General features: G+C 38.9%; 6 protein-coding genes across 9 annotated transcripts; 2 read left to right on the forward strand and 4 right to left on the reverse strand.

The window, feature by feature from the left end:
- Positions 1-2,895: 2,895 nt before the first annotated feature.
- crtc1b (CREB regulated transcription coactivator 1b) lies at positions 2,896-32,304 on the forward strand. Of its 3 annotated transcripts, none has more exons than XM_061738533.1 (14): positions 2,896-3,047; positions 13,697-13,813; positions 15,719-15,844; positions 16,610-16,671; positions 16,817-16,911; positions 17,402-17,487; positions 17,569-17,612; positions 18,317-18,540; positions 21,205-21,356; positions 21,515-21,745; positions 23,301-23,387; positions 25,187-25,273; positions 25,381-25,555; positions 26,138-32,304. In XM_061738533.1, the coding sequence occupies exons 1-14, from the start codon at positions 2,922-2,924 to the stop codon at positions 26,347-26,349; spliced, it is 1,824 nt and encodes a 607-aa protein (XP_061594517.1). In that variant the 5' UTR covers positions 2,896-2,921; the 3' UTR covers positions 26,350-32,304. The 3 variants fall into 3 exon arrangements, with proteins under 3 accessions (XP_061594517.1, XP_061594518.1, XP_061594519.1); XM_061738534.1 differs by having other exon boundaries at positions 26,144-32,304; XM_061738535.1 differs by lacking the exon at positions 23,301-23,387.
- Positions 32,305-34,396: 2,092 nt separating this feature from the next.
- On the reverse strand, positions 34,397-52,166 carry comp (cartilage oligomeric matrix protein). Its single transcript, XM_061738536.1, has 19 exons — positions 52,034-52,166; positions 48,509-48,582; positions 48,282-48,333; positions 47,918-48,066; positions 46,873-47,010; positions 46,580-46,657; positions 45,300-45,455; positions 45,005-45,109; positions 43,336-43,443; positions 43,089-43,248; positions 42,798-42,916; positions 41,642-41,694; positions 41,358-41,551; positions 39,847-40,025; positions 39,693-39,741; positions 39,284-39,480; positions 35,421-35,593; positions 35,120-35,259; positions 34,397-34,816 (listed from the first exon to the last, which is right to left on the reverse strand). Exons 1-19 carry the CDS (start codon positions 52,098-52,100, stop codon positions 34,758-34,760), a joined length of 2,250 nt encoding a protein of 749 aa, XP_061594520.1. The 5' UTR covers positions 52,101-52,166; the 3' UTR covers positions 34,397-34,757.
- Positions 52,167-55,558: 3,392 nt separating this feature from the next.
- Positions 55,559-65,567, reverse strand: tmem38a (transmembrane protein 38A). The gene is made up of 6 exons (XM_061738537.1): positions 65,030-65,567; positions 60,991-61,147; positions 59,648-59,832; positions 58,898-58,985; positions 58,363-58,480; positions 55,559-56,286 (listed from the first exon to the last, which is right to left on the reverse strand). Exons 1-6 carry the CDS (start codon positions 65,154-65,156, stop codon positions 56,083-56,085), a joined length of 879 nt encoding a protein of 292 aa, XP_061594521.1. The 5' UTR covers positions 65,157-65,567; the 3' UTR covers positions 55,559-56,082.
- A 1,345-nt stretch (positions 65,568-66,912) lies between these two features.
- Positions 66,913-69,487, forward strand: smim7 (small integral membrane protein 7). Its single transcript, XM_061738541.1, has 5 exons — positions 66,913-67,066; positions 67,250-67,291; positions 67,387-67,439; positions 68,426-68,516; positions 69,012-69,487. The coding sequence occupies exons 1-5, from the start codon at positions 67,041-67,043 to the stop codon at positions 69,025-69,027; spliced, it is 228 nt and encodes a 75-aa protein (XP_061594525.1). The 5' UTR covers positions 66,913-67,040; the 3' UTR covers positions 69,028-69,487.
- A 1,148-nt stretch (positions 69,488-70,635) lies between these two features.
- On the reverse strand, positions 70,636-89,184 carry si:ch73-40i7.2 (FYN-binding protein 1). Of its 2 annotated transcripts, XM_061738538.1 has the most exons (17): positions 89,083-89,177; positions 87,249-87,278; positions 80,055-80,679; positions 78,850-78,949; positions 78,438-78,496; positions 78,259-78,296; positions 78,113-78,147; positions 77,489-77,618; positions 77,201-77,363; positions 75,819-75,969; positions 75,644-75,660; positions 73,236-73,296; positions 72,602-72,644; positions 72,276-72,438; positions 72,114-72,147; positions 71,926-71,963; positions 70,636-71,794 (listed from the first exon to the last, which is right to left on the reverse strand). In XM_061738538.1, exons 1-17 carry the CDS (start codon positions 89,083-89,085, stop codon positions 71,757-71,759), a joined length of 1,728 nt encoding a protein of 575 aa, XP_061594522.1. In that variant the 5' UTR covers positions 89,086-89,177; the 3' UTR covers positions 70,636-71,756. The 2 variants fall into 2 exon arrangements, with proteins under 2 accessions (XP_061594522.1, XP_061594524.1); XM_061738540.1 differs by lacking the exon at positions 87,249-87,278 and having other exon boundaries at positions 89,083-89,184.
- A 1,485-nt stretch (positions 89,185-90,669) lies between these two features.
- LOC133457848 (disabled homolog 2-like) lies at positions 90,670-98,762 on the reverse strand. The gene is made up of 10 exons (XM_061737209.1): positions 98,636-98,762; positions 98,338-98,450; positions 94,928-95,058; positions 93,886-93,984; positions 93,246-93,377; positions 92,989-93,069; positions 92,853-92,900; positions 92,677-92,736; positions 92,504-92,597; positions 90,670-91,633 (listed from the first exon to the last, which is right to left on the reverse strand). The coding sequence occupies exons 2-10, from the start codon at positions 98,420-98,422 to the stop codon at positions 91,200-91,202; spliced, it is 1,164 nt and encodes a 387-aa protein (XP_061593193.1). The 5' UTR covers positions 98,423-98,450; positions 98,636-98,762; the 3' UTR covers positions 90,670-91,199.
- Positions 98,763-102,323: the final 3,561 nt, after the last annotated feature.

Below are 102,323 nucleotides of genomic sequence, written 5' to 3' on the forward strand. Positions count from 1 at the left end.
AATTGAAAAAGTCAGTCAGAGGCTAAATTATATACGTGGGTCTGGAATCTACTTAAAAAGCAATAAAAGAAAAATCTACATCCAGTTGTTCTCAGATCTTGAGGTTACACCATCACAGAGATGTGGGTCATACGAGTGAAACAACTCTGATCTAACCAGGAGTAAACCACTGAGAGTTTTATAAACCAGTAAAATTATGTTAAAATAGGTTCTGGAAGAAAGGGTTAGCTGGACTTTAGAATAAAAAAAGTATGCCCTCCCACTGGTTATTGGTTGGTTGAAGACAGAAAAGGTTTTACTCTGGAAATGGTTTTAGGTGATAAAATGCACGTCTTTTGAAAGGTATGATGTTAGTCCTGATACCAAGATAAGAATGAAAAATTACTCCTAAGTTGTTTTTTTTTTTTGTATTTTTTTCCAGTGTTACGCTTTTTACTTTTGCTTTGTGTTTGTTGCTTTTGATTGTCAGGGACAATGATCAAGATCTTAGTTTTATCCTAACTGAAATGTGCCTCAACAGAATATACTATTTTTTATTTTATTTTCTTTCTCCTTTAATAAAAACAATTCTTTTTAACCCGATGGCCCTTCCTTAGTCTGAAAGGGGAATTTGATCAGTGTATCAACTTGCAGTATCCTGTTTTCCAAAAAGGATTGATTAAATATTTAAGAGTGTATTTTTCATCTTCATTACTTTTTTATGGCCAAAGTCATTGTGAATGTTAAAACAGCAAAATAATAGATAAAATAAAGTAAAAGTACTATGTTCATAAACTGTAAAATAATGATTCCATTAGTGTAACTAGGGTGAAAAGCACAGAACTTGCACATCAACAGAGAAAGAGAGGAGAGGGTGTCATGGGAATCCATGTTTCAAAAGACTGCACATGGAGGGCAAACATAAGAAGGGAATTAGAAAAGTCAGCCGGTCACAAACAGCTGCTGATTTCATTCGAGGCTTTGCTCCACTGAGCATTCTTGCTCGTGGGGTTCTGGTGGGGTAAGACAACAGCACAGTAAGCATCCTGTCATAAAATATGCCTAGAAGACCAAAAACACACACGGTCCGCCTTTGAAAGAGTTCCTGTGGTCTGCAAAAGGCTTTCTTCTGCTGAGAGGATTTATTTTACCCTATAAACTTCGGTGTTCCCCAGGGAAAAGAGACGGATCCATCAAAGCACTTGCTGCAAGACTGATGAGCAGTTTTGTTGTTTTTTTTAGTTTTTTTTTTTACCACAGTCATTACTGAATCAAACACCTTATAAAATATATTACTCAACTATGATTACTTTTAAATATAATATTTCTTCATCTATTTTTTTTTTACAATATCCAGAACTGATCCAGAACGCTGCCGGCAGAGTCCTTACAAACACCAGGAAACTGGACCATATTACACCGGTCATGAAATCACTACACTGGCTTCCAGTGAGTCAAAGGATAGAGTTTAAAATCTTACTGCTGGTCTACAAAGCACTGAATGGTTTTGGACCAAAATACATGGTTGATCTGTTAGTTCCTATGAAGCTCCCAGACCCCTGAGGTTGATCTGGATCTGGTTTGTTGTGGTTCCCAAGAACCAGAACCAAGCAAGGTGAGGCAGCGTTCAGTTATTCTGCTCCTCACCGGTGGAACAAACTTCCTGTAGACCTGAGGTCTGCTCCAACTGTCAGCTCCTTTAAATCAGGCCTAAAAACATTACTGTTATTGAAGCGTACTTTTAAATTAAATACTTACCTGCTGTACTCTACTGCCCTTATTTTTAACAACTTGTGATTTTTATTATTTAACCTCTTTTCTTATCATTTTATTTATTTACTGATTAATTGTCTTGCCGCTTTTAATGTTGATGTAAAGCACTTTGAATTACCTTGTGTTGAATTGTGCTATACAAATAAAATGGCCTTGCCTTGCCTAATATTTTTTACTATCGTGAACCAATACTGTGCTATTTACTGATTTGCCATTGTTAATTTTTTGTGGTGCACACGATGGAAGCAATGTACATGTATTGCCTTTTCACAATTTGCCCTTTCAGATCCATTTCAACAGTGTTTCTTAGGTGGTTGTTGCTTAGTTGTTGTTTAAACAGGTATTAAGGCTGATTTATGGTTCCGCGTTACACCAACGCAGAGCCTACGGCATAGGGTACCGCGGCGGTGCGCGTCGCCACGTTATCCTACGCCGTAGGCTACGGCGTAGGCTCTGCGTCGATTTAACGCGGAACCATAAATCAGGCTCTATGCAACAACAACTGTGAGCAGGGGTATTCAACTAGATTCGGCCGGGGGCCACATCTGCAAAAGGACTGTATGGAGAGGGCCGCACAATTTGAAAATGTGGGGGTTTTCAAAATGTATATGCACTCAAAGACGAAGACTTATGTAAATATAATACATTTGTATTATACATTTGAATATATCTAGTTTACATATGAATTATGTATTAATTGTCTCCAGATTTAGTAATTGTGAATGTTAAATATAATATTCAGATAAAGAAATATTTTGAATGCAAGTTCATTTTGAAACCATGCATTGTGCAAACTTAATGAAATTGATATTGACCTACTTTTAATAAAACACGCCATAATTACAAAGCACCACTTTCCACCAAGATTTCCTTATTTGAATATTATATTAGGCATTGAGCGCAACCATTTTAGTCCATAGTAGCCAGTTATAAAAATATCATTAAAAAAAAAAAAAAAAAACTTTCAACAAACACCCCTTTTTTTGAAATATGATCAGGGTCCACATAAAAGCTCCTGGCGGGCCGCATGTGGCCCGCGGGCCGCCAATTGAATATCCCTGACTGTGAGGATTCTTGAACCGCAGGCGCGTTGGCCGTGCGTGATGACGTCAGCAGCAGGCCCTGGCGCTGCGGGCAGCGTAACATTCCATTGAGAAGAAGGGGGAAAGATGGCGTCCTCGAATAATCCTCGCAAATTTAGCGAAAAAATTGCTTTGCATAATCAAAAACAGGCGGAAGAGACCGCCGCATTCGAAGAAGTGATGAAAGACCTGAATATAACCAGAGCTGCGCGGGTAAGACCTCTGCACCGCGGCTGTTTACACTTCATTTCATCGCTGTGTGCAGTGAACGGAGCGCTGCGGAGATGCGTTAGAAAGACGTTGCCAGCTGGAGTTCGATCCAACGTCCGCGGGTGAATCAGTGTAACATCACCGCGTCATGTTTCCACGCCTGTTTAAAACATTACAGCACCCAGGTACAACATGCGACTCTGGTGTGGGGTTAATTAGCCCAGCTAGCTCGGTGGAGGGTGCACCTGCTCCGGCTGACTCGGACACTCGGGGCTGGTTTTCCAGCAGAATTGGTGCATGACAACATGCTGCGTTGGTTAGCTGCTAGACACTAAATTGGAGCACTGACTGGCATCCCTGAGAGGGCGAAGGGAGGCTCGGCTAGCCAATCAGATGTTCACCAGCTCAGCTGCTTGTGCAGCTCCCCGAAACTCCCCAAAACTACCCACACCCCCAAACTACCTACACCCCAAACTACCTACACCCCCAAACTACCTACACTACCAGCAGCAGCTGTGTGTGTTGATGCCATATATATGTGGATCTGTACACATGAGATGCATATGTGTATATCTTTATATATATTACACATATATGTATATCTTTACACATGACATACATATATATGTATATCTTTATATATATTACACATATGTATATCTTTATATATATTACACATATATATGTATATCTTTACACATGACATACATATGTATGTATATCTTTATATATATTACACATATATATGTGGATCTTTACACATGACATGCATATGTGTATATCTTTATATATATTACACATATATATGTATATCTTTACACATGACATACATATATATGTATATCTTTATATATATTACACATATGTATATCTTTATATATATTACACATATGTATATCTTTACACATGACATACATTTGTATGTATATCTTTATATATATTACACATATATATATGTGTATCTCATCATATGTGTATATCTTTTTAATATTACATACATATATGTATATCTTTATATATTACACACAAATATATGTATATCTTTACACATAACATACGTTTATATCTCTATATCTCTCACTCTCATTTTTATATATATATATATATATATTTTTTTTTTTTTATATATATATATATATTTTTTTTATATATATATATATATACCAAAAAAAACTACCTTTCCCACATACCAAATCAGCAAAAGCAGTGTCTGTGTATATGTTGATACTAGGGCTGTGCGATTAATCGATTTTAAATCTAAATCGGATTTATTAATCAAGACGATGTTAAAAAAAAGGAAAATCGATTTTCCTTTTTTGCAGCTGGCTGCATTACAAACAGAGCTCGTCTAGTCATCTTTGTTTGGTCAAGAAAATTGTAAATGTTGTCACTTTACTAAACCCAAGGAGGATTTACAGTATCTTTCAATTGCACTTCATTCCCAATAGGGAAATTTGTTTGCTATTTTTCTTTCAAAATAAAGATAAAATATTTGAAACAATTTATTCCATTGTCTTTTGTAGTTTTTTTTCAGAGAAAAAAAATCGGGATTTTATTTTTGTCCAAAATCGCCCAGCCCTAGTTGATACCATATATATAATCTTTACACATAACATACATATGTATATCTTTTTAATATAACATACATATATAGGTATATCTTTATATATTACACATATATATGTATATTTTTATATATACACACACATATATGTATATCTTTACACATAACATACATATGTTTATATCTTTATACATCGCTCTCTCATTTTTATTTATATATATATATATATATATATATATATACACACACACACACATGTGTGTGTGTGTATTTTAATTGGCAACCTTTACACAACAAAACTAGTGTTAATGTCATCAAAGTTCCCTTTTCTTTGTCATCTGTCATTTACACTAAATCTGTTGTGATCATTTAAAACAAATGAAATACTCCATGGATGTTAGTTTATAAGTCCATATAATGCAAATATGGTCAATCTTAAAATTAAAATATTCGCAGCTGTTACTATGGTTGTTTTAAGCCATATGTCATGTTTTTGCTGCAGTGCAGTTGACACTTTTTTTTCTCTTATACAATTTATCTGTTTTTCTAATTAAGATTTGAAGAAGAAATAATTTCACTGCAGCGAGCTAAAACATCCTGGAATAATTAGAATAATAAATCATGATATAGCAAAAATATAACTTTTACTCCTTAAGCCGGGCATACACTGTGCGATTATCGGCTCGTTTTGAGCCGATTTTCCAGTCGTGTGACTTTTTTTTTGATCGGGCCCGATTTCGACCCAATCGTTGCTCGTGCCTCATGCAGTGTTCCTGGGGTAACGACGAGAGATTAACACCTCACGACGAGCTCCCGATCACAAATCATGAGGAAGAAAATCAAGCGTGTTTGAAATCGTGGTCGCTCCTCGTGAAGTATCGCACAGTTGAAGCAGTGCTGCGACACGATTTGCCTCATCCTTTCGCAGAGAGCATGCGCAATCTCTGATGTCACGTCAAAAACTATTATTTGTAGTTTAAGTGTTGCAAATTCACATTACAAATCATGTTTTAATAGCAAAAAAAAGACCGCATTTCCACATACGGTGCGGGTCGCCGCGTACCCGGCGACGTAGGCTCGTAGCCATAAATCAGCCTTTAGTGTGTGCGCTGTCTGCTGTTCGGAACAACTCCTTGTTCTCTTCTCATTTTGCTGGGATGTCGGTCCCTCCGCCGAGACACAACTTTTGCGGTATGCGTTCTTTGTTGTGTCTAAAAATGATGCGCAGTGCCCACCCAATCAGAAACGGTACAGATATTTTGGGATGTTTTTAATATATATATATATATATATATATATATAAAAAAATAAAATTATAAAAAAATAAAGGATCCCCATAACCTTTGATCGTTTGGGTGGACACAGCCCACCCCTGCCCCAAAACCGGCCTCGAGTTCTAGTACACAGAAGTCCGACGGGAGGATTATGATCGTATAGTGTGAGCAGACGGGTCGCATCAGAGCATCGGGACGTACAGTGTGAGACCATAAATCGTGGGCTCTGAACTTTTGAACTCCGCGATCTAGTCGTGCAGTGTGAGATGGGGCAGTCTCAAACGATTTAAAATATCGCACAGTGTATGCCCAGCTTTAACGATACCTATATACCTTTTTGGTTTTAAGCTTAGTAAATTGTCACCAACAGTCTTGTTCTCTCACTTGGTCACACTTTTGTTTTCTCTTCATCATTACTTTCTTGGGATGTTTAGTAGCCTCTGCCATGATGTCCACTTCAGCACTGTGAGTTAGATCCATCATTGTTGATGTCTAACATAATGATGTAAAAACATCTGCAGTTATTTGTTTAAATGACAAGGGCAAGAGCCAAAATTTTGAGTAATTTCTGACAATAGTAGGAATAAGACTGGGAGAGCTGGACAACAATTCCTGAAAGTAACCAAATATTCTATTTAAACTGAAAATGATATTTCCACATGAATACTTTGTCATTTGAAAGATTCATTTTCATTACCCGCTTCATCCTGTACAGGGTCACAGGTCTGCTGGAGCATATCCCAGCTCATTACAGGGGTACATCCTGGGCAGGTTGCCAGTCCAGCACAGGGCCACATATACAGAACCATTCCAAATAATTTGAATATCATGGAAAAGTCGTTTCATTTACGTAATTCCATTCAAAAAGTTAAACTTTCATTGATTATAGATTCAGGGCCCACAATTTAAGCTATGAGCTTCCAGCTCATAAAACCCACAAAAACAGGAATTAAAAAAAAAATTTAGACTACTGTGGAGGAAAAAAAAAAAAAATTCTCAGTTTTTGCAGAAGAAAAAAAATTAGGATAACATTTTAAAATCATTCAAAATATGGTACTTTAGAAACGATATGCCAATCATCAATACTTGGTTGGGAATCCCTTTGCTGTAGTCACTGCCTCTGTGCAGCGTGGCATTGCCTGGGAGTTGTGGAAGCCCAGATTTCTGTGATGCTCTCCGTCAGCTCTTTGTTGTTGGGTCTGGTGCCCCTCGTTTTCCTCTTGAGAATACCGCATAGATTCTCAATGGGTTTATGGTCCGGCAAGTTGGCTGGCCAGTCAAGCACTGTGATGGCATGGGCATCAAACCAGGTTTTGGGGCTTCTGGCGGTATGGGCAGGGGCCAGGTCCTGTTGGAAGATGAAATGGGTCAGCAGGACCTGGCAGATTTCCTGCCACGTTTTGCCCTTCCACTAGACTAGCCATTGATATGCTTGGACACAGCACTCTGTGACCAGCCAGCCTCCTTAGCTATGGACATTTGTAGCTTACCCATCCTATGGAGGTTATCAATGATGGTCTTCTGGCCAATTGTGATGTCAAACCTGTGCAGGTGCTTTGAGTTAAGTACATGATTAGTGTGTAACACTTAGTTTAAAACATTTATTCCCTGCAAAATTTGGGCAGATTTCTTCCCAGTGCTCTAATCTTTTGAATTCCTGTTTTTGTGAGTTTTATCAGCTCAGCTGGAAGCCCAAATTATGTAAAAATAAACCAATAAATACTTGAAATTGTTTAAATTGTGGGCCCTGAATCTGTCATCTATGAAAGTATAATGTTTTGAATGGAATGATGGAAATTACACAACTTTTCCATGATATTCTACTTTTTTGGAAAAGGTCTGTATATACAGACAGACAGCCATGCACACACACCTATGGGAAATTTAGAATCATCAATCAATCTTTTTGGACTGTGGGAGGAAGCGGGAGTACCTGGACAAAACCCATGCAAGCACAAGGACAACATGCAACTCTACACAGAAAGACTCCTACCAGCCCTAGGAGTCAAACCAGTGACCTTTTTTCTGTGAGGCAACAGTGCTAACCACTAAGCCATCGTGCTGCCTTGTGAAAAACTGTTGGATGAAGCTGCAGCATATCAAAAATAAAACTAATACATAATTTGAAAGACGTATTTATTTTTTATAGGCTGCAGCTTCTCATCCAACAGTTTTTCTTGAGTCACTAACTTCACTGCTACTATAGAGCATATTACAGAGCATTTACATTCTCACAAACTAAATAAATGTTTTCTTTACAATGTATACTAGGCTAATTTAACAGGCATAGAAAAAATGTTTTTTCCATCCTCTGTGCCGGTCTTTTACAAAGCCATTGCACACTTGGCAAGCCAATATATGAACTGTTATGTTCATATGACATTATGATGTGAGAAAACTTTGACTGTCTAAGAACATTAGTGTCCAGTCTACTGTCCAGTCACGTGCGACAGGAAAGTGCCACACACATTCTGGCATTTTCCGTCACTTTCGCTGTGTGGATGAAACTCGAGTAACATAAACTGAAAGCTGATCAACAACAGAAGGACTTAATGCCATTAATGGTATGCATCTCATGTCTGGAAGGAGATTTGGTTACTGGGCCAAACTAGTGAGATTGTCATTGGCAAAATGTTTTTTGGAAAAGCCCTAGGGCGTCATTCAAACATGACACCATCATTTTCACAGGCATGTCTGAATATGCCTGAGGAACATGTGGAGAATGAAACCATCATCTGAATGACTCAGTGGGATTGCTATGCTTTTGCTTTTTAAAAAAAAATGTGTTTGTTTGATATTAGTACTCTTATGTAGTCATTATAGGAAACAAAAGACTAGTTTGATAGCAAGCGATATCAAGTTCTTTACACTTTAATATGGCTTAGTCATCACTTTTTTTTGTGGATCCATTCAACTCAATGAACAGGTCTCTGTGAATGACAGTGGTGAAGCTATATTTAGCTCAGCAGCTTTTTTATTTTTACCTTTACACTCGAGCTAATGGTTTTATTGATCTTCATTATTCTGGCAGCTGCTCCTTCAGTTTTATCTCTGGGTTGTGATCTCTCCTGTATCACCTTTTCCAGTGCTTTTCCCTGCCCGTTGCACTTCACGTCCTGTTTTTGCAATTCCGTAAAAGCATACTCTAATATCCTAGCATGTTCCTCAATTCAAACAGTTTTAAATGTTACTGAAAGTGGACCATTATTCTTTATTTTTTGTATTACGCTGCTTAATTATGTGTAATCATTTTAAAATCCATTGTAGTGAATGTGGGTGAAATAGAAGCTGGCTTTCTTCCCACTTGGTCTCTCTAGTTCTCTCTAGTGCCTGCGTTTACATGCAGTCAATAACCCCTTTTAAAACTGGAATATTAGCAATAACCCGGTTTTGCAGGGCCATGTAAACACCAATAACCCCTTTGAATAACCGGAATTTGCTCATATTCCGGTTTTTAAAAACCAGAATATTCGGTCATGTATACGCCTAACCCCCATCAAACGGAACATGGATTTGTTTTCTGCGCATGCTCTGTTCGCACGGAATCTTGGTCTATTGAGTCCAGGACGTACTTCTAAACATGGAGAAACGCAAGACCACGCCACACTTTTGGAGTGAAGAGTATCCATCCATCCATCCATTGTCCACCGCATTATCCGAGTCCGGGTCGCGGGGGCAGCAGTCGGAGCAGGGATCCCCAGACTTCCCTCTCCCCGGACACTTCCTCCAGCTCTTCCGGGGGGACTCCCAGGCGTTCCCAGGCCAGCCGAGTGACGTAGTCACTCCAGCGTGTCCTGGGTCTTCCTCGGGGCCTCCTCCCGGTGGGACATGCCCGGAACACCTCACGAGGGAGGCGTCCAGGGGGCATCCTATACAGGTGCCCGAGCCACCTCAGCTGGCTCCTCTCGATGTGGAGGAGCAGCGGCTCTACTCCGAGCTCCTCCCGGGTGACAGAGCTCCTCACCCTATCTCTAAGGGAGCGCCCCGCCACCCTGCAGAGGAAACTCATTTCGGCCGCTTGTATCCGGGATCCCGTTCTTTCGGTCATGACCCAGAGTTCATGACCATAGGTGAGGGTGGGAACGTAGATCGACCGGTAAACCGAGAGCTTTGCCTTTCGGCTCAGCTCCCTCTTCACCACGACGGACCGATACAATGACCGCATTACTGCGGCCGCCGCACCGATCCGCCTGTCGATCTCGCGCTCCGTTCTCCCCTCACTCGTGAACAAGACCCCAAGATACTTAAACTCCTCCACCTGAGGCAGGAACTCTCCCCCGACCTGGAGGGTGCAAGCCACCTTTTTCCGGTTGAGAACCATGGCCTCAGACTTAGAGGTGCTGATTCTCATCCCAGCTGCTTCACACTCGGCTGCAAACCGCCCCAGTGCATGCTGAAGGTCCTGGCTCGAGGGAGCCAACAAGACCACATCATCTGCAAAAAGCAGAGATGAAATCAAGTGGCTCCCGAACCGTACCCCCTCCGGCCCCTGGCTGCGCCTAGAAATTCTGTCCATAAAAATAATGAACAGAACCGGTGACAAAGGGCAGCCCTGCCGGAGTCCAACACGCACCGGGAACAGGTCTGACTTACTGCCGGCAATGCGAGTGAAGAGTGGAGTGAAGAGTAGACTAATCATTTTATAAATGTAATAAAGGATATGAACATTTTGGCATTTGTATACGGTAGAAAGTACCGGGATAGCGAGATTTACAAGAAGGTGAGCGAAAAGTTGCGCAAAGCAGCATTTGTTTTGAATTTGGATACAGGAAGAAGCAGCGGAAATGACGGTAATTGTTTCATGATGTTCTCCGCGCGTCACTGGTTTGATCGGGATATCCCAAATGATTGATTACTATGTATACAGGGATAACCCTGCTTGCTCACGCATGGAAACGGAATATTCCGAATGTTTCAGTAACCGGAATATTAGCAATAATCGAAATTTGACTGCATGTAAACGTAGTCAGTGCATCCGGAAAGTATTCACAGCGCTTCACCTTTTCCACATTTTGCTATGTTACAGCCTTATTCTTAATTTGATTAAATTCATTTTTTTCTTCAAAATTATACACACAACACCCCATAATGACAACGTGAAAAAATGTTTTTTTGAGATTTTTGCAAATTTATTAAAAATAAAAAACAAAAATCATATGTATTCACAGCCTTTGCTCAATACTTTGTTGTTGTTGATTGCTTTGGCAGCAATTACAGCCTCAAATCTTTTTGAATATAACGCCACAAGCTTGGCACACCCATCTTTGGGCAGTTTTGTCCATTCCTCTTTGCAGCACCTCTCAAGGTTGGATGGGAAGCGTCGGTGCACAGCCATTTTCAGATCTCTCCAGAGATGTTCAATGGGATTCAAGTCGGGGCTCTGGCTGGGCCACTCAAGGACATTCACAGAGTTGTCCTGAAGCCACTACTTTGAAATCTTGGCTGTGTGCTTAGGGTCGTTGTCCTGCTGAAATATGAACCGTCGCCCCAGTCTGAGGTCAAGAGCGCTCTGGAGCAGATTTTAATTCAGGATGTCTCTGTACATTGCTGCATTCATCTTTCCCTCTATCCTGACAGTTCATGCTGCTGAAAAACATCCCCACAGCATGATGCTGCCACCACCATGCTTCACTGTAGGGATGGTATTGGCCTGGTGATGAGCGGTGCCTGGTTTCCTCCAAACACGACGCCTGCTATTCACACCAAACAGTTCAATCTTCGTCTCATCAGATCAGAGAATTTTGTTTCTCATGGTCTGGGAGTCCTTCAGGTGCCTTTTGGCAAACTCCAGGCGGGCTGCCATGTGCCTTTTACTAAGGAGTGGCTTCCGTCTGGCCACTCTACCATACAGGCCTGATTGGTGAATTGCTGCAGAGATGGTTGTCCTTCCGGAAAGTTCTCCTCTCTCCACAGAGGAACGCTGGAGCTCTGACAGGGTGACCGTCGGGTTCTTGGTCACCTCCCTGACTAGGGCCCTTCTCCCCCGATCACTCAGTTTAGACGGCCGGCCAGCTCTAGGAAGAGTCCTGGTGGTTCCCAACTTCTTCCATTTACGGATGATGGAGGTCACTGCGCTCATCTGAACCTTCTACAGACAATTCCTTTGACTTTATGCTTGGCTTGTGTTCTGACATGCACTGTCAACTGTGGGACCTTATATAGACAGGTGTGTGCCTTTCCAAATCATGTCCAATCAACTGAATTTACCAAAGGTGGACTCTAATTAAGCTGTAGAAACATCTCAAGGCTGATCAGTGGAAACAGCATGTGCCTTAGCTCAATTTTGAGCTTTATGGCAAAGGCTGTAAATACTTATGTGCATGATTTCTTAGTTTTTTATTTTTAATAAATTTGAAAACCTTTTGAAAAAACCTTCTTCACATTGTCAATATGGGGTGTTGTGTATAGAATTTTAAGGGGAAAAATGAATTTAATCCATTTTGGAATAAGGCTGTAACATAACAAAATGTGGTAAAAGTGAAGCGCTGTGAATACTTTCCGGGTGAACTGTACTTCATCCTACTCTCCCTTTCTTCTGCCTCTTTTTTCTTCTTTTATTTCTTATTATTCTTATTATGTCTCTTGTTAACCAAGAAGTAAACATGAAAACCAAATAAATGATAATGCTTCGTCAGTCTTGAATATAACTATGAATGTGAATTTAAGCCATTATCCAAAATAAAAATGGAAAATTTTGTTGTGAGAAAAAAGGGTCATGTACATGAAGGCGAAACTCTTTTAGAATAAGAGAGAAAGACTCATCCATTAAACATGAACAGAACATATTTGTGTATTAACTGTTTGCAGAGGCAAATTTATGTCTTTCTGCATTAATGAGAATATCAGCAGTTCCAACTTTTTGTCAATGACAAAAACCCTACTCATCTGACTACGCTTAGAGCTTGAGCAATTAATTAAATTAAAGCTATAGATACTGATTATCAAACTTTACACCATTAATGCCTTATTTGATCTGTAATCTTCAAAGTCTTTGATCATTAAAATACATTTATAATTGAGAATACATTAAAATATGTGATTAAAAACAATACACCACCTTGCTTCCACAGTAATATAATACAAGTATAAAACCAAGTGATGCAGGAAACCTAAATGATTTGAAAAATACCTTTTTTAAATACCTTAAAAATCATTGTAATTGTTGGGAATAGCAGTTGTGATCATCACATAATCATCTGGTTGCTTCCACTCCATGGACCACAAAAAAGGTCTGTGTTGATGCCAGGAAGTATTTAGGCTCATTATTGATCTGAATGCTGGTAATGATCCACACTTACTATGTTGCGTTGGTGTTCTGTTATTTACAACAGCAAAAAAGTTTGACATTTTCTGCCTGATTTCTTTGTGTTGCCATCAATGTGTTGACATTGATCCATTGCATTACTTCTGATAATCATTTTTCTGACAACAGTTTTGTATTGGTATGTTTTTTTCAATGACATACATGGCTTTTGTAGCTGATGTTTGTGTTAAGGCATGTGGTTTTTGTAAAAGCCAGGTGTGTTACATGAGAAGTCTGACTGTAAACCAGTTGTGAGTCAGGTGTTATTCTCATCAGCTCCTTTTATTTGTTTACCATGTTGTCTGCATCTCAACAATTTGTGAAAAGCCCACATTTGCTTGTTCCATCATGTTATTGTCATTTAGTGGATTTGTTAAATATCATATATCACTGCTGAAGACTTGCATTCATCACTCACTTTTAACATCTCATTTTGTTTTCTTCCTTTTATTTTTGTATGTAAATCTGACAATCATTCACTCATGCTTTCATGCAATTTTACTTTGCACAGTTGCAGTTACAGAAGACCCAGTATTTGCAACTAGGGCAGAATCGTGGACAGTACTATGGAGGCTCACTACCCAATGTCAATCAGATTGGAAATGGCAACATTGACCTGCCTTTTCAGGTGAGCCCTTAGCTTCTCTCAGCTGGTAATTCAATGGTTTTGTTATAGATCAGTGTACCCTTGTCAGCTGTTGGTTAATATTGGACACACACAGGTTCAGTGTAGTTTTGATGAAAAATTGCTTGAAAACATGTAAACCCTTATAAACTCTTGGGGGTTCTGGCTTTTCTTTTGACTGAGACACTCGTAAAGTGTTTAGAAATTCCCAGCTGGTAAAAGCTGCATATTCTAATAGGTTTTAGAATGGCTCAGTATTAAAAGAGAAAGAGGGTGTTTTTACAAGTTTTTACTTTATGTTTTTTTTTTCTTGTTTGTTTTTCCCCAGCATTCTAATTTGGTTCCTAAATTTTAAAGTATACCATTGCTTGTCATGGCTTTCCATCTTAAAATACATTTGCCAACTCAAGCATCAAAATGTGGGGGTGGGGGCCCATGGCTTCACTCATTTTGAAATGAACACATTTGCACCATTTACTATAATAGAAAGTTTTGCTCTAGAGGACTCTGAAATGTTGTGAGGTGTGGTAGCCATCTTGGTAGCTACTGTATGTTACTGGATGCGAACAGAGAAAGGAAACATTAAAAGAAAACATGTGGACCGCTACTCAGTTTACTGTGACAAGTTATCAGCCAAAGCAAGTCAGGCATTATTTTAGGCAGATGAAGTTTTTGAATGGTTTAGATTCATATGATACCCCAGAGGCTGCAATGCTGATCCCACCTGCTGCCTCTGCTGAAACACCCTGTAGGTATTCCTATCTTGTCTGCAGTCTAATTGTATATAAAGCTTAGCTGTGCAAGAGTTATAAATCTCTTGAGTCACATGCAGTTTACAAATGGATGGGTGCAGGACTTGCAATCTTCAAGCCAGTAGGCTCATTCAAACAAAGGTACTGTATGTATCAAACATCTTGTCTTTATGTAATCATTCAGCTCCTGTTACCAAATTATCATACAGCTAAACTAATGTGCATATAAAGAAAGAAATTATGACAAATCAGAAGTACAAACAAATGTATTTCAGTTCTTTTAATCTCAACATTGTTTTATAGAAAGATTTTGAGTAAATTGTAAGAAACTGTAAAGAGCAAAACTGAACAGTTGTGTGCAGTAAAAACAGTGTCAGTCTAGAGATGTCATTATCTGTGAATCAAGTACCATATTGTCTGGACTATAAGCCGCACCTTCATATAATCCGCATCCACTCTATTTTTTTTAAATTATTTAAAAAAAGATATACAAGCCGCACCTGCATACAAGCCGCATCCACTCTATTTAAAAAAAAAAAAGATAAGCAAGCCGCAGATATTTATGTTGTTAGATTAGATATTTACTACATGTACAGAACGATTTTGAACTGTAAATGATGTACATGTTTGTACCTAAATAGATCCTTTCCTAACAGTGTCTTTTAACACGGCAGCAACTTTGCTGATTAAAACGGGAAAGAACCAAGAGAAAATAGCCAGTATTTATTTATTTATTTATCTGCCGCACGGTTCAAAACCTATGAAAAAAGTAGCGGCTTATAGTCCAGAAAACACGGTAATCAAGGTAAAGTAAAGTGTGATGCCCTACATGTTTGACTTGACTTGCTTCAATCAGGAAAGTGCTGAAAGTTGTAATTTTTTTTTCTTTTGTTATATTATGGCTACGTGAAACACTGCTTCACTTAGTCACAAAAGAAGTTCTAACCATAATTACATGTCTAATATATACAAAAAACACAAATAGACAAATCCATATGTAGCTACTGTCTATTGCTGATGTTTAAAAATAACATGTAGCTACCAACATGGCAGCTTTCCCAAAAGTGTAGTGTTACAATAAAATCCCCAAATCTACAAGTACTATATCTTATTTATTTTTTTGTCTGGCTTCATTTACCTGGTGTTTTCCTTGTAGAGCTCAGTATTGGATACCAGTCGGACAACCAGACACCACGGACTTGTGGAGCGTGTATACCGTGACCGGAACCGCATTACATCACCTCACCGCCGGCCGCTGTCAGTTGACAAACACGGTCGCCAAATATCCTTATAATTGAAGCGTGTTTTGATCTTTCACTTTATTTTAAATTTGGTAATTTTCAGGTATATCATTAATTTGGTAATTTTCAATATTATTACATGTCAAACATTGTTACTTTTTTCTATTCTTTTTTTTCATTTGGACACCAAATACCTTTTTTGATTGAAGAATCAGTAACTCTTGGAGTGGGACTTTAAAAGTGGATTTCAACTAGATGATGGAACCTGAATTAGAATGTCTCTTATATTAACATCAGCACATGTAAATGAAGAGTGTAATGGCAAAATGTAACATGAATAACATTCAGATTCTTACCTAAAGAAGTTAAACCTGCTACGTTAAACTGTGGAGAAGATTACCACATTTTTGCAGAGTCTTAGCTCTTGGTCTTGATGATTTTATTTGTTATCAAATTGTCGTTGTAGGTGGTTGCTCAATGCTTAAAGTGTTGATTAAAAGGAATCTCAGCTTGAGAAAAATGATTAGTTTGTATTTTTCGGCTGTTGCAGGTCACTTTAGTGGCCACAAAAAAAGCTTGGAATTGAAGGCTGCATTGTGAAATGGTACATATTGTTATGCTGTTCCTAAATTGAATCCTACTTATACAGTAGATGCCTTTCACCAGTAGATAAGAAATTATGGGAATAATTGAATCCCAGTAACACTTTATGTTATTATTGAAAAAGGTGAAGTACAAATTATTACTGATTTTTATTTATTTATTTTTTTTTTTTGAGTTACTGTATCATCCTTAACTTAATTTACATTGATAGCTGTCCTTACAGCTCAGTTTACCTCTCCCCACCACCGGACACCAGCTGGAGAAGGTAAGCGACCTAATTTTCCTCATCTGGCAAATAAAGGGCAGTGGCAGGAGTTTGATCCTAAATGGATATGAATACGTAGAGCTGGCAGCTTGCACTTGATGGGGTTTGGCTTTTATTTATTTTTACATCTCTATAACGCGTTCAGGACAAATTCAGATTCTGCCTTACACCAGAGCGCCATGAATCCGAAGCCCCAGGAGGTGTTTTCAGGGGGATCACAGGAGCTGCAGTCCAAAAGAGGTAAAGGAGGAGATCCAGTTACCAAGACACAAAGCCACTTTCATTTATTAATGAGAAATGTGATAATCAACAATGGAGAACCTTAAATCACATTAGAGGGTTGATGTCCCGTAGCGGTAGATCTAGATTTTAGATATGTCACTCTTACTGAAATATTTAAGGACAAAACGTCTAAAAAGAGGAGATGCTAGTCCAATACTGAGCTGGCTGTAGAGATGAAAACCTTTTGATTGAAGCTCTTTCTGAATGTCCAGGAGAGAATAGTCTGTAATCAACTGAATATTCATTGATTTTGTCTTTATGTGTGAAGCTCTGATATAGTGAAGCCAAGATTAGCTGGCATCTGTTAAGTCTGTGTCTTATTCACCTTATTATTTTTAGACTCTTGAGACTCCAGTGCAGCACTATATTCTGTATTGATGACTCATTTATCTTATAAAGTATTCATTTTGTCAAAGCAAGCAACTGTGTCTTGTGTTTCACTAATTAGTGCTGCTGCTAACAGTACCTGGGACAGAGAATTCAGAGTCCAATGCAGACATGGATGCACAGAAACAATTATGGGATGACGAGAAGGTACAAGAGGGACAGTGAAGGGCTACAAAGTGTGCACTTATGATCTGAGATTTATGGCTCACGTTTGTCTTTTCTCCTCAGGATGATGCATCAAAACCAAATACATGTGATGTCCCTGGAATCAAGTGAGTTGCCTTAATTCAGTTATGTGTACAATGTGATTGGGTTGGAAATGTGCAGCAAAAGCTCATTTGATTACTAAATTGTCCAGAAAACAGGACGCCATAACATTGTTTGCAAGGCAGTATTTTATCTGAAACATTTCTAATGTTCACCATTCTTGTGATGTGTAGTTTTGACAAATGAGAAAAAACACCCAAGCTGGACCAGTTTTTACACAAAATTTTCAGGGGAGTCTTTAAGAATCTCTCTTGTTCCTTTTCAGGACCACTAAAAGTACTGTAAAATTAAGTTTTGCAGAAGTTGTAGGTAGCATTACAAAAACTCATAAAACAGGATGGTAATAGTTTTCCAGTTAATAAATACTTTGTCACATGAAAGGCTATAGATTTTTCATGTATGTTGTCGGTTTTGCCCACCTCAGTCAATCGTGGGTCTACTTGTGCTGTTAGGATTATATTTGAACCATGAAAGTCTAGTTTATTTAGTCAGCAAATGTTTTTGTCTCATGTGTAATTTATTTGGCCCTTGAAGTCTTCATATATTCCATAGTTTTTCTGAGACTAAAAAAAAAAAGCTAATTATTTTGAAATCTCTACACTGCTAATCCTTTTTGATCTCATAAATAATTGTGAAAGTAACATGACTGATTCAGGATTCACTAAATGCAATTATTGCTGCCTTTAATGTACTCCTGTGTCTTTTCTAGTATATTCCCATCGCCAGACCAGGAGTTAAACCCATCTGTGCTCCCAGCTGCACACAACACTGGTGGCTCACTACCTGATCTGACTAACATCCAGTTCCCTCCTCCGCTCTCTACTCCACTGGACCCAGACGATACTGTGTCCTTCCCCTCCCTCAGTTCAGCTAACAGCACAGGCAGCCTGACCACCAACCTCACCCACCTGGGCATCAGTGTGGCCAGCCACGGTAAGAAGCACTGCTTAATGTTTACTGAATGACCTAAATTCGACAAAACAAAGGGAAAAAATACTTTATATTGAGATCTAGCAATACATCGTGTTATTTATTTATTTTAGTGATGCACCGAAATGAAAATGTGTGCCCGAAACCGAAAATAATAATAAACACTTGGCCGAATACCGGATAATACCAAACAATGGTTCTTCGCAGTTTTTCATTTATTTTGCCAATTTTTTCATCATTGCATAAATCAAATAAATGTGCAGTGAAATACCCGCCAGTCACAATTTGTCTTACTGTACTTTGTATGTATTTTTTCTCATAATCCTTTTTCATTTTCTCCTGTTCAAATCCAGTTAATCGGGTTGCGGTGATCTCCGCAATTTGAAGCCTTGTATAATAATTGTAAAAATCTAGGTTATTTTCTTGGAGGGTCTCGTCAGTGAGGGTTCGCGCACCGCATTGGTAGTACGGGCCCTTTTCTCTGCGCTCTCTCCCTTTTCTCCTGCGCTGTGCGTCCCGTGACCGTCTCCATCACCAAGCGGCTTTCCCAAATCCAACTCAGCCTGGATCATTTCTCGTGTCCTCTGCTTTTTGCCCACATCCAAGTAATGATCTGACATGCTGACATGTTTGCTGCATTTAACACCGCACGCCCCTCACTCCACCCTGTTCGCTGTTTGATTCCGTCATCACACGCCGTTATTAATTGTTCGGTTTTTTCCCCAATTATTCCACCGAACACCGAAAGTGTTTTTTGCTATTTTCGTCCGAACAATTTCGGTTACCGAACATTCGGTGCATCACTAATTTATTTATTTATTTACACACACACACACACACACACACACACACACACACACACACACACACACACACACACACACATATCTCTATATATATATATAAAATAGTAAAGGTTACAATTAGATATTCTGCCCTTCCCTGTCTGTCTGTCCAGTGTTGGCATGACTGAAACAGCTGCTGGCTGCCTTTCCATGGTTTCCAAATGCTCAGCCTTCCTGGGCTAATTAGTCTAGCTCAACCAGTTACTCACTGTCTGTCGTCTTGGAATACCTACAGTAGTCTGTCTCACCAGATGTCATCTCCTATAGTAAGCTCACCAGCTGACTCTTAATTTCAAGTGGTATTCTCTTTTGTATGCGTTCCCATTATCAATGTCCTCTTTGATACAGTAGAGCAGTGGTCCTCAACCTTTTTTCAGTGATGTACCCCCTGTGAAATATTTTTTCAGCCAAGTACCCCCTAACCAGCGCAAAGCACTTTTGGTTGTTAAAAAAAAAAACCTAAAACAGAGCACTGTGCCATCAGTAACTGATTTATGAAACAAATATTGCTGCTATGCTTCAACCACGACTCCATCGTTGGTCCAAGTGATTGACAGGTGAAGCCAGGTGGCATTTGACAGGTTAGGTGGAACCATCCTGGTGTGGGGGAAACTTTGCGGTTTTAGGATAATAAGTTGAATAGCCTACTCCTGAAGATAACATTCATTTTATGAATTTAGACTTATATTTTCCTCAATTATTTATTAAATATTTATTTTTAAAGGATTTTTGCATGGATGCTACTTTTTAAATATATGTATATTTTAAAATCTCACGTACCCCCTGCAGTGCCTTCACGTACCCCCAGGGGTACGCGTACCCCCATTTGAGAACCACTGCAGTAGACTAAGACCCTGTCCACACGTAGCCGGGTATTTTTAAAAACAAATATTTCCCCCCTCCGTTTATAAAAAAATTTGCATCCACACATAACCGAAGATCTGCGTTTTCGACCACATTCATAAGCATTCTAACCTGTAGATCATCTGCGGCTCCCGGGAAGCTGCACCTCCGCGGCTCCGCGGGCACCGTAGGGTGCGCGTCACAGCGTACCCTACGGTTGTAGGCTCTGTGTCGGTGTAACGCAGTAAGCGGTGGTCAAGACCAGAGACCATTTATTTAATAAATAGCTTGGAGAACAGATGCTGGATCATCTGTAGTAAACAAAAGGCGCACGTCAGAGCAGATTTGTTGTTGTTTTGGCGCATAATGTGACGTTCGAAAACGCAAAACTCCGGTTGTGTGTGTCTACACGCATCTACATAAACGGAGTTTTCAAAAATCTTCACTTTGCCCAGAGTTTTTTTAAAGCTTCGTTTATTTGCGTTTTCGTGTGGATGACAGGTCAAAACGGAGGAAAATATCTCCGGTTTAGCAGATATCCGCAGATATCCGGCTACGTGTGGACGGTGTCTAAATCCCCCAACACTGCTGCCCAAACACACAAATTGTTAATTTTGTACAAGTTTTGGATTGTGCATATAAGAACATTGATGTAGTGATTGGTTTTGAGGAACATGCTATAAACAGGAGTCTTAATCTTTGCTGTCTTCTTCCAACAGACAAGTTGGATCCTCAACACTATTTTGCAAGTAGACAGAAGTGTTGCTATTATATTAAAGAAAAATAATAAGCAAAACTTTAAATAGCTCGTGTTTATGTCTTAGTTCATGGCAAAAAAATGTTTACCACTCATCTGTGTTTGTGATAAACGACTGAATTCTGTTTGCTTGGTGTTTGTAACTTACACCAGTCACTATATTTAAGTTTAGCCTGACACAAAGACACCCGTTGTGTGTATGTGGATTTATTTCCTTCCCAGGGATTCCCACGTCCTCTCAACCTACCATGACTGTAACGGCACAGCGTCGGCAGCCTCCTGTGGTACCACTCACCCTCACCTCTGACCTTAGTCTCCAACAGTCCCCACAGCAGCTTTCACCCACTCTCTCCTCACCTGTTAATATTGTACAGGTAAGGATCTTCTAGATTACGTGAAAAGGATGTGACTCTTCTCAATTCTGTATGCTTTTTTGTTACACAAGTATTTCTTGTTCCACAAGAGAAAGAATTTGAGGTGAAACAGTGTTAACAATCACATGCCTCACTTGTTTGTGTGCATCTTTCTGTAGGCTGTGCCATCAGAGTCATTGAGCCTGGAACAGCAGCTTGCCCAGTACCCTCTGTTCAATCAGCTTACAGCTCAAGCCCAGGCTCTGCTCCTCATTGACCTCCAGAAGCAGCAGGCTTTGCCACAAGGCGTTCAGCTGATCAGCTTGGCCACTCCAGCCTCCTCTGGTTCAGCCACTGCAAGCAGCCCATCCCCAGACAGCCAGACCACCGCCAGCATCAGCGTGAGCTCGGTAAGACACAAGGCAGTTTGTTGACAGGGGAAGAAGTGTCAATGTCTTGATAAAGGTTCTGAGACCGGGACCAGTTCACTAATGGCCCTTTTGCACTAGTCTCGCTTCACCTCGGTTCTACCCGCCACGGCCCCGTTTTGCGCTTTTGCGCTAGGGCTGAGGCGGGCAGAGCCGCTCCAAGCCGATACTCTTTCTGTAACCATTCTGGCGAGTTTCTATCAGGGCTGAGCAGGGACTATTTCCGACGTCACCACCCTCCGCACCAGTGATTGGTCGGGGGGCGGGGCCGTCAGACGTTTGAATCAGGAAGCAGGAGTCCTTGCGGCTCGCGGCGATTTTATTATAAAGCGCAAAACGTCTGTTTGGTGATCCAACTCTGAGGTGCAGATGTTCATAAACCTGGTGGCTGAGGAGAGAATTAAAAAAGGGATGTAGACGGGCTGTTTTACTCTCAGCCGCTCGCGGCTCCAGCTGATTTCTGATCAGCGCCGACATAAACAAAGCGGTTGCGTAATCGAGTACGTCACAGCAGATTCAGCCCAACCTGCCCACTTCTCCCCTGGCTGTGGAAAAACAAACGGGGACAAAACGGGGACAAAACGGGGACAAAACGGGTAGAGGCGGGTAGAGGCGTGACGAGCCGAGTCGGGCCGAGTAAGGACTAGTGGAAAAGTGGCATATTTAAGACTGCTCATTTTGCAACTTTATTGTTTTGCAAAGCAACCCAGAGAGCATTTAAATGAATATCTGCACACCATTTTTATTACATCAAAAAGAGAATTTTCCTCTAGTGATGTCGCTAATCTGTGAACAGAGCTAAAATAATTTAAAGGGGACCTATTATGGCATCTAATAGCTATTTTAATCAGGCCTTGAATGTCTTTAAAAACAAGCTTTTGATTGTTTTTGCTAAAAAAAATTAGAAATTCAGCCTCTGAGCCATGTCTTTATCTTCCCACTCTCTAACCACATTCTCTCTGCGGGATTCTGAGTGGGCGGGGAGGCTATGATAATGAGGCACTGCTCTGATTGGCTGAAAAAATGGTGGAAACTCCGGCCGGCGGAGTTAGTTGTTTTTTTTCCGTCGTTACGTAAAGACGGGAGCAGAATCTGAACGGCTCGTAGAAGCCACATGACACTGGACGGCTCATCCGGGCGGCTGTAAAGACACTGCAGAATTTGGTTGCTTTCCTCCTTCTCTGAGTTGGCAGGCTAAGGGGAGACCACTTTATATATGTTAAAGCAAGAGAAAACATGTTTTGCATAATAGGTCCCCTTTAACTATCTAACAATAAGGATTTTCTTATTTGTTGTAGCTTATTGTGAAGAAAACAAAACACCTGTGGCAATTCTTGATAACACAACAGGCATGTTAATATCACTATTTAGTAATGGCATGTGTACATGTCATCTGTAGATTTCTCCCTTCTGTACATCAGGAGATGGTTGGTCGTAAATTAACATCTTCACTGTAAACATTATGAGCTTTTCCTTCAAGGTTTGTGTGTGACAGGTATGAAGCTTTAGTTCTAGCTAACCCTCTTCCCTCCAACAGTACCGAAATCAGACTGGCTCACCAGCCACTCAGTCTCCAACCTCCCCAGTCTCCAATCAAGGCTTCTCCCCCGGAGGTTCGCCTCAAGTAAGGGCCCGCCCACCGAGCTGGCTGCTGTCTGGGGGAGGGCTTTGCTCCTGGGGGAAGGCTGATTGTAGACAGTTAGGCTTTTCATTCTCTGTATCAGCAGTTAACCACTCATGGTGTCAGCAGCTGCATAACTCATGTCTCCATCATCACTGTCACTGTTCACTGTGTGCATGACAACATGGTTAAGGGTTGTTGATGGAGTCCCTAACCATTTGTTGGCTTTAAAATGTTAACTTCAAAGCCTCAGGTTTTTTTGGTGAGCACCACATATAGAAATAAATTTAAGAGATAACGTGTTTTCCTCCTGTAGATGATTTGCAGTGTTATAAATATTAGTCCTGCACATTGTTTCAGGATAAATAGATACAGTGCAATATAATCTGATTTGCGTGTTTAATTTTTATAAGCACATTGTGGTGCTTCACAATAAGCACCAGATGGTGAAACAGTGACAGCTATGTTTTGTCTGAGATACATCCCCATCCTTCCTTGCATGTACAAGATAAACAATGTTCATAAATAAATAATAAATGTTCATAAAGTCACCTGTGATGCATCATTGTCTAAGAGGTTACCTTTGGTCATGGTTAAACAGTGGCTCCACTTGAAAAAGCCCTTCATACAGTGTTGAGTACCATGTGTGTTCAGTGACGCTTTTCTCATTGCAATAATACTATTGAGGGGAATTCCTGCATTTATCACCCTGGGTGGTGTTCTGATTGTATCCCTTTTAGATTTGTACCCGTCATTCTAATCATGCACCTTTCAACCACAGTGAAGATTTCTCCACCCCCATCACATTTCCTGGTAGATTTTTTATTTTTTTTTGTCTTTAACTTCTTTTTTCCCCCACCAAAGTAGTGAATTAAAGCCTGAATTATGGTTCTGCGTCAAAACGACGCTGTGCCTACGCCGTCACCGTGATGCTGTCGTGAACCCTTCTGACTTCTCCGTCACTCCATTTTGCCGCGGTGCAGTACCCCACGTGACCGCTAGTTAGCGATCTTTTCCTGAATGGTTTATCCGACTTTTCCGGTCACAGTGAATGAAAGAGATAAGGACAACTATTGTGCAAAAAAACAAAACAAAAAAAAAATCACACATACACGAAAAAAAGAGCGCTGAAAGTTCACGACTGCTTCAAACCGGAAACCGGAAATACGTTGCTACCAAGCGAACCAATCACAGCCCTCTCGTCTGAGTTTGGTCTGCGTCGCCTCGACGCGTAGTTACAATTTTTGGGAGGTGACTGCGTCAGTGACGGCGTGTGGTAAGCGTTGACGCGTACCCTACGGCGTAGGCACGGCGTCGTTTTGACGCAGAACCATAACTCAGCCTTTAGTCATAGCATGATTGGTATCAAACAACATGAATATCAGAATAACACCCAAGTTAAAAATAGCAAAGTTTCCCTTTTTAATAAGCAAATGTGTGTTGGATTCATCCTGAACAGGGCTGCTGCGGTCCGCTCATCACTGCACTGTTGTTTTTCATTAAACAGAGTCATATTCTCGTATTCTCATTCTGGCCTTACCTTGTTTCTAAACCATGACAGCCCTGATCATGATAACCATATGCTTTTATTCACTGCTCTCTCTGACAGCTGTGTGTCTTGGTGTTTTTGCTTGTGTTTTTTATGTTGTTAAAAAAAAAACTACTCCATTGCTAAAATGTCTGCTTGTGGAACTTGATAACATCCACCCACCCCCCAACCTACAGCTAACTTTGTTTGTGTGTATTACAGCAACATCGATGTGTGTGATTTTGAATGTGGTTGTATTTCTGTCTCCCTCCAGCACATTCCTGTGGTGGGCAGTATATTTGGTGACTCGTTTTATGATCAGCAGCTGACATCAAGGCAGACCAACGCCCTTTCTCACCAGGTGACAGGACTCATTAACAATATGCAGCAAGGACAGAAGTGTTTTCTTCACAACTTTTTGTTTTTATGATCTCACTCCGTGCTACAATTCTTTCCCTTTTTTTTTAGCTTGAGCAGTTCAACATGATTGAAAGTCCCATCAGCTCCTCCAACCTTTACAACGCGTGCTCCACCCTCAACTACACACAGGCAGCCATGATGGGCCTCACTGGGAGCAGCCTACAGGACTCGCAGCAGCTCAGTTACAGTAGCCATGGCAACATCCCCAATATCATCCTAACAGGTAGGCATACTGCCACAGTCCACCAGATGTGCTTTCCTTTTATTAAACTCTTCTAGCAGTCTCTGAAGAGCAGCTGGTCGGAGGTAGTTCAGATGACCTCTGCTTCAACTGCACCATACATTTTACCAGTGTTTGTCCAGTTTCATTCATGTTTACCTTTGCAGTTTTCTTTTCACACAGGCAAAGTCACTTGTTATTCTTTCTTCCGCGTTATATATCTCATATGTTGGAGAAGGAGCAGGTTCATAAGTTCATGTCGTATGCACCGTTTTATAGACTTTTTGTGCTTTTTAACACTCAAGCAGACAAACAGTTCCTCAGTAATTGTTAGCATACATACCTGTGTACTACACCGATTACTTGAAGAGTCTACAGCGAGGCACACTCTGCAGAAAGTCCCTAATGAAATAATGTAAACAATGAAGACAAATGGAGGACATTGGTATTCCTTTTAAATCTTAATTCTGTGATACCATAAATGTGCAGACTTGGAACATTGACATTTAGTAATTCCTGAAACTGAAAAAAAACACCCTTTAGATTTGTTTTGAATCTGTATTTCTCAGAAGTTGCATTTCTCAGTCACAGGTGAGTCTCCGCCAAGCCTCTCCAAAGAGCTGACCAACTCTCTGGCAGGAGTTGGTGATGTCAGCTTTGACGCAGACTCTCAGTTTCCTCTGGACGAGTTAAAAATCGACCCTCTCACCCTGGATGGACTGCACATGCTCAATGATCCTGACATGGTGCTCACTGATCCCGCCACTGAGGACACGTTTAGGATGGACAGGCTGTAATGTAATATTCAGCCTGTGGTTCAGAACAATTAACGGAAAAAAAATAAGAAAAGAAAATAACACTAACTTGTGAATGGAGTGAAATAAAGGGCAGGTTGAATCCTTTCCCTCGTTGCATGGCTGTCCAGCTGTCTGACCTCGCCCTTGACTCCGTGAAGCCCTTTGAAGCGATGCGCCATCAAAAGACAACGGGGAAAAAATAAATACAGTGGCTTGCCGGGGAATGGCCTTGCTGTTGTTTTGAATGAGATTGGTTGCTCAGAGCTTTTGCTAGCCTACTGTGTTTACAGTGTACCATTACATGCCACATATATTACAAAATGCACATTTTAGATTTAATTTTTTCCTTTCATATCCACTATTAATTTGGTTCTGATTCACTTATAGCAGGAGGCTGCTAAGACACTGGGCTGAACCTGTTATTATGGCTCTGTCCAAAAAAAATAATACAAATAAAAACAATATAGCCAGTTTGTTACCCGCCCCCCCAGTGAACACCGGTTATCCCATCATAGCATAACGGCTTTCTATTTCACACTCTAAAGCTTTATTTTTAAACACGAAATGTTATTTTCATCTTGTATGTTTTTATGCTTTATGTATTTAAATATTTTATTTATTTGGTTAAAAGATTTTATATTCCATTTCATAACTTCAATTTGATGCCAAAATGTTGTCTGTAGGCATAGTGTAAAATTGCACTGATGTAATTTGTGTGTATTTATTGATTACTAACATATTTATATATGTGTTTGTTAAGCTACTTGGTCAATGAAGGAGTGTAAAACCTCCCCATAGTTGCTCTTAGGTGTTAGATGTGCCATTCTTTGACATTGATGTGCTGCAAACCAACAGTCAAATTCAAATCTCATAGTTTTTAGCGCCACCTCAGAAAAAGTTGCACGCTCCACAAATGCGTTGGCTTTATGACTCTGGAATAAACGTCTTCTAGAGAAAATCAGGCATTTTCTATTAAACCAGAATGCGAAATTGATGAATTTATGAGCAGTAAAGAAAAATAATCATATAGTATGTGTATGTATATATATATATATATATATATACATATACATATATAAAATATATACATACATATGTATATGTTTAGTGAAGGAAAATGTCAATTTTTTAACCAGAGAATACTACAAGAAAAAAAATTTAATCTTTTTAAGTCGTCACTGTGAAATCACCTGATTTTGCCTTACAGTAACATTCTACTGTTCTACTTAAGTGTCTGATGTGACAACGTATTTTCATAAGTTATTGTACCATTTTTTTGTATTTAAGAGGAGCCTTTGGTCAGTGATATTTGTGGTTTTGTTGTGCTACATTTGACAAATCAATGTACTGTATTTTGTAGCGTTACACTTTATAGCCAAATTGTTGTTTTTCATTGTTTTTTTGTTGTTTTTTAAGTGGGGCAAGAGGGGAAAAAAAAATCTTAGGAGGATTTTAAATATTTGAGGAGAAGTGCAATTATGGGGAGGCTTTTTGCTCCTTGAAGGGGAATCTCTAACAAAAACTGACCTTTGACCCGGAACTTATCAGAAACTACATCCCATTCAGTGATAAGATAACGGTTTATGGAAGAACACTATTGATGGCCCCCAGTAGTTGTTTTTTTTAATTTATATATATTTTTTAAAAGATGCAGTCTCCAGATTTTGTCATGGTCTATGAAAATGTGTTTTATTATAGGTCTTCATCCATCTGTACAAGGTACACAAAAGTTAACTAAAGGTTCCCCTAATGTAGGAAGTATTGTATGCAGTGTATCAACAGCACTAAGATGTATTTTGATCCTTTCAGACTTTTAAGCAACACGAATGGGGTCAGAAACACTAAATCTAGAATCACTGACTATCTTCTCAAGCCCAACTTTAGACTGACATAATTAACAGTAACTTCAAAATGGTATTTCAGCTTTTTGTCAGAGTTTCCCTGAGAGGCTTATGTACGTGTGTGGGATCATCTTTGGGATATTGTAATATTTGTGTGCTCATCTGCTAATGTTTTCTCACCTAAAGCGCTCATGGGAAGACTGTGTAAGACCCCTGAACAAGGAATCACATTGGGTTTACCTCTACAGTTGGACAATTTCTCAGTTGAAGTTTTCATCGACTGCTGTAAAGCTCCATCAGCAGTTTTATTTGCCTTTAACACACCTGTGATTCCTATGCAAATGAGACAAAAAAACAAAAAAAAAACTTTTTAAAGGAAAAATTCAACACTTTCCACAAGCTCAGCTGGATTTATTCTTCTAAAGCAATTTAACATTGGAGGTGTTTTTACTGTTAAGACTTACCTGGTACTTCTCAGAGCTACTGAGATACATGTGGTCAGCATGGGCTGCTTTTATTTCCTTATACGTGTAATAAAAGGTTTAAAGCTTAAGAAATCTTAAAGATCAACTTTATTCTGAGTTATCTTTCTCCACTATTAGCATCACAGAGCTCCAAAAATGTCAATGATGGCTCTTTGTAAAAAGATGTGATTATCTGAGAAGAAGGTGGTAAAAGCTGCCGGACTGCATGTCTTTTCAGATCGCTGTAGCTCCGCTTTAATTAATGTAGACTAAATGGATTATATGAACGCAGGACGTTGACAGGACAGTGTTGCAGTGGCGATATGACAATCAATGGAGTGAATATGAGCTGGAAAATGATGAATGAGAAAGATCACCATAGAGAAACATAAATCCAGTTTCTTTTACTTCTAAATCATATTTCTTTGCGATTTCCATTCATATACAAAACATGTCTGCCGTCTTTGCAGAGAATTTCTTCAACCTACTGTTATAAATCACCTTAGTTTTTCTACTTTATAAAAGCACTTTTCCCTCTTATTCTAAAGGAACTGGCATCTCGATCAGTGATGCAAAATCAAATATACTTTTTTTTTTATCTGAAGTTTTGTAAATGTTGAATTTTTCCTTTAAATCTCTAAAATAAGTCTACAGATTTCCTGTTTTCAGAAGTTTACATACCTTTGGGGAAAAAGAAAAGGCAACAGTAAACGTAGTCTTTTAGATTTCACTGTTTTGTTGCCAATAGCACCAGTGTTAAGAGCTTTTCCTTTCTCTCATCCAGCTAAACACTGGTCATTCACACCGACTTTGTACATACTATAGCTGAAACAAAATGCATGATGAAACTGACAGTCCAAACCTCGTAATGAAGGTCTTCTATAGCTCCACAGGTTTGATTTGTGTCACATAACGCTATCACAAAGTCTAAAGGGATGCATGTGTGGGTTTCTGCTGTGCAACAGTGAACTCCTATTAAGTGACTCTGTTACCTCCATCTCTGTACGATGCTACTTCACAGATGATAAAAGAATGTAATTTCCGTGGCAGTGTCCTAGTTTTAGCCTTTTGACAAATGAGCCAATACTCGGAGCGTTTGGTCCCATCACAGGCGGACCAGTTCTCTCTCCTCCGTGCTCGCCCCTCTGAAGAATCAGTTTGTTGCTTGTTCCACTCTTATCTTCCGGCTGTAGCATCTCTGCATACGAGTTCGAAACAGTTGAATCTTGAACGTGGCGTCGATCCGGCCTCTCCTCTCTTGTCAGCACAATCTGTTGGCTTTCTTGATGAAATGAAAAGTCTTGTCTTGTAAAGTTTGCAATTGGCACGCACACTGATTGTTTGCATTTGTGGACCTTTTGAAGCTTCTGCGTTGACGCAGTCAACTGCATGACATGAGACACATTGAGCAGTCTCTTATCCCATGTTATGTACAGGACTTTGATCTTGCTATGCTGAAGCAAAGTGTGTTTTAACTTTTTCTTTTTGCCTATCATATCAATTCTGCGATGGGTAGGGTATAACGTTTTTTTTTCTCCTTTTTTTTTCGTGTGTGTTTTTGTGCAATGTTTAGTCCAATAGTTGCTTCGCACTTTATTTGTGATTCCCTGACATTTGAGCAGGGACAGTTCTACCCAATGTGAATGCTGCCAGATATTTTGATGTATGAAAAAAGATGGATTCTCTATTTTCTTTTCAAAATTTAACATTTGCTTGTTTGTTGTTTTTTTTTTTGTTTAGTTAAAAAAAAAAGATTTTTAGAGATGCAAAATTAGAAAGGGCTTACTCCAGTGCAGCTTGCGCTCTAATGTTGGAAAGGATCAGAGGGAGTCACTTCTATTGTCCCACCGTCCTGTGTTCCCCGGTATTATTTAGCCCTTAAAACATTTCACATGGACATGTTTCTGAGATTTACATGGCACATGATGGGACATGTTCCCCATCTCTGTATCCTCTTAACAAAAACTGTAAATGTGGGAATTCGTCTTGTGGGGTTTTAAAACATGTCATGGAATTTCTTCTGAATATCATACGTCACTTACTTGTACTGTAAGTGTATTTAAAGTTTTTTTTGTGTAACTTTTTACACTGTTTATACACAAAATGGTTAGAGTAGAAATACAGAGGAGATCCACACATCTCAGTGACACCACACACTCTATTTCATGACACCAGGGTTTGTTTTTCTGCTCCACAGCACTGGTTGGGGGTTAATTTGCTCCAGTAAGGAAGTTAGTTGGATGATAATTCCAAATATTTTAGTTGTAATGGGTCCACTTTGATCCAAATGCCGTACAACATTTTACGTGTGTGGAAATGTTGCTGAACTGGGGAACTTGGGACCTTGGAGACATAGATGTGCTCCCGTACAGCTTCGAATGTATTTCTTTTATGGACACCCCCCCCAACAAACATTGAAGTATCAGTCTCTCAAATCTCACACTGATTGACCTCTGTAGTTAACTGTAGTTTGAAGAAAAACAACTAAAATGAAGAAGTTTGCATTAACTACAAACTCTGCTGGTGGCTACTCTCTAGCAGACCCTCGCTTCACAAACGTAGCTGGAGTTCTTAAATGCAGGTTGCTCCTTTTATCCAACAACCTTTCCTCGGCTGCCTAAAACCTGCAGAGGATTTACGAGGAAAATACGCTGTCAAAAAACGCATATTCTATCGTAGATGCCGGTCCACAGCTCTGGTGTGCATTCTCAGAATTGGGAATTGATGAAAGGTGTGTTAAATGTTTCCATTATTGTCACAGGTTTGCTAACAGCAAATGTAACTCTGGGAAAATACTTTATCAGATTAGGCAGCTAATAAACATTTCCTTAAAGTAAGGAGTTGGAAAAATAGCTTTTAGAGTTTGAAAAATAACTGATTTGTGAACCAGAATTGAAGTTCTATGTCTTTGCCTGACTGTACGTTGAAAGGTGGAGAGCAAACTTCAGCCGAAGGTCCATTCTTTTCCAAATAGAGATGTTCAGGTCATCGTGTTAATGGTTGAGTTTGGACACGTTTGCGCGTGTTTGTTTGAGATATCATCCATGTATTTGCAGCCAGTTCAAGTTGTGTTTTAAAAAAAAAAAAAAAAAAATCAAAACAAAAGCAGTAAATCTGGATTTTTGTCTCGGGTTGAAAAAGGAGAAACAGGAGTTTCCTCCGTCCCAGAATAAGACAAAGGAGTTGCTCCATCTGTACTGCAGAAGGATTTAGGTTTCAAGGACATGTCCCTTTAATAACACGGGGTTTTTCTTAATGACTCTGCATTTCATTGAAACTTTTAAAAGTCTCTAGAAATACACAGTTCAAGGTTCACTTTAGGCTTATAGTGAGAATAGCATATCACTGTTGTCCTGTAAGTTGTAGTAAAAGACCTGTAGTTATTTATTTGTTGCCATGTGATTCTCTTTATGTGACCATTTGTTTATAAGATGAACGAAAACTGTTAATTAAATTGAATGTGGAAGACAGATTTTTCTCTGCACATAGTCTTGATTTGCAGAACGTGCTGATAAAAAGCTGTTCATTGTCATTTTACAACATCACAGCATGTTGCTGTGAACATGCATGACATTTAAACTGTTGTATACTGTCTTTGCTTTCAATTCTATTTTGTAATCTGTATTTCCAAATGCAAATTTAAAAGATTATTTTGGATATGTGCATGCTTGTGAAATGTTCAGAATGTTGATTTCCACTAAAAGCTGTTGAGTTTGAAAAAAAACAAACAAACAAACAAAAAAAAACAAGTCATGTCTGGTATTTTAAACTGAATGTTTGGCCTTTTTCTGCAGCGTAGTGAGTTCATAGCCTCCAAAAGTCTAGGCACCCTTGGTCAAAATGTCAGACTGCTTGTGCCTAAGGTATAAAGTTTAAGGTTTGCTTACTTTGCTGTGTGACTACAGCAAAATGCTCTGCCAGCTAAAGGTCTCGTAACCTTGATGTCCTGTGAGATTCTTGGTTTTTTTGCACTGTTGAAATCAATTTGGTTTTTAGATGTGAGGACTCTTTGGGGCAAAACTTTCAGCTTCCTTTTCTTCAGAAAATCCATTATGGACCTTGATGTTCTTTTAAGATCAATATGCAATATGCGTAAGAGTCCTTCTCTTTCATCCTCAGCTTTTTATAGACTGATGGTTACTTATGAAATGTTCTGCAGTCTCTTCAACCATCCGCAAATGCTCCCAGTGCCATTGATCCCAACAGAAGCTAAAAGCACAACTGATCCACAGTCATACTTAAAGGGGCTGCAGGACTTTGAAAGCATCCCCACTTTACTTTTAATGGCTAAAACGTTATAAAAAAGTTCATACAGAACAGTTATTCAACAGTTGCTTAAAGGGGACCTATTATGAAAAACATGTTTTTTTTTCTTTAACATATATAAAGTGGTCTCCCCTCAGCCTGCCAACTCAGAGAAGGAGGAAAGCAACCAAATTCTGCAGTGTCTGTACAGCCGCCCGGATGAGCCGTCCAGTGTCATGTGGATCTACGAGCCGTTCAGATTCTGCTGATTTTCGTTACGTAACCAAAATGCAAACCACACCCACAACTAAACACCGTGTAACTGCATGCGAGCGTCCGACCACCGCATCGCACTGCGTGACATCGGACCCTCTCTGTCCATCTCCCTCCAGCAGCTGCCACTTTATTGAGGTTTTTGTGGTGAAATGAGGAGGAATCATAGAGATAACTTCTCATTTCAACTAACTGGATCAGCCGTTCCTCATCCGTGACTGTTTCCTACAGCGCTTTCAACCGGCTTTCAACGCGAGGGACAGGAAGAAAATAGAAGCAGCAGGGCGTTTGACAAATGTTCCGCTCAAAACGGCGACGCGGCCAGTTAGGACAGTCCAATAGAAAATACAGCAATGGAATTGATTTTGTCGCTGACGCTCGCTCGCATCGCATGCAGTTATGACACGGTAACTCCGCCGGCCGGAGCTTCCAACATTTTTTCGTAGCGGTGTATCGCGTCATTCAGGCAGCCAATCAGCACAGAGCCTCATTATCATAGCCTCCCCGTCCACTCAGAATCCCTCATAGATAATGAGGTTAGAGACTGGGAAGATAAAGACATGGCTCAGAGGCTGAATTTCTGATTTATTTAGCAAAAACAATCAAAAGCTTGTTTTTAAGTCATTCAAGGCCTGTTTAAAATAGACATTAGATGCCATAATAGGTCCCCTTTAAGTGATTATTTCTGCACCGCTCCTTTTCTGCTTCTGTTCACAAGTATTGTTCCCAAACAACTTGGCTGTGTTTAATTGGGGTGAGGACAAAAGAAGGGTTTTTCTATCATGAATTGAGTTAAATTCAGTTTTATATATGTGGTTTCTATTACTATAAAAATTGTCTCTAGGTGCCTTCCAGACACCCAGAACGTGACCCCCAAGCAATTATTAAATAAACAACGGCAGGTGAAAAAATCTTCCAAGAAGTCTGCTAAAGGTCTCTTCCGGTCACAGAGGTGGTTTATTTGAACTTGCATCCATCCTGGAGCAGCAAAGAAAGTTTTCTTCCTCTAAATGCAAACCTGACCACCTCTTTTTTACGGTGAGGACACATTTTGACCAAGGGTGTATCACATCTACAGCACTTTTTTCTTGTTTTTTTTTTTTAAAGACTAATTTGCATTATAAAAATGAATTTGTAGGTTGAGATAATTTTACTGAAGATGACTTGTATGACATTTTTTTCCTTGCATCTTAAAGCTACATTCAAAAAGCAACCACTTTGCTCTTTGCTAATATGCCATATTTTGTGAGTACAATCAAATTTCCATTTGCAGTAACTTCACCGCCATCAGATATGAAAATCCACATTTATTCATCACTGATAGTTCATTCTATGCAGAGGATAAAATTTACAGCAACATTATTGAAGACAAAAGTTTCTGATTGATTTTAACTAAACAAACATTTCATATCATGTGCCGGCTTCCCCCTGGAGGAAAGTTTACCGCTGCGATGTTTCCCCCTCGACCATTTCTCATCTCACAACTGAAGACGTTTCTCCCGTGGTGGACGTTCAACATTTGAATACTGTGAATATTCTTCGTGGAGCCCAGTTGTGCATTGCAAAGTGTTTTGTTTGGTTGTCGTCAGACTCCCAGCTGGACCTGCTGGGCTCTGTAAGTGTCAAAGTCCTCAGGAAGAGTGTCTACAAAGAAAGTAAGTTCACAGATTTGTCAGAAAATTCACTCTTGACTTTTATTGCTGCTGCATTCATACTTCGGTTGAGCACTTCCTGTAGGACTTTAGCGCAAAATGGGTTTTCACACCCGACTTTTAGTCAGAAATTAATCAAAGTAAGCCTTCTGTACAGCATCTTGACACAGCGAGGTCACATTGTTTGCCTTTTTATGTTTTTACGTCTAATTGAATAATCGAGTAGCTTGAGCACATTTAAGGGAAAATCGAAAAGCACTTTGGTAACAGTTTAGTTTGAACCCTTTTCACTCACCGTTGCAACGATAACGCAGGTTGGCCCAGATGATGTTCTCCTGGGAGAAACAGAAGACTCCTAGCCGGCCTCCTCTCATTGTGGCGTCTATAATCACGCCTGTGTCTGCCACCATTTTAGGACCCTCATAGAAACGAACTCTGCAGATCAACAGATGGGCGGGAAAAACACATTTAACTGATTCTGTATATTTGAACCACATTCTACAGGGACAAGGTTGTTAAACTAATATGTGTCCTCTCATCTAAGATGAATAACCACGACAACTACCCAACGTGGAGGATTTTAACCCAGTTAGTACCTGATGTAGCCGTCGGCCGGCCGATGCTGGAGGAACCACCGGTATGAAGTCTTGTCTTTCCATCCAACATTGCGGGCGTCTTTCCAGAGGAGTTTCACCTGGTCACTGGTGTCGCCGGTGTGCCACAAGGAATTCCTCAGATTCTCACCTGGACCTGTGTTCGACTTTACTGCCTGTGCAAAAACAGCAATTGAGCCGAGTGTCTGGACTGCATTCAGCCGGTGTGCAGTTGGATTAAGATGACAATTCAATCGAAATGAGAAGGATTGGAAATATATTAGATTGAACCAAATCTGAGTTTATCTAGGTAGCGCTATGGCCAAATCTCTGTAGAATTGACATGTTCTCTCCACACTTGTGTGGGTTTTCTCCCACAGTCCAAACATATGTGTTTATCAAAATGAAACAGCTGAGATTTAATCCTCGAAGGAGACCATTAATGTTGATTTGGCCACAGGAGTTGTGGAAAAGTCTACATGGTTACGTTATTAACCCTCTACAGAGCATCAGAGGTGTCAAGTAACAAAGTACAAATACTTCGTTACCTTACTTAAGTAGAAATTTTGGTTATCTATACTTCACTGGAGTAATTATTTTTCAGACGAGTTTTTACTTTTACTCCTTACATTTTTACGCAATTATCTGCACTTTTTACTCCTTACATTTTAAAAACAGCCTTGTTACTCTATTTCATTTTGGCCTTTAAAAAAAAACTATCCAGTTAAATTGCTCCATCCGGATAGAGTGAATTTGGTTGTGGTTGTGGCACAGATGTTCTTGTCCAGTTTTGTTCTTACATCCGTTCCCTCAGATTCCTACAACTAAACTTGGATGTACATTCCAATAAAGGTTAGGATAAAAGATAACATGCCTCTGAAGTTTGGCTTTTTGCACCATTACAATACTTATAGGCAATTAAAGCTGCAAGCAGCGATAAACGGGCCCTCGCACTCACGTCCACCGCCCCCCATAAGCATATCAGAAATGACACCACCCACGACTTCCTATGTCAAACCATTCAAAAGTTATAGCAGAAAAAAGGAACAACCAATCAGAAGAAGGGGCGGGGCTAATTCAGGCCAATGAAGGTCAAGGACTCCATACAGAGTCTTATGACACCACCCACGACTCTCTATGTCAAACCATTCAAAAGTTAATCGGGACAACCAATCAGAAGAAGGGGCGGGGCTAATTCAGGCCAATTATGGTCAAGGACTCAATACCGAGTCCCATGACACCACCCACGACTCTTTATGTCAAACCATTCAAAAGTTAAAGCAGAGAAAAGAATTCTAGGGGGCGCTGTTGAGCCGTTAGGCAACGCCCATTAATGCAAACCATGAAATATCAAATTTATCACCAGGCCTGGCTTGCATGAAAATTTGGTGACTTTTGGAGAACTATCAAATATGGACCAATCAGATGAAGGGGACGCGCGCTTTTTCGCGTCTAGCGTCGCCACGGTAACACTTTTGAAAGAGAAAAGTAGTGTGCGTCGTCGCAGGACAGAGACGCACATTTTGATGTAAAAAAAACACAAAAATTGCTGACAAAAAATTTCGTCATAGGCTCGAACTCTCAACTTCTGGCACCAAAGACCGCAATGCTGTGGCTGAGCTATGTCTCAGCTATACCTTTTGCTTTGACTTACTGCGTTAGGAGAGACCAACATAGCGAAAAATTGTCTGGAACTTTTTTTTCCTAATTTTTTTAATATTTGTAAGGTATAAATATTAGTAAAACACTACTATTTTTATTACTTTTTCTGTAACCATTCTACCGAGGTTCTAACCGGGCTGAGCACGGGTCTATTTCTGACGTCACCATATTACAGGCAGCTGATTGGTCGGGGGGAGGGGCCGTCATCACCCTACTCGCCACTGATTGGTCGGGGGGCGGGGCCGTCATCACCCTACTCGCCACTGATTGGTCGGGGGGCGGGGCCGTCATCACCCTACTCGCCACTGATTGGTCGGGCGGGGCCAGCAGACGTTTGAATCAGGAAGAGGGACTCTATGTCAAACCATTCCAAAGTTATAGCAGAAAATCGGGACAACCAATCAGAAGAAGGGGCGGGGCTAATTAAGGCCAACGAAGCTTAAGAACTCATTACAGAGTCCCATGACACCACCCACGACTTCCTATGTCAAACCATTAAAAAGTTATAACAGAATAAAGGGACAACCAATCAGAAGAAGGGGCGGGGCTAATTCAGGCCAATGAAGGTCAAGGACTCCATAAAGAATCTGATGACACCACCCAGGACTTCCTATGTCAAACCATTCAAAAGTTATGGCAGAGAATAGTATTCTAGGGGGCGCTGTTGAGCCGTTAGGCCACGCCCATTAATGCAAACCATGAAATATCAAATTTATCGCCAAGTCTGGCTTGCATGCATAATTTGGTGACTTTTGGAGAACTATCAAATATGGACCAATCACATGGAGGGGGGGCGCGCCTTTTGGCGTCTAGCGTCGCCACGGTAACACTTTTGAAAGAGAAAAGTAATGCGTGTAGTCGCAGGATGGAGACACACATTTTGATGTATAACACATCTGGGTTCACGATACGGTTCGGGCTGAATTAACTCTCGAAGGAATGGCATATATTGCTCCAAAATTACGCAATTAATTCAGAATGTTCAAAATGGCCGACTTCCTGTTCGGTTTCGGCCATGGCGCCAAGAGACTTTTCTATTAGTTGCGACATGATACAGGTGTGTACCAATTTCCGTTCATGTACGTCAAACCGTATTATGGGGCTTGAGGCGCAAAGTTTACTCTGTCTGAACCAACCAGATGAAGGGTGGGCGCGCTTTTTGGCGTCTAGTGTCGCCACGGTAACGCTTTTGAAAGAGAAAAGTAATGCGTGGTGTCGCAGGATGGAGACGCACATTTTTATGTATAACACACCTGGGTGCACGTTACGGTTCGGGCTGAATTAACTGCCGAAGGAATGGCATAAATTTCGCTAAAATGACACGATTAATTCAAAATGGCCGACATCCTGTTCGGTTTCGGGCATGACCCCAAGAGACTTTTGTTTAAGTTGTCCCATGATACAGGTGTGTACTGATTTTCGTGCATGTACGCCAAACCATATTGTGGGGCTTGAGGCACAAAGTTTTCAAGGGGGCGCTGTTGAGCCATTTTGCCACGCCCATTAATGCAAACCATTAAATATCAAATTTTTCGCCAGGCCCGACTTGCGTGCAAAATTTGGTGACTTTTTGGGGACGTTTAGGGGGGCAAAAAGGCCCTCCTTTCGTCAGAAGAAAAAAGAAAGAAAGAAAGAAAGAAAGAAAGAAAGAAAGAAAGAAAGAAAGAAAGAAAGAAAGAAAGAAAGAAAGAAAGAAAGAAAGAAAGAAAGAAAGAAAGAAAGAAAGAAAGAAAGAAAGAAAGAAAGAAAGAAAGAAAGAAAGAAAGAAAAAAAATTCCTACAGATACAATAGGGCCTTCGCACAAGTGCTCGGGCCCTAACTAGTCATCATATCTTCTGCTCTCTGAAGCACATGTTAGTTCTCAATAGTACACATATATAGTTCTTTAATATATTTGCATTATACTAAGATGCATTCATTTTCAATGCATCTTAGTAAACCAGTACTTTTATACTTTTACTTGAGTAAAAAACTTGAGGTAATACTTCAACTTCTACAGGAGTATTTTTAAACTCTAGTATCTATACTTCTACCTGAGTAATGAATGTGAATACTTTTGACACCTCTGCAGACCATTAAACATCATTTGTTTACCATTAACAGACTTATTTGATACAAATCAAATTCCTGACAGTTAATCATTCAGATGTGAACTAGTTTTTCGGAAGAATCTGGACTGGTTTTATTTTCTGCGGCCGACTACCTTCAGCTGGATGCCCGGTTCTGCCACAGCTCTGAACGGATTCGCCTGCCAGTAATTCTGTTCCAACTGCTTCCACATGACCACGTAGAAGCTGGAGCTGTCCTGGTAGCCGAAGATGAACCCAGCATAGTCGTCGTCCGTGACCGTGTTCACGTGAAACGTGCCTTCAAAATCCACACCGCTGAATGCAGTGTAACCTGAAGGACGGAAGATTGCACGCCTTAATGTCACATATACAGGGCAGAATCAGAACTTTGATCGATATTAATCTGCCTCAAACATATTTTCTGATTTGAGTATGTAGGTTTGGAAAATGACCTTACAGAGAGAACCAGTGAGGACATACTGTCCATCAATGTAGACGATTAAAAGACTTCAAACTACTCCCTTAAACAACAGATGTTCTTACCAACAGCCAACCCGGGGTCACTGTTCATAGTCTGGACGATCTCTTTTCCCTGTACAAACCGGAAAGAGAACATTTATTTTACACAGTATTTGCGGCATAGAAAAATTCAACGACAAAACCTTGGGGGAAAATAAATAACAAAAAGTGTCCTGACCTGGTTCAGCACCACCCAGTTGGGGTCAATTTGTGCATCTCCTTCAGGGTCTAAAACGACGGTCTGGTACTCCCTAAAGTCAGTGAGCGTGACCTCTGCATTCTCTGGACAAACGTCAATGTGGTCGATTATGGTGTCGTTGTCAAAGTCTTTCTCGCAGATGTCGCCCACACCGTTCCCTGTTAGGAGCAGAGGTGTCAAAAGTATTCACATTCATTACTCAGGTAGAAGTATAGATACTAGAGTTTAAAAATACTCCTGTAGAAGTTGAAGTATCAACTCAAGTTTTTTACTCAAGTAAAAGTATAAAAGTACTGATTTCAAAACTACTTAAAGTATAAAAGTAAAAGTAATGTAAGGGGGAAAACAGCCATTAAGGGCAAAAGCCATTGAAAATGAATGCATCTTAGTATAATGCTAATATATTAAAGAACCATTATTATTAACATACTCCAATCATGTGCTTTCATTTACAAATGCACTTATCTTGCAAATATGCTTCCAAGTACTTTCAAAGATTTTTTTAAGACCAATTCGCAAATTCATAACTATAATACCAGACAATTTGAGGATCTCCATTCTTCATTCAGTTGTACCAATAGCAGTCAGTTCTCCATCAAAGACAGAGGTGCCTCACTCTGGAACTCTCATATACTTATCGCAAAATCTTCACTGTCTATTAATAGTTTTAATTAAGAAATTGTCTGTTTATATCCATCTTTTTTGAACGCTGTTTTTCTTTTTTGTTTTTTTGTTTTTTTTTTGTTCTTGCTATTATTTCAATACAATATATTTTTCCTGTTGAGAACTTTGAATAAGCCCATTTAGGGCTTCCTTTCTCACCTGCACATATTTTCATGCTTTTTATGTTCATTTAAACTTTTGTACCGTTTTTTTTTTATGTTGTGCAAATAAACAAAAAAAAAAAAAAAAAAAAAAAAAACATATATGTGTACTATTGAGCATTAACATGTGTTTCAGAGAGCAGAAGATATGATGACTAGTTGCCTATAAGTATTGTAATGGTGTAAAAAGTCAAACTTCAGAGGCATGTTATCATTTATCCTAACCTTTATTGGAATGTACATCCAAGTTTAGTTGCAGGAATCTGAGGGAACGGATGTGAGAACAAAACTGGACAAGAACATCTGAAACAACCACAACCAAATTCACTCTATCCGGATGGAGCAATTTAACTGGATAGTTTTTTTTCTAAAGGCCGAAATGAAATAAAATAACGAGGCTGTTTTTAAAATGTAAGGAGTAAAAAGTACAGATAATTGCGTAAAAATGTAAGGAGTAAAAGTAAAAAGTCGTCTGAAAAATAATTACTCCAGTGAAGTATAGATAACCAAAATTTCTACTTAAGTAAGGTAACAAAGTATTTGTACTTCGTTACTTGACACCTCTGATTAGGAGGGATTGATTTTTTTGGTTTTGCTTTGGTACTTACTTGGCTTAAACAGGAATACATGTGAGTTTAGATATACTGTACGCTGAGAGTTCCCTACCATCAAAGTCCTCCTGCAGAGGGTTGGGGATCAGGCGGCAGTTGTCAGGACCAGGTGGCAGCAGGTCTGGGATGCCGTCGTCATCGTCATCGTCGTCACACTCGTCTCCCAGTCCGTCTTTGTCGGTGTCCAGCTGAGAGCTGTTGATCACGGCTGGGCAGTTGTCCCGAGAGTCTTGGTGCCCGTCACCATCGCTGGAGGAGGTCACATTTCATGTGCAGATGTTGGTAAAAGACAAGCATTGCCGATCAACGTGTGATGAGACTGGTGACGGCACACGGTACCTGTCCTTGTTTGTATCACAGGGATCTCCGATCAGATCGTTGTCTGTGTCCATCTGAGAGACGAGAAGAATCGTTGACAGTTTAAAGGCTTTTGTTACAACAGAATATTACTGCTATTTTTGTGGAACCAGCAAAATACAAGAAAACTACAAACTAAAAAGAACTACAAAATAAAATGTCCTGTTTTAGATTGTAGAGATGAACATCTTGTATTGAATTAATGTAATTGATACCAGATCAGTTACATGACTGGATATAAAAAATAGCATCTGAGAGAGACGATCTCACAAGTAAAGATGAGCAGAAGTTCAGCAACCTGGAAAAAACGCAAATTCAAAAAAATGTCCTGAGTGTAAGATAAGATATGAACAAATTTCTGCAGAGTGACAAGACCAAACATCAGGGATGATGCTACTTTCTGGTGTCATCAAACTCAAAATTACCTTATTTTTTTCTAATGATGGAAGAGTTCCTCACTTTTAACATTTGATATGTTTTATATGTTCTTTTATCAAGGAAATATGAGTTTATGGGATTTGAAAATCATTGCATTTTGTTTTTTTCTTCACACTTTGCATGGAATTCCAACATTTTAACTGGAGTTTAAAGGATCAAAAGTGAAGGAACGGTGTATATTCTAAACATTTGTCACATGTATTCCTCTCTCTTCATCTCTGTCCTTCACTTCTCTTGTCAGGATTTCTGTGTAAGCGGATACAGAGCAAGAAGAGGAGTCAACACAATTATAAAAGATGTCCAAATTATGAAAGGACAGTTTTCTCTTTGCTAGATCATCATTAACTACACTGCAGCACCTTTAGGTTTAATTTACTTTAAAGAATTTTCATTTAGTTTCTGGCTGTACCGCTTTCTAGGTGAGAAACTATTACACACCAAACTGTGACAAAATATTAATCAAACTGTTGATTTGAACACAGTCTGATCTTATAGTCTCATGATCAGTAGCATGTGAGGTTTTATAGCTATATACAGAAGTTCTAAAATATTGTGATAACAAATTCCTCTAATGATCGCCACTAAATCTAATTTTTACTATAAATCACAGACTGCATTGCCATAAGAACCACTGTCCTACAGCACTGGCTTCCAATGTGCTGATGAGGATCATGTGACCAGAGGGAAAATGAATGTTCACCTGGTCAGGGTTGGGGTCATAAGGACAGCTGTCACAGGCATCGCCCACTTTGTCTCCATCCCGATCTTTCTGGTCAATGTTGGGAACCCTTTTGCAGTTATCCAGGTTATTAGGGATCCCTGAGATTAAAGAGGATATCAGTCACCATAAACTGAAAGTTCAAGTGAGTAATTGCATGATCCATGTCTGACATGTGAAGCAGTTTATTTTGAACTATGTATTAAAACTCTGGTGGTGATAACAGGTATTATTTTGTTTATTTTTGGTAAATGATTGATACAGGGCTCTCACCATCCCCATCAATGTCTTCATCACACTCGTCACCATATTTGTCCACATCCGTGTCTTTCTGGTCGTTATTTTTGATTGCGAGGCAGTTGTCGCAGGCATCACCAAAGTCATCCTCATCAATGTTCCTCTGGTCCACGTTGGGCACCAGCACACAGTTGTCCTGGAAACAAAGTTGTATTTCTGAGTCTCTGCAAGCAAACTGAAGTGGAGTCTCTGCACACAAGTGCAGTTATGATTGAGCAGCAACCTGTGTGTTGAGGATCCCATCCCCATCTGCGTCTTCATCACAGGCGTCTCCTATTCCATCATTGTCAGCATCCTCTTGGCCAGAGTTGGGCACAGTGAGACAGTTGTCCTGCAAGGGTAGAGTTTGTATGAATAATCTGGCAAGTGGCTGCAGGACTTTGAAAGCATCACCACTTTACTTTTAATCAGAGGTGGACAGAGTACTCGACCCCAGTACTTGAGTAAGAGTACAAATACTACTGGTCAAAATTTACTCCGTTACAAGTAAAAGTAGCTCAGTCAAAATATTACTTGAGTAAGAGTAGAAAAGTACTTGCTTTTAAAGGTACTTAAGTATCCAAAAGTAAATGCTTTTAAATTTACTTTAAGTAAAAGTAAGAGTAAGAGTAAATTTCTTATTTTCCACATCAGTAAATTACTATATTTTTTCTAAATTAATTTAAGGATCTTTTAACTCTTGTTTCTCAGAATTAAGTCTTTGAAACCAGCTGCACTGATGTGCTGCTTTTAGAACCACAATGTTATATAAAACCTGCAGAAACACCAAAAACAAATCAAATGAAAGGGATCATAAGAGGACAGCAGATGATGCAGAGTTTATTAACAATCATGAACTGAAACCAAATGAACCTGCACCATCCAACTAAGTCTGGATCCCCCTCAAAGATCACTGCTTTACAAAAAACTACATCTCTGCTTTCAATAACTCAATGTTGAAGTCACTTAACTTTACAGGAAGGACATGTACCAGTACAATATAGCAATATAGAGCATGACAAACTGTCTCCCCATGTCTGTCTGAGAGCGTGCACTGTGATAGGTCTCCTCCTTTGACAAAAACAGCTTGTATCCAATAGGATTTTAGGGAAGAAGAAAAAAGAGCAGACCTGAAAGTAACGAGTACTTTTCAGCCTTCCTAGAAATGTACTCGAGTAAAAGTAAAAATATTTGTCTTGGAAATGTATTCAAGTAAGAGTAATAAGTACCAAAGAAATCTAATACTCAAGTAAAGTACAAATCCTCTGGATATGTAAGTACAGTACCCAAGTAAATTTACTCCGTTACTGTCCACCACTGCTTTTAATGGCTAAAACGTTATAAAAAGTTGATACAGAACAGTTATTCAACAGTTGCTTAAAGGGGACCTATTATGAAAAACACGTTTTTTTCTTGCTTTAACATATATAAAGTGGTCTCCCCTCAGCCTGCCAACTCAGAGAAGGAGGAAAGCACCAAATTCTGCAGTGTCTGTCCAGCCGCCATCCAGCCATCCAGTGTGATGTGGATCTACGAGCCAATAAGATTCTGGTCCCATTGTTACGTAACCAAAATGCAACTAACTCCGCCGGCCGGAGCTTCCGCCATTTTTTCGTTGCGGTGTATCGCGTCATTCGGGCAGCCAATCAGCACAGAGCCTCATTATCATAGCCTCCCCACCCACTCAGAATCCTGCATAGATAATGAGGTTAGAGAATGGGATGCTAAAAACATGGCTCAGAGGCTGAATTTCTAATTTATTTAGTAAAAAAAATCAAAACCTTGTTTTTAAGACATTCAAGGTCTGTTTAAAACAGGTATTAGATGCCATAATAGGTCCCCTTTAAGTTAATAAATTTACATTTCTGCAACTAAGAAATTGTGATAATTTATGCTGATGATTTTCTTTTCACCTTGTTGCAGGTCGTATCAGGACAGTCGAGCCTCTCATCGGGGATACCATCGATGTCAGTGTCAGAACCACAGAAGTAGCCATTACCGGCCAATCCGACCCCACACTGAGAGGATGGACAATGTTTTAGGACATTAAGAGACTCTTTGCACTGATCAGAAGCACACAAGTACTCAAACACACCGGAGGTTTTCCATCTGGCACAAGTGATCAAACATTTATCTTTCAAAGTGATCCATCAGAAATAATTTGATCCGTTTTCAGGGCTCATTGAGGTGACTGATTGACTACTTCACCTGACACTCGATGGTCCCCTCTCGGTGGACGATGCACTCAGCACTGGCGTGGCAGGGGTTGGCTTGGCCGCCGTTCCCACAGGTTCTCTCCGGCCTACAGCCGCGTCGCTGGTCCCCAATAAAGCCCGGCTTACAGGGACCACACCTGAACGAGCCCTGGTCATACAGAGAGGCATCAAAAACAGCTCATGGAAGATCATTTCATATATGAGTCATGGACTTATTTGAATATAAACCTTGTCTTCATTGGGCTTTTTAATGCTAAAAGTGATTAAATGTATTGTAGCGGTTTGACTATATCTGTAAGGTTTACCTAAGATCACCTCTAGTGGCTTGTTTTATGGCAAATATTTATCATTCATTTGTCAGCTTCAGAAAACTTTGATTAGCAGCTTTTTATTTTTTTTGTCACTTTGTCTTTATTGGATTTTCAGGTTGTTACAACTGCACATTTTTACCAGATTACAAAAAAAATCTGTATATTCACTGTGCAACAAACAAACAAATAAAAATAAAAAGTAGAAAAACATGAACATAAACTTGTGGGTTAGCACATTAATAATAGATTAGCAGCTTTTTAAAAGAAAATTTAACTAAGATGATACCAATACAGAAAGATGGTGCAAAAAACAAGAGAAATGTGTGAACGTAGGACGTGTCCTGCTGGAGATGTGGAGGAGACTCAGTGTACCTGGGAGCTTGTGTTTCTACCAGCTGTTTTCCATCCACAGAATTCCCTCGTAAAGCTAAAACTCCCACTAACACTATTAAAAGCATGCGTCATTGATTGTTACCACGGGAATGTACATCAGTGCTTTCCTTGGGATCAGATGAGTTATTGATCTTGGATCTTGGAGTTGTATTTTTGTAAAAGCTCTAAATACCATTTAATCAATCAGAATAGAATGTATATATCGTATAAATAGGTTGGATTTTTCTTTTTAAATTAGCCCTGCATCTGTCGACTGGGAAACCCTGAGTTGAAGAAAAGGAGAAATGTGTGTAATTTTTTCACTCGTGGAATATTGAACAGCCAAATACTTTGGTTTGAAATTGTATTTCTCGTTCTTTAAATCTTCATTTCTCCTGGTAGTTCACTTAGAACTGACATTTCCCTCCTCTCTATGAATGTAGATTTAACATTGAATTCTAAAACCAAAAGCCTTTAAATAATTAATAGTACAATCTTGTAAATAATAGTTGAAGCTGGCTGAAAGCAAGTGCAGCGTATTTGCAGGAGGGTTACGTTGCATGTGTCAGTGATTTACTGTTTTACTCACTGGAGTGTTCATACACACAGAGTTCTCCACACATCCTCCGTTGCCTGGACTTTCGCACTCATCAATATCTTTGCACACCTTGAGAGTACAAACAACAGTATTTACATTGACTTCACCGGAGACAAGTGGAGTCAGGACAGTTATAATGTTGAAGCCTCTCGTTGAACCTACTCTTCATTCAAGGGGGAACTTTATTTGTAATTTCCGTTAACAGTATTAAAGCAAAACCACAATAACAGTGAAAGGGATGATTTGAAGGGAATTTAACTGGTCTTGCTATCACCAAGGCTGACCTGTTTGTTGGCAGTGGCGTAGGCGAGGCCGACGCCCTGGACCTGGGGCCCGGCGTAACCAGCAGGACAGGAGCCACAGCGGAAACCTGGGGAGGTGTTGATGCAGCGAACTCCCATGTGACAGGGCTTCACTGAGCACTGCCAACCACAGACAAGACACTCTCACATCCCCCAACGCACATTCAAATCGTGTGACTTGGTAACAAATTACACTTACTCACGTTACTGTAATTGAGTACTTTTTATGAGTAATTTGTAATTTTCTAAGTAGTTTTTGAAATATGTAATTTTTACTTTTACTCAAGTACATTTTGACCCAAGTATTTTACTTCGCTACATTTGAACCCCCTCACGTTACTGAGTACAAAATTTATGGTGAAAATCTTGTGGGCACTTTATTTTGTGTTTGAATACTGATTCTGGTTTTAGTGTTGTGGGTTGGACAATATGACTGAAAATAGTTTGCACTTTACAGTACAGGTTGTGACTGTCTTTTTTGTCCTGTTCTGTGGAAGTAAAAGGATCATGTTACTGAGCTCAGCTGAGCTTTTACAAGCGTGGATGTTTAACTTTAATATGCTTCGAAGTTAATTAAAACAACTTGTGCTGGATTTGATTTGTGACTCATCCTTTTTTTGCATTAAATAACTGAAAGTAACTTTTACTCAAATTACATTTTAAATGAAGTACTTTTGTAATTCTACTCGAGTACATTTTTAGATGAGTACTTTTACTTTTACTTTGAGTAGGATTTAAGCAAAGTAAAGATACTTTTACTCAATTACAATTTTTCAGTTCTTTTTCCACCTCTGGACTTGGTCTCAGATATTGATGCCTCTGCATATTGAAATTTGACATTTATATCTTCTTGTCTAAGTTTCTGTGTCTTCTGTCATTTTCACCAGAGCTGGTGTTATGGTTTAATAACTTTTCTGAAAACAAAACATTACAGCAGCAGATCTGTTAATTACTAGCAGCAATGTCTTAGTTAATATCATGCTGGGAAACTGTCATGTCACCTTTTCCCCGTCATGGCTCTGCATACCTCATCCACATCAGTGCAGTAGTCTCCATCCCCCTCCATGCCGTCTGGGCAGGGGCCACACTTGGGCCCTTGAGGAGTCTCCGTACACTTGACCTCAGGGTGGCAGGGGTTTGGCTCACAGGGGGAACGAGGCTGAATGCCTCCCATCCCTGAGGAATGAGATCAACAGCTTTCTCAATGTTGTTTCTGGTTGTTTTACCTGATCTATGAATTATGCCATAAACCTTATTCTTGTTTACTTATTCGGGTCTTGTGGGAAATTATCTGAATTTTTGCTTAGTATAGGGAGATAAAGTGTAAAAATGCATTGAAACCTTTTCAGACATAAGCATTTATGTAAGTTATATATAAGGGAATGACTCACCGCAGGCTTCACACTCCATCACTGTGTTCTTCATGAAAACCATCTCTTTAAGCTGATGAATATCAAAAGATTACAGGCTTTTCATTTATGAGCACAAGGGCTTAAATGACTGAACTTGTTCTATTCTTAAAGTGTGTCCAAGGTCACGTTACAACTCAAAAGTTCAATTATTTAAACAGAAAAACAATAACACATTTTGTTGGTTTAACTGAGTGAAGGCCGTTTACCTGTTGCTTCAGCAGCTCTTTAATCTCAGCCAAGGCAAGGTTCGTCAATTTGATCTGGCTTATAATTTCACCATCTGCGTTTGAACATAAAACATGACAAATCCAGCTACTGAAACCTTTTGTAACTCTGTGTTGTATTGATGTCAGTGCCTGTGAATACACATGTATATACTATCATATCTGGCAGGTGAGGGGAAAGCATTTTCATTTTTTGTAAGTTACAAATAAATGTAACTATTTAAGCTTTGGGTGGCAAACATTCTTGGAAGATTATTATCACATAGTTAATAAACTGAAAGACACCAACTTTTCCAAAGCCTGCCAGTTATTTGCACTGTGCTCGATAGAGAGAGAAAAAAACCACCAGACAGAGGAGCTGGGAACGGTCATATTGCATGAATGCACAGAAACAAGTAGAAACAAGACTGCGCCCACAGGTGAGTGCCGGGTCGCGGTGGGAGCAGGTTTAGCAGTTGTGCATCATTTGGCAAGAAAGAAAAGGTTCACGGCCTCCTGATAAACAGACGGGTCAACTGAAGCATCTCACACATTAAACTTTCTAGACAGGATATTTGCACCGATGTTCAGTACTCGAGTTGTAAAAAAAAATCAGGGGGGATGGTGGATTTTATCATATGGGGACAGATAATTTGTGCTGATTACAAATAATATAATATATTACAAATAATAGCACTGAGAACACCTACAGAAATACTGCAGGAATGACATAGCAGCAGTTAAATGCAGCCTTCTGTAAGCTTTAAATATCCACTGGGCTTACATCAAATACATCAAAACACAAAAATAAAAAACAGTTTTCTGAACGTATCAATATGACTCTGTCCTTCACATGATAAGTAAAATGGATCACTGCACAAACTCAAAATCTTAACAAGAATATTTGTCTTATTTCTAGTTAAAATGTCTCATTTTAGTAAAAAAAATCTCATTACACTTTAAACAAGACTCATCACTGGAAAAAAACAACAATTTTCACCTGTTAAGAGTAGATTTTCACTTAAAATAAGTAGAAAAATCTGCCAGTGGAACAAGATTTTTTTGCTTGTAATGAGAAGATAAATCTTGTCCCACTGGCAGATTTTTCTACTTATTTCAAGTGAAAATTTACTTGAAACAGGTAAAAATAGTCAAATAGTTATTTTTCTGGTGTAATTTTTCTGGTGATGACTCTAAATGTTGAAGTAGCAGTAATACCACATTCATTGATGAAATAACATAAGGGATGGAAAGGAGGGATGGCAGTTTTACAGGGGGGATGATTTTTACTGTTTTTTATTTCAGGGGGGATGCCATCCCCCCTCATCCCCCCTCAACTCGAGTACTGCCGATGTTCTACTTTGTTTTTTGAATGAACATTAAGGAAGATCAGCAGAGCATTTTCAGTGCCTCCATTCCACCTTGGGAGAGAATAACAGGCCTGAAACAGAGTGGAAACAAGCTCTGTCTGCAAAAGTAAGCCAGCATTAAATACACTGCTCTTTCTTTCCAAAGACACTCCAGTCACTCTGGTGTTTCCACACCTCCAGTCTTTAATCACACACTGATCCACCACTGAAAAGGGTTAATGAGGCTCTTTTTCACTGATACAACACCCCAGCTGAGTAAAAAGACCCTTAGAGGGTAAACAACAGCTCTAAAAACAGACTTATATTTTAATTTACACTTATGTTGGTGTAAGTTCGGTCAAAAGAGGAGATGGAAGCACTTACTATAAATATTCATCATTAACCATGCTGCCATCCTGTGTTGTGTTTGTGTTGATTAATGCAGTGAAAACTGAGACGGAAAGCTTCATACATTGAAAACAAAACAGTTGAAGTACTAAATGTGCAGACCAGGTTTGCTTCGGGGGTTTTATTGGCTGCAGATCTGGGATTAGAAACTCCCTGGGGAGTCAGTGCAGGCAGGTAGGGGGGTCTTGACTCTTGCACACCAGGATCCACTGTCGGCCTGATTCAAAGAGTGCAAAAGCTTTCATTCCTCAGCCACCACAGGTCCTGTTCGACACCGCGACCCACACATTCACTCAGCACTGCAACATTTTGAGTCCAGCTGCAAAATTGTTTCTCCAGATACAAAGCGATTCAATCTTTTCTGCAAATGCCTGTTTGTGGCTCACACGCCTACAGGAACTAACACAGTGGGTGCCCTTGTGTGTCCTCAAGTGTTCCAGGATTGAATATGATCGGGGTTTTCCATCCAGATTATCCTCTTTTCAACCCCCCTTCAACTACTGGACTATCTAACTAATACTGCCAAGATATGCTTGATATATATATACTTTTCATCATTTTTTTTAGGAGTAGATGTGTTAAATTTAAACAGTTTATGAAATCAAAAACTTTGCTGAACAGATTCCAGTTTCAGTTGATTTTTCACACATCTGGAGGAATGTATTTATGTACTTACTGTAAAGTTTTGTTTATGACCACCAGACAAATTTTAGTCTAATATCCACTCTCTTTTAGTATTTTTTAATTTTCTGATGCTATATTGTCCCCTGTGTTCATCATCTTATTTTGTGTCTCTGCTTTTTTCTTCTGAACTCGTCATCTTTAGGGGTTTTCTAAAGCTTTCTTGATCCAGCCAAAAACAAAACTATTATTAATGTTTAAAGTTCTTGGTTATGTTTAAAGTCAAACAGTGACCTGACCTGGCTGTAAATTTCCAAAGTTGTGTATGCAGGTGAGAGACTTCTGCAGTTTTCACTGATGTAAAATGTAAAAAACAGCCGCTTTAAAAAACCTTTAAAATGAGGTGTATTAAAAGCTTGATGAGCTGTTGTTTGAGGTTAAAGCATATGGACCAGCCTGGAGGAGCAGATCATTTGTTCTTATTAACTCAAAGACCCCAACAACCCCCATCTTCAGCCACTTCTCTCCTGAGCATGAAGTTCAGGAAATATGTTCTTGCCATTAGCAGCAACTCTGTTTACTGAATGGATTCCACAGCAGAAAGAAAAGATAGTGGTAATAAATCACGTCCTGCTAATAGAGAGGTCAAAACCTGGATGATGAAAGGAGAAGAGTGATTGTTTCCCTTTATTAAAAGTACTTCAAGATTTACGCTGAAAGTTTAAACACTGGTGTCATCTTTACAAAGCACGTCTGTGTTCCCATGACTTGTTTAAGTTACGAGGAACTAATAAAAAAAAATCCATTAAAATCATTTGTAGTAAATCTGGAAACAATTAAATTTTTTGCAGTTGTTTTGGTTATAATTATAATCCTAATTATATCAACTGAAGCATAGTTGCACTTATGGTACAGTTTTTATCACATTTAATTCTGAGGCTAATCAAAGAGAGAAGCTGCAACAACGGCAAAGGTTTCTGTAAAATTAAAGGTTTCAACCAGTTTTTATTTTCTTTCCCAGCCTGGAGGAAAATGTTTGTTGTACCTGGTGTATATTCATGTTGTTTTATTGGCAGTGGTGAAATGTTGTCAGCTATTAATTCCTTATGAAAAATCAAGGTTCAAAGTGAAACAGAAGCATCTTTCTCACCTCTCTGTCCAGCCACGGCGTCCCCCCCCAAACAGAGCACACAGGTCAGCCCGACAAACCACAGCATGCCTCAATCATTCAGGTACAGCAGCTCCGTCTGGTCTCTCTCTGTCCTGCAAACCTGGTTTCAGCAGCGCACTTGGAGTCTTTCCTTCCCTGCTTTTGGTTTTTATACCCCCAACGTCACCCCCCCCCCCCCCTTTTTTTTTTTTCTAGTTAACATCTCCATCCCTTCCAGCAAGCTCCAAGAAAAAAGAAGAAAAATTGGTAGCACGCACCCACACAGTGAGTGAAGGACACATCACTGTTTTCAGGTCATGGATCAACTGAGGGGCACTATAGTACTAACATTCATTCAGAGCAACGCGGTTTGTGCTTGCTGTGGCCAGCGTCTTTTTGTTCATGGAAAAATAGTCTAACAGTTCAAGAAATTCTTAATCGCTGCTTTTGGCAAGATTTCTGATTTGTTCCTCAGCTGGTCATGGAGCATGTTTACTGTCATTTGATTGTTTCCCTTTGTTGTAAATCGCTTTAGATAAAAGCATCTGCTTATGTCATATAATGTAAAGTTGCGTGTTTTTACTGTATATCTTCCTTGGTTTTGTCATTTTTAATGCAGCATGAAATCCATATTCGGCTCAAGCAAGCAGATATGACTCCTGTCTTTTTACTGACATCTTCATAACTGTAGTATCGTCAACTTTCAGCGGAAAAATAAAGTATATGCTGCATACTGCTGTTAAAATTATAATAAATATTTTTCTTTATCCATTTTAATTCTAAAATCACTGCCTGACATTCCCTACTGAATTATATCTGCCTGAGTTTATTCATGTTTTTCCTGTCACACAAAACTCCGGTCGTCTGAAATTCAAACTGATGACAAAACATTCAACTGGAAGCAAAGTTAGTGTATGTCCCTAAGAGGAGGGTGCGTCATTAACATTTTATAATTCCATAAACCTTAAGGAATATCTACAATGTGTTTCCAATTATTCATCTAAATATCTTTATATAACATATTTTACAACGGTGGACTTTGTATGCTGTTGTACAGCCAGTAAGGTCACTTTTATTTATTACATCTTTTCACTTCAATTAAAATCTACTTATTTGTTTTTTTCTCTGTTATTGTAGCTATGTTGTCGTCCTATCCCATTCTGTGTTTAGGTAATTTGAATCATTACTGATAGATTTAATGCGCCATTTAAAAAGAGATCAAGTGATTTGATTTTTCATCTGTGAACCCACTTTTAAAAAAGAGAAACATATTTGCCACGAATAATAAAAGAAATGAAGCAGGCTTCAGATCCAGTGTGTATTTTTATGTAAACTGGTGTTTACAGGACAAATACAACTTGATCTGAACGTCTGTGTGTGACTGTGTGTCAGTGATGGGATCAGCAGATGTTGCTTACATTCTTCATGCTGAAGGATTTCAGGTTTTGGGCCACGTCATCTGAACAAATAGGCAGCGCCGCTGCTCCTGCCTGGTCTCCATCCATCCATGCCTTGCCCAAAGGAGCAGGGAAGTCTCAATGTGGGCCTCTGCTGGAAAAACTAACATAGCAGCACATTTATCTCATCATGCCGAACATTTCACTGTGTGTGTGTGTTGCAGAAGTTACACAATACAACACAAATTGCTGTAATAAATCAATGCAATCTTACTGGGTCAATTCTGTATTTTAATAAAGAGGCAGAGGGAAACAATGGTTAAAAGTGTATCGTAAGTCATTCTCCAGCCATATATTTTTCTGTCACCTAATTTGGGGTCACTGTGGCAAGAACCTGAGCAGAGGTCTCCAGACTTCCCTTTCCCCAGCTTCCTCCTGGAGATTTATGTACCAGGGGGATACCAGACAATCAAAACAACCAAGATATACAGTCTTTTCAATAGTGAGGCCGTAAACTCTCCTTTTTTTTTTTTTTTTTGCATGTGTGACAGTAGCTTACTCACCACTTTTTAGTCGGCTTGTATGGAGGAGACTTAAGGTGGAGCAACATGCTGTAAGGACTGTCTGTTGATGAGTTTGTCCAGCAGCTTCTGAATCCTGAAATAGTCTGAAAAAAAGGTTGGACTTGAGGACCTAGTGGCTCCATAACTACTGCGAGAGGTAGAAGTTGCTGTGGGAGGGACAGTCTGGCTGGCTGTCCTCTGGTTAGCCCCGAGTAGCTGCTTTCAGCTGGACGTGAAGACAGCTGCCTCAGAAAGCACCAGTTTTACTAAGCTTTGCCCTCTAACCCTTCCAGGCCAAGACACAACCAGTTGCAGCTGTCGCTAACATGTAAAAGAACCGCAAGCCATATTATCTTTAAAACAGTTATGATTGTGCTATGCTAGTCTGAAATTGCAGCTCAGAAGCAGGCTTGCCACCCGTCCCTTAAAATACGGAATTGTTACGTAATTGGGAATTAAAAGTTGCGTTCCGTATTGAACCAATACAGACACATATTATGCTCTTATTTATTGATGTCATAATATACAGGTGAAGGTCAGAAAATTTCAATATATTGCAAAACTTAATTCTTAGTAAATTCAACTAAAGGTGAAACAAATATATTATTTCCCACTACATTCAAAGTGAGATATTTCAAGCCTTTATTTGTTATAATTTTGGTAATTTTGACTCACACTTTATGAAAACCCCAAATGAAAAAATCTCTATATTATGAAATCAATAAACAATTAAATCATCAAAATAATAACAAATAAAGGTTTAACACATCTTGCTTTGCGTGTAATGAGACTATGTAATATATATGTTTCACCTTTTAAGTTGAATTATTGAAATAAATTAACTTTTACACCATATTCTAATTTTCCGACCTTCACCTGTAGGCTATATTCTACATCTGGGCTGATGAACGTACACACATGGGAGGCTATTGCAGTTGCTAGTATGGTTGGCTGTCTGTACAGTCATGCAAGTTAAATGCTATTAAATAACTTTAAACTTTAAATCAAAGCATTTTGTTTTTTCATGTAAAATAAATACATTTCTACGCAGTTTAGAAGTTTTGGGGATGTCCCTTTTTTTGGCGCCTGCGCTGCTGAAATCGGGGTGTCCCTTATTTCTATTTCTGAAAGGTGGCAAACCTACTCAGAAGTCAAATTCACCAAAGCTGCTTAGTAAATAAAATGACAGTCAGACATCTGACACCCGGCCAGGGGTGGGCAATCCTGCCCCTGGAGGGCTGGTGTCCTGCACGTTTTAGACCGGCAATCGAGGGAGAGGATTGCCCCCCCCCCCCCCCGGTCTAGACCGTCACTGAAAAGACCACACCCCTATTTACCCATAAAACATAAAAACATAAAAATACATCTCTGTTATGATCAGTTCTAGCAATTAAAACTTTATTCATCACGCATCTTAAGGGGCATGAAACCCAAGTTTGTATCCTGTTATCTGGAATTGGACCTAAAGAGGAAGCATTTTAAAAATCACGTGTAGGAAACTGATGATTATGGTGATAGCTGAGCAAAGAACAGGCGTTATAAAAATGACACAGACAACAACAGGGTACAATGTTTCTTAAAATTTTATTTTAAGATAGGAAGTTGTTTTCATTTTAATGTAAAAAGCAGTAATGTACTTGCACTTAATGCTTTAATGACATTTGAAGATCTGATTGGCAGATTGGTGTACCTTTCCTGTGTTTTTTTTACTGAACTCAAATAATGTTTTTATGACCAAAAAAAACCCACTTACACCTGACAACACAACTACTGATGTGGAGAGGAGGCCGTCGTGAGCCAACCCGAACGTGGATCACCACACAGCGTTGAGCGCAGATGCAGATGTTCACAGACGTGAATAGATAGGTTAAAAATGTCCAGGTTGGGTTGAAGAGTGAATCATTTGCCTTGGTATTTACAGAGTCCTCAAGCTATGTCAAATGCAGAAAGCACCATGTTGCTCCAATAGAAAGGGCCTCATTTGGCGAAAGATCAAACTGCCCCTTTCCTTAGAAAAGAATGTGAAGTCCCATCACGCGTACGGCACGAGGGCGAGTCAGATGCAGTTTCATCAGTGCAGCCTGGCTTCCTACTCCGCTTTCTTGGCCCTCCTCTTTCGAGCTCCTTCACTCAGTTCCTCCTTGGTTTTCAGAGGAGAAGATGGGACAGCAGCGGGAGGGGGATGATGGTCCTCCTCACCCCCACCCAGAGGAGACCCGAACAGCACGTGGCAAATCCAAGACTCAATGAGGGCAAAGGGGGAGCCGTGAGAGTGCCGGGCGGTCATCACCACCTGCAGGAACCGGGAGATGCTCGTGGTTACAAGAGGCTGACTTTGCCTTTAAAAGGTCTACAAAGTTCTAATGTTTCTTAGGTCCAAAGCAAAAACCCTGCATAATTTCCCAATTCTAAATCGATTCTCATATTAATTCCTAGAAATCGATTCATATGTCTGAAGATCGATTTTTTTTTTTTCGGGGGGAGGGGGGAATTTTTATTTTTTTATTTTTTTTATTTATGTATTTTTTTTTTCCATCATTACATTACAACTTTTGGTTATTTTTTTGTTTATCCCAAAAAAGAAATGTTTTGTTGGACACGAGAATAACTGGTGCCATGTTTTTGCCTTTAAATATGTTTAAAGGTATGAAAACATTAAAGAGTTAGGTTAAAAAAATGGTAAAAACCAAATGCTCAAAAATTAAAAACAAAAATAGACCGAAAAAGGAACAAATAAAAATGGAATGTGGGAAAAAATAAAACCGATTTCATCCGTCTCTGTTTGCTGCCCTGGATCTGTTTGGTAATTCTGACCCACATGATGTTTCCTAAAGCAGTTCTATCAGCATTCTGGGAGCTGATTGGTCCTTACAGCATCATTAGCTGCAATACTTGCTGTTGAATCTCAATATAATACTAGTAGTAATATTTTGCATAACTACAGTCATATAATTCATGCAACAGCTCAAAAAACAGTTATTTAATAACACTAACCCAAATCGATATTGGAATCGAATCAAATCGGATCGAATCAAATCTTGATAATCGATTCTGAATCTTAAGAATCGGAATCGAATCGATTCTTGACATTTGAATCGATCCCCAGCCCTAATGCAGAACCTACAGGAGTGTTCCCCATACCAAGTCCCTGAGGACCTGCAAGTGTCCCTGCTCCAACACACCTGAACCAAATAGGCCTTTAATAGATTCTTGCAGATGGTGACGAGAAGCTGGTGCTGATGCATTGATTGGAATCAGGTGTGGTGGAGCAGGGAAACATCCATAATATGCAGGGCAGTGACCTAAGCATCAAGTAACCTGCACCACTACTGCCTCATAATCTGATGTGCACTTCCCTAGAAACAGCACTGCAGGGTCAGACCGCCACGGCTGCCATCAATCCATTTTGAATATGTTTGCAGAACATGAAGCTCTGCTTAAATGTCAAGCTCTTAACTTTAGATGTAAACATTAGCAGGTTAATATTGAATCATGTTTGCCCATAATGCAGTTTATAGTCATATTCCTGCAGATTTATTCTAATTTTGAAAGCTCTGCCAGTCTCAGTAAAGATGCATCATTCAGCAGTCAAGCTTGTAACTTCCTCAGGGACTTTCACTGTTTCCTAAGTAATTTCAGTAAAAGTGAGTGTCATCTAACATTCTTAAGCTCCACACGTAATCATACAAACAGTTCAGTGACTTTTGTTTTCAGTCACCTTTGAGTGAAACAGCGGCGCTCGACTACAGCTTTTGGGGTTAAAACTGCAATCCAGTGAGGAAATGTTGTTGTGCAGCCGTAAATGATCATGTGCCAACGACAGATGGTTAACATCTGAATTAATCTGACATTAAAGCTTTATTCCCACTGAACAAGTCTATTTCTTGTACATGACTACGTGTTTTGGAGTTTTCTAACCTGCTCAATAAAACGTTTTACACAAAATGAAACTCACAAGTCTTTTGTCTTTTGAGTCATTTTTTTCAGGTTATTAACTTCTGAGTTTCATTTTTAAACACAGAACGAAACTTGTGGCTTTTGTTTTGAGCATTTGCTGACATGAATGCTCGGAAATATTAAAATCCTTCGAGTTATTACAGTCTGAGTTAAGTTACTAATTCTTAACCACAAATGTTTTCAAGGATGAATATTACTTACTTCCCCCTCTGTATTCCCCCATGACTTTCCAGATCACCATATTCATTTGTGTTCTGCATTTCAAATACGTTTGACTCCAAAAATATTTTTTTATTGTTTGTTACTTAATTAAACCCTAATTTTTTCATTTAAATCAACGTTCATTTTCCATTTGGTGTAATGTCCACAACCTTTTTCCCCAATGCAGCACAATAAACAATCTGAATTGTACCTTGCTGGTGGCCATGAAGAGGGTGAAGAGGAGGATGAGGGTGGTCTTGGACACGGGCAGCCAGTGAGCCTCCTGGAGGGTGAAGAGCATCGCTCCGTACAAGCTGGCTTTGGTCGGGCTGTGGAGACCAAGAGCAGGCTCTCACTAAAACATCCCACTAAAGCAGAAGTCAACCTGCTGTCTTTTAATCGTATGTTCATGCTAACTGGACTTAAGTCTTGATGTATTTAAGGAAAATCAACTCCCTACAAAAATCTAAAATAATAAGATTATAGTTAGTTATTATTTCAAAACAAAACAAAACAGAAATGATCTTTAGTTTGTGAAAACGATGCAATAAGATTTTAGAGTCTACCACTGGGAGGCAGCAAATCATAAAATGTGAAATTCCACAGCAATTCATTACTTTCAAAACAACATTGATCTACTGATTAAATCTGTTAATCATTTATAATAAACATTTTCTTTACACAGAGGCTCAAGCTAATTCAAACATGAGAAGGCAGTGATAGGTTTATTATCTTAGCACACTTACAATGACATGTTGAGGATCTCATTTGTCTCAGGCCTCCATGTACCGCGCAGCAACTGCTCAAAATTGGACATGAGAGCCACTCCAGACCCTGGGAGGATAAAAATAGACAGTGGAAAAAATGAGGACAAAAAAAGAGAAAATCTGAGTTTGAAGTCACTGCTCTTATCTGGCTGCAAATCTCTCTTTTTTTGGCCTGAATACCTGCAGAGCTAAAACAATGTAGGTCAGTGAGAAAGTGCAAGAGATGTGTAATACACTTAATTGATTAAAAAATAAATCAGATTTGATCATGAACTTTACTTCATCATAGATAAACTTTTATCTCTTTCATTTGGGCCTTTCATATCTACAAATGTATGCCAATGAAGGCTGAACTGACATCTCAAATGTGCAGGGGGTTTTTTTCTGACAAAGTAATATCTGTCCCCTGATTTACTGACTTCATCGAGAAAAAAATGTACAGTCTAAGGACAAAATAGCCTTTATTAGGTATTCATTTGATTAAAAAAAGACTTAAAAATATCGGTCTGAAAGTCCTAATGCTGATAATTGTCATGGCTCATGCTTTTCTTTTATTGTTTAACATAATAGATCTGTTTTTCACTCATTCAGTGACTATGAACACAACAACATGTGAAAGTTGTTTTAATGTAAAAGTCCAATTCTGGCACTCATTAATGTTTTATAATAACAATACATTTTGTTCTACTATACCATGATGTTCACTGGTGGATAAAATCCTACACCTACCCTTCACGTATCCAACAATCACCATGACGAAATATCCGTGGTGATAGGCGTGGTGAGCGTGGTGAACCCCTGCAGCGATCTTACGAGCGCGGACGACTTCCTTCAGGGCAACCAGCACCAGCTTGACCGGCAGGAAAGCCACACATTTATAGAAGAGGTTCAGCGGGCAGTAAAAGATGAGGTACCTGTTTGTGTTTGACACAGAGGACGGGAGAAAGGGATACTGAAGTAAAGACCATTTCTACTATATCCATATTTAGCTGAATCTTAATGAGTTTTAAAGTGTCAGTTCACCACCGGTGACCACTACTGTTGCAGGGATTTCAGCTTTGTGGAATTTATTTATTCATACAAATTTAAAATGACATTGAAAAGCTGCAAATGTAGCCATCCACAGAAATTGTGGTGAAAAAAAAAATTATTATCAAATATGAAATTAATATAAATATTAGGGCTGGGCGATATATCGAGATTTTAATATATATCGATATATTTTCAAACGCGATATGGTACGAGACAATATCGTTTATATCGATTATTAAAAAAAAAAGGTTTTTTTTTTTTTTTTTTTTACGATTTTGATATAGCTTATTTTGACTTGACAAATTGACTTGAATGTTTTATTTGAGATTTGCACAAACGTTTTGTCATTTGCACAACTGTCAACCTCAGTGGAAAAGTCTGCCTGTTACTGTCTACATTGTATTAATTGCACAGTGTATTTTAATTTAATTGTTATGCAGGAAAGGGATATTTGTTTTATTTTATTCAAGAAGCATTTTTATTCTATATATGCAAGCAGTTTATTTTTATTTCATTTGTTTTATACATTTTGATATTGTGCAGAACTCTGTTAATAAAGGAACCTGTGTGACATTTGGCACGAGGCTTTGTATTAAAACTGACTGTTTTTTTTAAGGGTTTGCCTCATGAAAATGAAGCTAACAGAGATGCTATGCTATAATGCTTTGGGGGAAACCCCAATTATGGCACAGAAAAAATATCGATATATATCGAGTATCGCCATTTAGCTAGAAAATATCGAGATATGACTTTTGGTCCATATCGCCCAGCCCTAATAAATATGCCTACAAATAAACTCAAAGGAAGCAAATATTTGTGATTTCAGCATCCAGGCACATTGCATATTAAATTATTGTAATTTTATTATAATATAATCATATTAATTTTAATAGTATTATAATAATGACCCATGGCAGAGGATCATCTCCATCTCATAAACAGAGGCTTGAATGTTTTGTAAAAGCAAATTTGTCTACATATGAGCACAGCAGAATTGCTTTTCCCCAATGATGAGGGAACTCTTCTGGGAATATTCTCACCAGACGGCTGAGGCCAGCAGGATGTGGCTGTTGTGTTGGAAATAGTCGAGGGGGCTGCTTCCAAGCATGATGTCTGCCAGGATGTAACTACCAAAGCAGTAGAGCATGGCGCAGAGCCATGAGGCCACGGGACTCCGCCGAGAGACCTCCACTGAACCTGCAACACAGACGAGCGCTCAGTGACGTAAAGGTCACATACAGATGCACATGCAACGAGGAAAACACAGCTTGTCAGAGTGAGTTAAGGAGGCAAATTTACAACATGTAGGAGTTGAACTGAACAACTGTAACAGACTATCAATCACCCAGTATACAGTACACAGTATCAGTATATATATATATAGATATATGATTATTTCTTGTGTGATTTGGCGCCCCCTAGTGGTGTAGTCAATTTTAAACAATTAATTCTTAAAATTGATGCTCCTCCTTTATTAAATACTGTATGTGGAATTTTTTGAAAATCATTATAGCTAAGATTAATCCTAGATTAAATAATCGTTTTAAAAAGTTAATTTTCTATATTGTTAGGCATTTTTTTATTTCCTAAGAACTTTTCATTGAAAGCAGTTCTAATTATAACTTTTCCACGCTGACTAAAACAAAACACTATGATTGTTTTTACTGTTGTGGAAAATACACACTTTTTATTAAGAGTCGTGCCAGAAATATACTTTTGTGGAACTTCCTGTCAGCTCCTGCAGACCTAACTTATTATCAGTGGACCCCATGTGTCTCTAAGCTGAGTGTTCGTCTCCACCCACTCAAGCATTTCAAGTCACGCCCTGATAATACACCCTTTTTTTCATCTTCAATAGTGACTCAAGAAACTAACAATTTATAAGCTGAAAAATGAGGCTGGCCAAATGTTTTTTTTAGAAAAACTGATATTCTTTAGAGGCAACTTGTAACAAGGGCGGTCTGATAATTGATGAATTCAGTATAACACCCTGAAAGGTATTTCAAAATGTTTAAATTGTATACGCTTTATTACTCTTGACACTGCTGAGAGGGAACTGAAAGTCAGTGCTGCAACAACAATGAAGCTGCAAATGTTGGTTGTTTAATGATCTGGGCTCATATGGTGCCTTTCAACATCATGTAACGTACATAAAGGGTGCTTTACAGCGTGTTTCTCTTTCACCCATTCACACAGCACCTCCCATTCTTCTATGTAATGCACTGTAGACTGTACTTGTAGCGTTTTAGTCTACATCATCCTTTCAGGAATGTCACCCAAATACATTTTAACGGGTGGTGGAGCCATGGACTTAATCACAAATCTTCTAGCTGGAAAACAGTCAACTGGGCAACAGCTACACAGCTGGTGTTTTGTGTAATTTCAGATCATTTTTCACCTTTTTATTGTAGCTTTTATGATGTTGTTTTTTTTAATTGCGAATTGTGTGCCTCACTTTGTTCAGTTTATCTTCTTGTGGTTGTTTTGTACCTCACTTTCGCCTATTTAATGTCTGTTTGTTTACCCGTATGGACTGAGTGGGGTTCACCTGGGTTTTAGGTGCCATATACACATATGTTACTGAAACTACAGGTTTCCCCTTTCTAAATTGGTGCCCATTTAATACACCGTACCCATTTTAATCCATGCCATAATACTGAAACCATAAGGACGCCAAGCTACTAACCCTTTTCAAGTCACATTCTGCAGGTTTTGCCTCTTTCTTTTATTTATATATCTTGGTTTTACATTTCTCCTTTTGACTCTCAATTTCTGTCTATTTCAGGGTTACATGTGATATTTCTGTCCCTCTAACTCCTTAAGCCCCTGGCCTTGAGCTTGGTGGACTTTTTTAGGTAATCTAATCATAGTTTTAGTAAAAAGGCATGATCATGTTTGATGATTAATTAAGATAAACTATGTAAAAATGGAAAGTATGATATAACCTTAAGACTATCTTTGCCTGTTTCATTTGTCTGTGTTTCAACATTGTTACGGACATGGAGTAGATCAAGATGTGAGCCCAAATCTCCAACAACAGGTGGGTGAGGGTGTCGTGGCGCAACTGGCACTCGGTGTCAAAGCAATCTGATCTTGAGAAATGCTGCCCTGCCTATAAATATATTCTGTTAAAGTGCTCCTCCCGCCTTGCAACTGTCAGGGCCGTTGTGACCTGTGACCCAACTTGTCCCCTTCTTCCAACGTGTGAATCCATTCATCTGCTCTTTGCAGCACGTGGTGGGAGCCAGGATCTCCACCAGGAGACAAGGAGAGAGCAGAGACTATAAGCTGATCTGGCACATGTTGGCTGCATGTGTCATTTGACTGTCAAATTTCAAGTATGAAAATACGGGGAAAGTCGCCGTGATAAGCGCAGCCACATGCTACAGTCAGTCCGAGCTCTGGGGAAAGCTGGTCTTAAACTAAAAAAATACTCAAAAGTGATTTTGAAACAAAGCTTTTTTTCTGTGTTTTTGAGTTGTCTTCATTGTGGAGTAAAATAACTATCAAAACTACTGCAAGAAGCCTGAGAACCAGGACAGAGTTGTCCTTATGAAGCCAGATCAGAGACGGTGACTTTTTTCCCGCTCAGTCCATTTCTTTGATCGGATCCAGTGCCTTCGTTACCCACATGTTCCCCCGGTGCCTGCAACTGGAAAACAGCGCGCTTCTTCCAAATTATATACGTACTTTCTTTTCTTCTAATTTCTAAACTTGGAGTCTTCAACCCCGGTTGGCTCAAGTGGCATTAAATGAAACCAAATATCAGGTACAACTTTCTCATGAAAACATATAAAAAAAACCCAGATATTGAAAATCAACAAAGTCACCTTTTAAAATGGCTCATAACAATATTGTGAATTTTATACTAACTTGTGGTGTAAGACAATCAAACACACCAAAATCCTCATCACGCTTAATCCTTACTAACGCGTTACTGCAGCTCAATTATAGAATAATAGAATATTCTTTAACTTTCTTGGTCCAAGTTCTCTGAAGACAAATAATTATATCTCGGGGGCTGAAACTCCGTTCATCTCAGTCCTGAAACACCAGGACAGAGAGAAATCTGGAGAAAATCTTATGACTTAACAATGACCGTCTTGTTTTGCCTTACAAAATACAAGCAGATCACCACTAAAAAAAGTTTTGAGAAGAGGGAAAAGGGAATCTGCAATGTGTTTGGTGTTTGCACTAGCTCCACTGAAGCTTCAAGTGAACTTAACAACTACTGAATCTTTGAAACATAGTGAATTTTGACCTCAGGGTGAGGAAACACATTCACAGAGAGGACACGTGCTGCCAAGTTCACTTAGATCATGCTTCCTTGGTGTCAGCACAACAGCTTATTTCATGTTTAATGTGCTGTGTAACTAACAAACTCAACTGCTGCCTAGAAAAGAAAAAAGGGAGAGCCCATCAGGGGGGCTTTAGAGGCATACTGACCCTTTTCTATTTCAGGCTCTTCTATTTATTGCTGGTATGCACAGACCTTCTCTCAGGTTTCATCCTCCTTCAGGATGTGTTGCTCAAAAGAGTTAAATCTTGGGGAATATTAAGCTAATGGAGAGATTAATTCAACCCTGGTGGTTTCTTTCGATGCAAAGGAGGTCAGGCTGCAGCAGCAACACGCTCTCCTTCTCTGGAAGGAAGCAGAGCTGCAGAGCAACTGCTCGTTTATGTAACAGGTCATGCTTTATAAGGATAGGGCATCATCGAGACAAAAGCAACACAAAGTCCTTGCAAGGTTACTCAATTTAAGCTCTATTATTCTCCAGAACTTCCTTAAATTATCAATAAGATGCAATCTATTGAAGGAATAATATGTAGTTAAATGTATTTATTTAGGTGAAGCACTTAAAATGTTACTCTTTTGAAAATATGCTGTTCCAGATATATTTAAGATTACTTTGGCTGTAAGTATGTTCTCCCATGGTGAGTACTGAGCATGCACCTGAGGGCAGCATGCTCTCTGGGTTCTAGATAATCACATTAACAATTAAGAAAGTAAATAAGTCAAGTGAATCAAAAAGCCAACTCAAGGTAAGAGTAAATAGAAATGTGTAAAAACACACTCACCTGGCTCATATTTGAGGTAGAGGATGGACACTATGTAATAAGCGAGATCAAACACAGGGAACATTCCCATTTTGGAGAAAGCATTGGCAATATCGCCCACATTGAGAAGTCCCAGGACGTCTTCCATGTCGGTCGTCTGATAGGTGAATCCCTGTTGTAATGCTTTTTATTTCCAACTGCGCAGTCTGGTTCAGAAGCCCCACAAACCCCCTAAATCCACCGACTCTCCACCAAGCCCCGCGGTCGCTACAGTGAAAGACTGAGACACTCAAGCCTTCCTATTAATATCACAACTGTCCACAGTCTCCGCGGCAGCAGCAGCATCCTCTTCCTCCAGCTGCTGCGCGCTTTGGCCGACAGCCGCTCCGGCTGCTGCAAAAAACACAAGAGCGCTCTGTTTTTATCATACTCGCCCCCCAACTCGGCCGATAGACGCTGCTACTGGTGTAATAGTATAATAATATATAATAATAATATAATAATAGAGCAAGGACACGCAGCAAAAACGCACGAGACACGTGTCCACGAGCTGTACCGACAAATATTTAGTCTAATTCACAAAAACATTTCATAATCCGGATCAGATCCTGCATCGAGGCTGACGCACCGGCAAATGGTCGACTCTAATCTCTTTGTTTACTTTAGTTTTACAAATATAAATGTTCATCTGAAAGACACAGTAACACCATAAAATCATTAATAAATAATTAAACAATATATTTTTTTTTAAATCAGGAAAAATGTTTTAATTTCATTAATGTAATATTTATTATGCGCCATGTTTTCCAGGGCAGTGATAGTCTGTCTCCAGGAGAGGGCGCCAAATGCACACGACAAAATGTTCATCCAAAATTGAAATTTAAACTTTTTTAAAAGACCTTTTGTAAACATTCATTCCAAATAGAATACGCTTTATTGGCCAAGTATGAACATGCCAGACAGGGAATTTGTTTTCATTTTTTTTTTCGCTCACTGAACCCAGATTTAAATAGTTACAAACAGTAATGGCTCTTATTGACATATATGCAATTTAAAAGTGAAAGGTGCAGCAGTATGAGGTAGTCAGGTTATTGAAAGGTGCATTGTTACAGCATATGATTGTGGTTATTATTATTATTATACATTTTCCGCCGCTGTCCCACCAGCCCAACCGAGGTCCAGTATCTTACATTTTAAGACAGTTTTAGGAGAAATCCAAAATAACTACCTGTCAACCACTTACAATCTACAATTATGTGCTCAGAATCTGATCGGCCGACCTTTGTTGACACTGAAATGCTGTGGACATTCAGGCCTATGTAATTCTTAAAATGAAAACACAAAAGGGCATTAAAGCACACTTATTTATTTTAAATATTTTCAGTTTATATACATATTGATTGTCTTCAAGTGAAACATTTACATTTTCTTTTAATTTGTCATTTTCACTCATGTGGCTCTCTGGCATTCACTGACTGATAACACAGACGCATGTTTCTGTGCCTCTTTGAAATAACTTTCACAAAGCGTAACTGCTCCTCTTTAGGAAAATAAATTTGGTTTTGCACTTTTAGATATATTTAAACGAGGTCTTTGCTTATTGGGCAGAAATGTCTTCTCTCTGGTTACATCTAGAGTACTATCTAGTACTCTAGTTACATCCATCCATCTCGTTTGTTGCTCCTGTTGTCGCCTCTAACCTCGCGAGAACGGCCATCCAGGCAACAGCAGGTGGCAGTTCTCGCGAAGCTAGTGACAATTCAGTTTGCAGTTTGAAAATTATTACATTATAAAATGGGACATTTACGGGAAAATAGTAATACAGGAGGGCGGCGGGAAAGAGGGGTAAAATACGGTAGTTTACCAGCCAAAAGGGGAGACTTGACTGGTATGCAGTTCATACATCTGTAGGCACATTGAACCTTGCAGTCAAAATTCAGGGTTATTGAGAATCCCGCTAATTCCTGATTACGTCACCAAACACGGAAGTGAGTCGTGTACGTGTATGTGATGTGAACAAAACTGGAACAAAATGATCGGAGATCTGTTAATATTCGGGTAATGTATTAATTTTATTATCAATTTTACCTGGCAAAACATTTGACGTGACTGCTGTGTGTCAGATAAGCTTTTTTAGCAGTGTAGTGTTAACTAACCAGCCTGGTAGCTCAGCAGCTACAGCGTTAGCTGTTACAGTATGTCAGCAAACACTGTTTTTATTCTTATTGTCTCACTCTTTAGGACTTTACTGGTGAATGCGGGGGCCGTGCTGAATTTTAAGCTGTGAGTATGACTTTTTACGTTTGAAATCTGCCCTGCACGTAACAATTAAGTCAATAAAGCAATTATTTTGATGATAAATGTCCATGTGTTTACAGAAAGAGGAAAGAGTCCCAGGGGTTTGGAGATGAATCCAGGGAGCCAACTACAGGTGTGTATAAAGGAATTCACTAAAAGACAAATTTATCTTTTGAAAGATCCTCGTGTTCGTTTGTCTTTTGCACCATAAGAAAACCAGTGAACAGAATCAAATGTTGATACAAGCTTTTATTATATCATGCACAATCAGAGGTGTCAAAAACAACAACAACCACAACCAAATTCACTCTATCCGGACGGCGCAATTTAACTGGATAGTTTGTTTTTTTTTAAGACCGAAATGAAAAAGAGTAACAAGGCTGTTTTTAAAATGTAAAGAGTAAAAAGTACAGATAATTGCGTGAAAATGTAAGGAGTAAAAGTAAAAAGTCGTCTGAAAAATATTTACTCCAGTGAAGTATAGATAACCAAAATTTCTACTTAAGTAAGGTAACGAAGTATTTGTACTTCGTTAATTAACACCTCTGTGCACAATGTTTTCCAGTTGGAGGTAAACTTTTCTCAAACCACCTAGGTAGGACAGAAATGCACACTTTGGTCATCAATCCACTCATATTTATACTGAAAAAGGGAGGTGTTTTGTACGTTATAGGAGCAGATGTTGACCCTTATCTGTTTACCTTATCTGGGAGGCCAACTGCTGGGAAAAAAGCTTAAACATGTCACACTTTCAGCCATATATTTTCTGTTGTCTATCTCTAATCCGACATACCAACCCAGCAAAGACCTACGACAACCAAAACCTCGAGAAAAACAGGAGGAGAACCATCAATCTTAAACCTCCGTTCCTCTTCACCGTCCTCACCTAAAGAAGAACTCAGCTAATCAGTCTGGTCATTAAAACAGGAGGTGGTTCTGCGCTGAGAGCAACCATCAGTGTACAATCTTATAGAAAAAACCCTCGTACTTTTAACAATTTCATAAAATCCTAACGTGTTTAAGCCAATTAGAAGAGGAAAGCCAACCTAAGCACTCGATCCGGTGTAACTTTACATGTTAATGACCTGAATATGTCCTCTACCATAACAATGTTTTCAGGTGACAACATCAGAGAGTTCCTGCTCAGCCTGCGATACTTCCGGATTTTCATCGCTCTGTGGAACATTTTCATCATGTTCTGCATGTTCCTGTGAGTAACTTTCTGCAGAAGCTGCTGAACTTGAGTTTAAATGCTGCAGTTGGTAGAACAGGGAAGTTGTCATAGGATTTGTTGACCAAGCGGAAATGCACAACACTCAAAACAGCACTCATCTTGTTTTAAAAGTGTTATAAGTGTTACTTAAAACTTACATCACTTACCGTATATTATTCAATAAGATGCATTTTCACAAATTAGAGGAGAACATGAAGCATTTTCTTTCCTTGTTTCTCAAGGTTAAAATCATAATATATGTATAGCATTTAAAGTAATCAAACTACCTGAGCATGACATGAACCTGATGTGATCCTATAGTTGATTCAGAGGTCTATTACTACAGGTACAGTGGTGACAATAATGTTCCCAAACAACAATTTGGGACAGACTGATTCGTTATTAGTCAAGTTTCTACCAAACTGGGATGTTGTCTATAAGCTCATACTCTGTGAAGTTTTCTCACCAGTTAAATGTCTTTGTTCTGCACAGGCTCTTTGGGTCATGATCAACGTGTGCACTCTGTGAACATTCAACAAGAGGCTGAATTAACTTTTCGAGATGGATGCTACAAATTTCTCTTGGACTCTTCTGCTGCTTTGGCTGTGTTAATTGCAGTTGTGCCCCATTTTGTTTATAGCTCAGAAATGTAAATTAAAGTGTTTTTTTTTTTTTTTTTACACTTTTGTTTCAGTTGTGACTGTCCCATCATATTTAATATCCATGACTGGTTATGAAAATAACACCCAGAAACCCACTTTTCTTTCCTCCAGCTGCACATCTGCTGCAGCTGCATTTAACAGATATCTGACATTGATGTTTTATTTGTCGGCCGACGTAAGTCTTGTTCCTGCATCTTTGATTAAAACTTCTTCCTTTAGTGTGAGCTACATGTGCTGTAAGTAGACATAAATGCTCTATATTGTAAATGTGTCCACATTCTTAATAAACACTGTTTTCTAAAGAAATGTATGTTATTAGACTTTTGACTCAGTTTCACTTGTAATTGGTGACATTCATACCTTAGTACCTACTTCATTACTGGTTACTACCTACAATGAAAAGAAAAAAATGGGGGAATAACGATTGCCATTTGTCTTCACTGACCAACTTTATCATTTCCGATATATACATTGGTGACACTCAAAGTTTGACGTCAGACAAAAGTTCAGAAAACATACAGATAAGATTTGTGGAAAATCTGCAATCATCAGATGAATTGGCGATATGCAGAGTCTGGGGGAGTTTTTAAGGTGTTAAGGAAAACGCTGTACTATTGGTGCATATAACAGTCAAAGCCTATATGAGAAAGCCCTTAGGCCACCTTGATCAATTTAGTCAGATGGCTGACTTGCAGAGGGATATGCTCAAAGTGTGGACTGGTAAATGTTGAAATTTAAGGGAGAATATTACCTACTCTGTATACAATGTATTAAACAGTATGCGCTATACATAAGAACAGCAGCCATCATTTTTACACAGTATGCTGTCATAGAAACAACAACGCTATGGCGAATAGGCATGTGATCCCTATGACTATCCTCCATTCTAGCTATTGCTTGCATTATTGAAGTTCGTATGCATTTCACACTGGAAGTTTTCACGAAAGTAGCAAACCATTTGGGTACTTCTCACATACTGTAATTTCTGCAATTGTTTACATACTGGATACTATATAGGCAACTAAACTTTGCCAAAATAAGTACACACTAGTAGAACAGCATGCAGTTTCAATAAACTGGATTTGTGTGGTAATCAAGACCTGCAGGAGAATCCACACACCATGCCTGGAATACTTTCACTCAGAAAGTCTGTTCGTCTTCAACCTTTCAGCTACATCTAGTACAAAAGAAAACATGTTTACATGACTAATGCCTTTGACAGCATGACTGATTGTTCACGAGCAGCCTTGGTGAACTTTATATCGACAAATTTTTGTCTTTTTACAGCTGAAATTCAAATTGAAACTGCTCTATCCATTCATCACATTCATGAGAAAAGCTGTGCTACAGACGAGATAGTTGCAGAAAACAAAAAAAACCCACTTATTTCAAATCTACTGTATAAATGGACTTATTCTCTTCAGTTTTATTTTTTTTTTAAACAGACACAGACATCAGAAAAAAGACATTACATTTATTTAAATTATTTTAAATGCTGAGAAATACACAAAGCAACAGTAATAGTGTATTCATTTTTTATACAAGCAGTTTGATGAACAATGCAATGAATAGTTTGGTATTCTCATCAGCTATCAGTATATATGTATGTAAATGGTAAATTTACTACTAATGTTGAAGTCCTGTTGACCAATCAAAGCACTTGTACACTACAATCTTGATTGATTCACATATTCGTAAACAACTTCCGCCTATGTCCCACTATGTTTTTTGGGTTATACAGTGTATGTCGTCAGGAAATGAATGTAATGTTCTTTGAATGGGTGAAGGCTGAGATAAGCATCACAATGCTCTTGAAATTTGTTTTGTTTAGTGACATATAATTATGTAAAAAAGGACGTTTTATGCATCAAGACCAAAGCAAAAAGCAGCGTCTTTAAGGACTCATTAATACAGGCTTGTGTGTGGCATTAAAGGGCGACTGCGGTAATGAGGGATGGGTTGGCATGGCAACCTTTTAGTTGGAGAGCAACCATCTCTACTGACTTTTCCACAGCAATCCTCTGTTTTCTGTATCAGGACATTAAAAGAAGATGTCAAGTACTTATCGTGTCTTAAAAGTAACTAAATGCATCCTCAACTGATCAATGTCCATGAAACATTACATTGTGTGTCTCTGTTTTTTATGTCCTAATACGTAAAACCTTATAAATAAAAGGTGTATATCCTTGTTCACATCACTGTATGATGAGTATAGTTTGAGGTTTTAAGTTTCCCAGCATCTTAGTATATATATATATATATATATATATGTATATATATGAAACTTTTACAAGACATTGACTACAAACCTCTAACTTTCTGGACACAAATGAAACGTTTGTATTCAGACGGAGCCTCTGTCTTCTCTCGAGATTCATCTTTTTGCTTCCAGTCTCAATAAAAGCTTAAGTTTTTTTCTTTTTTCTATAGTTTGTTTATTATAGTTTGCTTTTTATAGTTTGTTTCTCACAGTGCAAGTTAAGCTTTTTGCTTTTTTCTATAGTTTGTTTATTATAGTTTGCTTTCTATAGTTTGTTTCTCACAGTGCAAGTGTGTGTGCTTAGTTTGATGTGATTTAATAATCTGCGTGAGGAGAGTCGTTGTCATAGATGTCTGAAACAAAGACAAAAGAAGAGAATGTTGAAAAACTATTATGAATGTAAGACATGACAGATATTTTAAATGAAACTGCATTAGTCCGACTTATGTGAAGTTTGTTAGGAAAAATGAACATTTAAACTCACCACAGCCGTAGTCAACATCATCATAAACATCTCCTTCCCTGAAAATATAAACAAATTGTTTAAATTAAGTGCAACCCCTCCCACCAAAAACACATCAGAATTTTCCAAAATCAGATATAATTTTCTAAAAAATATAGATGTAGTACTGTTGTTATGGAGCAGTCACGAATTGAGGAAGAATTACTTACATCGGAAGAAGAATAGCTCTTGACACGTAACCGTCTGTGAACAAGAGATAAAACAGAGAGGATCACTGTCAAAGTTGTAAAGCAGCTAATCAGATGTTTATCATGTCACCAGAAACCAGAAAAAAAAACACAATCTGAAAGGGGTCCAGACTTTTTACGTACATTTTCCAAACCTATTTCGACACAGGACTTTTTTGCTGTTGGTGACCTGGATGACGTCCACAACCTCTCCCTGAGTCACAGGGAGGTCTTTGGATCCTAGTTTCTTTATGATACAGTTGGGATCCACCATCATGCTGTGCAGCACTCTGACAGGCCCTTCATACTGGGAAAGAGCAGTCAACTTTCTTCAAATGGTGCGTATGTTTCCCATTGGACAAATAATTCTAATATAAACTATACAATAAACTACAACAACCACCTCATTTAATACTCTCTTCAGCTACTACTAACTCAAATGAAATAACAAATGAAATAAAATGGTTTACCTTAAATTTTTTCTTTAACTCCTTCTCCACTTTGGGATCCAAGCTGAAAAAAGATCCCAGTTTGGCAGTTAATCAAGTGCTTCAAATATTAAATGAATTTATTATCGAGGCATTCTCTCACACAGATGAATAAAATCAATTGTTATCACTCTATTCTTTATGCATCATGTGGTCTCCTCACCTAGCAGGTCTAATTAAAACTTCATATAACAGCAATTCTGCAGATATATTTCTGTCTCGGCCTCATATCCCCTTAATGCTCCATGTATCATATTTGATATATACATTTCTGAGACCTCTAATAAAGAAAACATACGGTAACTTTATACAATAAAAAATATCCTAAAAAAAACAACAACAAATAAATAAAATAAAATGACCCAATGTATTCATAGAGATAGAAAAAAATATTAATTTGAAAACTGTTAAAGACACAATTGGTAGTAGTTTTAATTTCAATGTAACAGACACTTTAAATGTGTATATATATATATATATATATATATATATATATATATATATATATATATATATATATATATATAATATAATTTTCTGTTTATTATTTCATATCTCAGGCATTAAAGGGATATTGTCTGTTGCAATTTTCAGTGGAGAGGATGTTAAAGGACACCTGATTTCAACTGGTGGTGGGGGGAACTCCTCGGGCAGTGGCTGTACGTCATCATAGTCATCTGTGAACAAAAGAACAGTAAATCCGAAACTACTTAAAAGATCTGTTTTTTTCATAAATAACATGACAACATGTTTATCAGAAAAGTCAAAATAGGAATATATCACAGTACAGCCCACTTCAGTGTGACTCAGCCCAGTTCACAACAGAAGTCCTTTTGCAAGGAGTTATTCCATCTAAACTATAATTTCATTCCAGTGAACATGGTTTACCTAAACCAGGTGTCCCCACACCCCAATTCATACAGTATGGATGAGATTAGTCCATCTCATTAAATAAATACATCTAAATAAATTGGATGCAATTAGACTGGAGCCTGGACACCAAAAAGTTCATTTTTTAAATTAATAATAAAACATTTGAAGAAGAGGAAAAAAAGGGAAAAAAAACATATTTCTCAGATTGCAAACAGAGTTGATGTGATGTGTGATTCTGTGAATAAATAGTTTAGATGAGAGCTGTGTCAGATTTTAGGTGGCTCCACTCGCCTCTCATACCATGTTCTTCTGATCCTCCACTATTTCTCAGAGTGATATGGTGGAGCAGAATAATTTATTTATGTATATGAAGCTTTTTTTTAAAGGAGCTTGAGGCAAGAATAAGAAATGAGGCTCATTAGCGCTACGAAGACCGTCGGGGGTACTGCAGCCAACAGCGAAGCCGGCACGGGAGAACGCGCATGCAGCGTCATGTGACGTCACATCTGCAGGACAGCGCGGGAAATTCGGGCACCGAATTGCAGCGCATTTTGCAGCACACAGCCTGTTCAAGGCAACGGACAGATATGCTAGAGGGCTCATTCTTTTTGGTTTGGAACGCTTCATCTGACATTATTACTAGAAAACTTAAAACGTATACTAATTTTTTTTTCATAAATCCTGCCTCAAGCTCCTTTAAGTGTTAGTAAGTATTTACATTTTAAACAAGTGTATTTGCACTGTTATGTCTCGTTGTTAACTGCCAGGTTTATGCAACCAAAGCAGAAATGAGTGATCAGTTAATTAAAGTCTATCCATGTGCTTTTTAAAACTGTTTTGAACACTTGAAATGTGAAATTTTCTCAACATTTTCAGAATGATTTACAAAATTATAAAAGATTGACGGATAAAATCCATCCATCCATCCATCCATCCATCCATCCATCCATCCATCCATCCATCCATCCATCCATCCATCCATCCATCCATCCATCCATCCATCCATCCATCCATCTTCCTCCACTAATCTGAGGCCAGGTCGTGGAGGCTGCAGCCTCAGCAGGGTAGCCCAGACTTCTCTCTCCCTAGCCATCTCTTCCAGCTCATCTGGGGGGATTCCCAAGGCATTCTCAGGCCAGCTGAGAGACTTGTCCCTCCAGTGTGTCCTGGGTCTTCCCTGAGGTCTCCTCCCAATGGGACATGTCTCAGCAGGGAGGCGTCCAGGAGGCATCCTCACCTGATGCCCAAGCCACCTCATCTGGCTACTCTCAATGCGGAGGAGCAGCGGCTCGACTCTGAGCCCCCTGGTTACCGAGCTTCTCACCCTGTCTCTAGGGGAGAGCCAGGACACCCTGCAGAGGAAACTAATGTCTGCCGCTTTTATCTGCGATCTCTTACTTTCAGTCACTACCCACAGCTCATGAAGAGATAAAATAGTCAACAGATTAGAAATGTAATGAGAAAGATACTTAGTTACTTAAGTACTTAACCAGTTCAAATAAAATGCAGTCCAGAGTCATTTTGTTGGTGCTGCCACCTAAAAATACAAGCTGAATCCAGAGGAACCAGACTAGTTATCTGCATTGAGGAGGAAAATAGTCAGCCTTGGAAGCTGAGGTGGTTTGGGCATCAAGGTCTCCGCCTTTCTTGCGACCCATTTACTTGTAAGCAAAAGTTAATAGATGGATGAAAAAGAAAATAACTAGTATGGCTGGCCAAGCTTCTTTTTGTCACATTCAGTGATTATCTACAAAAAAAAAAAAAAAAAAGTTCTTCTATACACAGCCCCTTGTGTTGTGAGCAAAAAAACGGCTTGAACGTATGAAGTGAGTGAGAGGCGGAGAGGCTTGGACGAGCCTGCCGCAATGTGTTTTCTCAGGGAGCACTAAACAGAGAAGACTCTGTTTCTCCAGAAGTCACTGACCTTACCTTTAAGTACATTTTCATAAAACTGAACTTAAAAATAGTCATACACTTTTCCTAAGTAACATTCTCAATTCAGAATTTTTATCTGAACCGTACTGTTGTGGTTAATTTCTTGAGTAGTTTTTAATTTCACATTTCACTTGCAAATGCATCCACGTTAATGATATATCACTTGTTGTAAATCCTAATCTACTAATAATGTTTGCGTGATGTGATGCCCCTCACCGTCATCTTCAAGCATGCTGCAAAGCAAAAAGAAAGAAAAAAAAACACTTTAGTTGGAAGTGAAACTAAAATAAATGTAACCATACACAAAGTTATAGTGAAACAAACAAATCACTGGTGCAATCAACATGTTTTTAACATCTAACAGTAATGAAGAAAGGCAACAGGACTGTACCTGTTTCTATTGTTGGTGTCCACTCTGAACATGTGATGGGGGTCTGGAGGTGGTGGGGGCAGCTCTGATGTCTCAGTTTTTCTCATCTTGTGGATATCAGATTTTATTGCGTTATAATCAACATCCACACATGCGTTGCTGATGTAGCCGTCTGTCAAGAAACATGGCAAAGGCACAAGGCACCGCGGCTTTAGAGAGCAAAGATCTGAGCTGCAGCACACGACTTATACACATTTTTGTTCAGGGAGGGTTCCCAGATGTTTGAACTAATTCAATGAAGGAAGTATTTTACGTCAACATACAGGTAGCAGCTGTGATCGTCTACTTTTCAAGGTTTCTGTTTGCCCATAAAACATTACTTGATGTTGTTTATGAAAGCATCTTATCATGATGTAACATTTTACACTGACAGCATGTTTTATATTAGCAAATGTAGAAGTTGTGACAGCAAGCAAAGGAGGAAATTGCATCACGTAAATCAGCAGCACAGTTTGCGTACTGAGGATTTTGAAACCTTAAACATTTATTTGGGGGAGCGTTGCTTGCCTGAAAGTCATTGTTTCTTTAAACTGGGCACAATGAGGTTTCGGTTCAAATAAAAACAAGCAACACCTATTCTAACCAAACCAGACAGCCACATCTGAATGAATCCACCAAACAGAAACAGCATGTGCACAGAGGCCACCAGCAGTTGGCTACAAGCCCGTTCCACATTAACACACAACAGCAGCTTGCAATGGACAAATCTTTATTGCATATGTCCTGTATCTCTATTTGAAACAATGATTGTGGCAAATGTGCATTTTATGTCATTTGTAATATCTGTGTTTTTCTGTTAAGGATTACAGGTGAAAGTGAACAATTTTGCTCAAAATCTGACACATTTACATCTCTTATCTTTATAATGATGTAAAATACCTGAAAAGTTAGAAGATATACTATATGGTAACTAATAAGTTGTCCCTTTTTCTCAGTTTGATATGCCGGACAAATAAAACAACAATTAGTAACTATGACAAGATTTCTGTTTTATGCAACTTTCAAATAAGAAATGTAACATCAAAAGGCAGACCATCTGATCTATTATATTTCATATTTATGCTAAAGTAGGAGTCAAAGCAGGAGCACAGTAAGGACCACCAAATAATTGCTTTCTAAAAACACATTCAAAATGGTTTTCAAAAATAAAAGATGATAAAAAGGTGAAAAAAACTCCAAACAAAATCAAAAATAGAAGATGAAAAATCTCTGAGACTGGCTTTTATTTAAACAAACACCTCTGACTTGTCTCCAAAGTTCATTTGGTGAAAAGGTGGGAAAAGATATCTGAACGTTTGAAGATGTTCTCTTCACAAGTGATTGAAAGTGAAGTGAAAACTCACAGTTTCCACCGAGGGAGCGAGCCAGCCATTTGCCTCCAGGGTTGTTCTTCACGCGGAGGATCTCCACTCTCTCTCCCTGTCGAACCCCCAGGTCCAGTTTTCCTTCTCCGTGCCAGTCGTGTCGAACTCTGGCTATGTGAAGAACCTCTACCTCCCCTTGCAACTACAAGAGACAACATGTTTTAAAAGTGGACAGAACATGAGTGATCTGGTCAATTAAGACTCACATCTTCATGCTCTTATTCTGTTTCACAGATTATTTTTGGTTTTGTTTGTTTTCATTTTTACCTGAAACCTCTTCTTCACCTCGTTCATTTTCTTCTGATGCCCCAGGTGCTCATTCTTGTCCAGCTCATGCCTTCTCATGTCTGTCCTGTTTTTCATCTCACCTGCCAAACGGTTAATCTCCAGCTGGTCCCTTTCAAGAATAAAAAAAAAAGAAAGAAAAATTACGTTATCAACCTTTTTACATGAATTCTGTAATAATTGCACTCTCTGCAAGTTCCTTGGAAAGTGTTTTCAGGTCACATTATTATGTAATACTGTAAAATCTAAGCAGAGCTGTTTTCTAGTACTTGTGTGTGTTATTGGGTTTTGTTGTTGTCTTTAGATCTGCAGACATGTAGTCAGCCCCTCCCTCAATTTTGTCTCAATATTCTAGTTTAACAGGAAATACAGAAGGTGGATCACAAAAAATTTAAATGATGACGACAGAGCGGTAACGGTTCCAGTTGATACCCAAGTGCTCTATGAGAAATGCAGACTATTGAAAACCTTTTGGGTTATTGTCAGCAGCAGGTGTTGCACCAACAGCTGCAATAGGCAACATTCAGAGCAGCATTCAGGTAACCAGAAGAAAACCTGTTACACGCAACCGAGATTTAATTTTAAATGCAACAAGTTTATACTCACTCATCTATAAACTCGTACACCTCATCATCATCATCCTGTAAGAGAAAAAATAATGTTTTAATAGCACTTTTAAGTTGTTGCGAAAACCTCTGCCAAATCATTTGCGTTAATTTGATTCATTTATGGTATCAGGTTTCAGTTCTTACGTCGTCCATGTGCTGAAAACTGTTGTCACTGTGGGACTCTGTAAAGTTATAAAAGATATGGATATTTGTTTGACATAATATCACAGATTTGAATTGTGTTGAAACTCCTAAAGTTTTAATGAAGTTTGGTACAAGGCGTCTGAGAAGGAGCATTAAAAGCAAAAGAAGTTTTCTTTTACCATTTTTATCAAAATCCAATCCAATATCATCATAGGTGTCCTGTTCATCCTCCAAGTCTCTGAAATCAACAAACGGATAATAAAATATTCCACTAATTCTGTATTGATTAACTGAAATACCAAATTTTATGCAAAACTTACAAGAGACAAAGGAAAAAAGTGTAAACAGCTTATCCTCAAATATTGTTCACAATTTTCTCTCCACTTATTTTATCCTAAGCACAAGCCACTATAATGAACAAAATAATAATTGTTTAAAGTTTAAACCAAAGTTGGAAAACCTTGCCAAGCATTGCCAAAATGTTTCTGACTTTTCATCATCACGACAAGCGTGAAAACTGTGTTTCCACGAGAGGCTGGTCGACACATGAGAATCTGGGAGAATAATGACATATTTGTCAAAGACACTCACGGATCGGCGACCTGAAGCGGAAGTGTGCTGGGCTTGTTGGTTCGTAGTGGAGGCTCTGGAGCAACAACTCCTGGTGAAGACATCCTCCTGCCTGCTGAGCCTGGATGAACAGGTGGCAACCAGAGAGAAAGATTTCAAAGGAGTTCAGAATCATTCATCAAATAAAACCAATAACATTTCAAAACTAAATGGAACAAAGTTTTCTCTGCTCAGAAATACCTACATGTTCAATGAAAAGCTGATGAGTGGTAGAAGAGTATTAGGACCAGGCAGGAGAAAAATAAAAATAATATTTCAGAGGAGGAAGTCGAAATGTTGAGAAAAAAGTCAAAAAGTCAAGATTAAAATTGAAGTAGAATTTCGATAAAAAAGTCGAAATGTCGGGAAAAAAGTCAAAATGCTGAGATAAAAGTCAAAACTTCGTGAATAAAATCGAAATGTTGAGGGAAAAGTTGAAATGTCGAGAAAAAAGTTAAAAATTTCGTGAATAAAGTCGAAATGTTGAGAAAAGTGAAATTTCGAGAAAAAAGTCGAAATGTTGAGAAAAAAGTGAAAAATTTCGTGAATAAAGTCAAAATGTTGAGAAAAGTGAAATTTCCAGAAAAAAGTCGAAATGTTGAGAAAAAAGTCAAATTTTCGAGAATAAAGTTGAAATGTTGAGAAAAAAGTCAAATTTTCGAGAATAAAGTTGAAATGCGTGAATATGCGTGAATAAAGGCGAAAGTTCGGCTTTGTTCACGAAATTTCGACTTTTTTCTCGAAGTGCACAGTAAAAAAAAATCTTCCACTCTCAATTTTTTTTCTCTCTTGCCTGGCCTTAATACTCTTCCGTAGATATCACATCGTCCCAATTTTGAAAAGAATCAACACAAATGTTCATAAAACAGTTCGATGTTATGCAGCGTCCCAAAAAGATCTCTCATCATTAACTTTGTTATTCATCTCCTTTTCTCATTCGCTCAAGTCAACGCTGTTACAGGACGTGGATATAAAACACTCGGTCTTTGTGTATGTTTTAACTTGTCTTCCACCTATCAAGTTTTTCACATGTTGATAACTTTTAAACATTCAAATAAAAACACAATTTTCTACTTTTCATTAGTAAAGCATAAGAGGTAAAACATACACCATTCCACCGTTTGCAGGAATGTCGCAGTGGAGGATAGTGTTGGGGAACTGTGAACAAATAAAGCAGAGAGACTTGCCATCACTGTTCACGCGGACAGGGAGAGCAGGTCTTTGCTTGGCCCTCAGAAACGGTTCCAGGTTAACATTTGGAGGTCGTCTGGGTTTCAGGGGCATGGGGCCCTCAGGGGGCAGGGGCTTCCTCAGCGGGATGACGTCTCCTGTGCTCTTCTGCCGTGGCTGGTGTCGAAGTGGAAGAGGTGTGGCGGTGGGAGATTTTGCGGGACCTTGAGCTGAACTTGGAGCTGGGGCGAGCCCCAGAACGGGACCTGGAGGTCTTTGGTTTCTCAGCATCATGTTCTGCAGCTTCTCCCCCGTCTGCTTGACCCTGCTGGTGTCTGCCGACTGAATGGACGCTCTGACTGGAGAAAAAGGAGGCTGTCGAGGGAAAGAAGGAAGCCTGGGGGGGATGGAGGCCGCCATCCCCTCAGGCCTCGGGAACCTCACCTGACCCGGGACGGCTCCAGGAGGAGGAACTGTGGGCGACAGTCTGTGGGCCAGCTCGTTCTCTAACGCAGGTAGGATTGCTCTCCCAAACCCGGGCCGGGGAGATTTTGGTGAGCCGCTGTCTCGGCTGCTGTTGTCCGAGTTGCTGGCCTGGTTGTTGAATCTCTTCCTCAGAGCCTTCACATCAATACTCTCCTCCTGAAAGACAACACGGGAGCACAAACTCAACTGCAGCACCTTGGTTTCTCAAGCAGGAAGTTAGGCGTGCAGCACAGAGCAAGGCATGCCCCCCACGCTAAAACACACAACACTCCTCTATGCCTTACGCTCTCTTTCAAAGTGAGAGTGTAACAACTCCGTTTCCTGGACTTGATTTTCTCAGATATGATGAGTGCATCTCTTTGCAGCACACACATTTTATTAATACACTCTTATAAGGGAAACCAAAGTGGGAGGTAGTAAGTGATAAAAAGTATAATTCAATCAAAACTTAAAGGATGCAAAGATGGAAATGAACATGATGATGATAATTATGAATACCCATTGGACACCACTGGTTCTTCTATGTTCATGACGACGTCATGGACGTCATTCTTCTTTACTGTTTATTCAAAAACAAAGCCAATATAACCCCTAGTAATAAAATATTGTTTAGGGAGTCAAACACCCTGGGCTTCTTTCAAAAAGGGTAAGAAAAATAAATGAATAAATAAATAGCACTATATGTGAAGGTTTATGATTATAGATCAAGTTTTTTCAACAATGCCAGTGTCATAAAAGGACCTTCACAAACTGTTTAAATTTTACAGCACTGATTTTAGAATAACTTAAATAACATTTAATACAACTTTTATTTAGCTTTTACTTGTTGACAACGCCCTGAAGTGGACTGGCAGCCCGTCCAGTCAATTCAATTTATTTATTTTGGTAGGGACAGTGTACATCAGGCAACATTTTCTTTTAGTAAAAAAAAAAAAAATGTAGATGCACCCAGATTGCAGCCATAGGCTGATTTACATCGGTAGTCCCCCTGCCAGATGTAATCAGCAAAAGTCATAATAACAACAACAATAATAATAATAATCACAAAAAGTCAACAATATAACACACATAACATGGCATATGCATTCACAATAAAAATGACGATAAAACCCGTGCTGGGGAAATGGATGGTTTGTGAACTAAAGTGCTGTAGTGCTATGTTGTATTTGCTGTAAAACATGATAAATAGTAATAAATAGTTAAATAGTTGAACATTATAGTGCTGTCAGTACATGAGTATGGTACATGCAAAATAAAATAAGTGGAGAGAAGAGAAAAAAAAAAAGAAAAAAAAAAGGGGAGGGGGGACTGTACGGGGTGTGTAGATGAGGTTTGAAATTGCAGCAATGCAGAGTCCGGTGCTTAATTATTGTTATAATTGTGACTAGTTGTGGTTGTTATATTGTGAGCTAATTAATTGATAAGCAGTCGAGGAGGAACCAGGCAGTCATAACTACGAAATGATGATAGATAGAAATTAGTCATAGGGAAGAGGGGAAGGAAAAAAAAAAAAAAAAAAAAAAAAACTAGATAAATAAACAAAGAATAATGTTTGTAGGGGCCTGTATGGGGTGTGTAGAACCAGGTTGAACCCTGCCTTGGTTTAGGCTTCAAATTCCCCATATTGTTATATGGCTATGTGCAATTTTTGAAAATCATATACAAGCTTTTATTTATTTAAGACCCCATTACCCAACTCAGCTATCCAGCTCCAGACAGCACGTCTAAACTGATTATAAGTTAGGAACATCATCTGCCAAACAGTGATATCATGGCAGAAGCTTAGGGTTTTGACTCAGAATCTGCAGGAACTACAAGTACTAATATTTAGTGTTATAATTACCACATGATGCTTTAGTAACTAATTTTACAAAGTTATACCAAGTGGTTTGATTTGTCTGAATTAATGGTTAATTCATAAAAAAACACAATGAGTTTGACCTCATTTAGCATCTATGACTTACTGTACAGCAAAAGAATGATACAAAGACAACAGTCTAGTGTTTAGTGATTTAGTAATCAGCTCTTTGCAGGACTCAGCACTGAGTAAGCTGCGTGCACTTATGACAAGATGATCGCATGATGGTGTCTTTTTAAACGTAGCTTTCTTGTACTGTATAAAGAGACTGTTGGGTTGGGCGGAAAAAAATTAATTCTAACACAGGCATGGCAGCACCTGTGTCCAACCTGACTCTCAGCAGTCTGACCAGCACTTATCCAGCTGTACTCTCCTATGGGATTTCTTGCTTGTGTTGTTCTCTCAGATGTAAGTCGCTTTGGATAAAAGCGTCTGCTAAATGACAATAATAGTAGTAGTAGTAGTAGTAAAAGTAAATGCTCTTCATCACACACTGAGCAGCCTTCATAGCATGTCAAATATTCCATCATTAAACAAAATTTTAGGCACTTATGTACTTTAGGCAGAAGAATTCAGGCAGAAATTCATGACTATTTGACTTTCAATAAAAATGTAAAAGACAATAATAGTTAATAGTTGCATACAGTCAGTACTTGAGTTGTAAAAAAATATCAGGGGGGATGGTGGATTTTATCATATGGGGACAGATTATTTGTGCTGATTACAAATAATATAATATATTACAAATAATAGCACTGACCAAAACACCTGCAGAAATACTGCAGGAATGACATAGCAGCAGTTAAATGCAGCCTTCTGTAAGTTTTAAATATCCACTGGGCTTACATCAAACACATCAAGACACAACAATAAAAAACTGTTTTCTGAACTTATCAATATGACTCTGTCCTTCACAGGATAAGTAAAATGGATCACTGCAAAAACTCAAAATCTTAACAAGAATATTTGTCTTATTTCTAGTTAAAATGTCTCATTTTAGTAAAAAAAAATCTCATTACACTTAAAACAAGACTCATCATTGGAAAAAACAACAATTTTCACCTGTTTCAAGTAGATTTTCACTTAAAATAAGTAGAAAAATCTGCCAGTGGAACAAGATTTTTTTTGCTTGTAATGAGAAGATAAATCTTGTCCTACTGGCAGATTTTTCTACTCATTTAAAGTGAAAATGTACTTGAAACGGGTGAAAATTGTCAAATAAGTTATTTTTCTGGTGTTATTTTTCTGGTGATGACTCTAAATGTTGAAATAGCAGTAAAACCACATTCATTGATTAAATGACATAAGGGATGGAAAGGAGAAATGGCAGTTTTACTGGGGGGATGATTTTGACCGTTTTTATTTCGGGGGGGGGTGTCATTCCCCCTCATCCCCCCTCAACTCCAGTACTGCATACAGTACATTTGTTTGAATGAGAAGGTGTGTCCAAACTTTTGGTCTGTACTGTATGTTTTATGAATGTTGACATGCCTTCACACAAACAATGAAGCACATTTTTTTGATTTTTATCTTTAATTTATAAGTGAGTGCCTCAAACATGTTTTTTGGGTAGTTTTTATGGAGTATGCTAAGTGTTTGGTGGTTGTGTAAAATACAGCAGCAGTAGATGCAGATGGGCAGAAAACATGACATCCATCCATCATCCATCCATCCATCCATCCATCCATACCTGGTGATTCCTGTTTACAGTTAAAGGGGTCCAGTAAACCTATCCCAGCTGTGTTTAAGTGAAAGTTAGGATACTGTGTACATGTGTACACATAAACGTTATGTAACCTTTTTGATCCAAGTGGTATATTTGTGGGAACTTTATTGTGCAACAGTAACATTATGTATGGATTTATATTGTATCATGCTACTTTTTTACAACTCAAAAAAATCTCTACCTTTGCCTGAGAATGCCATAACAAGAAGAAAGCAGGCTTCCTCATGTTAAAGTGAAGGTGGATAATAACAGTTGGAAGAATTTATATATAACCAACGAGCTGCACTAAAACACTCTAAAACTGTTTATTTTTATGTTTATTTACTTAGATATTGAATAAAAATGTTTTGGTTTTGCAATTAATCAATATAGGTAAAAGAAGAAGGAATAAAGTTCGGAAAATGCTATTTACTGTTGTACTGCGTTAATGCCATCGTCTGATTATTCCAAACAGCTGAGCATTCGTCATATTAATCAGCTGCAGCTGTGTCTGTCTGTGCAGTCTCTTCATAAACGTGACGCTGCAGCTCACACTGCTACTCTGTTCAAAGTGATATAACCGATTTTGATAAACTGAGCATTAACCTAAAGCACCTGGAGAGTTCATTTATGTGGTCACTTGCCATCTGACTGATGCAAAGCTGTGCTTGAGGAGCTTAATATTATACATTGCTGCTGCACATTTTCACACTTTGTCTGCAAGATTCAGATGATTGGTAAAAATAAAAAGGATTAACTGAGTATTTCTGTTGGAAAAGAGCGGCAACTCTTATGGGACAGAATAACCCTCTTAGGTGTAGATTTAAGCATTGTGACCCAGCAGTCCTTTTACATTCACAATGAGCTACTTAACTGGGAGGAAGAGAAAACACCACAAAACGTAATTTTGATTGTGATTGGCTTTGTCTTATTGCTGAGGGACCTGCTTATAATCAGTGCTACTAAAGGAATTCAGTTAAATGTGGTGGCTGCTGAAGTGAAGTCACTGCTCTGTGTCCGCAGAGACTTTAGCTAAGTGGAGGAAGACGAACACTGAAGCAAAGGAAGCATGTTCATTTCTGTTACACAGATAATTGCCTTAATTATTACGTTTAAGGGCCCTCCAGTGTAATCGGGAAGTTCAAACCTTTAAAAAAATATATCTTATTAAAATAAGGCAATCCAAGATTTGTTATACTTGAAGAAAAAGGCAGGATCGAGTTTTAAATCAATGTATTGAGGCCAGCTGATCTAGCATAACGTATCTACCATATTTGTGAAATTGGAAGAAAGAAATGCATGGAAGGTGTTAAGCTTTTTTTAAATAATCTGAAATTCTGGCCTTATAAATGTGTAAACGTACAAGATAACACTTTTGGATCACAGCACTGATGCTGCATATCTGAAGTTCTGAAGTTCTTCACTGTGAAGTACGTTAATGCTCATATTTAGGTGATTACAAATGAAGAAAGCTCATTTTATTTCTCCCAAAATACTGTAAATTGGGGGTTACTTTGCAGCTTGTGGAGCCTTTTGAAGGTGGTGGTGCCCTCTCTATGTGCATGGTCTGCATTAACCAAGACATTTGGACATTTGTATTTGTATAGTTTATAGCCATTACTTGCCTTTAATGTTATATGACCCCATAAATTAAAATAGTATTGTATTCAGAGAGGAATTAAAACAATGTTAATTTAGTGCAATTAAGTTTTAAATGCCAACAGTTCTGTTTAAAAATTATTCTTGTTTTATATGCCTCATGATTAGGGAAAATATTTTTGTGGATGTTTGTATGTAAGAATCGTCGTAAACATGTCATTTAACTTCATACTTAAGTTGCCTTTTTAAGGTAAATGTTGGGTCAAACTGTGAATCTTCCATCCATCCATGTATTCAGGGTCATATGGGTTTGCTGAAGCCTTTCCTGGCTGTCACCAGGCGCCCGGATGGGTCGCCAGCACCCCACAGAGATGAAAAAACCACACACGCTCACACTCAGTCCTACGATTTAAAATTGTATTGAGATTAACGTGAACATGAAGGTTTTTGGACTGCAGGAGGTAGCTGAAGCACCCTGACAAAACCCACATAAGTACGAAGAGAACGTGCCCCAACCACCAAGCCACTATGTTGCTGCAACTTAAACTTAAACTTAAACTTAAACTTTATTTATTTCTATAGCACCAACTCATGCAGTGTAAATGCAACTCATGGTGCTTTACATACAAAATAAAATAACAATCAAAAGTACAATTTAAAACATCCCATACGACCCCACCCCCCACCCCCCACGCATACACACACCCTCACTCACACTCATACACATGTGCATACACTCACACGCCCACACACACACACACACACACAATAAGTGGACTGGTGACATGGCTTAGCACTAACGATCCAGGTGAGGAAAACACTACCTATGGGTGGCCGTCCACACCGAGAGGCTCCACCGACCATGACAACAAAGAGCATCGCCACAGAGACCCCCCCAACCCAGACAGACCAGGACAGCCCCCACACAGAAGGTGGAGTCCCGCTCCCAGCTACCCAGGCCTGAGGGACCCCCATGACGACACCCCCATGGGCGGAGCAGACACACCTCCCAGTGTGGACGACCCCCCTGAGGAAACACTGGAGCTAAAAACTAAAAGATTAAAAGAAAGTAAAAAATGCCTAAAAAGTGTAAAATTTTAGAGAAATCTATACAAAACTTAAGATGAATAATAAATAACATAAAATACAAAGTCACTAAAATGGATTAAAGGTTTAAAGATAATTTAAAAAAACTAAAAAAGTAAATACAATAAATACAATAAATAGCTGAAAAGACTAGGTAAATGAGATCAGATAAAAGCCAAGCTAAAAAGGTGTGTCTTGAGCCTCCTTTTAAAAATATCAACGTTCTCTGCGGTCCTGAGGTTCTCTGGCAGGCTGTTCCATAAAGAAGGGCCATAATGGCTGAATGCAGCCTCACCGTGGGTTTTGGTCGTGGTTCGGGGAATGGTTAAAAGGCCGGTGCCAGAGGACCTCAGGGTCCGTGAGGGTTGATATGGTAAAAACTGTAAATCTTAAAGTCATGATGTCACACAAACCAGACATCTTATAACCGGACATCATTTCATAAAATAATTTAGTCCCTCTTGAACATCCTCTCACCTTGTCTGTGCAGCATGGACGTTGAGCTTTCTGCTGAAGACAAGAAACAAACGTCTTTGTTCTTATAAAAGCAAATATATAAGCCAACTAATTCCTGACTTTTTCAAAACTCCTCTGAGAAATTAATTGTTTCTGCCTTAGCGATTTTCAAACCTTACATATTTTTCTTTAATAATTCACATAATTAAACATAAAATAATTATTTTTATATTTATTTATGAGTTTTTGAAAAGATATTCACAATGCATGAACATGAGGAAAAAATTATATATTCAGAGCATTGTAAACTACTATAACCAAAATATACAGGTGTATTACTAAGTGTCTTTAACGAAAGCTGGAATCCCCCTTAGGAATATATTTTACTAATTTTTAGAGACTTTTATTTGGGGTTGAGTGTTGTCATTCACAACTTGACAAATGGACCATGAGAGGGCATCTATAAAATCATCACTGCTTTAGTTCAAAATTGGGACAAATATGATTTGTATCAAGAGAGCAGTGATGGAAATAAGAGTGACTTTTATGTATCATTCATACTATTCTCCTCTCAAAACAGTAAAGGCATCACACAAACGAGTCACAATACCAAGTCAAACAAGGTACAGGCAGGAAGTGCACACAACCACACGTCTCTGCCTCGGCTAGCATCCTGCTCTGGTTACCTGCACCAATAAGCTGCAAGCTCTGCTCGCTGCTGTCTATTCAAAGCGACACTGTCTCTCTTAATACAGAGAACAAAGGAAATGTGAGAAGAAAAAAAATGCAGACACCACAAAACGTGTACGCACAAACACACAGGTTTAAGTCTTAGTCAGTCGGTGAGCGCCTGCAGCAGAAAGACAGTGTGTGTGGGCATCTGTACGAGTGTGCACCGTCTCCTCCACACAAGGGCTCAGACAACGGCCCCACCGCAGTGCAGGTGTGTCAGATAATGAGAATTACAATCATACAAATGGAGATTCTCATACAATACGACACAGTTCCTCGTCATTGTTTTGAAAATGTTTAAAGTGTTGAAGTTAGCATTATAATTACTGATGCATATTGCATTCAGAAATACACCAACCTATACAAAAGGTGTCCAACAGAATTTAAATAAATACATCTAAAAGAAGAGGGGAGACTGGTGTTTATTTAGCAGCAGATTATGCTACTGAGAACTGACATTTAACATTGTTGATTCATTTAAATATATTATAATTGACTGCTTTCAGTGGATCATCATGATGTTAGGATTTATGCAAAAGAGGACAAACATTTCCAATTCAAACAGCTATTACATAAAAAATCATTAACAGACTCCTAACATGTAAATGGATTATTAGAAATTACATCTATCATCTATTCAGTTCCTTTCATTCAAAGAACAAGGTCCCTACAAAAGCCATATCAAGGCACTTTTTAAAGGGAAAATCAACAAGTCAAATTCAAGTCCGACTGACAACAGTCTTCTCTTCACATGAAAGTTAAATAACTGAGTAGGAGAGAGGCCACACTGTTAAGGTTGTGAATCATTAACCAGCACAGCTGTGTAAGAAAGCTCCCATTCATCAGCTACAGGATGAACATTTCTTTCTATTCTTTTTTTAATCTCAACTTCCCTTTTTTGTGTGTAAAAAATTGGTTTTCAAGGAGTGCTGTTGCAGTTACCTGAAAGAAGGAAACTAAGGTTAAACCCACAACAAAACTAAAGTTACACAAATTGAACACCTTACGGATCAGGAGGAAACGGACAAAACTAAGCAGAGGAGAAATGTGAAAGATTCAAGTTTAAACAGTAAAATGACTGATCAAAATAAGAGAAATAGCATAGTAACTGAAATTATCTCACCATGTTTGCTTTTAATGATGATTTATATTCGGATAAAGTGCTCCATGTCCTCCAGGTCCTTAGTATCCAGGCTGATGCTGCTTCTCACACAGCTATGGGCTGCGCCACTGAAGTTATTGTAAAGGAGGAAATACTCTGTAATTCATCTTGGGCAATAGGGGGACTGACAGCAATGTGGGATCAACAGCAGAAACATCACTATGATGTCAGCCACGTGGTTTTCTTATCTTCCTGAAAGTTCAGGCTCATATATTGTATCTTATCACATGCAGAAGGAGTTAGAAAGAAAAAAACATTAAATAAAGCACAGTGAAGTGTAATGTGGTCATTTTCTGAACGTGAGTGGGAAAAAGGGAAGCAAAGCAAATAAAAAAAGAGACCATGAGGCAAAATTATGAAATAAATTATATTTATAATAAATTATAAATAAAAATAAAGTCGCCATCTGAAGAAAGGTAACCAACCTTTCCATATGTGTATTACGTATTTCATAATTTAGGGATTCGTAATTTTTTCTCATAAAAGACAAGGTCAGATATTCCTCATTTCCCAAGTCAAACTGTGGTGTAATTGATCCTTGAAAAGAAGGAGGGATTTAACCACCAGGAACTTCAGGCCAAGCGGCGACTGCCGTCACTGGCAGCTCCTGACCAGCCAATTGTGGTTAAAATGATATGATCAGACATAAAAAATAAAAAGTAAATGTTCTTGTTCATTTGGCTGAGATGTACACACTGCCCAGCTAATAATGCTTGGTAAAACCATGGAAGAGGAAAGTTTAAATTAAATTAATTCTTCATTTAAAAGGTGAGCACCGTTTTTCTAATATTGCTGAAAGCAACTGAAGGTGAATCATTATTTGGGATGAATTTACTTTGTGACCTCATATATTGTAACTTCCTCTTCCTGAGAAAAGTTCTCTGTTTCAAACATACATGCCTCATTGCTTACGTATTGCATAACACAGCACTTTAGGTTTTTATGAGAAAGGGAGGAAAAACATCATCTGATGCCAGATTAGTTAATTTAAAGATTTCCTTGAAGAATTATTGAATAAAGTCACATCCAAAACATTGTAAAGTCATGACAGGTTGTTTCTTCATTTTAAAAAAAGACGTAAATCTAAAGTTTGAGAGATGCGGATGAGTTTTTAAGGAAGTAATAACATTTTTGTTCAAAACAAGTAAAGCAAAAATGTGAGTTTGTCATTTTTCTAGTTAAAGTAAAGTAAAGTTCCTTAAAGGTCCAGTTTTAGGAAATGTGCATTCTCATAAAAGACTTCATAATTTGTCCCTCAGATATGTTTATGGCCTGATTTCGAACATAAATCCCACCATAGTGCAGTTTAGGAGGCAGTTGTAAAAAAAAAAAAGGTTTAAAAATACTTTAGCTTATACTTAATTTGATGTTTTATTCCATCCATCCATCCATATTCTATACCTGTTTGAGGTTGGAGGTTTCTGGAAGAGCCTGTTCCAGCTTTAGTCAGGTGAGAGGCGAGGTTCATCTCAGGGGGCTGGACCTTCTCAGGACCAAACAGAGACGTGCACACTCACTCCTACAGTCACTTTAGAAACACCAGTATACTTTCAATGTATTAAATTCAGTTTATTTGTGTTGCACCAATCCATAACAAAAGTCATTTTAAGCTACTTTACAGAGATATCAAACAAGATCAATGCAGCGTAGCTCACCTTAATTATTATCCAATAATAATTCTAATCTAGTAATAAGAAAATTTAAAACACAGTGAGTTGACTAAACAGCCAACGAAAACAAAAGCATATACATACTGTATGTACCAAAAAAAAGAGAGAGAAGAAAAATGTGGCTTCAAATAAACATTAACAATGAGCATTGACATTGAAGTTTTGTTGGGGAGGAGCAGGTTAAAGCTGGTTCTAATAGTTGTATTTATATGATTTAAGTGTATATACAGGTGTATACTGTGAAAATGCTATGACTTGAGTGGTTATTTAATCAGCATCTACAAGTGATAACTGTTAGAGTTAATAGACTAACATTGTAACCGTGTCAGATGCATATTAACAACGGAAACTCATTTTCATATCCCCAGATATTCACACTCAATCATTTCCCAAATTCAAACCAGATCTTTACAGGAGGGAGTGGTTGTTTAAAGTTGGGGATCCCAGTGCTCCTGATGTTCCTGTGGCCGTATTGAGACTGTTTGAATTAGTGGGGTATCCATTATGAGGCATGCGTGCAGCAGCACTGCCTGCTGCGCTGCTTTCCATAATCACCCCAGCCTGAGGTGTCACCACACCCGGACTCTGAGGGTGGCTACCAGTAGGGGGCGCTGTGACGCCCGGTGGTGCCCACGCTGGCATATGAGCAGGCATGGGGGGCCACTGACCTCCCCACTGAGGTCCCTGAGGTCCCTGAGGTCCCTGAGGCCCCTGAGGCCCCTGCAGGGCCCAGGGCATAGCGGTGGGAGAAAAGGTGGGTGAGGCGTATGGAGAGCCCCCTGCTGGCTGTGTGGAGAACATGGAGAGAATCTGAGAGGTGGAGAGCGTCGGCTGTGGAGATGCTGGTATGAAAAATGACATCAAGTCAGATTTTAATAAAGAAGTGACCATGACAGGATGTAAGTATCATAAAAAAAGAAAGAGGTACCGTATTTTCCACACTATAAGGCGCACCTAAAAGCCTTTCATTTTCTCAAAAACCGGCAGTGCGCCTTATAATGCAGTGCGCCTTATATATGATCATTACGGTCATTTCTGTTGCTGTAGTCAGGGGGATTGTGGGTAATATAGTTGGTGCCGAAGTAATGGCGCTAAAAACGTCAGGAATCGTCACAGACGTTCAAGACAACAGCAGCAACGCAGACTCGCATAATGGCGATTTTGACAAGACGGAGAAAGCTGGTTTTTATTTTGTTAATAAAGTTTGACATACGGTACTTTTCTTCTTTTTTTTTTTTTTTTTTTTTGCATTTGCTGTAGGATTTTGTAGCATTTCCTGTAGCGCAGCTCCATCAGGTAGATACGTAACTCAACCCCAGCCACTATAGTACGGTATTTTATCATATATTTAGTGCGCCTTATAATGCGGTGCGCCTTATAGTGGGGAAAATACGGTAAATGCTTTTCTAGGGATTCTGAAGGGTTATGTTAAGCAGCCTGATTGTTTTAATGATTATAACTTGGATTAATGGATACCAAACATGTAATCCTTGAGTTGGATGTCAGCATGAAAATTATTTTATTTCATTTTATTTTTCTGCTTAAAGACTGTGAAGATCTCGGATTCACAGCAGAGATGCTTGACTTGTGTATTGAAATCACTCATTTAATTCACAAATTATTTCAACTCAATATAATTCAAAGGTTTAGAGGAAAACCTGCTACACGTTGCGGGACAGAAGCATATCATGTCATGCTACCGGACCATTTACCTGGCTGGCTGGTAGCTGAAGAGTTCTCGGTGGGTGACAGAGGCTCCTCCATCTGTTTAGAAAACACTTCCATCAGCTCATTAGTGGATGAAGCCTGCAGACAGAAATATTTTTAATTATTAAATGCACAGTGAGTGAGACACAAGACAGTAAAAAATGCAGCATTTTGGTACCTGGTTTGATTGTCCTGATAAGTCAGGTTTTGGAGCGAGTACATCCTCAATAGCTGCCTCCTGAAACATGAACAGGAAAATATACATAAATAATTCATAAATCAATTAATCTTAGCAAAAGATTTAGGCTTGTTAAAAATACGAAGGAGAGTTGTTTTTTTTATCATTTCATTTACCTCAGTGGTAGAGTCTGAACTCTCATTTAGAGTCACTAAGGAAATGTCCTGAAAACAAAAACAAACAAAAAAAACTAAAATACTTTGCAGCAAGCAACAAAATAAACATAAGACTAACAAAGAGTTACTCTCTGACTTTCATCTCTGCAGACTCCTGTGAGGTCTCGTCGTCAACTGCCTGACAAACTTCCTTTATGTCAATAAGAACCGGATCCGCCTAATAGATAAATAAAAACGTCCCTCATGAAACGTAGTTGCTGCAGCGTCAAAGACAGTACAGTGGTCATTCACTTTCATTATGGATTGAATACATTTCAATACTAATACTAATGAACTTGGTGGATGTTTGTCATTATTACTAATAACATAATAACATAAACATAATGTTGTTACCTGGTTGGCCATCTTGATGTAGAAGAGGATGTATTTGTCTAGATGTTGGTAGATGTAGGCCAAAGCTCTGGGTTCAAACTTGTCCTGTGTCAAAGAGCTGATCCTGCTCCTCTCGTGGTTATGGAGAACAATCTGAAATGCATAATAATACAATTCATCTTTGAGAGCTTTAAGTTAAATTAATTTGTATCTACTATACATAAGTTCAGCTGGAAATGCTTTCTGGTAGTTTGATTCCTTCAGCTGCATCTATTTCTTACAGATGCTCCCATCTTGACAAACGAGGCAACCGTTTAAAGATCATGTTCTTGTGCTCCCAACAACACTTCAGCCTGTAGCATGACATGAGAAGAAGCTACAGAAAATACAGGACTGGAAATCAAAAATCAGTGGAGATGTTTTTGTTATTTTTATTGTCTATTTTAGCCAGCAATGTACTACAATAATTGGATTTGCATTTAGGATTGTTAAATTAGGGTAGTATGTATTTTTCAGTTAAACTCAGACCAAAACAAGAGGGGAGTTGTGGTGTTGCCAAAAAAAAAGATTGATGCATTTCAATGCTAACCATCAACCTGAAGAGGGAGACACAACTTCAGTCCTGCAGAGAGAAAAAAAAAACAGAAACACAGTGACTCACCCCAGTTTTCTCATCCACAATTTTCAAGCCGGTGTTGGAAACTTTCAGCCAGACTCTCAGCTTGTGTCTCCCTTGTTTCCTTGCTGCTTCCTCTAAGCCCTTCAGCACACACGAGAACACACACAGCGTACTTGAGAAGATCATACGAATAACGACAAAATAAAAGGCGTCTCATACCAAGAAGGATCTCAAACAAATACATGTTGAGAGTTTGAGCTAGAGAGTGTCCAGTGGGAATATTATTTTTGTATATGGAGTCACTTCTGGGGCAGCACAGTGGCAAAGTGGTCAGTATTATTAACTCAGAGGGAAAGGGTTTCTGGTTCAAACCCTGGCTGATCTGGATTACATGTCTTACATGTAATCCAGATTGTGTGGGTTTTCCCCATGACCCTGAACAGGAACAAGGATGTAAATAATGGATGTCTCTAATCCCTTAAATAAAGAGACTCAGCCTGAGCACAAATAATTTAAATAACATGCTCTCAAGAGATATTGTGTGATCAAAGCTTTAGAGCTTCTTATGTGATATCAGTATAAGTTATTGTGTGCCCCTCTAAGTGGAGGGGCTGTCACTGCAGATCAACATAAAACACACATTGATTTGGCACAGGTTTTACACCAGATACCCATCCATCTGCATATATGCAGAGGAATTTGGACTGTTGGAGGGAGACAGAGTGGCCAGAGAAAACCCGAAGAGAACATGCAAACAGACTTCTGCCAGGAATCAAACCAGGAATCTTCTTGTCAAGAGGCCAATGTGCTTACAACTAAACCAAAGTAAAGCGGATTCTTACTTAGGAGTGTGCACACTACTGCCACCCTCTGTTCTGAAGTTGTGAGCGGACCTGCCAGGATTCAAATCGGGACCCTTCTAGATGTGAGGCAACAGTTCTAATGTTTAATTTATATAGCATTTTTTATGGTTATAATTGTCTCTCTTGTTTAAATAGCTGCTAAGTACAAAGAGATCACTTTCATTGATGACTAACCAACCCGGATAACAGCAGGTTTATTTTGATAGTGTAGGATAGAATACCTTTAGCTTCATCATGGAGTCCAAACACATTTTATCCCCCTGTGCATCGAGTACTGGGTCCATACCGATGAGCTTGGCCTTGTAGCGAACCCCATCCCCGTGGAAACGGGACTTAGTGTCATCAAGGATTCCTGGGAATCATTTAAAAATTAAATACGGGTCAAACAATTAGGAAAAATGTGTGTGAAAGGGAAGGAAGAGTTTGTCTGTCCACATTTGGTTTGTGTCCTTTAGTAATGTTTGTGTGTTTATGATGCTATCTTCTTTGACTGTAATGCCTCTGTTTATGTCTCTTTGTGTTTGCATAGACTGTAGTAGATGTTTTCTTGCGTGTTTTATGGATAAATATTTGCTTATTAGTTCCAAGTGATTTATCTGCAAAAGCATGAGTGTGTTTTTATGTCTTAAATGGGTTTTCGGTACATAAGCAAGTGAATGAATAAGCTTTTAAGTTATCCCTAGGGAATGTTTAATCTCATTTCATCAAATTAAAAGTAGTAATTTAGGAAAGCAAGGGTCAACTCGTAAACAGCTTTACTTTCATAACAGTACATTTTACTGACTTTAGTCAGCATGTGGTTAAACAGTGTTTAAAAAACAATGTTAGGTCAGCATAGTATGCAGCAATTTACAGTAAAAAGTTAAATATCTACCAAAATGAAGAAAATCTCAAATGCACCTCAATTGCACTAGTGCACAGAATTCAACACATTTTTCTTTTGTGAAATAAAACCAGCAAAATATGATCAAAGTCTAGACTTTCTGCTTTCACTTAAGGTTTCAACAACATATGGCATTTCCTACCGATTAATTATTACCATTTTAAGCACAAAATCTCCATAATCAGGGCCACTAAAGTATTTAGACAAAGTGACAACTATTTAACCATAAGTTTTAATACTCTGATGAAAATCCTTTGCAGTCAAGAACCACCTGAGGTCGGGAGCTCATGGATATCTCTGAATTTTGAGTCCTGAGAAATCCTAGAAAATGCTTTACCAGCTTTTCACTGCAGCATCCCTCAGTTGCTGCTTGTTGCTGCTTCAGCGACCGAAAATCATGTTTTTACTGTGTTGAGATCAGGCCACTAACATTAAAGAACAGCACATTTCTGTGTCCTTTGCTTTTGCAGTTTGCTTCAACAGTATCCATATTCACTTATAAGCATCATTCTATCAGTTTCATAGCATCTGACTGAAGACAAGCCGAGAGTAAAGCCGTATACGTCTCAAATTCATCTTAGTACTTCTGTCAGCAGCAACGTCAGCAGTAAACACCAGTGAGCTTGTTCTACTGGCACCATGCAGCCCCATACCATAACACTGTCTCCACCATGTTTGACACATGATCATGTGACGTGCCTTCCCTTCTCCATACTATATTCTCTTCCCATCTTTCTGTACAAGTTTGTGTTAGTTTCATCTGTCTAAACCAGGTGTCGGCAACCCGCGGCTCTAGAGCCGCATGCGGCTCTTTAGCGCCACCCTAGTGGCTCCCTGAAGCTTTCAAAAATGTTTTACCTTTTTTTCCCTTTTTTTCTTTCTTTTTTTTTCCTTTTTTTCTTCTTTTTTTCCTTTTTTCCTTGTTTTTTCCTCTTTTCTCTTTTCTCCTTCCTTTTCTTTTCCTTTTTAATCTCGACATTTCGACTTTTTTCTTGAAATTTTGACTTTTTTCTCAACATTTCGACTTTTTTCACAAAATTTTGACTATTTCCTTGACATTTGGACTTTTTTCTCAACATTTCGACTTTTTTCACAAAATTTTGACTATTTCCTTGACATTTGGACTTTTTTCCTCAACATTTCCACTTTTTTCTCAACATTTCCACTTTTTTCTCGAAATGCATAATGAAAAAAAAGAATATTCCCCCAGTTATTACAAATATAGCTACATGCAACATGTGTTGCCTTCATTCTAAGGCTTATACAAGACTTTTAATTTTTTGCGGCTCCAGACATATTTGTTTTTTGTGTTTTTGGTCCAATATGGCTCTTTCAACATTTTGGGTTGCCGACCCCTGGTCTAAACAAACACATTCCATAACATTGGAGGCGTTTCTTAAATGCTTTCTTGTTTTCTTTCAAATATGTTGATGTGGGATAAAAATTGAAAGTCATAAAAAAAAATGTCAACCTAAAACACCTTTGGACCTACATGTCAAACAAAAGTCCATAATTTCCTAGTTACCGGTATTCATATTGGTTCATTAAACTGTGAAAATATCGGGATGAATAATTGACCAAATCAAACCAGGACACAACAGACCATCCATTACTGGGCTGGCAGTGACGCTATACGGGAAACGACTGTTGCAATTATAAACAGAGGAATGACTTGGCTCCAGCAGCAGACATCACTGGATTCTAAAGTGCTCCAGATTGTCTCTTTACTTTTTTACATTGTATCCCGTAAAACTGAGAATACAGTTTAACGTACTTGTAAGCGTGTAAATGTGTTAGGATTATCCTCTCCAAAGCTTCCTGGCCATGGACTTATTAAACTTTACTTTACTCTCATCTCAAAAGCCACCCACAGCAATTCGGACCACATCATCACATTCCGGGCTTTATTACATTTTATGATACTTTCTAAGGTTATTATGAAAAAATGAGCCCTGCAAGTCACGTTCTGCTTTTTACTGGCAGAAGAGGTGAGCATGAAGAGATTGTAATTCCATAAACCAATCACTTCTCTGTAATGATTAACATGTAAAAGTGGTGCACAAGACAGATCCATCTCTTTGTTTTGGTAACAACTGTCTGCCTTACTGGCATAGCTGAGAAGAGCTGCAACGTATACATCGAGTAAAGTGACGTATCCCAGCTGACATGAACAGCGTTTAAAGGTTTCCAGTAAGACACTAATAAACACCACTGGGTTAAAGCAGCGGTACAGCTGGGAACCTTCTAGAGTAAAGGTACATGACAACATAAGAAGACAAACTAATTTAAAATGCTCTCATTTCCCATCAGAGTTAAAAACTGGCTGTACCAGCACTGACTCCAGGGCTGCTTTTGGTCAGCACAATTTACAATATTGCCATTTTGAGTTGAAGGCCCTTTGTTTATTCAAAGTTACAATACATTTTGGCTCTTCAGAACATGAGTTATATTAAACTATTAAAAATGTAACTTCCCTACTAATGGGAACTACTAAATCAGTATTGTGACAAACTGTTTCAACCTCAGTTCAAAGTTTCTGAGAGCTTTTTATCAAATGGACAACGAGACAAATGAGGGAGAAATACATCATATCAGACCCATAAATCTCATGTTTGAAGTTAGATCCTGTTTGTTTGTTTGTTTCATGCCTGGCCTAATATCCCCCAAGTGCCTTTTATTCAACAACTCTGAACTAAGTGGTTTTCTGAGAGTGAACTCTGACAGTCAGCAGTGAGCGGTCACACATACCTCCTGTGCTGGAGGGCAGCCCAGCTTTGACAGCAGTCTGGCCCGGTGCAGGACATCTCTCAGACGCTTGTTCCATCTCCATCATGATGACGTCTGTTTCAAAATGTAGGATCCTGTGAAAACAAATAGGAAGTCACACTGCTTGGCTGCTAAATATCAGTCGCTGAGCAAGTTGAAAAAAATGGAATCATATATTTGTAGCTGCAAACTCCAAGAAGAAAAAAATATCTGAAATATTCTGAGATTTAGTATTTTAATTCTCTTAAATGCAAAACAGAAAATGTTTGTTCTGCTTCACCTGCTGAGAGTGTCTCTGCTTTGAGGCGGCTGCTTAGCTCGACTCACCGGCTAAACTTCTCAGAGCCAAAGGTCAGGCTGCAGACACTCTGGTGATATATTAACATCCGCTGGGAGGCTGACATGCATGGGAACACATGTGGAAGCTGAAGAGTCTCTAATAGAAATGACAAGGCTGTGCACAATGGTCTCCCTCTGAGTACAGATTTGAGGTCATGTGTTTCCCTCAAGGACAGGCTTTTTAGATGGACTTTACTAAAATAACAGCTTAAAAAGTAATAAAGACTTGCTGAAAACCTCACAGGAAGGAAGGATGGCTGACAGAATCCAGAAAAGGGACTTTCTAAGTATAATGTTTACTCTCTATTTTGGGGGGGGGGGGGGGGTTGTACTCACTTTAGTTTTTATTTAGATTAAATGAAGTTTATTTTTTCAAGGACCTGCCTCCCATCTGAGAGCCTACACTCCTGGTTCTCTCCTCTACTACCCACCGACCCACGACACATGTTTTCAAAAGCAATAGATTTCAGAGAAACTCAAACCGAGAACTCTAATCGACTGTAAGGCCAATTTCGTGCTGAACAAGAGGCAATTTTGAAATACCTTTCAGAGTGTTGGTCGTGCAAACTAAAGAGCACAATGTTGAAAGGGACAGTAAAAGTAAATTAATCTGCATCCAATGTTGTACGACGCTTGTGTGATGGATATTTCATCATCACCAGTTTCAAAGTGTACAACCAACCACTCTGCAGCTGACCACATGCAACCCAAGTATCTAACCGTAGAAATGCACTGACTGGCCTTAAGGCTGGATCAATCTGCCTTTCAAAAAAAAAAAAAAAGAATACCATAGACACTTGTTTCACTTCCATGTGGTATAGACTGATTACATGCATGGGACACTTCTGTGGAGCTGTCCTACAGACAACACAAACAGAACCACTTGTACGTCTTGTACGTCTATAACATTTCGACTGTAATCTCGACTTTTCGACTTTTTTCTCGAAATTATACTTCAACATTATTCTCGACATTTAGACTTTTTTCTCGAAATTGTACTTCAACATTAATCTCGACATTTCAACTTTTTTCTCGACATTTGGACTTTTTTCTTGAAGTGCATAATGAAGAAAAAATCTTCCTCCTCTAAAATATTATTTTTATTTTTCTCCTGCCTGGCCCTAATACTCTTCCGTACTCATCAACACAGATATTTGCCATAAAATTTTTGTGGTCCCACAACACTTGAAGAAGTAGGGTGGTTTCCTTATGTCACTTACAATTACTATTTAAAAAACAAATAATGCATTGTACATTTTAATGAGAGGACTTTATGTTAGAGGGATAAATCTACATATAACATGTTTACTACAGTTTTTCACAGTTGCTAACGCCCAAAAAGCAAAAATTTGGCACAATTTGCACAACCTTCACTTCATGTATTGCTCGACCCAAGTTGGCACTACTTCACACTCCCTTATCTGCATTAGAGTCTGACTTTCCTTCTTTACACTCTGATGTCAATTACAAATCACCTTGCTGTCAAAATACTACACACAATGTTCAGTCGTTGAACACACTTCTCAAATAAAATCTCAAAGCATCAAACTACAACACACAAATATTCAAATCTCTAAACTTTGAGGTCTGTTGAGCAATTTGCAATCAGTACTGCAGTATAAAAGTGCCTTGAGCCTCTGTTTTGTTTGGTGAACAATGGAAAACATTGGAGAGAACCAGAGAAGGAGAGAGGTAAGAGGAGGAGGAGGAGGAGGAGGAGGAGGACGAGGAGGAGGAGGAGGAAGAGGAGGACGAAGAGGAGGACGAGGAGGACGAGGAGAGGGTCAAAGGGGAGGAGGAGTAGGAGGTAGAGGAGCAGGAGGGGGACAAAGAGGGAGAAGAGGAGGAGGACAAGGAGAAGGAGGAGGAGGAGAAAGAAGAAGGATAGTTAGCATCTCTAATGAGATACGGGCAACCGTGGTAGACCACGTTCTCAACCATGGTTTGAGCATGAGGGAGGCTGGCCAGAGGGTCCAACCCAACCTCAGCCGCTACACAGTTGCTGCCATCATAAGAACCTTCAGGGTGGAGAACAGGTACGAAATCTATTTGCCTTGTTTACTGTAATACTGTATATCAATAGAATACAGTGTGCTCACAGTATTTGCATTTTGCAGGACTGAAAGAGAACCATACCGTGGAGGAAGAGCACGGATTTTCACAGAGGAGCAGGAGACAGATGTTGTAAATATTGTTCGTGAGAACAATACAATCACGCTCCGGCAACTACAGTCTAGGATCCTGGCTGACCATGGCACTTTCAGGGACATCCACACTGTCAGCCTATCAACATTAGATAGAATCCTCTGCAGGAATCATGTTAGGATGAAGCAGGTCTACTTTTTTTTTGTGAGGGGGGGTTCACTGTACTGTACTGTTCTGTGTGTGCTAAAATTAAACTTTTTTTGGTTGCATATTTGTGTGCTGTTTTATGTTTGACTATACAAAAGTAGGCCTACAGACATTTTACAAAAAGGAGAAAAGGCACATTTTCCAAAGTCATTGTCATTCATATGGTGTGTTCTGTTTCTATAATTGTGTTTTCAGTTTTGCACCTAAGTGTGCTGTAAATGCTTGGTAGTGTGCAGACAAATGCTTAGTTGTGTGTACTCAATGAATGGTATGTGTGTGTCATTTGAAAAAATGGCTGTGTGTACCAAATGAAAACATGAGTTCCATTTTGTGAACAGGTAAGAGATTTGATGGCAAAGAGTCATCTTGCAAAGGGAGTGTCAGGTTTAGCATTTTGTGTGTGAGGTTTTCAGATCTGTGTGTTCAGTTTGAAAAAAGCTGTTATTGTTTTGAGAAATGGGTATTAACGATTGTGAAAAACTGTAAAAGCCCCATGAATGACAGCATGGCTGTAATTCACCTTCAAGCCACCATGGGGCGTGCTTCTGAGATCCCACAACTTCTACAGTCTTGACTCTACTCTGTGAGACCGAGTGATTGAAGTAGCCATAACCTCTTGACTTGGCCTCCTGTTCTGCTGAGCTGTGACCTTTAACCTATGAAGGTCAAGAGCTTATGGGAAATATAGAAATAGTTCTGATTTCTCTCCAACCCTCTATTACTGTAAGCAAACTGTATCATGTCTATGATATAGCGAGTAATGAATGAGGGAACAGTCCAGGTCAAGATAATACTGATGACATCACTATGACGGCAGAGCTAAATTATCAGACTAAATATTCAGGGGACCTTTTACAACTGGATTCACAAGCACAGCGGTGACTCACAATGACTCCTTCATTAATGACAGCTTGATGAAACACAACATTTCAATTATTATGTTGAAATTAAAACTTCCAAAACCTCAACTAGTTTGATTTATTGGGCAAAGTAGTAGAGAAAAAAAAGAGTTAAGTGCACTGCCATATTGATGCACCTAGGCAAAACTAAAATGATGACATTCTCCTTCTTTGATGCAGAAAAGCTTATTGCTTATTGCTATGCTTATTGCTATGCAGAAGCCTTTGTCTCCTCCTAACTGGGCTACTGTAACTCACTTCTCATCAGGATTCCTGGCGAGAATGTCCAGAAGCTCCAACAGATTCAGAACAGCGCTGCCAGGATCCTGACGAGGACGCATAAACATGAGCACATTACACTCGTCCTCAAATCCCTGC

This window comes from Cololabis saira, chromosome 13 (genome assembly GCF_033807715.1).
Source record: "Cololabis saira isolate AMF1-May2022 chromosome 13, fColSai1.1, whole genome shotgun sequence".
Classification (NCBI taxonomy): Eukaryota; Metazoa; Chordata; class Actinopteri; order Beloniformes; family Belonidae; genus Cololabis; species Cololabis saira.

Excerpts from the sequence above, each read along its gene's own strand:
- crtc1b (XM_061738533.1), top strand. The coding sequence starts at position 2,922 with ATGGCGTCCTCGAATAATCCTCGCAAATTTAGCGAAAAAATTGCTTTG. Across the intron at positions 13,814-15,718 it reads ACATTGACCTGCCTTTTCAG|AGCTCAGTATTGGATACCAG; the intron begins GTGAGCCCTTAG and ends TTTTCCTTGTAG. Across the intron at positions 25,556-26,137 it reads CCCCAATATCATCCTAACAG|TCACAGGTGAGTCTCCGCCA; the intron begins GTAGGCATACTG and ends TGCATTTCTCAG.
- comp (XM_061738536.1), bottom strand. The coding sequence starts at position 52,100 with ATGCTGTGGTTTGTCGGGCTGACCTGTGTGCTCTGTTTGGGGGGGGAC. Across the intron at positions 45,110-45,299 it reads AGGGGACCATCGAGTGTCAG|TGTGGGGTCGGATTGGCCGG; the intron begins GTGAAGTAGTCA and ends CCATCCTCTCAG. Across the intron at positions 41,695-42,797 it reads ATGACCCCAACCCTGACCAG|ATGGACACAGACAACGATCT; the intron begins GTGAACATTCAT and ends CTCGTCTCTCAG.
- tmem38a (XM_061738537.1), bottom strand. The coding sequence starts at position 65,156 with ATGGAAGACGTCCTGGGACTTCTCAATGTGGGCGATATTGCCAATGCT. Across the intron at positions 58,481-58,897 it reads GAGATCCTCAACATGTCATT|CCCGACCAAAGCCAGCTTGT; the intron begins GTAAGTGTGCTA and ends TGGTCTCCACAG. Across the intron at positions 56,287-58,362 it reads TCTTCATGGCCACCAGCAAG|GTGGTGATGACCGCCCGGCA; the intron begins GTACAATTCAGA and ends CGGTTCCTGCAG.
- smim7 (XM_061738541.1), top strand. The coding sequence starts at position 67,041 with ATGATCGGAGATCTGTTAATATTCGG. Across the intron at positions 67,067-67,249 it reads GGAGATCTGTTAATATTCGG|GACTTTACTGGTGAATGCGG; the intron begins GTAATGTATTAA and ends CTCACTCTTTAG. Across the intron at positions 67,440-68,425 it reads ATCCAGGGAGCCAACTACAG|GTGACAACATCAGAGAGTTC; the intron begins GTGTGTATAAAG and ends CAATGTTTTCAG.
- si:ch73-40i7.2 (XM_061738538.1), bottom strand. Across the intron at positions 77,619-78,112 it reads GTGTACGAGTTTATAGATGA|GGACCAGCTGGAGATTAACC; the intron begins GTGAGTATAAAC and ends TATTCTTGAAAG. Across the intron at positions 72,645-73,235 it reads CCACCACCAGTTGAAATCAG|CTTGGATCCCAAAGTGGAGA; the intron begins GTGTCCTTTAAC and ends ATCTTTTTTCAG.
- LOC133457848 (XM_061737209.1), bottom strand. The coding sequence starts at position 98,422 with ATGATGGAGATGGAACAAGCGTCTGAGAGATGTCCTGCACCGGGCCAG. Across the intron at positions 95,059-98,337 it reads GCTGCCCTCCAGCACAGGAG|GAATCCTTGATGACACTAAG; the intron begins GTATGTGTGACC and ends AATGATTCCCAG. Across the intron at positions 92,598-92,676 it reads TATCAGGACAATCAAACCAG|GCTTCATCCACTAATGAGCT; the intron begins GTACCAAAATGC and ends TTCTGTCTGCAG.